This window comes from Pleurodeles waltl, chromosome 7, assembly GCF_031143425.1.
Source record: "Pleurodeles waltl isolate 20211129_DDA chromosome 7, aPleWal1.hap1.20221129, whole genome shotgun sequence".
Classification (NCBI taxonomy): domain Eukaryota; kingdom Metazoa; phylum Chordata; class Amphibia; order Caudata; family Salamandridae; genus Pleurodeles; species Pleurodeles waltl.
The window spans coordinates 267439549-267583727 of record NC_090446.1 but is presented as its reverse complement, the minus strand read 5'-3'; positions in this window follow the sequence as shown (position 1 = coordinate 267583727).

Below are 144179 nucleotides of genomic sequence, written 5' to 3'. Positions count from 1 at the left end.
TCAGGCTGTAATTATCAGTTCCTCCTGAGTATCTCTGTCTCATTAAATACAAAGAGACCTCAGTACTATATACGGAGACGTCCGTGGTGTTGAGGATTTCCTCCTCAGCTAAGTAGGACACCCTATCTGACGATGGAGGTTGTTCAAGCTTGAACTATAAAAGGAAAATCCCCATTTGATGTGCCTTCTCTGAATAGATTTACCATTCACCATGGCGATTCAGCAACAGGTAGCAATTGCAGTCAATATGAGACAACCCCTGATTGCACATTTATTGGCAAATGGCCTAATTGCCCAGGGGAGTCCAGTCACATTTGTGGTGGATGCCCATCCAGGTTCTAGAACAGAACAGAACTTTTTTATTCTTGGGTCACATTTTTAGCAGCTGATGGGAACACAAACACATTTCATCACTATACACTTGCAAATGTCCCTGGACAATACAGAGCATGCGCATATTTAGAAATACCTTTATCTTATCAAGAACATAATAATTGGCTTGATGGCACCCACACCATGTTACCAGTTAGGTTAGGTCCTCTAAGTAATGATGGTCCTACCTGGCCTTTATTGGCCACTTATACACCTCACCCTGCAGTAGCAAATTTAGCAGTAGTTGAGGTCCGTCGCTTATATACTGAATTGACAGCACGTGCTGCTCCAGCAGTGATGCCAGGCATTAACCATGCAACTCTACATTCGATTATGGGTAAAGAAATTCTGTTTTGGCTAGCTCAAAAAGCAAATGCGCTGGAAGCTGTATTTCCCCATATGGGACCTCCGGATAAACATAGAGTTCTAACGATGTGCTTGCCATTTGAGATGGTCCCTACAGTGGATAAATGTATTACATGGGGCACAGTGTTTGCAGCGCTCTACACTACCGCACGCTGTACTCCGACACTTGACACTTGCTAGAAGTGTTGAAACAAATTCAAGATGAATATGGGGCTGCCCTGGCCCTAGATTTAGGGATGCAATTAATGGGTAATTTTGCCACAGTATCCTGAGTTATTTTGAGTAACCTTAAAGGGGAAGCAGTCGCACTAGCAGTGCACATGCGGCTCCAGGATGTTCCTCAACAGGATCAAGAACGCGAGCTGCCAAAGATTATTGCAGAGACCTATTCTAGTATTGGCCGAAATAATATAGGGGCCAGACTAACTAAACCACAGTTTCAGGACAAATCAAACAAACATTTTTCAAAGCAAGCTCCTGAGGTTAACAAGAAGCGCTGGGATAAAAAACAACAAGCTCATAAAAAAGAAAGGGGCGAATCTCCATATACGGAGACCACACAGAATAGATATAGGTGGTCATTACAACCCTGGCGGACGGTGTTAAAGCGGCGGTAAAACCGCCAACAGGCCGGCGGTAAAAAAATTGGAATTATGACCGTGGCGGAAACCGCCAACAAAGACAGCCACTTTGACACTCAGACCGCCACGGCGGTCGAGACAAACAGCGCGGCGGTCACAGCCAACAGACAGGTGGAGGACAATGTACCACCCACAGTATCACAACCTACCAATCCACCACCTTTTCCGGGGCGGATTCACCGCGGATAAAAACACGGCGGAAACAGCCATTTCAAAGGGAAAACGCTCACCTCTACACTCCACGAGGAACGAGGGCACCATGGAGCCGGAACTCCATATTCTCCCTGCGATAGTCTTCCTGCTCCTATACGAGGATCATCAACGCCGGCGGCGAAGACCACGGTGAGTAATGCACCTACAACATAGGGGGGGGGGAGGCAAAAACACAGGGACACACACAACCAACATCCCAACCCCCACCCGACCCTCACCCACTACAACACACACACCAATGCATATCTATACATTACAGTAACAACCCACAACCCCCCCGGAAGAATGCAAAGACAAAAGGAAATGAGTAGAACCATTGTAATATATCAAAATACAGTAAGCAAATATATACATATATATATATATACACATGAAACAAAATATACACCACGATTAGTAGTGCAGATATTGCACCATTCATTGTCCGTGGACCACTGGGCCCAAAATGCATGGGTGAGGCCCACACAAGATACCCGATCAAAACGGAGAGAACACTGCAGGGGCATCAGATAGAAATACAACAGGCACCTCAGGGGGAAGGGAAGGGGGGGGCACCTCAGCCGGATGAGTGCACCACGCCAGATCCACGAGGGGGCTCCATGCCCATTGATGTATCCTGGGGAGTGCAAAGCCACAGTCTCTCAAGTCTCTGCAGTGGGTGGGTTGCCCTCTGTACCATCCTGGGGAGTGCAAAGCCACAGTCTCTCAAGTCTCTGCAGTGGGTGGGTTGCCCACTGTCATATCCTGGGGAGTGCAAAGCCACACTCTCTCAAGTCTCTGCAGTGGGTGGGTTGCCCACTGTTTAATCCTGGGGAGTGCAAAGCCACAGTCTCTCAAGTCTCTGCAGTGGGTGGGTTGCCCACTGTACCATCCTGGGGAGTGCAGAGCCACAGTCTCTCAAGTGGATGCAAGTCTCCACTGGTTCTGGAGGGGGCTTTGTGCCCAGAGTGCTTCATCCTGCCAAGGACAGACGGAGTGGATGCAAGTCTCCACTGGTTCTGGAGGGGGACTGGTGCCCAGAGTGCTTCATCCTGCCAAGGACAGACGGAGTGGATGCAAGTCTCCACTGGTTCTGGAGGGGGACTGGTGCCCAGAGTGCAGCACACACCCCGTGACGGTCCCAGTTGCGTCACTGCCCCTGCCGCAAATGGGCTAGCGGTGCATTCCATGGCGGTCTTTGCCCTGTTCAGCGGTCTCTGGTCTATTCAGCGGTGCTTGAGTTGCCAGTGTCAGACCTGTTCAGCGGTGCATTCCATGGCGGTCTTTGCCCTGTTCATCGGTCCCTGGCCTGTTCAGCGGTGCTTGAGTTGCCAGTGTCAGACCTGTTCAGCGGTGCATTCCATGGCGGTCTTTGCCCTGTTCAGCGGTCCCTTGCCTGTTCAGCGGTGCTTGAGTTGCCAGTGTCAGACCTGTTCAGCGGTGCATTCCATGGCGGTCTTTGCCCTGTTCAGCGGTCCCTGGCCTGTTCAGCGGTGCTTGAGTTGCCAGTGTCAGACCTGTTCAGCGGTGCATTCCATGGCGGTCTTTGCCCTGTTCAGCGGTCCCTGGCCTGTTCAGCGGTGCTTGAGTTGCCAGTGTCAGACCTGTTCAGCGGTGCATTCCATGGCGGTCTTTGCCCTGTTCAGCGGTCCCTGGCCTGTTCAGCCGTGCTTGCCAAGGCGGTCCTTCATTGCCCAGCAGGGCTGTGGCTGGCGGTCCTTCATCGGTCGATGGGGCTGGCCTCCTGGGCAGTGACTCTGGCGGTGGCCTCCTGGCCAGTGACGATGGGGCTGTCCTCCTGGGCAGTGACTCTGGCGGTGGCCTCCTGGCCAGTGACGATGGGGCTGGCGGTGGCCTCCTGGGCAGTGGGGATGATGGCGGTCTTCTCCGCCGTGCTGCTCCTCCCAGACTTTGGAGATTTCTTCTGCCCCTTCCCCACCTTGGGAGGAGTCACAGCTGAGTCGACACTCCCCCGGGACCCTTGTGTGCGGCTTTTCTGGCTGGAGTCTTCCCCCTCTCCCGCCGGGCACTGTCCAACTTCTGGTGCTTCACACGGGGGGGACTGGCTGTGCTGTGGCTCCGTGCCACACTGGCTGTCCTAGTGGCCGGTGCACTCCACATAACTGTAAGAACAGGCACCACTGGTCCCGGAGACTTTTTGGCTGAGGTGCTAGTATGGGACCTATGAGTTGGAAGGGGGTGGGGTTGGTGGGAAATAGGTTAAGGGGGGACAGGAAAAGTTTTTGGGAGACACTGGTACGGGTAGATGGAGGGGGTTTGGGAGTGGAGGAAGAGGTGGTGGTTGTAGGAGGTGTAACTTTTGTCTATTTGGGTGCAGGTGCATGGGCTGGAGGCTGTTGTGAGGTGGATGGCTGTTGGGTGGGTGTGTGCCTGCATTTGTGTATCTTCGGAGGGGGCGTCACAGACACACTGGGAGAGGACACAGGGGATGTGTAAATGGTAGTGGGGGTGGTGAGTGCACGTGAGCGGGTGTGGTGGTGGGTGTGCTGGTGCGGGACGTAGTGGCTGTAGTGGTAGTGCATGCAGGTGTGAGTGTGGACGAGACTGGGAGGGAGGAGGGAGACGAGGAGGAGGGGTACACAGTGGAGGCAGTGGATGTTGGTGTGTCAGTTTGTGTGTGATGCTTGCGTGAGTGCCTGTCTGATGTGTGGTGCTTATGTTTGCCTGAGCTTCCCTTGTGTGGTGAGGTGTGTGCAGGCTGGTCTGATGGTGTGCTTGGGATAGGCTGGGGTACAGGGGATTGGTTCTGAGTGGAGGAAGTTGGAGGGGGGAGGCTAGATACAGGGACAATGGCTGCCATCAGTTCTGAGGCCAGAGTTTGCAGGGTTCGATGAAGGGCAGCCTGACCAGAATGAATGCCCCCCAGGAATGCATTTGTGTGTTGCAATTCCCTTTCTACACCCTGGATGGCATTCAAAATGGTAGACTGCCCACAGTGAGGGACCTGAGGAGGTCAATGGCCTCCTCACTGAGGGCAGCAGAGGTGACAGGGGCAGGGGCTGAGGTGCCTGGGGCGAAGGTGATGCCCACCATCCTGGGTGAGCGGGCACGGGGCACACGTTGAGGGGCTGCTGGGAGGGTGGTGCTGGTAGGGGGGGTGGCGGCTGTACTTGTAGAAGTGGGGGGCACAGATTTTGCCGCCACCACAAGGGAGCTCCCATTGGAGGACGAGTCCGTGTCGCTGGTTGCAGATCCTGTGACCGCCATGGTACTCCCCTCGCCCTCCGTCCCACTGGTGTATTCTGAGTCCGTGGTGTGGCCCTCCACGGCCATGTGGGATGCAGCTCCCTCGTGCTCTGGTGCCACTGTACCTCTGCCTGATGATGCTGATGCAGACAAGAACATGGAGACCACAAAAAGGGGGGGGGGACGACAGAAGAAAGACAGGGTGAGTGCATGGCTTAGCGCTACCGTTGGCGGACAATACAGACACAGCAGCCCCCTGCACTACGTCACGCTGTTGGGCTCTACAGATGCAATTCCTGGGATACGGCCTACATGGCTATGGACGACATCTGCACACATAGATGACACAGGGGCATGAATACCTGTACTTGGCACTCTACAGAATTGGGGTGGGGTGCCACATGGCCTGCATTAAGGAGGGGCCTAGCCTACGGAACTCTCCCTGGCCTAGGGAAACCCACAGCCCTCCTCCCCCACCCAGGCACATTCACTGCGCTCAAAGTCCGCTGAATGATGTTGTACTCACCCCCTTGTGTCTGCTGTGATGCCCTCAAGCGCCCATCCAACTCAGGATAGGCCACCGCCAGGATCCTGAACATCAGGGGGGTCATGGTTCGACGGGCACCCCTCCCACGTTGGGAGGCCATCCCCAGCTGAGCCTCCGCCGTCTTCTTGCTCCAGCGGCGAATGTCCTCCCATCTTTTCCGGCAGTGGGTGCTCCGTCTGTGGTGGACCTCCAGGGTCCGGACGTCCTTGGCGATGGCACGCCAAATATCCTTCTTCTGGTGGGCGCTGACCTACATGACATGTAAAGGGGAAGAAGAGAAGTCATTACCAACTGCACCGTCTAAGTGAGTGGCCCACATCCCTACCCTTGCCATGTGGCACATGCATTCACAGTCCTTCATGCACGCAGAACTGTGCCCCCTTCATTCTTACAACCAGCCCTCTCCAACTGGATCTCATCCTTCCTCTCCGACAGAACCCAGAGAGTCCGGCTCTCCCCTTTCCGCTCCAAAGCCACCAACCTCATCTGCGGCGTCCCCCAAGGCTCCTCTCTCAGCCCAACGTTGTTCAACGTCTACATTGCCCCCCTCGCAAAAGTGGCCCGTCAACACAACCTCAGCATCATCTCCTACGCCGACGACACCCAGCTCGTCCTCTCCCTGACCAAAGACCCTCTCACCGCCAAAACCAACCTCCACGAGGGACTAAAAGCCATCGCCGAGTGGATGAACAACAGCCGATTGAAGCTCAACTCCGACAAGACGGAAGTCCTCATCCTCGGACGCACCCACTCGGCCTGGAACGACTCCTGGTGGCCCACTGCCCTCGGACCACCACCCACCCCAGCCAACCACGCAAGAAACCTCGGATTCATCCTCGACTCCGCTCTCACCATGTCCAAACAGGTCAACGCCGTCTCCTCTTCCTGTTTCATCACCCTCCGAATGCTCCGTAGAATCTTCAAGTGGATTCCAACAGGAACCAGAAAGACGGTAACCCAAGCCCTCGTCATTAGCAGACTTGACTACGGCAACGCACTCTCACAGGCATCCCAACAAAAGACATCAAACGACTCCAGCGCATCCAGAACGCATCCGCCCGCCTGATCCTCGACATTCCCCGCCGATGCCACATCTCCCCGCACCTGAAGGACCTCCACTGGCTCCCCGTGGAAAAAAGGATCACCTTCAAACTCCTCACCCACGCTCACAGGGCTCTACACGACACCGGGCCCACCTACCTCAACAACAGACTCAGCTTCTACGTCCCCACACGTCAACTCCGCTCTGCCCACCTCGCCCTCGCCATCGTCCCCCGAATCCAGCGCAAGACCTCTGGCGGCAGATCCTTCTCCTTCCTCGCCGCCAAGACCTGGAACTCTCTCCCCACCTCGCTACGTCAGACCCAGGACCTCCTCACCTTCAGGAGACTCCTCAAGTCTTGGCTCTACGAACGCTAGCAGCACCTCTCCTTTCCCCCCCCCCCCCCCCACCGCCTCGAAACCCTGACGGGTACATAGTGCGCTTTATAAATGTTATGATTGATTGATTGATAGATTGATACAAAGTGCTCCCTGTCTACTTACGTGTGGGTCTGGAGGACCGTAGAGTAGCGTGTACTGGGGGAGGACCCCGTCCACGAGCTTCTCCAACTCCTCTGCAGTGAAGGCAGGGGCCCTTTCTCCAGACGCACGAGCCATTGTCTCTTCCAGACCGAGGTCACAGCAGCACTTGCAGTGTAGGTCCTCTCCTGTCGAAGATCAGGTATCGAGTGATTGAACAGATAGAAAATGGCGGTCACGTCTGCGGCGGTCACGTCCGTGGCGGTGCGTACCATCACCGACGGCGTACATCGTCATTGGCTCCTGGGACCCATAGGGTCCAATGTTAACCAATGCAGCATTGCGCCGCGGTCTTTGACCGCCTACCGCAACGGTGTACAACGCCAGCGCAGTTACCTCACATTCCATTGTCCCACTTTAGAGGTCAGGAAGCCGCTATTTCAGGGGCCCACATGGCCTAATTACCAACTGCGTCACACATACCTAGTCCTTGTCTCACAACACAAATATAGGCCACATTTTGTGTATGAATGGTGTTCTGTGTAGACTGTGGGTACATACCTCTGAGTTGTTTGACTCTGTGGTCGCTGTTGTCCTTGCTAGGCACCATCCACTGGGACATGTGAGGAAATGGCGGAATCCTCCGGTGTACCGACCGCTGGTGGACCTGTCGACAATGGAGGAAAGAAGTTTGATCATCACCTACAGGTTTGACCGTGCCACAATCCAGGAACTGTGTACCCAGTTGGAGCCTGACCTGATGTCAGCAATCCGCCATCCCACAGGAATACCCCCTCAAGTGCAGGTGCTATCAGTGCTCCATTTCCTTGCAAGTGGGTCAATACAAACACCAGTGGCCATGGCATCAGGGATGTTCCAGCCTATGTTTTCCAACGTGTTGTCCAGAGTGTTGTCTGCCCTGCTGAAACAAATGTGGAGCTACATCGTTTTCCCTCAGGTGGAGGATTTGACTTCTATGCCCTTGGACATATCCCCAACATCATAGGTGCCATTGATGGGACCCATGTAGCTCTGGTCCCCCCCCACAGGAGTGAACAGGTGTACAGGACCCGGAAGAGTTATCATTTCATGAATGTACAGATGGTATGTTTGGCAGACCAGTACATCTCCCAGGTAAATGCTATGTTCCCTGGCTTTGTGCATGACGCCTACATCCTGCAGAATAGCAGCATCCCTTATGTGATGGGTCAACTCCAGAGGCACCGTGTGTGGCTATTAGGGGTCTCTGGTTACCCCAACCTGTCATGGCTACTGACCCCAGTGAGGAATCCCAGGACCAGGGCAGAGGAACGCTACAATGAGGCCCACGGGCGGACTAGGACGGTGATCGAACGCACCTTCGGCCTCCTGAATGCCAGGTTCAGGTGCCTCCATATGACAGGTGGTTCCCTATTCTACTCACCAAAGAAGCTGTGTCAGATCATCGTGGCCTGCTGTATGCTTCACAACTTGGCTTTGCGACGACAGGTGCCTTTTCTGCAGGAGGATGGTCCAGATGACGGTGTTGTGGCAGCTGTGGAGCCTGTGGACAGTGATGAGGAGGAAGAAGACATTGACAACAGGGACACAGTTATCCAGCAATATTTCCAGTGACACACAGCTGGGGAAACATTCCTGCCTACTACAAGTACTTTCACACTTCTACCTCTATCCTGTCTGTCGATTTCAACCTGTATATGGTCACTGAGTTGTACATTTCCCTTACGGTCTCACAGGTGTGGTTTCCAATGTGTGTCATGTGCTTAGATTCCTCATGGACTTGAGATGTGTGACATAGGTATGTTGACATTACATTTGAAAACGCATTTTGTCACTGTCATTGCTAATACACATTTTCAAAATCACAGACTGACTCCAGATTGTTTTGTGCTTCAAGGGTGTTTATTGAAGTGCTCAATATTGGAGGGGGGTTGTAAAATGGTGAGGGGTGATGGTGGAGGAATGTCCATGGCAGAGTCCAGTCTATTAGTCTCACAGGTGCATTGCCAATATGGGCATAGGAAGTGGAGCTGGGGCTGTTCCAATATGGACAGGGTTACAAAGTGGGACAGTAGGATGACAATCAGGGTGGTCTCATTTCTTGGCGGGGGTCTTGGCATCGTGCTCTGTCTTGTTCCTGGATCTCAGGGACCGTTTGCGGGGTGGTTCTCCGTCTGCAGGGGGTGGGGTGCTGGTGTGGTGGTCCTGTGGCGGTGCCTTCTGTCCACTAGCACCGGCGGAGGTGGTGGGCCCCTTGGAGTGCCACAGTGTCCCTCCTGGTGTTAAGTATTTCCTTCAGCACCCCTACGATGGTGCCCTGGGCGGAGCTGATGGTTCTGAGTTCCTCCCTGAACCCCAAATACTGTTCCTCCTGCATGCGCTGGGTCTCCTGAAACTTGGCCAGGACTGTTGCCATTGTCTCCTGGGAGTGGTGGTATGCTCCCATGATGGAGGAGAGGGCCTTGTGGAGAGTGGGTTCCCTTGGCCTGTCCGCCCCCTGTCGCACAGCAGCCCTCCCATTTCCCCTGTGTTCCTGTGCCTCCGACCCCTGGACCGTGTGCGCACTGCCACTGCCCCCAGGTCCCTGTTGTTGTTGGGGTGGTGGGTTATCCTGGGTTCCCTGTAGTGGTGGACACACAGCTGATTGACGTGACCTGGGCACGTAGGTATGGGCCCGCTGGGTGGGTGCTGTGCTGGTGTTACCAGAGGATGGAAGGTCTGTGGTCTGTGTGTGAGAGGAACCGACTGTCCTGAGGCCCACGATGGTCCGGGCTGGTCATCTGGATCCAGTTGGACAGAGCTGCTGTCATCACTGTGGGCCTCTTCTGTCGCTTGGGTGGAGATGTCTGGACCCTCCTGTCTGGTGACGTTGGGTAGTGGTCCTGCAGGGGTGTAAAAGCATGATTATTGCATCTGTGTGTGTCATGGTGTGCAATGGGTGGGTGACCGTGTACCCCAGTGCTAGCATTCCTGTGTGGGGGCTTGTGTGATGATGGTTGAGGGGGGTGTTATGGGTATGTGCAGTGGGCATGCTTTAGTGATGGGTGTCCATGCTGTGTTTTGTCATGCAGGGCTTGGTGTTGGGATGGGTGGTTTGTGTTATTAGTACATTTGTGAGGAGTTGAAGTGATAGGGGAGGGGGTGGGGGTCTGTGATAGCATGCAGGTAGGGTGGGGGATGTAATAGTAAAGCTTTGACTTACCAGAGTCCATTCCTCCACCGACTCCTGTGAGGCCCTCAGGATGCAGAATAGCCAAGACCTGCTCCTCCCATGTTGTTAGTTGTGGGTGAGGAGGTGGGGGTCCGCCGCCAGTCCGCTGTACCGCAATGTGGTGTCTTGAGACCACGGAACGCACCTTCCCCCGTAGGTCGTTCCACCTTTTCCTGATGTCATCCCGATTTCTTTGGTGCTGTCCCACTGCATTGACCCTGTCGACTATTCTTCGCCATAGCTCCATCTTCCTAGCTATGGAGGTGTGCTACACCTGTGATCCGAATAGCTGTGGCTCTACCCGGATGATTTCCTCCACCATGACCCGGAGCTCCTTCTCCGAGAGCCTGGGGTGTCTTTGCCGTGCCATGGGGTGGTGTAGGTGATGTGTGGGGTGGTGTGTGTGGTGATAAGTGTGGTGATATGTAGTTGTGTGTGGTGTTTTGTACGTGGCAGTTGTGTTGGTGATGGTGTTGAGTGCCTGTGGCTGCTAGTTTGTTGATGGTGGTGTCTCTCTTTGGCCTTCTCTCTGTAATGGTGGTCGTAGGGGTCTGTGGTTGATGTGGGTGTGTGTTTTATATTGTATTGGGTGTGTGGGAGTGGTTTATGTAAGTGTATCAGGTGTGTGTATTTCAAATTGTCCAATGTGGTGGTGTTTTGGAGATGTGTGTGAATTTTGGATTTGTGGGTCGTGATAGCATGGGCGTATTTCTGTTGGCATGACGGTGGAGGTTTTGTTTTCACCAGTTTATCACTGACCTTTGGTGTGGCGGACTTGTGTGGGTGTCTGAATTTTGTCGGATTTCAAGATGTGGGTCGTAATAGCTGTGGCGGAATTCCGTGGCCGCGGCGGTGTGTTGGCAGGCTTCTGCACAGCGGTAAGCGGCTTTTATCACCAATGTTGTAATGACCCCCATAATCTCCAAATTAGAAATAATATTAAAACGGCTGATATATATCAATATACTGATACACGCCAATCTCATTCTTTTCAGGACTCATTGGAAAAACGCAGTGAGAGAGGTGGGCGTTCAGAGCGAAGAACAGAGTATGTGAAACCGAGACAGGAATCTCATCAGAGGTTTCTGTTAAAAAGGAAGAGAAACCTGAATTGCTACAACTTTTGAGACAAGTAGCCCGCATTGTTGGGGGATTTGCTGAATTTGATTACAAATTCAACAAAAAAAAAAAAAATAGCCTTCCTCAGCATCCTCTTTCTGGGATATGAGCTTTTCTAATGAATGAACAGCCTAGCACCACATTTCATAGAAAAATGTGCACAATTACAACCTCCAAATACGAATAAAAAACTCCAATCTCTATTAGGTTTCCTAAATTTTGGCAGAAGTTACATCCCAGATTTTTCGTCACGCATAAAACCCTTATGTGACTCAATACGTCCTGACTTTTCAAATAAATTTTGGACAGTTGAACGCATTCCCGATTGCTTACAAATCACATTTGTACTCAGCAGCAGAACAACGCTTTGCTCCCACTGAGAAAATTCTCACTGATGTTCAGATGGCTGTCATTAACGATAGACCTATAGCCCAGGGCAAATGCATTATTGTAGTTTCTCCCATTCAAGTCCTAGAGGCCGTCACAAAAGCCAGCGTTCCTAATGCTAAAGCATTACATCCACGTTGGATGCAATGGGCCACGTCTTTGACAGTCACTGATGTAAATTTTTGACCCAAAATTACAAACACAAGAATTTTTGCAATACGAACTAGAATACCCAGTTCCAGCAAACACACTGCCTATTGAACAATATCAAAGGGTCATGTATACCGATGGCTCTGTACAACCTGCAATTGGCACAAAGCATCAATACTCCACTGCTTGATCAGTCGTAAACGGCTACATGGAGGATAATACATTTTGTCCCCAACATATATTCACGCACAGCACAACTAGTTGAGCTGAAAGCTCTGGTGATGGCACTGGAACATACAGATCCTGCACGGCACAAGCCAATTGTTTGTGATTCGTACTATTGTGCCCAGTCCTTCAATGAATACCTGCATTACTGGCTCCAGAATGGGATCAGAGATTCTAAAAGCAACACCATTAAGCACAGACTTCTGTGGGGGAAAGTAGCAAATCTGAAGGAAATGCTACAAAATGTTCATGTTGTACATACACTTGGACGCCAGTGCGTTGGGATACACGTGGCTGGGAATACACTGGCTGATGAAGCCGCAAAGTCAGCAGTTGCTACAGCCACCGTTGCTGCAGTAACCCGCTCAGGAGCAAAATCGGACGAAGACATGTGGGCCACCATGAAAGCTACGGCTGATGGTACGCCCTATCCACAAGCATTTCCTGATAAATATTCCTACTGAATTGGGGTTTCCCTAAACGCTGAAGTTAAGATACCAGGCGTATGGGTTCGAGAAATTCCCAATAAGATATAAGACCAGAGTTGATTAAAGCAGCACATGAGGAGGCAGCATCTGCCCATGCTGGTGTGGTGGCTACAATATCATTGCTACAAGCCTGTTTTTGGTGGCCAGGCCTATACAAGGAAGCCAAGCAATATGTCCTTTGTTGTGACATCTGCCGACAAATTCAAGTTTCCACTTCTAAGCGCCCACCTCAGACACCCCGCCTAATTTCTAATAAACCTTTACAATGTGCACACTTGGATCATTGTGGTCCCCTAACATTGGATAGTGCATACAAATACATCCTAGTCGCTGTTGACTCCTGCGCCAGATTTCTGTGTGTTTGGCCACAACGCTTGGACCGTTATTAAAGATTTGTGAGTCTTTATTGGTACATATGCAGTTGCAGCTTTCCACTCGGACCAGGGCCCTGCTTTCGCCTCAGGAGCATTCAGGGACGCCATGGCTTCATTGGGGGTCCAACTCCAGTACTCGTCTCCATTTCATCCCGAGGGAAATAGTGTCGTGGAGCGATTAAACCATGATTCAAAGCAATCCTAAACAGCCAGATACTTAGGTATGGGTCGTAGTTGGCTTAATCACCTGTATGGACTGCAGAGAGCACTTAACAATCTGCCTAGAAGGTCCCTGGAGCACGTGTACTTCATACAAGAGCCTGTTCAGAACTAAAATGTATGTTCTGGAGTAGAGGCGGCAGAAACACCTTTTGACATAAATGAACATGTCACTGTCTTACAGGAATTACAACAGTTCCGTGATAATACCTCTTTTGCCAGTGCTGCCTCCACAGGAATTAAGGATGTACCTGTAATGCCTACCGGCTGAATTCCTAGAGTGGGGGTCAAGTATGTGAAAAGGTTGCTGTGAAAAAGGAATTTGGTCCTTCTTATCGTGCACTAGTCCCAGTCTTGGGAATACACAGTACCAGAACTGTCATTCTACCATTGTTGGCAGGTGCCAAAGAAAATCGTTTTGGCTCCATCGACAATGTCAAACTAAACTCTGTGGCCGATCCTGCACAGCCAACCAAAGGGAACAGCCAGTAGTTCCCGAATCCCTCTCACTACTGGTCAAGATGTGCCTCTACAAGTTGTAAGCAGCAACACTGACACCTCTCCGAACTTGGGGAGGGTGGAAAATGATCTTGCATTGGTTCCACTAACTACAAATAATACAGAAATAACTGATCGATTTGACACAACTTCGACACAGACGGATAGCGCTAATTATTCAGTGCCACTGCAAGACACACCAACTCCACCAACTAACTTGGCTCTAGTTTTTGCACAAACTGCTTCTAGATACTTTGCCGACATCAACGATGACGTTTTGGACTCATTCGCCTCTTTGACACCTGAACTGTCAAAAGTACGCAAGCTGATAAATTGGCTTAAAGTAACTTGCTTCATTCTTCCATGGAACTATCTGTGGCTTTCCTTGACTGTACTAGCTTTCCTGCTTTAGATTGGGTTTGTCATCACTTTCTTTTTATTAATACATGGTCATTTTCTTCCTGAAACATCAACAGTTGAACTGGTGGATGAGGTCCTAAAACCACATTTTTCTTCCCACAAGGTCCGCAGAGACTTGTCTTTCGTGAACATTTCTGCCATACCAATCCCTGATGGGATTGTTTGGGATAAAGTAAGATTTGATCTATATGACCTTCCGGAGGTCATTCAAATACCATATGTGTTTAAACTTTCAATGAACGATATAATAATACCTGGAGTTGTTTCTGATGATTGGGATGTGAAAACAGTTGATTCTATGATGACTGAATTGCAGTATTATACTGCATTTGAAAACAAAGATGTTTATCAATCTAAAGAGAATTATGGTGATATGTTTTGCTATAATTACTATGGGCACCATTTCATCCACAGAGCAAGCAGCCCAAAGACTGTTTTGAATCATACACAATGGGAACATTGTCCGACTCCACCACAAGGGAGTTCCAAAACATATTCTGAAAAACGTACATATTTTTCTGGGCACGATGTTAAAAATACTGAGTTGTGTTATTTTCAATTGCCACCTACAGAAAGCATACGCACACTACTGACAAATACAAAATGTATATATTCGGATTCCTTTGTTTCCCGGTTGACTATAGAAGGGTATGAATATTGGCTGAAGTCCATTGACTTAAAAAGTGTGTGGGGAACTAGACATTGGCAAATACGGGGGAAGGAAGCTTTATTTAGAGCATGCCTGATACCTGTTCAAATGATATTTGTAAATGAAACTGTGCAACAAACAAGTTGTTTAGGCTAAGCAAAGATTAAGGAATTGAACACTCCCAGCATACTTGCCCCTGCAAAATTTTATAAATGGCAAAAATATATAAATGCAACTGAAGATCAGCTTGATGAATGGGTCCAGAATGGCGCGTTTAATGTTTCACTGACACGTCCTGGCTGTTGGTTATTGTGGTCAATAGATACCAAGGGGTGTCACAAATGTTTTAGCAACTCTTTGGGGGTTTTAGAACTAGTAGGCCAGCCCCTCGCTCTATATCGCCCGACCATGCGGATATAGTAACAACATACAGTGTAGGGAAACTATTCCAGAAATGGTTAAGAACTTCCTCACTAGAGACGGTTAGACAACACCTCAGTCTCCTGTCTAATAACACCGACTTACAGGACGTCCCGTTAGGCCCCAGAAAGCAACATAGAAAGTGTTTCTTATATAAAGTATATTATGAAATCTGGAAGCTTTCACAACAAGAAGCTGCTGCCCGGTTAAGGCAAATAGACCAGGAAAATTTTAAAAAGGCATTAGCTGTTGTAGATAATGGGATTAATGCCCTGTCCAACCGGATATACACCTTAAATAACATTGTTTCTTCAGCAATATACATTATACAATGGATATGTCTTCATTATATCATGAGCAGAGTCAACTAAGGTCCATTATGCAGTTGGGTTGGACACTTCAAACTGAAGGTGGGTCAGGTTCCCTGGCAACATGTCAGCGCAAAGGAAACATTTTCTTCTTTTAATTTAACAACAACAACTAATGGCTAAGAAAGAAGCAACTTATGTCATGCTAAACATCAAAAAGTTAGAAAAGTTGCCTTTTACAGTGGCTGAATAGCCATCTGCTGAGTGGTTAATACACAGGGTCATTAATCTGTCTATTTCCACATTGAAGTTCACATCCTGTTTAAAACACATTCCTGTAGGCAGATATGAAAAACTGGGAGATAGTTACATCCATGAGGTGGGGGAGCTACCCTTCACATACAAATGTCTTAGTGGCAAGAAAGAAGTGTTTCTTAGCGGTAGTGAATGCAAGACTTCTGTCAGCCATTCAATGGTTTGTAAACAGCTGTCCTTGCATGGGGTGTGTAACGCGTCTGCAGCAAACTTGGCTTGTTATCTGAAGGGAGTTCCAGTCCCCTTGATTAGACCTGCGTTCCAGGTGCTTTCAAACGGCAGCTATGCCCTGGTTGTTGTTGTGGGATGTGAGCCGGAATAGTTTATGTTGTTTCGGTCTCTAAGATTGATCCATGCTGCTGGAACATACTCTTTCCTCCCACTAACATAAAAGAGGTAGTGGACATTTGGCCTCATATTGCTACTTCTAATGTGAATTTTGACAAGTTGAGCAGGCTCAAGGTTTTCTTGTTTCAAAAACATGTGGCTCTCACATCTGCACATGAGACCTATGTACTTCAAGTGGCAAGGTCGTCAGCAGAAATACAGTCTTTTTTAAGTAACAACTTTCCGAGACGCTATGGTGAACTCGTGGGACGGATATTTAATGTGTCCAGTACTCCTGGAATCACAAATTTCTTTAAGGCTATTGGTTCTGGTTTCCTTCACACCTTCTCCTCCATATTCGGTTTAATATCATCAGCCATCCACTCAATATTCTTCAGTATTTTCAGGGGATTTCCAATAACTTTGGCTATAATAGTTGGCGTTTTGCTGTTGCTATTTTTTATTCGCAATGGCTGTCCTGCCGCAACAAGAAGGAATGAAAGTGCTCCCATCAATGGAGCTGTGTCATGAATGCATGATGCAGTATTTTGGAGCAACACTCACGGAGCAATTGGAGTGTGACTGTTCTCTGACATTCAGACCAGTTTTACATTGTGTGCAGCCCGTGTTTCGGTGCCACTGGTGCCACTGGTGCCTTTTCAAACATGCACTGGAAGTTTGTCTTTCTATGCAGCGCTTGCTTTCATTGGACGCTGATCTATTGATGTTCTTGCTGAGGGCTTATTACCAGACATGCACGTTGAGGGTGCTTTTGCCACTGGAAGCTTCTTATAAGTTGCCCTTCCTGGAGGATGTGGCTCTTAACTCATCATTGTGCATACCATGGAATGCCGCCTTGGCTGAGGCTCAGGCTATACAACACAACTGCTCCTTGGTCCTTCTCGGCGACGCCTTTCCATCTTTAACACCTGCCGAAGTGGAAGATTTCCTGTCCTCCGTGGTCCTGGAATCGATTGGAAATACTAAAAAGAACTCTGACTCTTGAAATTCAGTCCTTTTTTAATGCCACATGTTAACAGTTTTAAATTGTCCTTTTATATGCTCATGTGTCGTTTTAGCTTGTCATTATTGACATTTTTTACATATATATCTTAGGATTAGTTTTAATGGCCTTTATGTACGTGAGGGTGTTGTGTAGCCATTTTTGTTATAGCTCCATGCACGTTATTTTAGCATACTAGGCCTACCGCTGTGCACTTTAGCCTAGATATATTTTATTTGGCTTCGCTTTATTATTGTTACGGTAGCCACTTTTACGGTCTTGTTTTATTTCCTTCTATCTTACTGTTTTTGCCTAGGCTAGCACTCTGTTCTCAAACAAGACATTCTTGCTCTCTCTGTGCTTCTTCCAAGGCTGCAGTAAGATAGGTTGCCGTTAAACGGGGTATAAAGTTTTGTCTCTGACATTCATAGAAATCACACATCCTTACGTAGGGACATTTTCTCAGAACATCAGCTGTTTTATTATAAAAACACTTCCCTGTCCCTTATACGTTAGAGGGAGATTTCAGCCAGAGAACCACAACTGTATGCTGATTGCTGAATGCCTCACTACAGCTGCTTTTGCAAACTTCAGGCCTTTGCTCAGGTATGGGGGATGATGTCTTCCCAGGGGAACCTGAAGGGCAGAATTAGAGCTTAACATGCTGTGCTCTATTATAGCCTAGGTAGGAATTAGCCTTTTGACTCTAGTGACAATATGGTAGCATTATTTCTATGTTTTACTCTCCTTGTCACAAGAGGCAGTTGCTTCATTAAAGGCATTACTGAAACATATAGGCCCATATCTATACTTTTTGACGCACAACTGCGCCAACGCAGTTGTGCGTACATTTTTTTACCGCCGGCTAACGCCATTCCAACGCACCATGCGGGCGCCTTATTAATGGAATGACGTTAGCCGGCACTGCGGACTGGTGTGCGTAAAAAAAAACGACTCACACCAGGCAGCGCCGGCGTATGGGAAAATGGGGGTTGTGCGTCAAAAAATGGTGCACGTCAGGTCTGAGGCAAAATTCAGGCGTCATTTTTTTTTACGCCCAACCTCCATTGACATGACTCCTGTCTTAGCAAAGACAGGAGTCATGTCCCCTTGCCTAATGGCCATGCCCAGGGGACTTATGTCCCCTGGGCATGGTCATTGGGCATAGTGGCATGTAGGGAGGCCCAAATCAGGCCCCCCTATGCCACAAAAAAAAATCGGAAAAAAATACTTACCCGAACTTACCTTTACTTCCCTGGGATGGGTCCCTCCATCCTTGGGTGTCCTCCTGGGGTGGGCAAGGGTGGCAGGGGGTGTCCCTGGGGGCAGGGGAGGGCACCTCTGGGCTCCTTCCAAGCCCACAGGTCCCTTAACGCCTGCCCTGACCCAGGCGTTAAAAAGACGGCGCACATCAGGCTGTGCGCCGTTTTTAAGGGCCACCCCCTCCTGTGCATTAAAATGACGTCAGAGTATAAATAAGGGGCACAGGCCTTAAAGTCATTTTTTTGAAGGGGACGCCTACCTTGCATATAATTAACGCAAGGCTTGTTCCCCGTTCCAAAAAATGACGCACATGGTGGAATTTTGAGTCCCGCGGGGTCGGACGTCAAAGTATAAATATGGGGCAGGGTTTGCGCCGATTGTGCATCAAAAATTTTGACGCACATTCGGCGCAAACAGAATATAAATATGCCCCATAATGCCCCTTTTTGTCATTGTGTACATGAGACTAATTTAACTGAGAGAAACGGATGAGACCTGAGTGACCACGGCTTCCCTGAGAAACCAGTTATGTCATGCACTCGGCTGCCCAATCACACCTGATCTTTGGTAGAGGTGAGGCACTGCTAGTTAGCTAGAGCAAAACCCGGATTGGAGCGACAGGTGTCACCTGTAGGGGGTCATATTCAGTCTCCCACACCGCAGATGATTCTGTCCATCGAAATCCAGTAGTCTCATTAGAATAATGAGAGCCTACGCGACAGGACAACCTTGGATCACTCCTGTGTCCAGGAATCTCGAGGGGAGTTCTTCACAGCTCTTCGTTAGCAAACCTCATCCTTGGCAACCTGTCTTCCCATACCTCCTTTATCTAAAGCTAAAAATAAGCTCTACATTAACTGTAAACTTGTGAAGACGCATCCTCAAATGAAGAAATATCCAACTAGAACAAAACTCCACTTTGAAGGTTAAATACAGAAAAACATTTCATCCCTTAACTCCAGCCAACTTAACATAGAACACAATGCACATTCAAATACAGGATAAGAAGTGCATTTCTCATAAGCACAATAAATGAAGGATAACTATAAAAAAATCATTTAAGCAAGATATCGTAGTGCCAATATATTTCAGTAATATTGAATATATATGACATTTCTGCATTTCTACTTATAAGTGCACTACGACTATATGACTTTCAGTACAGCATGTTGACATGAATAAAATTGGAACATATACATATTGTTGTGATTACAATTCCATCAACATTTCTGGAACACATGATGGCACAGCCAATTTATGCTCTCTCACTTTGGTTATGTTCTGTCTTCTTCTATCCCATGCTTGTGTGGGACCTCATTGCCCGGGCCTGAGATAATGAGGAATCTCCTAGTGTTAGTGACAGGGACATCTAGATTTTTTTGAGGATGTGGAACCTAGCATTAGGCATAACTCTTTATTCCGGCTCCTCCATGTACTGCCTAACAGAATAAAACATAACATCCTAGGAACCATGAAATGTGAATCGTTCTTCTGGCAGCAAAACATTCCTGCTTTTTAACATTTTCCCATTTGAATGGTTGGAGACTTAGGCCCTCATTTGGACCTCGGCGGTCTTTTTCCAAGACCGCCGAGGTACCGTCGGGCTGAAGACCGCCAGTGCAGGCGGTCTTCTGCCCAGCGTATTATGACTGCTGGCAGCCCTCCGCCCTATTTCGGATTGAAGGCCGCCAGCAGCCATACTAGTGGTCGGCGGTGAAGTGGATGCTGCTCCACCTCCACCGCCACGTCATCAGAACACTGCCCACCAAATCACAACCCAGGATTTGGCGTGGTGGTGTTCTGGTGACAGGGAGCTGGCGGAGGAGCAGCACCATGGATCCTGATCCCTCCCGGAGGATCATCGGACAAGGTAAGGTGATCGTCCGTTAGGGGAGGGGGGTGTTGTGTGTTGTGTGCATGCATGCGGGTGCGTGTGTGACTGTGTAGAGGGGATGTGTGAGTGCATGTATGCATGCGGGGGTGTGTTGTGTGTATGGGAAATGAGTGCGTATATGTCTGTGTGCATATGTGTGCGTATGTGTGTGTGTATGTCTGCGTGTATGTGTAGTAGTTGTGTGAGCGTGTGTGTAGAGGGGTGGGGGGTGTTTGTCAATGTTTTTGGGGGGGCGGGGAGGGGGGCCCTGCCACCTTTGGGGGGTGGTAGCGGGGTCATGGGTTTGGCGGTGAACTCTCGGGAGGGGGAGGGGAAAGGGGGAGACCCCTATCAGTGCCAGGGAACAAATTCCCTGGCACTGATAGTGCCTACCCCCATGGATTTCATGGCGGTACAATACCCCATGAAATCCATAGCGGTATGCGGGGTCCTGATACCGCCGGCTGTCCAGTGAAGGCCGCTGGGCTGGAGACCAAAGTCTCTAGCCCAGCGGTCGTTACCACACTGGCAGTCGGAGTGTAGAAGTGGCAGTTTGGCATGGCGGTAACGGCCATGCTTGTAATTACATTTCATGTGATTCCACCTGTTGGCGTCATTACCGCCATTTCTACACCAACCGCCAGGGTTGTAATGAGGGCCTTAGTTCTTTCATCCATTCTCAATCGTTTATGCTCCCCTGATGTGGTTATCAGTATCTTTTTATCTTCATTCTGAATCCTTCTGTCACATCCACTATTCTTCTGCAAACATAAAAGCCCACTGAATACTTTTTTAAAAACTTTTTTGTGCTTGCTCTAAAGTTTTCTTTTACTTTTTTTAATTGGATTGCCCAATGAAACCAAGGAGGATTGGATAATGCTACCTTCTGTGTCTTTAAAAAAATCTAGATTCTCCTGTCACTAAACTTTGGAGAATTTACATGTTATGTTAAGATTGGAGCCTAGTATTATGAATGTTCTAAGTCCCTTCAGGATAGCAAATGCAATATGCTCCTATGCACCATAGTAAAATATAGATAACCTTCCTAAGTTTGACCAATCCGCTGCTCTCAAAATGTCCTCCAATTTTCTTCCTATAGAACACTCCCTACCATTCACGGCCCCCAAAACTAAATGAGCCTTGAATCTATTTAAGTTCACTCTTGTTTCCTCTGTTCCTCTGTTTCATCCACCCTTCTATAGTTGCCAATTTGACTGCTTCCTAAGAGCTCAGATAAATCAAGTTATGGTACTCTTGATTTGACTTAAAATCCAAAATTCTATGCTCATTATTGTAGACGCTTATATGGGAACTCCCAACATATAATTGCCATATATTACAAGTAATTTTATGCCATTATATATGCCACAAAGTGTTTATGATAGGCAGTATAATTTTAATAGAAGGATAGTCATATACACTAAATTTTTTATATTATTCATAACACAGTTTCATAAAGGCAATCAAGATTCATATGCACAGTTCAGTGATATTTAAAATGAAGTCTTTGAAGCAATTGAGCTGAACACTTATTGTTGAGAACCATAAGTCTTAAATAATACAACAGGCAATATGTATGGTTCACAGAATAGTGTCATTGTGAAACTTAGACAATTTTTAACATTGGGTCATAAGGGAAAGTAGTAAAAACCGAGAACACATTTCTTCCACTGGACTTCTTAGTTCTATTTTATTTTAATAAAAAGTATAATTACATTGATTTTCAAATTCAAAATAGGCCATTAAAAGGGTCATTATTAAATAACAAGAGTTGTATTTATGGGCAAGTGACACAGCACAACAAGTCACCTTGCCCATATTTTCCTTCAGGGAAGAATTGTCTCGATGTGCAACCACATGCTGTTAGCTGCCATTTTTATTATTTTCTCATACTCTTGAAATCTTCTTACAACACCCAACTTTGAATACTTCTCAAATTGAGGATAGATATTGTCTCACTCATTGGTTTTCTTTTTCTGTATACTTCAATCAATTGTCAGCACGGTTTATAATACCACTACCTAACTCCAAAGAAAGGACATCTGAAAGCCTTTAAAAAAAAAATCAAACATAACAGAGACACTAAGGCCCTCATTATGACATTGGCGGTAAATCCCACTTACCGCCATGCTGACTGCCGCCAACATACAGCCGTAGTGGCGGATATCCGCTTACCATATTATGACACCCACATACAAATCCGTCACTATACAGCCACACACAAAAGTCCGCCAGCCCAAAGGTCAGTGATAAACTGGAGGTATCAAAACCCACACCGTTACGCCAACAGAACTACGCCCACAACATTATGACCCACAAATCACCATGGCGGACATTCAATGGAGGTACTTACCGCTGCACTCAAAATACACACACTCATACAAAATAACACTTTTTTGGACAATTCAAACTACACACACCTGACACCCATACACACACCACACCAACACCACTATAAAACACACCCACATTGCCCACAACCCCTTACGACTACAAACAATTGGCACAAGACTGACACCACGACCACAGACAAGACCACCATCACCTATACACCACCCACGCACCCCACATCACACACCCTAACACATCACCCTACACACCCTCACATACACTACTCACACTACACTCATGGCACCACAATGCCACCCCAGCTTCTCTGAGGAGGAGCTAAGGGTCATGGTGGAGAAAATCATCCGGGTAGAGCCACAGCTTGCTAGGAAGAGAGAGCTATGGTGGAGGATCGTGGACAGGGTCAACTCTGTGGGACAGCACCCTAGAACAAGGGATGACATCAGGAAGAGGTGGCATGACCTATGGGGGAAGGTGCATTCCATTACAGCAAGACACCAACTGGCTGTACAGAGGACTTCCGGTGGACCCCCACCTCGTCCCCCAAAACCAACAACATGGGAGGAGCAAGTCTTGAAAATCATGCATCCTGAGGGCCTGGCAGGAGTACTACTTTCACCCCCCTACCTGCATCCCATCACATACCCTCACCCTTACCCTCACTCCCATCACTCCACCACCTCCCACACACCCCACCATCACAAACCACTCATCCCAATGCCAAGCCCTGCATGCACCACCAATGCATGGACACCACTCACAGACCTGCATGGACACCTATCACTAAAGAATGCGCACTAGAGGGAAACAGCTAGCCCATCAAATAACAACTCACACAAGGCAAAGCTGCCAGGGCAATAACAACCATAGAGGGCAACACACCCATGCACAAGATGTCACACACTGAAACAATAACAGTGCATTTATATCCCCACAGGTAACCAAGCCAATGTCACAGGCGAAGAGGTGCCAGCAACATCCAGCCCCCCCGAAGAGGCCCACAGTGATGGCAGCAGCTCTGGTCACCTGGATCTGGATGACCAACCTCGCCCATCAGGGACCTCTGGACAGTCGGTTACCCAGGCACACTCTCACTGCACCACAGAGCCTCTCCCCTCAGGAAAGACCACCCAGCACCCACTCAGCGGGCCCATGCCTCTGTTCCCAGGACACGTCAATCAGCAGTGTGTCCATCACTACAGGGACCCCCGGCCACCCCACAAACACAGGACAATCAGGAACCTCGGGTCAGTGGCAGTGGGCACACGGTTCAGGGGACAGAGGCGCAGGACAAAAGGGATGCTGGGATGACTGTTGTGTGACAGGGGGGGACAGGCCCAGGGAACGAACCCTCCATGAGGCACTAACTGCGATCCTGGGAACATATCAACATTCCCAGGATACGCTGGGCCAGATCACGGACAAGATGCAGGAGATCATGTGGCTGCAGGAGGGACAGTAGCTGGGGATCAAGGAGGAATTGAAGGCCATTAACACCACCCTGGTCTCCATTGCAGGGGTGCTGGCAGACATGGCCAACAGTGTGAGGGAGGCAGTGGCACACCAGGTGGCCTCTGACACTACCACACTACTTAACAGCCCTCCACCTCCGCTGCCGCTAGTGGACAGGAGGCCCCGCCACAGGACCAACAGGCCACCAGCACCCCTCCCCCTGCAGAAGGAGAACCACCCTGCAAACGTTCCTTGCGATCCAGACAGAAGTCAGAGACTATTGCCAAGAGCCCCGTCAGGAAATAAGACTCTCCTAATTGTCACCCTTGTGTCCCACTCTGTCACCCTGTCCACCTTGAACTGCCATTGCGCCCCTTCCTATGACCCCTTGGACACTGCACTTGTGATACAAATAGATTGGACTCTAACCTGGACTTTCCTTCATCATCACCCCAGCCCATTGCTCTACCCCCTCTTCTTCAGAGCACTGCAATAAACCCACTTTGATAAAATGCAAGTATGGTGTATGTCAAATCATTTCAAAATGTATTCATTTAACAAGGTTCAAACATTTCAATTCAACTGTACAGTAATGTTTACATAGGAAAGACCTGTAGTTGGCTACACTGAACACACCAGGAGCTATATTTGGGCACCAACATCTGCAAAAAGAGATGCCAAAGGGTACAGTGAGTGGGCACAGAAGGAGGAATCCACAGCCTGCCAGTGACAATGTCACACATCAAACTGTCTATGATATGCAAAATAACACTGTCTTACCTGTGTGTCATTGGAAGTATTGATGAATGACTACACTTCTGTTGTCCTCATCCTCATCCTCTGTCTCCTCATCTTCACTGTCCACAGGGTCTACTGCTGGCCTTGCACTCCCAAGGACAGCGCACAGGGCATGTTTCCCCCTCCAGGACCAGTGGCGTTGTACCATCTTCTGGCTGAGGTGCCCCCCGTTCCCCGTCCCCCTGAGGTGCCTGGCTATTTTCAAGCTGATGCCCCTGCAGTGTTCTCTCCGTGTTGTTGCAGGAGTGAGCTGGGGCCTTGGACTTTGTGATGTGGCCCTGTAGCCCACGAACATTGAGGACTGGGCTGTGTCCCTTGATTTGTATATATGTAGATACTTTTTTATGTGGATGCACGTCTTGCTACTAATTTATCTAATTACACTCTTTTTACTCTATAGTAGCTGTCCTTGCATTGTTCCTAAGGGGTACGGGGTGAATATGTTATGTTACTGCATCTGCTTGTGTGTATGGTGTTGGGGGTGTTTTGTGTTACGTGTGTGTGTCACGCTCTTTTTCCTTCCCCCCACCCCCTGTGTGCTAGGTGGCTGTATTCACTATGATCGTCTTCACCATTGTTGGTGTTCGTAGTGGAGCAAGAAGTACAACAACATTGGGAATATGTGCAGCTCGGGCTCCATGGTGGCGTGGTTGTTCCCTGAGCCTCCACAGGTGAGTCGTTTCCCTTCAGTGCAGTGTTTGCGTCAGGCTTTTGATGTCGTTGGTACCGCCCCGGAAAAAGTGGCGTATTGGCCTCTCATAATACAGTGGGCGGAACATTGTCTTCCGCCTGGCAGTAGGCGTTTACCACCGTGGTGCCTGTTGATTCCGCCCTGGCGGTCAGTGTGTTAAAGTGGCTGTCTGTTTTAGCTGTTTCCGCCATGGTCCTAATTCCGCGGGTATTACTGCCGGCCTGATGACGGTATTAACACCACTTTATCACTGACCATCAGGGTTGTAATGAGGGCCTAAATTCTTACTCAGTGGTCTTAAACATAAAAACGTATTAACTGCCCATGCCTCTAATAAGGTAAATATTCTGTCTACGTGCCAGATAGAGCTACTCCTTGCCTTTGATGGCCTCAAAAGCATACTCTTTCCCTTCATAAAGTCATTCATATCCAATGACTCTGACCAATTGATTTTCTGTCACTCAAAGAATGACCTGTGGCTAATAATAATCTGTATAATTTAAGTGTTCCATAATTCAATTTCAAATAATTCTGTCAAAAAGTTTATTAGTGTTACATCAGAAACTTCCAAGGCACTCACACTTACATAAATGTAACAAAACATGTCATACATCTCTGTATTTCCTCCTTGTTCTTGGACACCACTATTCTTGGAGCAAAGTATCTGACTGATCTGAAATGTATTTGTGAGATATGTAGCTCTTGACATCCTCCAAATAAAATGTTTCAGTACCAGTTCTCCCACTGTCCACCAATGTGTGCTCTTCTTCCTCTATCCTTATTAAGAGACCCTTGGTCAAGCTTCCAACTATAATAATTATTGTGTGGTTAATCTGGGCAGACATATCTACTTCTAATATATCCCTATTGGCCTCAATTTTCATAACATACCCCTTAAACATTCAATCACTGAAATCTGTTCAGGCAACAAGTTAGCAATCGGATGATCAGTGCTAGACACTGTGGCATGATCACCACTAAACCTATGACTTCTTGAGCTTTAGTTTATTATGTATCTTTGCTATATTACTTGGGGGGGTCCATCTGCAAACCACAGTTGGTGCTGTTGGTTGTTGTTGTGGCGAACTAAGGAATCTGCTTGGTAGTAGGACAGGTGACTTTGCTCCCATTCTGGAACACAGCTGACGCCCTCCATTGCTCTGCTGCTCTTCTCATGTCTGCAGCCATGATGACTTCCAGGCTACTTGAACGCGCCAGAACAGTGGCCGGGAAGATGGCAGGCTTCCCCCAATGACAGTTGGCTGCAGTGACGAAGATCTCAGAGCTTCTTTATGAGTCTTTAACTTCCATTTCAACAGTATCTTCTGCTACATTAGGTTCGCAGTTGATGCCAACCAATTTTGAAAGCCTTGCAACAAAATATCAAGGAGGGCTCTGCACAAAGTAATGGTGCTGACAGTCAGCCCAGGGAACTAATACCAAAGCCAAAGATAAAGACAATATTAACAGCATATCCCGTACAGTCAAATAAAGTATGGGCAGTGCACATAAGGTCAATGCTAAAGGACAAAGATAATTCTAATTTCAACATGCAAAGGGATGATAGCAAAGACACAGTCACCATTAGCATGCCAAAAGACACGGAGGTAATAAGTCAGATTGACCTACTTCAGACCACATTTGCCACTGAATACGAGCTAAATCAAGCTTTTTTTCTTCATATGTTAAATGTTCTGATGAAACATTTGATAGCTGCAAGCAACCTAAGGAACACACTTTGTGTCAAAGTTTTGTTTTAGCCACAACACTGGCATATGGGGTGAATACTGATGATGTTTTGTGCTCTGAGTCTCATGCTAATCATAACTGAAATTAGCATTAAAAACCTTACATGTAAACACTCTGCAACTCAAAAAACACAAATGCCGTTAACAACAGCACTGTTGATGCAGAAGTCCCTTAGTGTCATTTTTCTCTATATATTTATTCTGAGGGAGATGGAGTCTCTGACTGATTCTAATGCTTCAGGGGTGGCTTTGTTGCAAAGACCGGATACAAATTCATCTAGTCCCCACCCACATCAGTCAGAGGTAACAGCTAAAAAGGTCACTATTTGATTTGAGGATCAGCTTCAATGGGACCTTTATTCAACTATTTTTAAACAATCAGAATCAATTTGACAATCAGCTGGGGGGCATAGGGGAAGGATTAACTGTACCAGAAAAGAAGCTCCATTGAATCAACATGTACATACAAGCTGGACATCCATTTATAACTTGCTCTCCCTACATTGGGAGGTATATAAAAAGAAGTGCACCACACTCAAGAGATCTCATTTTACGATTCAGGTTGCAGTATGTGAAATATCTGCACAAGAACAAGCTATGGGCAGCAGAATAGCTGAAGAAAAAATGCAAACATCATGTCCAGAAGACTGGGCACAGAATTTAAATCACCTGACACAGGAACCAGATAAAAAAGCTGCAGATCTTTTATGAAAGATCAAAGACCTTGGAAATCAAATGCAGGAACAGAGCTATGAGTCTTGTTATTCCTGAAGGTGCTGAGGGTGATTACCCTTGGGATTATATAGTTCAGTTAATCCAAGAGGCAGTTCCTACTCTATTTGGCTCTAATACTGACTGCTAGATCTAGAAGGCACACCATTGTTTATGTACCAGTTGACCTAAAGAAGGTATAGGTGATCATGGTCCATGGTGCATGCTAAAATATTCTGTATTGGCAGAAATAACTTTTTTTGCATGTTTAAATTTTGGTTTGGCCACTGTTGCAACATGCTGGCAACTTAGACAAATGGTCAAAGCCTTTTGGTAGTTTTTTATGGAGCCCATAAGACTTAAGGAATTTCTAAGAATTGGACAAGTTTTTGTATTTCTCAATTTCAGGCTAAAAGTCTGTTGTCTCAATGGTACCAGAGTAAACTATCCGAGAATTTGAGAATAACTAACCTATTTGCATGACAGAAGTTTTGTATATTTAGATACTAGGGGGAATTGATATTGTTGAAGATATTGATATTGACATCAATGGGGGTTATTGTGTAAATTATACAGAATGCTTGGGGTTTCTTTTAGTATTTCACAATCAAACGTTTGGAGTACTTGATTGGTCGGCACCAAGTTTTGCACCAGATGTAGCATCAGCTTAACAGTATTTTTAAGCCTTATGGAATGAGATAGACATGCAATTGGACTGACTGGGTCTTCAAAACCCTGTAGCCCCATAGGAAGTGATAATTCTTGCATTGGTGCCTAATCTAATTCATGGGTCCCACTCTGTAACTCTGGGCAATAGCTTGCTTAATCTCCACAACGGCCCCAACAGCGCTGGGATGCCTGGCTTCACCTTGGAGGTTGCCCAGGAGTGGGTATCTCACAGGGAAAAGCCAGGAGGGGTTCCACAGCGGTATGTGTACAGCGCCTTGAGACCCTAACGGGTGATTAGTGCGCTATACAAGTACGAAGTTTACAGTTTACAGTTTATCAGTTAATTGTGAAGGGAACGTTACAGGGTTGTGGGATTGGGGTGGCACAGCAAAGGGAAAAAAGATGCAGACAAATTAGTCATAAAGATAATAAGTTGATTATTGTAATTCACACTCTAGTAAATTGAGTAATCAGCTAAACAAAATAGGCATTTTACCTTGGGATGCTAAAGATCACCAACGGTGTGGCAGGTTAAAGCTGAACCTCTACATTGGAGTACATATGGTCTGTGATCAAGAAACTCAATTATCTAAAACAGAGCCAGATCTCTATGGAAGCTGGGCCAATGTGGCAGGAGGTGAAGAGTTCAAAAGCAGTGAAAGGCTCCTGGATGTGGGAAAAGAGGCTTGTCTGGTGCCTCAACTGACTTTTGGCAGTCTACATTTCCCGGTGCTCCAACACTTGGCTCCGTAACGTGTGAGGAGGTAGAGTTCAAAAGTTGCAAAGTACTCTGGCACAAGGAACAAGGCTTGCTTGCCTCACTGGCCTCTTGCCAGACTACATTTCCTGGTGCTCCACCACTCAATTACCTAACGCAACAGGAGACACATAGTTCAAAAACTGTGAAGGGCTCCCATAGCACGGGGAATGAGGCTTGCCTGCAAGCTAACCAGACTTTTGTCAGACTACATTTCCTGGTGCTCCACCGCTCGGCTCCCTAACATGCCAGAGGGCACAGAGATCGAAAGCCGTGAAAGGTTCCCTCAGCGTCGGAAATGAAGCTTACCTAGGGGCTCACCAAACTACATTTCCTGCACTCCACTGCTTGGCTTATGCACCAGGAGGCTTGGAGTTCAAAAGCCCTGAGGGGCTCCCACCGGTCTGTCTTCGCCAGTCATCGCCCAGAGGAAGTCTGGCATAGCCCTCTATTGTTTAGCTCTGTCCCCGACAGCTATTTTAGTGGGTAAGCATTTTTCTTCTATGTCTCGGACCTTGCTGTTTTTGGGCTCTCTGTGTTTGATTGCCCTTTTCATTCTGTTCCTTTTGGAGTGCATCATGGTTAAGTGGAAATTGCCAGGTGATAAAGATCCTGTCCCTAGGGGTTCCAGCAGCACCACCCTTGATTCTTTCTTGGCCTGGACGGTCAAAGTCAAATCAAAGGAGAATGACTTGGTGGAGCGCAGATTATCCCTGGAGGTGTGGGGTGGGCCTAGTACTCTGTTGACTGCTCAATTTGCCTAACCTGCAGATGCAGTCCCTCATCCCCAGTTCACCTCTGTTGATCAGCCTCCCTCGCCCCTAGTTCACCTCTTTTGGGTCCAGACCAGCTGACTGGGAGTGCCTCACCAGATGCCCATAATAACAGCACCTTTCCACTTTAGCAAAGAGAAAGGGTCAACCAAAATGCACTGAAAATGCCAAAAGTCAAAACCACCCCCTGAGCAATTGTGAACCTCCAACCATTTCTAACTCTGACTGGGACCGCACCCTTGACAAACTTAAGGATGCTATTGTTCAATGTGTGACCTCTCTAATGGAGAGGCTGCTAAGCTTAGAGTCTGCTGTATCAGCCCTGAAAAAGTCTATTACCTCCATTAATGTGAACATTGTATCCCTTTTTCCGTGGGCATAGGCAAGTCAGTTATCACTGATTACACCAGAAGTTCAAATTTATCTTATAGTTTGCCTCCTGACTGTCCCAATATTGGCCCTACCCTTATTAGCTAGACCACCCAACAGCCCCATTTACCAACTGAGGCTTCCTGTTTGACTTTTTATTTTGGTGAAGTTGGGCCTTCATCAAGCAGGTTGAGTCACCTATTGACTGGTTTAATGGGGAGCGAGGGGTCCAATCCTGACCAAGGATTGCCCATCCCCAATCTACCACCTGACTCTAATTCCTATGTGGGGATCTTAAATGGAATGCTGCAAATTAACTCAAAAGATAGTGAATCCACCTCTCAGCTGAATAATAAGGTTTGCCACTGGCTGTGCCATAATGCCAACTTTAACATTAGGGAATATAGAGACTTCTTGTTTGTATGAAGGGTGGGGTGAGTGCGTCCTGCGATCAATACTGTAACAGGGGACAGAGTCTGAGGGTGAAATGGCACAGCATTACAATTCCAAGTCAGTCAGAAGCTGTAGTCAAATCCAACTTATATGGTATTATGCAACCCCTATTATCCCTTGACGCATGTCCTACCTTTGGTTTAGACATTTTTCATTGCCTAACCACATCCATTATTGTTATCATGAGGGAAATATCTGGGCACCGGATAATTGTTCACACCAGCTGGTTTAATAAGGCTTGTAGGGTGGCTAATTTAGAGCTTTGTAAGGTTCTAAATTCTAATCTCTGCAATCAGCCCAATATCTTAGCGGCTACGGCAGCCTACATAAATGCCATCTGAGAACAGCAATTAGCCAAATAAGAAATATCCTGGGAGCGTTTAGGGCCGTATTTATACTTTTTGGCGCACAACTGCGCCAACGCAGTTGTGCGTCAAAAAATTTAACGCCGGCTAAAGCCATTCCAAAGCGCCATGCGGGCGCCTTATTTATGGAATGACGTTAGCCGGCGGAGCTGCCTGGTGTGCGTAAAAAAAAATGACTTACACCAGGCAGCGCCGGCGTAGGGGAAAATGGAGCTTGGGCGCCAAAAAATGGGGCAAGTCAGGCTGAGGCAACATTTTCGCCTCAACCCGATTAGCGCCATTTTTTTTTTACTCCCAACCCCCATTCAAATGACTCCTGTCTTAGCAAAGACAGGAGTCATGCCCCCTTGCCCAATGGCCATGCCCAGGGGACTTATGTCCCCTGGGCATGGTCATTGGGCATAGTGGCATGTAGGGGGGCACAAATCAGGCCCCCCTATGCCACAAAAAAAAAATACTTACATGAACTTACCTTAAGTTCCCTGGGATGGGTCCCTCCATCCTTGGGCGTCCTCCTGGGGTGGGCAAGGGTGGCAGGGGGTGTTCCTAGGGCATGGGAGGGCACCTATGGGCTCCTTCCGAGCCCACAGGTCCCTTAACGCCTGCCCTGACCAGGCGTTAAAAAATTACGCTAAAGCGGCTGGACGTCATTTTTTTTGACCCGCCCACTCCCGGGCGTCATTTTTGCCCGGGAGTGTAAATACGGCGCACATGCCTCGGAGTCATTTTTTAGACGGGAACTCCTACCTTGCATATCATTAACGCAAGGAAGGTGTCCACGCTAAAAAATGACGCAAACTCCAGGATCTTTGGCGCTAGACGGGTCTAACGCCAAAGTATAAATATGGAGTTAGTTTTGCGTCGGATTTGCGCAAAAAAAACCGACGCAAATCCGGCGCAAACAGAGTATAAATATGCCCCTTAGTCTCCACTCGCAAAATGGGGGATTACAGGGGATTTTAGTCCATTGTCAACAGGACAATGCCTGACGACCTAGGCTCTTTTATCACTCCTGGCCATTGGGTGACCCACTTCCAAAAGTTATATGCACTTAATGAGGACGCGTCCCCTGTTGCTGAGGAGAAACAACAGTTTCCATTGGAAATTAGATATGATGTAACTGATGTTAGTGCTGCTATTTTAGCCAGTCACTTCAACAAAGCTCCTGGCCCTGATGGGATTCACATGGACCTTTAAAAGGCAGTGGTCTCCCTCTGGGCCCCCATTTTGCCCAATGCTTTGAATGCTGCTGTTCAAGTTAACATTCCCCCTTCGTGGATATCTGCAGTGATAGTCCCCCTTTTGAAAAAGTGGCATTCACAGATCCCCAATTGTTATAAACCCATTTCTCTGTTAGATTCAGTTGGGAAGGTGGTGGGGGTATTATTTTGCAGCGTATAGAAGATTGGGCCAGTCCAAAGGGTGTTCTCTGCACTGTCCAGAACGGTTTCAGGGAAGGCAAGGGTACCATGGAACAGTGTCTGAATCCTAACCTACTGATTGGTAAATATGTGGTCGTCAAACAAAGAGCATTCATGGACCTGAGTAGTGTTTTTGGCAGAGGTAATTATTTCAAAGCTCTGGCATAACTGAGCGACCCTTGGACTACCTTTTCCATTGGTTGACTTCCTTTGAACTCTGCATATGGATGTGAATGCCTCTGTCAGATATGGCGTGGTTGGGGAATGCACAGATTCCTTTAGCCTCCCGCGTGGGGTTAGACAAGATTGAGGGGGTCATTCCGACCCCGGCGGGCACCGCCCGCCGGGCGGAGACCGCCAAAAGACCGCACCGTGGTCAAATGACCGCAGCGGTCATTCTAACTTTCCCGCTGGGCCGGCGGGCGATCTCCAAAAGATCGCCCGCCGGCCCTGAGGGAAAGCCCCTGCAAAGAGGAAGCCGGCTCCGAATGGAGCCGGCGGATTTGCAGGGGTGCGACGGGTGCAGTAGCACCCGTCGCTATTTTCAGTGTCTTCAAAGCAGACACTGAAAATCTTTGTGGGGCCCTGTTAGGGAGCCCCTGCACTGCCCATGCCAGTGGCATGGGCAGTGCAGGGGCCCCCAGGGGCCCCACGACACCCGTTCCCGCCATCCTGTTCCTGGCGGTAAAAACCGCCAGGAACAGGATGGCGGGAAGGGGGTCGGAATCCGAGGATTCCCTGGGCCAGGGGTAAACGGGCGGGAAACCACTGGTTCCCCTTTTCTGACCGCGGCTTTACTGCTGCGGTCAGAATGGCCCAGGAAGCACCGCCAGCCTGTTGGCGGTGCTTCCGTGGTCGTTGGCCCTGGCGGTCGGTGACCGCCAGGGTCAGAATGACCCCCTGAGTGTTGGCACCCATTCTCTTTTTATTATACATTAATGGTCTCAATCACCATTTGGCAGTGAATGGGAAAGGTCTGCCTAAAGTAAAGTCTGCCCTTGTATCCTCTCTGCTGTCTGTGGGCGACGGAGTTCTGCTGTCTTGTACTGCCAATGAGCTTGTTGATTTATTTGTTAGCTTCATGGACGAGCTGGGCCTGGAAACGAATATCTAAAAAACAATTATATGTCTGTGGGAAACTGTCCTTAAAATCGAGACCCGTAGCCACCAAGGGGAAGGTTTTATCAAAGGTGGCTGCATTCTCAAGGTAATTGACTGACTTGGCTTTCTAATCATTGCACTCGCTTCAGTCCAGTCTGTGGTTCTGTGTTTAAATTTGCTCTCACAACAGGCAGTAAACCCATTTTGCCTCTACTATAGATATATACAATGAAACGTCTCCCAGTGCTGCTGTAAAGTGCTGCTATTTGGCGTTTCTGCAATTGTTGTGTCATCCAGAAAGAAGAGTATCGTTTCTGCAAGAGACTGCTGGATGTGGGCCATACCAGTCCTACTTTTTCTGTGCATGAGGAACTGGGCCTCGACTATGTGGGGATCATGTGAAATTGGCCCTATTGCTATTGTGAATTTGTGTGGAGTGGTGAGTTTACTGCCTTCAATTGGGATGTAACTGAAGAATGTCTTGGGTGTGTGCATGGCCATAAGACACTATTGTTAAAGTATATTAAGTCTGCTGTCCAGTTTTTGGTTGTCCTGACCTGTATAGCAACCCGCACCTTATACAAAAGCACGCTAGAAGTATAATAAGGGAAGAATTATTCTTAAACCGCGCAAAGGAAGACACTGAATCTAGGGCCTACCCGAGTCCTATCTTTATTCCATGAGATGCCCCTGGGAGAGATACCTTCTGACCGTGTTCTGGGTGGGCACAATCCGTGCTAATATGTGCTTTCCTCCCGGCCAATTTAACCCAAATATGATACTGGCATGACCTGTGATGGCTGTTCACTTCAGACTTCGAAGCATCTTTGTATTATTTTGCAGCCATTATGATTTTTTGTGTCGTAGGTACCTGCTCCCAATTTGGAAGACTAGTGTTTTTTCTTAAATTTCGGCTGGCATTTTTGTATTTACAATTGTTAAATGATCATGCGGTGATGCTGGCCGTTTCTTCCTTCCTGAAAGGTGCCTTGTTTTGAAACAAGATTTTGAATTCTTACCTGTTCGGGTGCCCCTTAGTGCATGGGTGAAATGATTCCCTTTTTATATTGTATTATGTTTTATCCTGTCTTAGCAGTAGTTCATGTAACTATTTGACAATTATAGTTTTATCGTGTTTTTCAAAAATGTGGCTCGTTTTGTGTGTTTTTTCTTTCTTTTATGATTATTTTTTAAATCAAATAAAGATGAACTGAACTAAATTTGGGTCACAAACTTATGGGCATGTCTTCATAATAGAAACTAGGAGATGGGTGTCCAAACTTTCCACAATGGATCCTGGCAATGCTTCAAATCACCAGAGTTGATAATGATGACAAGGCCTCTACACTATGCTCTGTATTTGGTGCAGATATAATGATTCTTAAATATTTGAAGATTTTTTTTTTAACTTGCTTCTTGGTTAGGGCCTTTCATTGTTTGTGGAGATTTTAATTTGACACTCAAATCATACATAATCACCAATACACATATGCATCACATCCCGGACACTGTGCAACAGTTTATGAATGCATATGGGTTCATTGGCATCTGGAAGTACAGTCCCCCTTATGATTCAGTTCTAACATATTATTCAGCACTCCAAAATAATATTCTAGAATAGACTTGAGCAGTATAACTCAAACACTGGGCCCCACATCTCAAACAGATTGTACCATCATATGTTGCCTGTTCACAATCCTGCTACACTATCTATATCTATGTATTAAATCTAGTTTTAGCAGATTGACATCTATCAAATCACTGATTTTGGATGATTAATGTTGTGATTGTATGGCTAATATACTTTTATCATTGTTAGAGAATAGTGGATCAACATCTCCGTCATTGGTCTGGGATTCCATGAAGTGGGATTGGGCAGACTTCATGAAATTTCACTAAATGGAATTCCGTTAAGTTAAATAAATAATCCATGAGATTCAACAGAGTTCCTCTAACAGGCGGAAATATGCATGTCATGTGGCTCAAGCTGCAATTCAGTGCCAGAAGCGCGAGCAGCTCTGAAAAATCAGAGCGAAAGGCACCATGGAGAACGCAAAAGCGTGCTGCAATTCAAGTTCCTTTTGCTGCAGTTCAAGTAGAATATCTGCTTGAGCAGCAGCAGACCTACTTGAGAAGCAGCCCTCTGAATAAAACAATGAAAATATCTCATAATGCGTGTCTTACGTATTTTAAAACAGTGGGCTGGATATTATGCCCACAGAGAAAGGATCAGGCTAAACTATATTAGACTGCCAGGCTCACTCGGGAGGGAAAGAGGCCATCACTAAAGTTTTTTAATCCTATTACGTGCAATTATATTTACGTAATATATCAATTGATTAACAGGATATTGTTACCTATATTTATCCAATATATACTCACACAGTTATGCCATCACAAAGTCAAGCATTCAACTCATTTTTTTTTCAATGCAGGAGATTCATAAATCCATTTTATTTATTGCTAATGTAAAAGTATCCCATCCATAATAGATTCCAGAGGAGTTTCATAACACGTTTAGTCCCTTGATTTATATTCCTCTGCCAGGACTTAGATAACATTTTCTGTGCACGGATGTCCTGCCACAAATCCATTCTTTGTGGTTTTCCATAAAATGGACCAGGATTTAATGTTGTTCATCATATCGACACATTTCTCTAAAAGATTGTGATTCTAAAATGAACTCCAAAGCTTTGGCTAATGAACTTCCCACTTGGCTAGTGAAAAGGGCTTAAACGAAGCCACATGGTTTTGTCCCTCATCGTGATGCCATGGGGCATGCAAATCTGGCTACATTTTTGGGATGTCCCAGACAAGCTTGGGGCCTGATTTATACTTTTTTAGCGCCCCATTTGTGTCATTTGTTGACGCAAAAGCGGCGCAAACATACAAAATATAATTGAATTTTGTAAGTTTGCGCTTCTTTTGCGTCAAAAAAATGATGCAAATGCAGTGCTAAAAAAATATACATCAGGCCCTTGGTGTGCTTCGTGGGATGGCCAACAATAGCTGCAATGGGTTTTGGCTCTGAAGTCTTAGCTCTGGCTCAAATGCTAAATATTGGCTTTGCTGCCAAGATCATATACGTGGTTCCATCACGAGAGGAATACAACAAGGAAGCCTTCTTTCCCTTCATCTATTTGTCCTAAATTCAGAACTCTTTTTTATGTTATCTCAAATTATACCTCTAACCCACGATTAATCTTTAATTCAGTGAATTTCCGAATCGCGGCATATTCAGATTGTATTTCTGTCTTCTCTTCTAAAGCACATATGGCCATTAATGTGGTCGAAACAGAGGGCAAGAGATTTGCACCGTCTCAGGCTATCAAATAAATCCAGTTAAGATGCAGATCTTATTTAGTCACACAAAACCTATAGGAGATCAAAAATAAGTGAAGACAGCTAATTATTTAGGTATACAAATCTCACCTCAGGTCGATAAATGATCTCGATGACTTAGTAAGACAGAATGTTTACTGGCCAAATTGAATGGAGTGATACAATTTGTTAAAAATAACTGTTTTGCCACACTTTCAATACTTATTTACAGCCTTCCCTTTATATCTTCCATCTGCCGTTTTTAGCCGAGACTAGTTTATTGATCAAATTAATTTAGCAGCATAAACAACCAAATAAAGCAGTCCGCTTCTCTCAGCTTCAAATGCATAAAAGTGAAAGGGCCTTCCCCAATCGTATGATTTATTATGTTTCTGCTTTTGCAGATAGACTTTCAACGGTCTTATCAGTTAAGGGCTCTTTTTATCTTCAACCACTAAACTCAGATACAATAATTCATGCTGGTTTATATGACCTTTCTTATTTGAAACGAACAAAGTTCAAGAATTCTGCTGTTTCTGTGTCATTCTAGAGGAAATTCTCAATTGCCAAAATATATTAAGATGCAAAATTCCTTTTCAAGACAATTTGAGGACAATTTCAAATTATCCAGAAGCCTGTTATTTGAATTGCTTTTTGATCAAATTGGAAAGGTTTGATTATGCCTATAGACAATTTACGCAGCAACAGGATGATAACATGTCTTAGTTGGATAATAAATTGTCAGATAGGATCTCAGTAGATAACATTAAAGAATCAGCTAGCTTTGGCAGGTCATGAATCTGTATTCTTCTACTTGGGTATTTTAATAGATTTTTGCAGCCTAATTTGACAGGTCCAGCAGCAGTGAGACCAAGGCCCATATTTATACTTCTTTTAGCACCGTATTTGCGTCATTTTTTGACACAAAAGCGGTGAAAACTTACAAAATATAGTTGTATTTTGTAAGTTTACGCCACTTTTGCGGGTATCAGGGATAAAATCAATGTTCCTGAATGGCTTAACTTTGCTAATTAGTTTGACGTTTTAGACGTGGTAAGAAGACCCAGTAGTATGGGATGGCTCGAAACCACAGTGTTGCCGCTGCTCGTTCGCTTAACCATGGAACTCGGAGAGGGCTTACTATTCTATGTCACATTTCAAAACACTTGGAGGTTGTACCCATCCCTATTGACTATACAGGGATTTAAGTGCTATGGGTGGTATAAATTAACTGGGAAGAAGCAGAAGGCCGAACTTAAGGAACGACTATTATCTACCTATGCCTCCCGGGATTCCAGAGGCTTTTGGGCCATTGGGAATGGCAGACTGCCTACCTTGGCTGCCCCAGATGATATAGGTTCCTCTATTAGGCCATAAAATTTGGTGTTACATTTTGAAAGGGTCTACGAGCTAGATCCTTGGGTTACGCAGGTAGAGAATGAGGGCTATCCGTGCCTGTTAGAGATAGGGCCATTCAGTCGAGTCCATCCCATAAATCTCCTGGGCTGGATGGGATCCCTATGGACCTCTGTAAAACATTTATTGACTTCTGGGCCTCTTTCTTAACAAATGTTCTCAATGCTGCGGTGCAGGTAGGGCTCCTTTCATCATAGAAAGCCGCAGTAAAAGTCCCTGTGTTTAAAAAAATAAATAAGCAATTTCTGTTGTGATGAGAATATACCACAATTCCACGATTAGGCCAGCTGGTTATTAAGAGTAATTTGGCGCACAAATCCTGCTGCAGGAGAACAGGAACAACAAACTAAAAGAGAGCGAGCAGCTGCAGGCTACTGCTGTTTGTGTCCTGTATCATTTAGTGCTATTTTCTTGGGTGCATTGTGCACTAAGAAATTAGTGCTAGATGCTGATTATGCTTCTCACATAGTGTAGGAAGTTGGCTCTGTATGCACTATTTCAAAGTAAGGAATAGTATGCACAGAGTCCAAGGGTTCCCCTTAGAGGTAAGATAGTGGCAAAAAGAGATAATACTAATGCTCTATTTTGTGGTAGTGTGGTCGAGCAGTAGGCTTATCAAAGGAGTAGTGTTAAGCATTTGTTATACATACACACAGGCAATAAATGAGGAACACACACTCAGAGACAAATCCACCCAATAGGTTTTGTTATAGAAAACTATCTTTTCTTAGTTTATTTTAAGAACCACAGGTTCAAATTCTACATGTAACATCTCATTTGAAAGGTATTGCAGGTAAGTACTTCAGGAACTTTAAATCATTACATTAGCATGTATACTTTTTACATAAAACACAATAAGCTGTTTTATAAGTGGACACAGTGCAATTTTCACAGTTCCTGGGGGAGGTAAGTTTTGTTAGTTTTGTCAGGTAAGTAAATCACTTACAAGTCTCAGGTTTGGGTCCAAGGTAGCCCACCGTTGGGGGTTCAGAGCAACCCCAAAGTTACCACACCAGCAGCTCAGGGCCGGTCAGGTGCAGAGGTCAAAGAGGTGCCCAAAACGCATAGGCTGCAATGGAGAGAAGGGGGTGCCCCGGTTCCGGTGGTCTGCCAGCAGGTAAGTACCCGCGTCTTCGGAGGGCAGACCAGGGGGGTTTTGTAGGGCACCGGGGGGGACACAAGTTCACACAAAAAGTACACCCTCAGCGGCACTGGGGCGGCCGGGTGCAGTGTAGAAACAAGCGTCGGGTTTTCAATGTAAATCAATGAGAGATCAAGGGATCTCTTCAGCGTTGCAGGCAGGCAAGGGGGGGGCTCCTCGGGGTAGCCACCACCTAGGCAAGGGAGAGGGCTTCCTGGGGGTCACTCCTGCACAGGAGTTCCGTTCCTTTCGGTTCTGGGGGCTGCGGGTGCAGGGTCTTTTCCAGCCGTCGGGAAATGGAGTTCAGGCAGTCGCCGTCAGGGGGAGCCTCGGGATTCCCTCTGCAGGCGTCGCTGTGGGGGCTCAGGGGGGACAACTTTGGTTACTCACGGTCTCAGAGTCGCCGGAGGGTCCTCCCTGAGGTGTTGGTTCTCCACCAGTCGAGTCGGGGTCGCCGGGTGCAGTGTTGCAAGTCTCACGCTTCTTGCGGGGAGTTGCAGGGGTCTTTAAGTCTGCTCCTTGAAACAAAGTTGCAGTTCTTTTGGAGCAGTGCCGCTGTCCTCGGGAGTTCCTCGGTTTGTTTGAAGCAGGGCAGTCCTCTGAGGATTCAGAGGTCGCTGGTCCTTTGGAAAGCGTCGCTGGAGCAGGGTTCTTTGGAAGGTAGGAGACAGGCCGGTAGGACTGGGGCCAAAGCAGTTGGTGTCTTCTGTTCTTCATCTGCAGGGGTTTTTCAGCTCAGCAGTCTTCTTCTTCTTGTAGGTTTCAGGAATCTAAATTCTTAGGTTCAGGGAAGCCCTTAAATACTAAATTTAAGGGCGTGTTTAGGTCTGGGGGGTTAGTAGCCAATGGCTACTAGCCCTGAGGGTGGATACACCCTCTTTGTGCCTTCTCCCAAGGGGAGGGGGTCACATCCCTAATCCTATTGGGGAATCCTCCATCTGCAAGAGGGAGGATTTCTAAAAGTTAGAGTCACTTCAGCTCAGGACACCTTAGGAGCTGTCCTGACTGGCCAGTGACTCCTCCTTGTTATTCTCATTATTTTCTCCGGCCTTGCCGCCAAAAGTGGGGGCCGTGGCCGGAGGGGGCGGGCAACTCCACTAGCTGGAGTGTCCTGCGGTGCTGGCACAAAGGGGTGAGCCTTTGAGGCTCACCGCCAGGTGTGACAGCTCCTGCCTGGGGGAGGTGTTAGCATCTTCACCCAGTGCAGGCTTTTTTACTGGCCTCAGAGTGACAAAGGCACTCTCCCCATGGGGCCAGCAACATGTCTCGGTTGTGGCAGGCTGCTGGAACTAGTCAGCCTACACAGATAGTGGGTTAAGGTTTCAGGGGGCACCTCTAAGGTGCCCTCTGGGGTGTATTTTACAATAAAATGTACACTGGCATCAGTGTGCATTTATTGTGCTGAGAAGTTTGATACCAAACTTCCCAGTTTTCAGTGTAGCCATTATGGTGCTGTGGAGTCCGTGTTTGACAGACTCCCAGACCATATACTCTTATGGCTACCCTGCACTTACAATATCTAAGGTTTGGCTTAGACACGGTAGGGGCACAGTACTCATGTACTGGTGCCCTCACCTATGGTATAGTGCACCCTGCCTTAGAGCTGTAAGGCCTACTAGAGGGGTGACTTATCTATACTGCATAGGCAGTGTGAGGTTGGCATGGCACCCTGAGGGGAGTGCCATGTCGACTTACTCGTTTTGTTCTCACCAGCACACACAAGCTGGTAAGCAGTGTGTCTGTGCTGAGTGAGGGGTCCCCAGGGTGGCATAAGATATGCTGCAGCCCTTAGAGACCTTCCCTGGCATCAGGGCCCTTGGTACCAGGGGTACCAGTTACAAGGGACTTACCTGGATGCCAGGGTGTGCCAATTGTGGAATCAAAAGTACAGGTTAGGGAAAGAACACTGGTGCTGGGGCCTGGTTAGCAGGCCTCAGCACACTTTCAATTAAAAACATAGCATCAGCAAAGGCAAAAAGTCAGGGGGTAACCATGCCAAGGAGGCATTTCCTTACACATAGTTACACATAATTATCAGTCATTTTGTGGTAATTAAGAGTATGTACACTAGAGAGAATTATTCCAGTTACATCCATTCCGGGTTTACATACCATACTGTTGACACATTATCTACACTTAACAAACAATGCAACACTCTATACATCCTTGAAAACTTCTCAATGCATGTATACCAACTATTTACAAATATTTATATGCAGAGATTTCCCCTCCAATAACCTGTCTTTTGCTAATCCACATAGTACTGATCCATGGAAATGTGCATCTATTTCCAAAATAAAATTCAGCCAAAAATTGCTCATCCTTTCAAACCATACACATTTTCCAACTACCATCTCAAGCACCTCTTTTGCCTCTTCTGCCAAACTCACCTCGGTTTCATACCACAGATCGTCCACTGATGGTTTCGTCTTTAACAACTGAAGTGCCCTATAATGTAAGAGGCATGCAAATACAACTTTAATGAATAAAGGCTGAAGACCGAAACTCAAAGCTCCCAGCCTTTCCAGATCCATTCACCCAACTGCAGAGTTTCTGATTGAATTAATTTCATTTTCTTTACTGTCAACTTCAAAACTGCTTGAAATATACTGCATTTAAAAACTCCAAATCCCTACTTGGAACTGTAACTGATTTCTCCATTTTGATTATAAAACCTAAGCTTTACAATATCCTCTTAGATTGTAACTTTTTCTATGGCGTTTTTATATGGTGACATTAAAATTCCATCCAAAAAAATATTAACTGATTCCCCCTCTCTCAAATAAGCCGGTATGCAATAAAAGATTGTTGTAAAACACCACAGTGCTGAAGATAGGCGGAAATGCTAACTTAAAAACATATATTGAGATATCAAACAAACTGGCTCTTAAGAGAGGTCTCACCACTCCCCCCCCCAAAATGCCAATTGCCTGTAATCAGACTTCACCCCAGCACTCGACACCTACACATTCCCTAGCTGAGAGGATGGAGAGTGTAGGACCACCCAAAATTTTCATGGGAGGCACTATTAATCCCTTTCACCATTGCAAGTTGGAATTCAAAACTTCCCTCCCTGAATCAACATGACTGCAATACTTTCAGCTGTGCCATTGGGCTCTTTACCCTCTCAATGTCCAGGAGCCACATAGGCTTACACCCTATTTTGGTGCTATTAAGGATGTACAATGGCTCCAAGGGACTGATATCGAGAACCTACCACATGCTTTAACACTTTACACCTCCCCACACTCACCCATATCAACCACTGTGGCAAAAAAGCAACTCTGAGGGCATCTCACCAAAATGGTGGGAAACTCTTTGGTGTGACATCCCTAAGACATATAGAAGTATACCCCAATGAGAGTCAGCCCACAACCTCATGGATCAGTGGTACTATACCCCAACCTGCCTGCACACCATTTACCCTACACCATCTGCTCTCTGCTGGCATTGCGGAAAGGAACATGTAGGCTTCCGTCTCATCTGGTGGTCTTAGTCAATACTTAATGGAAGAAGATTCTGGGACACATCAAGAGCACTGTGGAGTTCCCACTCCCTGTCTCTTACACCACTGTTATACTGGTCATCCGACCCCGTGCATTAGAGGTGAAGACACACAATAATTGGCAGTCTCATTAGCCATAAGTTTGGTGCTGCAAAGCAGCTCATAAAGCTTGCATAGGAAAAGAGCATGCACCCCCCCTTGCGGTATGGTTCACATGCCTCCTGCATGTTATGGCAATGGAACAGCTATGTCACAAATTGGTTCATACTGATACCTAATTCACACGTATTCTCCTTCACCCTGCCAAAACTTAAAGCGCTGCAGCTCTTTGACTAGAGAGCTTATCGGCTGCCATGGCAGTGCAAGCAATCCTCAACCCATGCCAGACAGCCCACTTAGCACCCCCCACTACTGAAGGGAGTCTTTCATGGTCCACAGCACCGAGACTGCTCTCCTTGCCGCCACAGATGACATCAGACTTCAAATGGACAACGGCAAAACATCTGCCCTCATCCTCCTGGATCTTTCCACTGCCTTCGACACGGTCTGCCACCGCACCCTACTAACACGCCTCCACGAAGCCGGAATACAAGAAAAAGCCCTCAACTGGATCTCCTCATTCCTCGCCGGCAGAACCCAGAGAGTCCGACTCTCACCCTCCCGCTCCGAAGCCACCAACATCATCTGCGGCGTACCCCAAGGCTCCTCACTGAGCCCGACGCTGTTCAACGTCTACATGGCCCCCCTCGCACAACTGGCCTGTCAGCACAACCTCAGCATTCTCTCCTACGCCGACGATACCCAGCTCATCCTCTCCCTCGCTAAAGACCCACACACCGCCAAAGCCAACCTTCACGAGGGAATGAAGTCCATTGCCGAGTGGATGAGAAATAGCCGCCTGAAATTGAACTCCGACAAGGCGGAGGTCCTCATCCTCGGACGCACCCCCTCTGCCTGGGACGACTCCTGGTGGCCCACCGCGCTGGGACCCCCTCCAACGCCAGCCAACCACGCATGCAACCTCGGCTTCGTCCTCGACTCCGCCCTCACCATGTCCAAACAGGTCAACGCAGTTTCCTCCTCCTGCTACAACACCCTCCGCATGCTCCGTAGAATCTACAAATGGATCCCGACGGAAACCAGAAAAACAGTGACTCAGGCCCTCGTCAGTAGCAGACTAGACTACAGCAACGCACTCTACACAGGCATCCCAGCAAAAGACATCCGACGACTCCAACGCATCCAAAACGCCACCGCCCGACTGGTCCTCGACGTACCCCGCCGATGCCACATCTCCCACCACCTGAAAGACCTCCACTGGCTCCCCGTGGACAAGAGGATCACCTTCAAGCTCCTCACCCACGCTCACAAGGCACTCCACAACGCCGGACCCACCTACCTGAACAACAGACTCAACTTCTACGTCCCCTCCCGCCATCTCCGCTCTGCCAACCTCTCCCTCGCCATCATTCCCCGCTTCCAACGCAAGACATCTGGCAGCAGATCCTTCTCCTACCTCGCTGCCAAGACCTGGAACTCCCTCCCGACCCCTGCGACAGACCCAGGACCTTCTCACCTTCAGGAGACGCCTCAAGACCTGGCTCTTTGACCAATAGCAGCCCCCCCCCCACAGCGCCTTGAAACCCTAACGGGTACGTAGCGCGCTTTATAAATATCGTGATTGATTGATTGATTGATTGATGGTATATGCGAAGGATCAGGGGTCCTCTGGGACGCAGTCTGACCTAAGCATAATTACAATATCTGTTTACTTTTTCCCTGTTGATAGAAGTTGGGCTTCTGGTTGACAGAGGTATGCACCCTGCTGAACCACAATCCTAGTCAGGGTAAGTCAGATACACACCATAAATTAACCTGTGCACACTCTCTGTTGGCTTGGCACAGTGCAGGCAGGCAGGCTTAACTTAAAGTATTTGTGCAACATTTAAAACAGTAAAACAGTGAAAACACCACACAAAATTAACACACAATGTCAGACAACTAGAATGTAATGTAATGAACAAAACAAGAGCAAAATGACAAAAATCCGAAAAGGAGATGTGTAGATATGGATTTTTAAAGATTATCTGCAAATCTATGTCCAGATTTATGGGCTTTATGGCACAGGGCAGTGCAGAAAGTCACCTTGCTGTGCCGCCCTGCATCACAGGGAAAAGACAGGAATGCACCGTATTTATCCAATACAGCACATTCATGTCCTTTTTCCCTGTCCTTTTCCCTGTGGCAATGTGCCAATGCAGGCACTCTTGCACCATGGTGCAAGGGTGCCTGAGTTACATGCAGGATAATTTTTGTGCCGGAAGGGGAGCCTTACACCACAAAAACAGTCCTGAGAGGTGTTTCCTCTTTCTATGAGTGCTACAAAATTCAGCACACACAGAAAGAGGAAAAAACAAGGAGAAATAAATATATTTCTCCTCATTATGCCTCACCTGGGGAGGCATAGGATTTTGGCACACTCACAGGTTTACAAGGGTTGGTCAATCTGAAAATATGTAAAAACCCATGAGAGCTGCGATGCGGCAACCATGCAACACCCATGGAATGCCTCCCTAGTGCAGAGTAAGGCAACACAGTGATTTGAGCTGTGTTTCCTTACTCCATATTTGTAAAGCCATTCAAAGCCATACACAGTAGTTGTGTGTGGCTTCCAAAATATGACCTAGTGGTCTTCGCCACGCATGTACTATGTTGTGTAGTGCAAACACCTCATAAATATTCACCCTAGTGCTTAGAAGCATGTAGCACTAACCAAGACTACCTGGTCACGCTAGACCGGGTCAAATCTGAAAAGTCAAGCTGACCATGATGGAGTTCAATCTTGGCCTGCTGAAATTGGAACCTTGGTTCAGGGTTGCATCAGTGTCAAGGGAGAATGCGAGGAGTGATACGAGTAGCAGCCAAGTTGATGCATCGATCTCAATCCAGGTAATGCAGTCGATGTGTTCTGAACTGCACAATCTAGGATGCATTGCTGCCAAACCCCTTAGAAGTAGATGATGCATCATCATTTGGCTGCACAGCTGGTGTGGCTATGTTTCCTAATGGCGTGATGCATCAGCATCAAAGGAGATGCATTGGTTCTTACTGGCGCGATGACAGCGATGTGTGGAGATTTGCAGAAACAGCTAAGGAACGTCCAAGGGCCCAGGACTGGATTGGCACCACCTGGCAGGGCCTGACTCAAAGTTGACAAATTCCAGAGGCTGTAGCAGGGTTGATTGAATTATTTGATGTCCCTGAGATCTCAGAACAGGAGGCAAGCCAGAAAGCCCATGGAGTCACTTTGGTTCTAGGGTTATAGGGATGCAGGTCTAGTCCTTCTCAACCCCAGGGCAGCAGGGTAGGAACAGCAGAGAATGAGTCCAGCAAAGTTCAGCAGAGTGACAGTTTCTTCAGCAGCACAGCCATTCTCCTTCTTGGCAGACTATCTTTAGGACCAGAAGTGTACTAATTTGGTGAAGTCAGAAGTCCAATTCTTATACCCAATGGTGCCTTTAAAGTTGGGGGAGACTTCAAAGAGTGTCTCCCCCTGCCCTTCCTGCCCTGGCTACAGATACAAACTGAGGTAATGCAACCCTTTGTGTGGGCACGTGACACAGCCCATTCAGGTGTAAGTATTAGCTCCTCCCTCCCATCCTGCCAAGGATGAGCCATCAACATGCAGATGGCCACTCAGTCACATCTAAGCTCCCTTTGTGTGGCTGTCTGGAAGGAAGACACAAGAACCCAGCTGTCACCAACCTAGACATGTATGTAGAGACACACAAAAAGGCAATAGATGATTTAAAGTAAGAAATTGACAACTTTCTAAAAGTGGCAATTTGAGAATTACAATTTAAAATCCAACTTCACCATAAATTGTGTTTTAAAATTTTGATTCCAGAGACCTCAAACTTCAGGGCACCAACCGTCCACATTTGGAAATTACGTTAATAAAATGTAATAAGGTAATCCCAATGTTAATCTATGGGAGAGATAGGCAGTAGTGAAAAACAAATTTAGGAATAAAAGTAATAAGTACATGTTGAACTTTTTAAATACACTGAACCATGCCCTTGGGTCTGTCCAGGGCCTACCTTAAGGGTGACATATGTATAAAAAAGGATGGTTTGGGGATGGCAAAAGTGTTAACTTGCCAGGTCGACATGGCAGTTTAAAAGCTGCACCCACAGTCTCTGCAGTGGCAGGCCTGCACCATATTTGTCGGGCTACTGCTATGGGTGGCACAATCAGTGCTGAAAGTCAAACTAGTAGCACTTAAATTACAGGCCCCGGGTACCGGTAGTGCACTTTACTAGGGCCTTATAAGTAAATTAAATATGCCAAGTGTGGATAGGCCAATGTTTTATATGTTTTAGGTAAAGGGTACATGCACTTTAGCACTGGTGAGCAGTGGTAAAGTGCCCTGTGTCCTAAAGACAGCAAAACAGGAGGTCTGAAGGCAAAAAGTTAGGTGAAACCATGCTAAGGAGGCCAGGACTAACACCTAGTTTATGACCTGTCTTCTTGCCTCGGTCTCCCCCATATGGGGTGTCCTGCATCAGTATTGAATGTCAATGAACTGTGACATCTCTATAGTATTTCCTGCTGCATTAGTAATATGTCATGCTATCTATAAATTGTGTGGTATTATTTTGAAAACGTCTTCTATTATATTGTTGAAAAATTTAATATACAACTTACACGCAAAAACACTGATATAGCTGTCCCGTCCTTATGGACTGCAAATATGCCTGGATCTTCTGAGCTATTGAGGCGCAGTGGAATAAGCATCCTTTAATTCTAACTTGACCAATCTCTCTCTTTTAAAATGTCTTTCAGGAGGGGAATTCTCTCCATTTAAAATGTCTATTGTACAAACCTCTCTAATTTATCACAGGGTGCTAAACTTTTCTTTCTTTTTCACCAACACTTTTGTGTTCTAGTAAGCTTTGTCTTCTTTTCCACCTTCATAATGTCATTCCTTTCCATCATTTTTGCAACCCCTTTTAATCCAGTTGTTGGTCATTATGAAAACACAGTAACTTTTATCCTAAAAATGTCACTTTGTAACATCACACAGTTTTCAAAACCAAAATATTGGCTACGATTGTGCTGAATTTATTCAAAACAAAACCTAATAAGCCTCCACCTTTAATAGGCTACCCCTATACTCTTGTAGGATATATTTTGGCATTTTACCTCACCCTTGACTAATGCTTTTTACACATGGAGGAACAAATTCCTTTGATGTCTGAAATCAACAAAAGGATCCTCCATTTTGAAATTTGAAACTAGCAGGGCAAGCTTTGATTACTCCTGCTGACAAAATGCCCCCTTCTGCTGACCCTAATGAAAACACCACTTTTTCCAAACACTCTCTTTAGTGAATTTTGAGCTTTATCCATGGCCATGAAGATATACACATATTTCCCTGTACTTTAAACATGCAAAATAATAATGCATTTGTTTCTAAAATTGACTCCTTCTTGACTCACTCAAATTTGGGTGGATTTTTATAAGAATTACTTTGTGTATTTCTGCAATCAAAGCAGAGTTGGCTTTTACTAGAAAACACTTTGCCTCCAGGCTACATTCCCTACAAAGAGTGAGAAAAACCATCACCCTTTCAGTCTACGGGCATATTTAGAGGCCCCAGGCACCTCCTTGTGCCACATTTGTGGCATTTTTTTAATGCAAATATGGCGTTAAGGTGACATTTTTACAAAGTGGCGCAATGCTTGCATTGGGCCATTTTGTAAACCCTTGCGCCACATTATGCCTCGCCAGACAAAATGTATGCTAAGGGGGAGTTCCGGGGATAGGAGGCCTGAAAAAATGGCGAAGTGAAATTTAGCAGATTTCACTGTGCAATTTTCTCTGTCATTTTTAACACCTGCTCACAGCAAATGTTTAAATGACGCACCCATTAAAATCAATGGGCCTCCTTGCACTTTGCTACACTAGCGACAACACTTTTGACACTGGTATTTCAAAGCACCACAATAGCGTCAAAATTTTTGATGCTATTGTTCTAACGACCGCCATGGTGCACCGTGTTTTAAATATGGCGCATCCATGGTATCGTTAGATGCCAGATGGAGGGGCGCAGTAAAAGTGGTGCATCAGAGCTGATGTGCCACTTTTTCTTAAATATGGTCCTATGTTTCTTGTACTATGAACATAACAAATGCCAATGACCTTCAAGCATCTTATAACTTGTCCTGATACTGTTTAAAATATCTATATGGTCTTTGGTTTGGAGTGTTTGGTGGGTCTCTGACCAATCTCATTAAAAAAACTATAAATTTAGCATTGTAATAAAGTTTAATATATACCCTCGCCTCAATACTAGGTGCAGAGCAATATACCCTCATAACAACCCTTGCGTGGGGTAGCATTTGTATCGGGATACATGTGGGAACGCTGAGTGAATTTCTGGATCCTTGCAGAAACCAGATGTTTCCATCACAGAAATGTGGGGAAAATGTGTGAATGTAGACAGAACTTTGTTGTGTAGGTGCTCATTATCCTAATGAGATTACAGGATTTAGACAGCAGAATCGCATAGATTGTGGGGTACTAAGTACAATTCCACACCATGTGATGCCTGTCATCCTAATCCAGGTTTTCTGGCTAGCTAGCAGCACCTCATCTCTGTCCAAGAACAGTGATGATTGTGGCATCCAGGTGCATGGCAAGAAAGACTCCTAAGGGGAATCGTGGTCGATCAGATCTCATCTCAATCTCTCAGTTACATTAGTCCCACACAAGCAGGGACAAACAGAGGCAGAATATAGTTCAATAAGGGTTTATTGAAGTAACTGCATCTTGGATAAAATGGCATGTATTGCAATAAATAGGATGATAAAACACAACAAAGGCAAGATTGTGACAAGGAGAGTGAAACACAAAAACACTTCCACCATACTGTCACTAGGAGTGATATATATTTCTCCTACCTAAAATATGTTAGAGCACAGCACAATAAGCCCTAATCCACCCTTCAGGTTCCCCCCCCGGGAAGACATTATCCCTCATACCTGAATAAGGAAGCCTGTAGTCTCCATAGAGGCCAGGGATTTGGTAGTCTGTGTAAGCAGCTGTAGTAAAGCAATCAACATTCAGCATGGAGTCGTGGTCATCTGGCTGGAATCTCCCTCTAATGTGTATGGGACAAAGGAGTGTTTTTATTATAAAACAGTTGACATTCTAAGAAAGGGTCCCCATGTAGGAATGTGTATGTGTATGTGAATGTTAGCGACACAGCGTGGCACTTTTGCAGGGAACCCTATCTGATTACAGCCTTTAGGAAAGCACAAACTGAAATGAATGTCCTGCTAAGAATGCAATGATTTCTAGCCAAAAGAACAATTGGATAGAGAAAATAAAACAACACCACAAATGTGGCTATTGCTAGAAAAATAAAGCAATGCTGAATAAAATATAACTGGGCTAAAGTGCACGACAGCAGCCCTAGTTTTCTTAAATAATGTGTCCAAAGAATGGCTAAAATAGCTATACAACACCCTCCCCTTGCTAGTTCAAAGGTGGTTTAAAGCCTAAAATAAAATAAAGCGTAATAAAATCTAATTATGAAAGCATTTAATCATAAATGTAAATAATGACAAGTTAAAAAACACTTGAGCATGAATGAAAAAGGACAATCTAAAACTTCAGCAGTGGCGCCCAAAAAAAAAAAAGTTCAAAAGTTAGTGTCATTTTTAAAATAACCAATTATGTCCGGGACAATTGAAGCCAGGAAATGTTCCACTATGGCAGGTGGAAAATAATCTAAATCATTGCTAAGGAAAACCATAGAGCACTTGTGTCCCAAAGCCTGAGCTCAAGCTGAGGCAGCAGCATTTCATGTTGCGCCAAATACTGAGCTAAGAGTTGCGTTATCTGCAAAGGGCAACTCATAGACACTTTCCCGTAGCAAATGCACCCTCAACGCACATGTCTGGTAGTGAGCCCTCATTGAGAACATCAACAGATCAGCGTCCATTGAAAGTAAGCGTCGCATAGAAAGACTTTTGGTGCACATTTGAAAAGGAACCAAAGGCATTGAAACACGGGCTAAACACAATCCAAAACTGGTCAGAATGACAGAACCAGTCACACTCCAGTTGTTCCAGGAGTGGTGCTCTGAAATACTGCATCATGAGTTCACAACACAATTGTGCTGGTGGAAGCGCATTCAGTCCTCCTTTGTGTGATGGAACAGCCAATGCGAGTAAAAAGTATCAACAGCAAGATGCCACCTATTATAGCCAAAGTAATCGGAAATCCCCTGAAAACACTTGAAAATATTGGGTGTATGGCTGAAGGTAATAAGCCAAATATAGAGGAGAACCAGAACCAACAGCCTCAAAGAAATGTGCGATTCTAGTAGTACTGGACACATTGATTATTCATCCCACAAGTTCACCAAAGTGTCTTGAAGAGTTTCTGCTTAAAAGGCACTGAATCTCTGATGATATCCTTGCAACTTGAAGCGCATAGGCAGGTGTAAGGACCACATGTTTTTGAAACAATAAAGCCTTGAGTCTGCTCAACTTGTCAAACTTCACATCTGAAGTAGTATATACGAGGCCAACTGTCTGCTACTCCTCTTTGTTGTGTAGGAGGAAACAGGACATTCCTGCAACATGTGACAATTTGGGAGACCGAAACAACATAAGCTATTCTGGCTCGCATTCCACAACAGCTCTCACTGTTAAGAAACCCACAGCTGCCATTTGAGAGCACCTGGAATGCAGGTCTAATCAAGGGGACTGGAACTCCCTTCAGATAGCAAGCTAAGTTTGCTGCCAAGGCGTTACATGCCCCATGCAAGGACAGCTGCTTACAAACCATCGAATGGCTCACAGAAGTCTTGTATTCACTACCACTAAGAAGACCTCTTTCATGCCATTGAAGCATCTGTATGAAACGGGAAGCTCCCACACCTCGTGTATATAACTATCTCCCAGCATTTCATATATGCCTTCTGGAATGTGTTTCGAACAAGATGTAAATTGAAGTATTGAAATAGGCAGATTTATACCTCATGTATGAGCCATTCAGCAGATGGTATTTTAGCCACAGTAAAAGGCCACTTTTCTAATTTCTCGATGTTTAGCATGACATAAGTTGCTTCCTCCTTAGCATTATTTGTTGTTGTTGTGTTAAATTAAATGTTGAAAATATGTCCCTTGCGCTAACATGTTGCCAGGGAATGTGACCTGCTTTCAGTGTTTGTGTAATACAACCTAACTGCATAATGGACCTTAGCTGACTCTGTCCATGGTATAATTATGACATGTCACTCTGTACTATGTCTACTGCGAAGTATACAATGTTGTTTAAGGTATATATCCGGTTGGATAAGGTATTAATCCCATTATCTACAGCGGCTAATGCTTTCTGTAAATTTTCCTGATCAATTTGCCTTTACTGGGCAGCAGCTTCTTGTTGGGAAAGTTTCCAAATCTCATTATATACTGCTTATGCTTTTTCTGAGTTGTCTTCTAAGTTGTTGGAGCCTAAAAGGAAATCCTGGAAACTATCATTAGGCAGGAGACTGAGGTGTTCCTTAACAGCATCTAGTGAGGAACTTTTTAACCATTGCAGGCATAACTTCCCTACACTATATGTTGTCACTATACCCAAGTGTTCTGAGGGTACATAGCAAGGGTCTGGCCTATTCATTCTAAAACCTCCATGGAGTTTACAAAACGTGTATGGCACCCATTGGTGTTTACTGGCCACAATAACCACCCACCTGGACATGAAAGTGATATATTAAATGTTCCATTCTGGTCCGATTTATCGAGCTAATCTTCAGATGCATTTATATACTTTTGCCATTTGTAAAATTTTGCATGGGTAGGAATACTTGGCACATTCACTTCCCTAATCTTTGCTAAGCCTAAACAACTCATTTGTTGTACTGTTTCATTTAAAAATATAATTTGAACAGGTATCAGGCATGCTCCAAATAAAGCTTCCTTTCCCCTTATTTGCCAGTTTTTAGTTTCCCACACACTTTTCAAGTCTATTGACTTTAACCAGTAATCATAGCCTTCTATAGAAAACAAAGGAATCAAAATAAGTTAATTTTGGGTCTGTCAATAAAATATGTTGACCTTCCAACACTGGCACTATGAAATAATATGACTCGGCATTTTTAACATTGTACCATAGAAATATGCAAATTGTTCAATATAGATTTTGGAACTCCCAACTGGTGTAGTCGGACAGTGTTCCCACAGTGTATGATTTTAAATTGTCTTCGGGGGACTTGCTCTGTGAGTAAAATGATGTCCATATAATTATAACAGAACATTTCTCTATAATTTTCTTTGGATTGATACACATCCTAATTTTCAAGTACAGTATAATACTGCAAATCAGACATCATAGAATCAGCTGTTTTTACATCCCAATCACCAGAAACCACTCCAGGTGTAATTACATCGTTCATGGAAAGTTTGAATACATATGGAATTTGAATGGCCTCCGTCGGACCATATATATTGAATAATCCCAAACAATCCCATCAGGAAATGGCATAGCAGAAAAAGTGCACTAGGGACAAGTCTATGTGGACTTTGGGGCAGATTTATGAAAAGTGGCGCTGCACTGAGTGCAGCACCACTTTCCCTGCATCCGTTTGCACCCCCCTACCATCACCATGTGTGCGATGTATTTAAAATACGCCACACCATGGCGCAGGGGAGGGGGCAATAGCGTAATTTCTCATGAAACTATTGATTTAATCTGTAGGAGTAGCACCAAAATATTGGTGCTACTCCTGCAGAGTACATATGGCCCCATTCTAAAGAATGGAAGCTTCTTTTAATACCTGCTCTTGAGCAGGCGTTAAAAGTACCGTAACAAATGGCACATGGAAATGTCATAGATTTCCTTACACTATTTTTCCAGCTCTCCTAAGGAGGGAATGGCCTCTTTGCATACATTATGCCTGGTGCAGGCATAATGTAGTGCAAAGGGTTACAGAGTGGCACAATGCATGCATAAATAATGATGTTAATGTGGGGCAAGTTGGTGCTAGGGTATTAAAAAATGTGCCCCTTTGTGCAAAGAAAAATGTGGTTTCAAAACCTCATACACTAGTTCAACTGTAGAGCATTCAGGAAGGTAATGACCATCAATAAGTAAGACGAAAACAATGACAAACGCAGTCCAAAGGACAAAGGCAAGTGCAGTTAATAAGAACCATAGATAGTTCCATGGAAAAATGAGATAATTATTTTTGAGGCAATTTATCAGCTTACGTGCTCTTGACAGTTCTGTTGCAGTACAGACAGATGAGTCAGTAAAGGTGTCAGCACAATATCCAGAAGCAGTTTGAAAAAAAACTGGAGCTATGTTTGTAAGAGGGGAACTTGCAGAAGACTCCCTCTGTGGTTCGTAGTATACTATGCCATCTGTGTAGAATAGAATTTGAATAAAATCGATCAATATTAATGGTGTTATTTGTAGTAGAAGAAGTTAGTGGAAGCAATGACAGCTCATTTTCCACCCTCCCCAAGCTCGGAGAGGTGTCAGTGTTGCTGCTGAAAACCTGCAAAGGAACATCCTGGTCTGTAGTGAGATGATTTCGGGTAAACCCAGGAGTCCCCTAGGTCTGCTGTGCAGGATGGGCCATATGGTGTAGCTTGACATTGTCAATGGAGACAAAGCGATTTTCTTAAGAACCAGGCAGCAGTGGTTGAATGACAGTTCTGGTACCATGTTTTCCCAGGGCTGGAACCAGTGAATGAGAAGGAGGACCTACCTCCTGTTTCACAGCAATCTTTTCATGCACCAGATCCCCAACTTTTGGATCCAGCCGGTAGATGTTCCGAAGAAGGCGGCTCTGGCAGATGCGTTGTTGTCATGGAACAGTTGTAAGTCTTGCAAGACAGTGACACGTTCATTTATGTCGAAAGGTGTATCTGCCGCCTCCACACCAGGACCATCAAGATCTGGAACATACATGTGTTCCGAACTGGCATTGGTATGAAGTATGCCTATCCAGGGACCTTCTGGGCAGATTGCTAAGTGCTCTCTGGACTCTGTACAGGTGTGTAAGCCAACTACAACCCATGCCTAATACTCTTGCTGTTAAGGATTGCTTTAAATCTCAGTTACATCACTCCACAACACTATTTCCCTATGGATGAAATGGAGATGAGTAATACAGTTGGACCCCTAACGTAGCCATGGCATCACTAAATGCCATTGAGGCAAAAGCAGGCCCTGGTCCAAGTGCAAAGCTGCAACAGCATATGTGGCAATAAAAATGTGCAAATATTTAATAACAGTTTGAGCGTCAGCAGATAATTATGGCCAAACTCATAGAAATCTGGAGCATGAATCAACAGTGAATAAGATGTATTTGTATGCACTATCAGGTGTCAGGGAACCACCATGGTCCAAGCACACACATTGTAATGATTTGTTGGATATTAGGGGGGGTGTCTGCGGAAGGGGTGTTGAACTATGGATCCTTTTATTTGCTGGCAGATGTCACAACAAAGGACATACTGCTTGGTCTTTTTATAGAGATCTGGCCACCAGTACCATGCTTGTAACAATGATATTGTAGCTGCCATACCACCATGGGCAGAAGCAACTCCTTTCTTCGCTGCTTTGATCAAATCTGGTCTTTGGTCTTTATTGGGAATCACACGATTACCTACCCCTGGAATTACTGGTAGGCCTGTATTGAGGCATGATTTGTGGTAGGAATATTTAGCAGGATTTGTTTTTGGTGAAGGCTTGCCGTCAGCCGAAGCTTTCACAGCTTCCAGTGATTCATCATCCAATTTTGTTGTAGAACGTGTTACTGCAGCAACAGAAGCCATAGCTACCTGCCTGAAACATGTATTCCAACATGCTGATGTCCTAGTGTAGGTAAAACATGGACGTTGGGTAGCGGATCTGAAGGAAACCACAGACGTCTGTGTTTAATGGATTTTCCTTTTGAATCTTTGAACCCATTCTGGTGCCAGTAATGCAGATATTCTTTGAAGGACTGGACACAATAGCATGAATCACAGAGTGTCAGCATCATCTGCCAGGATCCGCATGTTCCAGTGCCATCACCAGAGCCTTGAGCTCTGCAAGTCCCCTAGCGTCTGTGAATAAGTATTTTTTGGATGGAACGTGCCATCTTTCATGTATCCACTCACGACTTCATAAGCGGCGGAATATTGATGCTTAGTGCCAATTGCTGGTTGGGCTGAACCATCAGTATACAAAATTGTTTGATATTGTTCAATAGGCAATGTGTTTGCTGGAACTGGGTATAAGAATTGCAAAAACTCTTCGGTTTGTAATTTTTAGTCAAAAATATAGTCAACATTAGTGGTCATCAGAGACATTGCCCATTGCATCCAACATGAATGTAATGCTTTAGCATTAGGAACACTAGCTTTAGTAACAGCCTCAAGGGCTGGGATGGGTGATAGGACAATGATACGTTTCCCTGGGCTACAGGTCTCTCTTTAATGATAGCCATCTGAACAGCAGCGAGAATTTTTCAGTAGGAGCAAAGCGTTGTTCTGCTGTAGAGTACAAATGCGATTTTTATGCTATTGGGACAGTCTCACCCTCATTGAACATTACATAGGTGAAACCAATGGCACAAGCATTTACTCTGATGACCAGGTGTTTTTTGATATTCCTTGTATGTAGGTGTTTTGCTTCAATCATGTCTTTCTGTAATGCTCTGAGAATGTGTGTGTGTTCGACTGTCCAGTATTTGCTGGTAAAGTCAGGACGTATTAAGTCATGTAATGGTTTAATGTGTTGTACATAGTATGGAAATTATGGTCTGTGAAATAAAAAGCCTAATAAAGACTGTAGCTTTTAATTGTGTTTGGAGGTTGTAATTGTGCACATTTTCCCAAAAATTGGGGCACAAAGCTCTTGCCTTCATCTGATAATTTGAATCCCAAAAACAGGACACTTTGGAAGGGTATTTTTGTTTTTTCAAGTTAAATTTGTAGCCAAATTCGGCAAATCCTACAACAATGTGGGCTACCTATCTTATGTTGCATGAGGTCATCATCCGTAATGTAGATATCATCTAAGTATGACAACGCCTCAGGGTCAATGTTATGTAAAATAGATGTAACACGAGCTGAGAACAGACCTGGACTGTTCTTGTACCCTTGTGAGAGTTGGCAGAATTCTTTCTAAGAGACTAAAGCGCTGAAACTTGTTAAGTCCCTACTTTCAGGCGCTATGGCCTATATTTATACTTTTGGGGGCAAACCTGAGCTAACGCAGGTTTTCGTCAAAAAGTATATCACCGGCTAGCACCATTCCTAGATGCCGGCCGGGTGGCATATTTATGGAATTGCCCTAGCCGGCTCCAAATCCCTGTTGGCGTCCGTGGAAAGGCATCGAGCAAACCAGGGCTTGTGCGCCAAATTATGGCACTACACTGTTTAGATGGAAGAAAATTGCATCTAGGCAGTGCAGCGCCATTTTCTGGCACACAAGCCCCATGGACATGGCTCCTGTCTTACTAAAGACAGGAGCCATGCCCACCACCCCAATGGCCATGTACAGGGGACAATTGTCACCTGGGCATGGCCACTGGGGATAGCGCCGTACAGGGGGCCCCAAGTCATGGCCCCCGAGCACTGTTGGGCAAAAAAAGAAAAAATACTCACCGGGTCTCCCATCCTTAGGTGACCTCCTAGTGTGGGTAGAGGTGGGTGGGGGTTTCCCTGGGGCCCGGGAAGGGCACCTGTGGGCAATTCCCATGGTCTCCGACCATGGACATATGCCTACAGGTCCCCTTATGCCTGCCCGGGCGTTAAATAATGGCACTATGCAAGCTTAGTGCCATTATTTAAGGCCCCTATTCCCTGTGTTGTATTTTAGCATCGGGGGATAAATATGGCGCAAAGGCCAAATAATCCTTTCCTGGACAGGAACACATACCTTGGATCTCATTGATGCAAGGTAGGTTTTCCCCTCCAGAAAACGACGTAAACTCCATAACTTTGCCGCTAGACGTGTCTAGCTCCAAAGTATAAATATGGAGATAGGTTTGCGTTGAATTAGCGTAAAAAAAATGATGCTAATTAGGCACAAACCAGGCATATATATGGGCCTATGCTTTGGCAGAAGAACCTGTTGGAAATATCCAGGGTCATTCTCTATTTTTTGCACACTATATTGTTCATAAGTGCTGTGCTGTGTGCATATTGTATAGCAAATGTGTGAGTGTCACTGTTTAAATGTCTGTAGTCTAAAACTATTCTGTAAGAATGGTCACGTTTAACGACAGGGAACAATGGATTGTTTATTGGTGAGACACAGGGTTCAATTACACCCTGATATTCTCTAGGAATCTGACCTGGTGTGTGATGAGTACCTTTGGTCTTTACACCTTATACTAGGGCCAGGTATCCCCTCTTAGTGAAGTGTAGGCAGTGTCTAGAACCCAGGCTCTCTAGAGGTAGCGGTGGATGAGCAGCCAAGGCTTATCTAGGAGACCTGCAAAGTTCAGGCAATACCACTGTAGTCACACAGCACTAATACACATGAAAGAAAACACTTAGTTGTACAAAAATAAAGGTACTTTATTTTTGGAACAAATCACCACAAAATACTAGACAGGTAACCCACCGTTAGGAGGCAAGTAATATACTAAATATATACACTAGCAATAATAAATAGGCATAGGAAAGATTAGAAAACAGTGCATATATTAGTAACTAATAGTGTTCCTGGGGCAGAGGTCTTCAAATTGTGGGGCGGCTCCCCCTACGGGGGCCTCAAGTGATCCCAGGGGGGGGTGTCAGACTCTGGCCAAAAGAAGCATTGTACAGATAACAGGCCTTTGTTTTAAGCAGAAGCATGGTATTGCATTTTTTTAAAAGGTACCAGTACATAGCTGCAATGGTTAAATAGGTCTAGACATATTTAAACATTGCCATAATTATATAATAATTGTGATAAATTCTGAGGGGGGCCCAATGAATTTTATTTTTCTACTGGGGGGTTCAGCATTGAAAAGGTTGGAGACCACTGCCCTAGGGGGAGCACAAACGATATACTAAAAATAAATGGAATGCAAACAAGGTAACCCAACCTAGGTAAGTAAAATGTGTAGAGGGGAGCTGGGAGTATTAGAAAACTACAGAGGTAAGTAACACAGTACCCCCCAGCAACCAGGAATGCAGGACTAAAACACTGGATTGTCCCCAAACCACCCAAAAGGAGGAAAAAAAGAAAAAGAAGACACCCAGACAAGCCTGCAAGAAAACCAGCAATGGATTCCTGAAGAAAGAAAACCTTTGGAGAGAGGGGACCAAGTCCAAGAGTCAAGAGCTACTCCCCACCCAGCTGTGGATGCAGGAGTTAGTCGACGGTGATGAAGAACAGGTTAGCACTGCAGCCCTGGAGCAAGAGAAGAGTTCCTGATGGATGCAGATGGAGTCCCATGCTGGAAGGAAGATTGCAGACATGTGTCGGTGCAGAAATTCCACCAACAAGCCTTGGCAAAAGCAAACTTGCGATTAGTGGAAAAGAGGTGATGCCGGGGACCAGCAAGGCCCATGAGGACTCAGCTCAGGAGGGGGAGTCACAGGGGACTCTCAGCATCGTAGAGAATCCATAGGAGCAGAGGCAAAGCCCACAGGAATTCCACAGGATGGGGGACACAGAAGTGGCAGAAGAAGCCCACACAGCACTGCAAAAGAGGATCCCATGCTGCAGGAGAACCATGCAGGAGGCTGTGCTTTGTAGGATGGAGTGCTGAGGGCTGGAGCTACACGTCACCTGAAGGAGATCCCTCGGAGGAGATGTAAACAAGCCTTGGCAGCTGCAAAGGATGCAAGAGATGGGGGTACTGTCCTGCGTGGAAAAGCAAGGTCTTACCTTCACCAAAGTTGGACAACTGGCAGAGAGGAGCAAGAGGACTGCTCCGGATCACCACCTGTGATGCAGGATGCATGCAGCTCAGCAGGAGAGGAAGTCCACATAGCCAAACGTCGCTTGTAGTAGGTGCCTGCAGTTGCAAGGAAGTGACTTCTTTACTCCAAGGGAGATTCCTTCTTCTTCTTGTGCAGGCTGAAGTGTTGTAGTCTTCTGAAGATGCACGGTGAGGGAAATGTTGCAAAGCTGGCAAGAGCCCTGGAACCAATGTTGCTGAAGAGTCGTTTCTTCTTGGAAGCAGCTTGTTGGGTCCTGGAAGTTCCAGTTGCAGAGGAGTCCTGCTGGAATCTTGGAAGCCGAATCTGAGGATCCACCGAAGCGAGAGACCCTAAATAGCCCTGAAAGGGGGATTGGTCACCTAACCAGGTAAGCACCTATCAGAAGGGGGCTCTGATGTCACCTGCCTGGCCACTCAGATGCTCCCAGAGTTCCCTACCAACCTTAGAATCAATATGGCAGAACCCATGGACCCTCTGGAGGAGCTCTGGGCACCACCCCTGGGGCAGTGATGGACAGGGGAGTAGTCACTCCCCTTTCCATTGTCCAGTTTCATGCCAGAGTAGGGATTGGGGGTCCCTGAACCGGTGTGGACTGGTTTATGCATGGATGGTACCAAATGTGCCATTCAAAGCAAATCAGTGGGTGGGAGGATACCCCTCCCAAGCCAGTCACACCTATTTCCAGATCAGATCAAGCATCAGGAGGGCATAAACCTGTCTGAGGGGTGGCAACGGCTGGGCTGCCTGGGAAACCCTGTAAGACTGGTGGTAGTAATGATGGGGGTCCTCTAAGGAGGCCCCAGAGTGCATAGTGTATTTAATGTTTGCGTTACAAACTGTACTAACAGTCTGTATATTTCAGTAAGTTCTGTATATAAGCAGCAAACCTCAGCTTCCACTAATGTTGCTATATCAGGGTGCAGTACATATGTGGCCAATAAAGGCCTGGTTGGGCCATCATTACTCAGAGGACCTAACCTAACATGTAATACTGTATGTGGTAGGGCACCATCAAGCCAATTATTATGGTCTTGATAAGATAAAGGTATCTCTAAATTTGCATGAGCTCTATATTGTGCAGGTATGTTTGCAGGTGTAGAGTGATGAAATGTGTTTGTGTTCCCATCAACTGCTGGAAAAGAGACACAAGAATAAAATGTTTTGGTTCTATAGGCTGGCCTCAACAACAAATGTGACTTGAGCCCCCTGGGCCATTAGGCCATTTGTCAATAAGTGTGCAGTAAGGGACAGTCTCATATTTACTGCAATTGCTACCCATTGAGGGTTCACCATGTTAATGGTAAAAGGTGTTTGTTCAGAGATAAGGACACCAAATGGAGATTATTCCGTTTATGTTCAAGCTTGAACAACCTACAGTGTTGGATCGGTGCGACCTACTTAACTCAATACCATGGACGTCTCCGTATATAGTATCGAGGTATCTTTAGCCTTCATTGAGACTGAGATACTTAGGGGGATCCGAATATGAGTGCCTGACCAAACATTCACAGCGCCATGTCACGTAGGTGCTTATTATCCTAATGAGGCTACAGAATTTGGGCAGCAGAATCGCATAGGATGTGGGGTACTAAGTACAATTCCACACCGTGTGACGCCTGTCGGCCTATTCAGGGTTTTCCGGCTAACTAGCAGCGCCTCATCTCTGTCCAAGAACAGGGATGAGTGTAGCAACCAGGCGCATGACAAGAAAGACTCCTCAGGGGAATCGGGGTCGATCAGATCTCATCCTTATCGCTCAGTTACATTAGTCTCACTCAGGCAAAGAAAGCAGAGGCAGAATATAGTTTAATAATGGTTTATTGAACTGCATCTTAGATAATATGGCATGTATTGCAATAACTAGGATGATAAAACACAATAAAAGCAAGATTGGGACAAGAAGAGTGAAACGCAAAAACAGTCCCACTGTACTGTCACTAGGAGTGGTATATATTTCTCCTACCAAAGATATGTTAGAGCACAGCATAATAAGCCCTAATCTGCCCTCAGGGTTCCCCCCCCCCCGGGGAAAGCATGATTCCTCATACCTGAACAAGGAATCCTGTGGTCTAGAGAAACACCATCCCCATCTAGGCCAGGGATTCGGTAGTCTGAGTAAGTAGCCTTAGCAAAGCAATCAGCATTCAGCATGCAGTTGTGGTCATCAGGCAGGAATCTCCCTCTAACGTGTATGGGACAAAGGAGTGTTTTTATAATAAAACAGTGGACATTCTAAGAAACGGTCCCCACGTAGAAATGTGTATGTTTCTGTGAATGTTGGAGACACAACGTGCCACTTTTGCCGGCAACCCTATCTGACTGCAGCCTTGAGGAAAGCACAAAGTGAAATGAATGTCCTGCTAAGAACGTAATGCTTTACTAGGTGAAAGAACAATTGGGCGGAGAAAATAAAACAACATTGCAAACGTGGCATTGCTAGAAAAATAAAGCAATGCTGAATAAAATGTAACTGGGTAATGTGCACAACGGCAGGCCTAGGTTGCTAAAATAACATGTTTAAATATGGCTAAAATAACTATGCAACAGTCTGAGGTTTGGTAGGGATTGTGGGTAAAAAAACACGTGAGATCCATGCAAGGCACACCACCTCAGATTTCCCCTACTCTCTTAATTTTGAAAATGTCTAGTTATGGTGGGTGTCCCAGGGTGGCAGCTGAGCCTGGGAGCAAATGCAGCAATTATCCCCATTGCCACATTAGGTAACTTTTTGACAAGAAATGTCGGTGCCTCAATGTTACATTTTTGGGCTAGTTGTGTGACAAGTGCTAAACTGAGCCACAGATGTATAGTAGTATTTTTTATCATGATTTGTGGTACAATGCTGGGTGTTAATAATGTTGTTGATCCATGCAGATGCGGGGAGTGTCTCTCATAGAAATGTGTGGAATATGTGTGTTTTTAGCATATGTTTGAGATTTACAAGGCCTTATGGGTAAGAAAATGTCATGTATGGAAGTAACACCACCTTAGACTCTCCTTTGTGTCTAGTTTTTAGAAATGTTTGGGTGAGGTAGGTTTTCTTGGGTGGTGGCAAAGCCTGGACTCATAATCCTCAGCTACCCATGTCACAAAAAAGTGAGTGTAAAAAATTGCTCTGTCCATGTCGAGCGTTTTGGCTTTTCCTGATGAGGGAACTAGACCCACCCACACAAGTGGGGACCGTTTTTATGAGGCAAGTGAAGGAATGCTTGATGATAGGACATTTGAGGATACCCCAAGATTTCTGAGTTGTCTCTCAAAGACTTGAGAGGGAAATATGTGGTTTTGCCAAGGTTTAAGGTTAGCAAAGCCTTTTGGGTAAGAAAATGGTGTGGGATATACACACACAATGCACCACCTTGGACTCTTCTGGGTGGTGTGTAGTTTCAGAAATGTCTGGGTTTGGTAGGCATCTCTGGTTCATGGCAGACCCTGGGCACAAATTCAACAGATACCCACATTGCCAACTGGGTCAGTTTTTTTCTTAAAGATTTGTGATGTCTCAATGTTGTGTTTTGGGACATTTTGTCTCATAGGTGCCAGCCACACAACTAGTGGACTGTTTTTATTGGGAGAGGATGGGAACACTGACTGGTAATATATGGGTGGATCACTGCATCTTTTGGGCCTCTTTTCTCACAGGAATGTGAGGGAAATGTGTCCTTTTAAACAAAGTTTGAGGATCGCAAGACCGTATCTGTAAATAAGCATCATGGGTTGTAGTGTAGCATCATGATCCACTGGGGAAGCCACCTCAGCCTGACCCTTGTCTACACAGCTGGCTGTGCAACGTGGCTTATTTGCCAGGAGCAGCTTGATGCACACTGGGAATTGATGCTTCCAGGATCCTGCTCCATGAACATCAGGTCCCCCTTCACTACTTGCCTTTCCTCATTCCCAGAGGCTATCACTGATTGGAATGTCCTCAGCCTGTGATCATGTTATGAATCTCACCAAATCACAGTAATATGATTGTGCTAGTCACCATCTGCGTCCGAGATATTGATGTCTCCTGCTTGCACATGACTCAACCTGACACCCGCCAGCACATCCCTACTCTCACCACAGAGCATGTTCCCAATGTCCATCTCTGTTTGTCACGCTACCTGCTATACTACCCTTCATTCCGATGTGAGCCATGCTGTACTGCTAAAAAATCATAGTTAATGTGTTATGTTGCCCTCTCTCTTCCCTCCCGTTTGGTTCTTATTCTTTGTTTATCATGCCTTTTTGAGATTTGTTTTTGTGTATGGAAACCTGAAACTAAATAAAATATAAAAAAGCATCACTGGATTTTTGTAGCTCTTTTTGTGCAAATTTGTGGCCCGTAAAGCGATGAATCAAGATCCACAACTGAGGCTCGTCATCAAAGTAATGTATTTAAATAACATGAATCACATTAGGCTCCACAAGGAAGACAGAGAGTTGTCACATTTCAAAGCATATAGGTTTATTGAAGGTTAAAAGAGGTTATAAATCCCAAATTATCAAATTACTATCAATCAGTAAGCAATAGATGGATGCACTTAACATTTATGAAGTTCAAATCAATCACACTCAAATAAGTGAATGGACAAATTAGTATAAAGTTGTTTTAAATGAATAAGGATAGGTGAATCAGTTCTCCAATAAAGAGCACATCCTACTCTGTTACAAGCTGTCTCAAAGTGGACAAAAGCTTGTCTGCAATACTTCTGAACTGTCATCTACTACACAGTAGCTTAAATCACACTTATCACATGGTTCACATAAATTGTTCCAATCATGTTAAAGTACAAAGAGGCAGTAGTTAGCTCATTCCTTTCTCAGGCTCATTCACAATGAAGCCTCTCTAGGCTACCTTGTCAATCTAAGCATGAATAACACATTCCAAATACATTTGTGCTCTTACATGCTAATGTCTGTATAATGCAAAACATTTAGTTTGAAAAATAACCTTATCAGGATCCATACCACCTTGCACTACCTTGGCTTTCTAGTTTTCAAAAATGTCTGGATTTGGTATGTTTTTTCATGTTGCTGTTGAGCTATGGCCCACATTCTACAGTTACTCATTTTTTTTTTAAAGCATTGATTTTGCTGGGTGAACTGTGTTGTCCTGGTTGTGTTTTGGGATGTTTTGTGTTGCCAATGCTATATCCAGTCACACAAGCAGGGGACCATCTTTATTATGTGGCGTAAAAGACTCAGGGGCATATTTGTACTCCATTTGCTCCAAATTTGCGTCCTTTTTTTAACTCAAATTTGGCGCAAAATTAACACCATATTTATATTTTGATGTTAGACACATCTAGCGTCAAAATATTTGAGTTTGCACCATTTTTTAGATGTGTGAACCTACCTTGTGTCAATGAGATGCAAGGTAGGCGTTCCCTTCTAAAGAATGGTGCTAAACCCATAGCCCCATATTGATCCCCCATGCTAAAATGATGCACAGGTGGGAGGAGAGGCTAGCTAATGGTGAAAAGCTTTCTTTGCACCATTATTTAACGCCTGGGTCAGACCAGGCGTTAAGTGACCTGTGGACCCATTTCCACGGTTAATTACCATGGAATGGGTCCACAGGTGCTCTCCTCAAGTCCCAGGAACACCCCCATCCACACCAGAGGGACTTTGGGGGATTGGGGACCCCATCCCAGGTAAGTAGGGTAAGTATAGGTAAGGATTTTTATTTTTTTAATTAAAGTGCCATCGGGGGCCCAGCTTGGCACAGGGTGCAATGGTCATGCCCAGGGGACACTAGTCCACTGTGCTGGCCATTGCAGTGGTGGGCATGACTCCTGTCTTTTCTAAGACAGGAGTCATGTGGTATGGATGGCTTTGCGTCAGAAGATGACGCTAGGCTGGTTAGAGACATTCTTTTTACCTCTAACCAGACTAACGTCATTTTTTGGTGCAAAACTCCCTTCTCCCCTACTGCCACCCCCACCCGGTTAACATCATTTTTTCCTACGCTAGCCCACTCTTTGTGCCGGCTTGTGCCCTTGCATAAATATGGCGCCCAGCTGGCACTCTGGAATGGCACAAACCAGTGCTAAACATTTTGATGCAAAACTGCATTAGTGTAGTTTTGCATCAAAAACTATAAGTATGTCCCTCGGTATCTTGTCCACATTTCAGCAATACATGTTTCCTTCATACTTATTTTTCAGTCATTAGATTTTACCATATGAGTGGATGTACGGCCAGCACACAATGAAAAATCATTATAAGTTGCAGCATAGTTGTTGGCCCTGGGTATTGAATGTGTTTGGAAAATCTAAATGTTTGCAACAAAAAGGGTCTGGCCAACATAGCAATATGTTGTTTTGGGTAATTGTCTGGTATGAAAAAAATCACAAATGAAAAAGTTGTCACCAATTGCTATTTTATCTACCTATTTTCACTCTATTCCTATTTCGACAACTCATTTCCTTTTGAAACCTTGGGATAGCTATACAAATGACCCTTTGTTGAATGTAGAAGTGTGTCTACTTTTCATAAATGTACAGCATTCTAGTATCACCAATGAGCTTCACACCAGTTTCCATAACAATCTGCATGCAGGTTAAAAGCACAAAAATAAGGACAATTTGACGACCTTTAGGATAAACTTAAAACTGGTGGTAAAAAAAATGGTTTTCGATTTCACTCTGCTTGTTCCTGAAAGCTGGCAAGAGGGTGATCCTAGCATGGCAAACCTTTCATTAACGCCATTTATGGGAAATACAAACATGTTTTTTATATAACATTTGTACCCATTTTTCCTAAAAACACAAAATGAAGCTATATTTTGATTATCTTCCCAATTGCCTCAGATCATGAGTAGCTTTTGAATTAGATATTGGAAAAAGGGACACTGATTAGGCACTGATACCTTATGTGAGAAAAATAGTTATGAAGGTATAAGTGTGAAGGAACATAAATATCAAAGAAAGGGTTCAGCAGTGGTGGTGGAACTGCCTCAGTATTGTGCACAGGAGTAGCAATAACAAACATTTTGCATGATGACAGCCTCCAGACTTTCTATAGATTCTGTATTATGTGATCGCTCTGTAGAGACAGGTGTCCCCTAATGGGGTGTGTCTAAAAAGAAAGACTGTTTATTCTTTGTGCACATATAATCTAATGAACTTCTTCTATGTACTTATCAGTGGATGGACTGTGGTTTTAGCATTGCTAACAAGTCTTCCTTGACAAGGAACCCAAAGTTGCAAGTTCAACTCCTTGAGCAAGAAAGAAGAGCCAGGTGGTGACCCACCAAGACGTTTTAGAATCAGGCAGCCAATCTGTATCAAAGTGCATAAGAGGGCGTCGGGAAGGGAAAAAAGTTGTATTAAGAATGATTCCAAAGCTGGATGGCTGTGAAGAAATTGGACCACCTGCTGGTTGTTGAAATATTTCTGCAGGAGTGTAAGATTTGCAGCGGTTGTACCATAAACTTGTTGTCGGTCTGTGTGGGATTCCATTATGGGGCATGTAGGAGTTGGTAATGCTGCACTACCATGGGAGAATAAAAATGGTCCGTGCAACAAAGTTGTTTTAATGCATAGCTGACCTCAAGGACAGTTTATGCCATGTATCCAGTACTAAATTTTTGTTCCACTGTTGAGGCGCTCATTTGGTCTTTTAAGTTCTTGCACAGTTTCTATTTGACATATAATAGAAAGGTCCCCCATGCCTGCATTTGGCAGAGTAGAACCATTTATGCATGTGCTCACCAGTGATATTCTGATTCAAAGGTGCCTTCTAGTTTAATAAAATGTTGTGTGAGTGACTCCTGAATGCATCAAGTATAATGCACCAAAGTGTATTTTATCACTGTGTAGAAATTTTACTTATTGATGTAATCCATAACGATTGTGGGGTACCTGCAGGCCTGGTTCTAGAGGGTGGGCCTGGTGGGCCAGGCCCACCCAAGGATGATGCTGGCCCACACCAGGCCCTACAGAAGTAAAAAAGCAGGCCCACATACCTGGGCTGACTTTCCTGCTAGAGCACAACTCGAACGGCTGCTACATCTTGAGTGTGACGGACCAAGCCAGAGTCAGGCTTGTCCATTGTCATGTCATATGCAGCATGGCAGTGGATCGGTCGAGGCACAGCATGAGGTGCACCTCCTGCCATTAGAAGGGTTACGGGTTCCCAGTTCCAGCTTTATTGGTTTAAAAACTCTGCCGTGACATGCCAGATTGAATTTTGGGAGGTTCATTCTAATAAAATTGCATTGTATATAGAATATGGAGAATACTGTGCACAGCTCAAGAGTGATTGGACTTCAGAGAAAAAAACATAACTGAAATAACTTCACAGTTAAAGTACAATATGACTAGAAAGGATAAAAAGAAAATGCATTCATGACAATGCTACAGTTAAACAATTAATTCACCATGAATCTCATGGCAAAAGGAAAAGTCAGAGCAGAGACAAAAGGAAATGAGAGACAGATTGGGGATACAGACAGATGGAGGGGAAGGAGAAAGAAATACTTGAGGGAGACATGAAGGGAGAGAAAGAGAAAGGAGAGAGGGGAATGGCAAAGAAAAAGATGAAGTGAGAAAAGGTTAATTGGAGAGAAGGGTCAAACAAGACATTGGTATAGATCAATCAATCAATCAACCAAGGATTTGTAAAGCGCACTACTCACCTGGAAGGGTCTCAAGGGGCTGAGGAGGGGAGGGGGGTGAAGGTGGTGGGGAGGTGCTGCTAATGCCCAAACAGCCAGGTCTTGAGAAGTTTCCTGAAGGTAAGGAGGCATTTGGTTTGGCGCAGGTGGGTGGGAAGAGTGTTCCACGTTTTGGCTGCGAGGTGCAAGAGTGATCTACCACCGGTTGAAGTTCTGCAGATGTGTGGGACGGTTGCGGAGGCGAGATCGGCGGAGCGGAGATGCTGGGTTGGGATGTAGAAAGAGAGTCGTCTTTTGAGGTATTCTGGTCCAGTGTTGTGCAGTGCATTGTGAGCGTGGGTGAGGAGTTTGAAGGTGATTCTCTTGTTGACTGGGAGCCAGTGCAGGTTTTTCAGGTGGTCTGTGATATGGCAGTGGCGGGGGATGTCCAGGATGAGGCGTGCAGAGGCGTTCTGGATGCGTTGCATCCTTTTCTGGAGTCTGGCCTTGGTTCCTGCATAGAGGGCATTGCCGTAGTCCAGTTTGCTATTTACGAGGACTTGGGTGACTGTTCTTGTGGTTTCCGTGGGTATCCATTTGTAAATCTTTCGGGGCATGTGGAGGGTGTTGTAGCAGGAGGAGCAGATGGCATTGACTTGCTGGGTCATGGATAGTGAGGGGACCAGGATGAATCCTAGGTTGCGAGTGTGGTCGGTGGGAGTCGGAGCGGTTCCGAGAGTGGCAGGCCACCAGGAGTCATCCTATGCAGAGGGGGTGGAGCCGAAGATGAGGACTTCCGTCTTGTCGGAATTGAGTATGAGGCAGCTTGCTCTTCATCCTTTTGGCGATGACCTTCATTCTTTCGTGGAGGTAGGTCTTGGCAGCGTCCTTGGTGAGGGAGAGGATCAGCTGGGTGTCATCAGCATATGAGATGATGTTGAGGTTGTGGGATTAGGCGTTGAAGAGGGTCGTGCTGAGGGACGAATCCTGGGGTACCCGGCAGATAATTTTGGTTGCCTCCAAGCGGAATGGGGGAGACGGACTCTCTGGGTTCTGCTGGTGAGAAATGAGGTCCAGGGCTTTGTCGCGGATTGCAGCATTGCTGAAGTGTGAGCGGTGGGTGTGGTGGCAGATGGTGTTGAACGCGGCAGAGAGGTCCAGGAGGATGAGGGCCGCGGTTTCACCGCTGTCTAGTATGGTTCTGAAGTAGTTGGTGGCGGCGATGAGGGCGGTTTCGGTGCTGTGGTTGCTGCGGAATCCAGATTGGGAAGGGTCCAGGGTGCAGTTATCCTCTAAGAAGCGGGTTAGTGGTCTGTTGACGGCCTTCTCAATTACTTTTGCCGGGAAGGGGAGCAGGGAGATAGGCCGGAAGATCTTGAGGTCCTTGGGGACCGCCTTGGGTTTTTTGAGGAGGGCGTTGATCGCGGCGTGTTTCCAGCTCTCCGGGAAGGTGGCGAATTCAAAGGAGCTGTTGATAATCTTCCGTAGTTGGGGTGCAATGACGGAGCTTGCTTTGTTGAGGATGTGGTGAGGGCAGGGGTCAGATAGTGAGCCGGAGTGGATGGTGTTCATGATTTCGATGGTGTTGTTGTCATTGATGGGGGTCCAGGAGAGGGTTGGTCGGAGTTGAATCTGTGGTGTTGGTAGAGGCCAGGGGGCCACTTGAGTATACATGAGAGCCAAAAGTAAATTGCACAGAATAGGAGCCTTAGCACCCCCTGGTGACCAAGATCTATTGGAACATGCGGGAGCCTTAAAGACCTTATAGTAAGGAGTGTTTCAGGCAACTAAGAGTGAGCATGAACCTCAGGACCCTGACGGTGAGCATGGGGCTCGGGGAGCTAAATTGAGCAATGCCCCTGAAGCATATGTTCACCCTTAGTGCCCACTGCAAGGATTGAGGGCGAGCAGAAGCTTCGGCACTCTGATGGTGACAGTGGATCTGATGCCATTAGGGTGAGCAGAACATCCAGGGAGCTATACGGAAATATATGTTTTGGGTAATTCTCATGGAAAACATGGTCCTCAGGGAAATGAGGGTTTCCTCCAGCTTCCAGGTAAGAGTGAGCAAGAGCTAAAATGCCTGACAGGGAGCAAGAAAAGCAGGTGACCAGATGATGAACTGGAATCCAAAGGCACCTGAGAGTGACCTGAAACTTTGGGATTCAGAGCCTGAGCAAGAGTCTCAGAAGGCTGGAATGAGGAAATGAGTTTCAGGGTCCTTTTAATAAGTGGGTAGTATGGAAACCAACTGATTGTGAGCAAAAGTCTCAAGACCTTAGCGTGAGCAGTACCAATGGAGTCTAATGGGTGAGCAGAACAGATAAGAGGATATGCATGAACATCTGTGGTCATGTTGGTTGGGGGCAGGCAAGGATCCATAAGAATGACCAAGATTTTTAGGACTTGATTGCTGAGAGAGGATTTAGAGATCGGAGCGTGAGTGAGGGCTTGGAGGATCTATGAGTGAGCACCTGATTCAGGTACATATTTGTCAGAAGATGTATGGGTGAGCTGAAGTGTTTGCAGTATTGGATAATGCTAACAGCCCTAGAATATATAAAAGCTTAACTTATCACACATTTCTTCCCAAATTAGCACCTTGATCTTAACCAAGCACTGTTTAATGAAAGATTGAGATCTGCAAATGTGGGTGACTTTTTTGGTTGCCTGGGTCAATTTTGGGTCCCAATACGACCCTGAAACTAAGCTATTTTCAGGCAGGGGGATATGTGTGATGTCAGCAGGGATGGTAGCTGCTATCTTGCACAAATGAAAAGCACAGATATCCTGAACACTCTCACTCACTCATACAATGAGGCTGAGGACTCCACCACAAGGAACTTAGTAGCTGTAAACAGTGATAGGACAGAAACACTGTGCAAGGGATTTACCCATTTTCATAAAAGTGAAATGAGTGTACAATTAGGATATAGATATCAGTTGCGGTTTGTTTTATGTTCTTCCTGCAGCCAGACCATTCCTAAATTGCAGAATTATATAAAAAGTAAATTAATGGAAAATTCAACAAAATACATTTTTCACCCTATCATTGGGTCAAAGCTATAACATGATATGCATCATGACATTATTTCACACCACCACATGCAGGTAAATGGTTAGATGTGATAGAATGGTGCTTTGGTGTAAACTAGCAGGGCACCAGTTTTATTCCCACAGGGTCTTGTCAGGTTTTCATTCTTATGATGCTAATAAAATGGGTGTCTCTTGGTTAACTAAAAGGAACATGTGTGAATAAATAAGAGGTAGCAGATTCCACAGAAAACACGTGATTATATATTTTAGGATTTTAAGAGCGCATCAATTGCAATAGGTATTAAGATTTCACCTGCTGCAGGTAACAACACAAGAAAGGACACCTGAATAGTACTGAAACACATTGTTTGAGTTGTTTTAAAAAAGAAAACACACCATGGTACTATACAAATTCCTTAGTTATTACTAAATTAGACAGGAATTCATATTGCATAATAGTGACGATCATTCAGAATTAGGTAAGCATTTTCCATAGCACTATTATGTTTTTTCAAAAGCACCTTACCTGATGTAATGGAGTGCCTTCAAGATATGTTTTTGTATGGTTCACAGTGCACATCTCTTCAAGTCTTTATATGAGATGAGTGGCTAAGCAGAGCTCTGTTGTGTACAGTATGGTGATGTCTACTTTGAGCATGTTTGCTTAGTATAAATACACTGGAGTATTGTTTTCTTAAATTAATGAAGATGCTTTTATCACTCGGTACACGTTAAGAACATTAGCAAACCAAATACATGCGACCAAAAACACGGTCAACTCAATGCTAGCAGCTCAAGCACTTTGTTGCTTCTTACCGCGCAACTTTTGTAAACTTCAATGCTTTGCAAAGTGCAAAGGTGCCAGTTTAAAAAAAAAAAAAACATGAAAGCTGCACCGGGACCTGGGGCACCGGGAAAGTTTATACTGCTGCACATGACCAGGAGCATGCTGCAGCCTATCTGCACGCTTCATCTCTCCCCTTCCACAAAGCTGGAAACACACCAGTGGTAGTGAGGTTTGTACCTCTCTCTCTGGTTGTTATGGGTTAAAATGTGAAAAGCCCACAGATGTCAGTGCCTGCAATATCAAATCTCTGCAATACTTTGTTGCTTTTTGTCCCCTTTCCATTCATCTTCGTGGCCCACCCATCCTTGTTGATGGCAAGAATCCTAGAAAAGGGTATGAGTACCTGAAGTATATTTAACATGAGCAAGCAAAGAATCAAACGTGCCTGCTTTTAATATTTTAAATGTATGCTGATTAGACACAATACATTCAAATTGGACTTCGTCTTGTACAAGTTATAAACAGGTAACTGGCAGCTCAAAAGTCATGTCGAGGTGACACCATCATTTTACCTGTTGATGTCAAGTATGAAGTATAAGGAGGACTGTATATTCAAGGGTGAAAAGCTGTTCAGGGCATGAGGGCATTGGGAACTGTTTATCTTGTAAAGCACAAGGGGAAGTGTAAATTACTGAGCAAAGTTCGTAATATTTAAGGCTTTATCTAAAGCCAAGTGGTCCGCCAGTGATCATATAGGAAGAGGTATGTCATTCACAGGGATGGTGCTAGCACAGAGAAGGCTCATTTTCTCAACTTCTATACGATGTAGTAGTCAAGGATAATCCGCAAAAACACCTCCTGTCCATGAAAAGTGTGTATGATCAATTATAAGGGTTTTGCTTGTCAGTAAAAGATGACATTCGGTGTTAGAATGCCTTATATGATGTGCACAATAACGCAGTCAATACTTGTTGCATCGAAATTCATTGGTGCCAACAACTAGAAGTAAGTACCTAACCACCGAACTCTGCCTCCTGAAGTGAAGAGGCTTTAAAAAAAAGTCTGCTGTGCAAGCAAAGTGTGTTTGTACGATTATGTCAGATACGTTTGTCCAACAGAAACGCAACACCCACCTGACATAATGCTTTATATTATATACACAAACCTTTACGGAAAATCCAATCCAATTTGAGACAAGTGTTTGATCAAACTCTCATAGGTCCTGCAATAGATGGAATGCTCAACTCTGAACTTTTCAAAGTGTCTTTATTTAAAGATTGGCACTTCTAAGTAAAAGGAATAGCTAACTTTTTGGGGACAAAAATTAAAAGCCTTAATCATCTAAATAGGATGCAAGGGTTGGGGAAAGGTGAGACTCCTAGAGGCTTCAGGTAGAAAACGGATGACTTCATTCATAATGGTTTTGCTGTTACGTATTGTTTTGCATTACTACTTAATTCAGGAGTAAGCCAAGAGTACTATAGTCACAGCTACTCATAGCACCCTCTATATGAACCAAACCTATGATGGGGTAATTGAGTCCACCTGTGCTTTAAGTAAAAGATTTATGTTGTGCTTTAAATCCAGTTGTCCTCCAATTCCACTGAGAAATAAGGGGTTGCACAATCATGAGGGGCGGGGCTATCAAAGAGATCCTCCGTACCAACATTCACCACAACATTCATCTCATCTGCATTCAACTAAAAATAATTCTTACTCATCTACTCATACATGATTATTAAGCATTATAAAAAATGAAATTGGAACGTGAAAGTGGTCTCTAGATCTTTTTGAACAAGTATTTGAAAGTCAAATGAACTGTTGAATGATGCAAATGATGCAAATGAGCACAGAAATTCAAATTGAGTAGTGACATTAAAGAATCTTGTCAGACTTCAAATGTGAAATAGTTGCTTCTGGAAGTGAATCGCAGCAGAGAAAATAATTTGGGCTGGTCTGCTAAAATGTGCACTTCCAAGTTAAGGCTATACCCTCAACATCTGACGATTTCAAACACGAAAATAATGTACCCTAATCCAAGGTATCTAGGGCTGCTGAGATGTATTAAAAAACAGAGCATCCACCCTTGCCATTCCTTCAACCATCATAAGGAAGCTTGCACTGCTATTGTCACAGAGACAGCACTGCTAGCTGATCCCAAGCCATCTTGCTGTGACACTAAAAAATAACATCTGAGGCCATATTATACGAAGTGTACCAGGGTCAACAGATCTCACTTAGGTTTTACGCTCTGGGGCAATGTGGTTTTACAGAAGGATCACATCACCATGAAATATGTACTGGTGCGATTTTAACAGGGCATTCCATCTTTTGCATGATGTTGTGGCACTAAGCAAATTACGTTCACCCTAGTCTTTGCACCCTCATCCTGTTACAGCAATTGGCAAAAAAAGACAACCAGACCTTCAACAAGTGTCAGTGCACGACCTTGGAGTGCTCCTTGGGAGGTGGCACAGGAGTCCCAGGATCCACCCAGGCACCTCCTACAGGCAGATGCAGCCACTCACTGCACAGGCCTGCAGGGACATCCCTGCTTCTTTTGAACTTGAGGTTGGATCTCCAGCCAGCTGCAGTTAAAGGTGGTCTGGCAACTTCAAACAGTTGGTCTGTCTTTCACTAAGCACTATTCAAAGTGCGGGTGTTAACTTGCTCCTGTACTGTGAACAGTGCATCTTTTTGTGCAAGGTCGCACTGCCCTGGGTTGCACCAAGCACAGACATGGGAGCATCACACTGCAGAGGGGAACAATGCACGCTATCTGTAATGTGGCTGCAGATGTTTCCAATATGATTTTTCAGCCACCCTTTCACTGCTTTCTCTAACATATTATGAGGGAGAAAGAAGGTAGGCCTAAAATTAACCCATTTAGGCCGGGACAATGTACGCTTCATTGGTGTTCCGGAACAAAAAGAGGGATCTGATATCAAGACCTTCCTCAAATCAATCCTGCCTGACCTCTTTGGCATATAGTTCTCACCACCACCAAAGTTCCAGAGAGCACACAGGATCGTCCCACCCCAAAAAGCCACCTTTGACAAACCACGTGCTATCATAGCATGCTTCCTACGTCATGAGCAACCTCGCCAAGTCCTTTCCGCAGCTGAAACACAAGGCCCGGTCTCCCTGGATGGTCACAAGATCAGAGTAGCAGCGGATTTCTCCAGACTGACAAATTAAAAAACTAAAGGCATTCCTGGCTCTTTGTCCACAACCCAGGAACCTAGACATTAAATATGGCCTTTTTGAACCAGCACGTATGTGGATCACTTACCATGGCAAATCCAAGGACTTTACCAAGCTGGAAGACCTCAGCTCCTTTCTGAATGACCTTGTTTCACACCCCATGGACACCTCACCCGGACACGTGGACCTTGACTCCTTCCAGACTGGGAACACCCCCACTACCACAACCTTGCGATCCCAACCCCAGCACCCTTCCTCACAAAAGAGAGGCAGAACGTATGAACGCCCCCCTAAATAACAAGACAGCCGTGAACATATACTGCAGGCAGTAATTGACCACACCCAAGACATGGGCAGAGACAAATCCCGCTCTCCCCTGAAACCGTCATTGGACAATCATCCAGGACATTGAGCATCCAGAGCCCCGGAGGAATGCCGGATCTATACCCGTCACCAGGTCCACCCACCTTTGGACAGCTAAGTGGCAAACCCAATTAATCTAATCGAGGACTGTCTTTTTGGTGAGGGGGGGGATCTGGGTGGAAACTGGGTCCTACCCTTATCCTTCTGTATGTAAAAGATCCATAACGGTCGATGTTTATTAGCAATGCTACTACCATACCAGCTTAGGGCCACAATTATGACTTCTGCCCGGATAAATAGCAGCAACTTCAGGGGTTGTAAATGCCATGTTAATATGTTGTTACATATTGTATTCTTTATTTTTCTACGATCAGGTCTTCTTGATATAATAGTTACAAGGTTGAAAGTACCCCTCTCCCATGAGGAGTCCATTCTGCACTCACCCCACAAGATCATTTTACAAACTAGGTGCAGGAAAGGTTGGCCCCACATTAGTCAATCATCCCCTTCACATGCAATAGATGGGAAGAGTATGCAGGGTTCTAGCACAACAAACCCCCACAACCACACTATGTTCCTGCTAGACCTATCGGGTCTCCCTGAACATGCCCCCCAGACAAAACCCCGCAGCCAACTCATGACGAATAGACCAACGAGGACACGAATATGAACTGCTAAAACAGATTTGTTAGGCAATATCCTCCTCAGCTAGAGACAATCATAACGCTATCCCCATCTTGTATTTACCAGCATTGGGTCTATACACTCCGAATTTCTATCTGGGCACTCCCACAGGCTGCAACACTATCCACCACAATTTTTGGTACTCTGCAACACCTAGCAATACACACACCATGAACTACATATACTCACAGATATAAGAGGTACTGAATGATTTACCATCTCCGTTTCTCCAAGTCTCGACCCTCATATCTATAATTCACAGCTCCCCATCACCCCCCTGACGCAAAACACATATAACAAGGAGGCTGCCTGATGGACCTTCAAAGTTATTTAAGAACCATCAACCCCTCACTGTATTCCCACCCCATAACAATATCCTTTTGGCGCGCGGACCCTACAGGATCAAACCGCAGTTTAATAGAATTTTCGCTAGTGAGTTATTTCTCCCTACTGTTCTCTTTCCTACCCCTCCTCCCACTATCACTCATCCCGGCTCTTTATTTGCAGAGCTTCATACCCTCCCTTTCACCCATATACCAATTTAGGTCACCAGCCACTTCCCGACCATCTAGAGACTAGTCCTCCCTCTCTTATACCTTCCTATATGCCTCACTGCACCCTATTTAATATTCTACTATTTTCTTCTCTTATCTACTTTATTTATTCCTCTCGGTGACCGAGGGTTCTATATCCACCGAACTCTTTACTCTTCACAGCATCACCCTCACTACACGTTCAGGTAGGGCTTTTCTAAATCTGACATCCCTTCTCACTATTTCTCCCCCTTCTTCTTTCATCGCCAAATACAAAAAGCAGATACACACCATAGACTAGATTCCATCTACAAGACACTCATGGGAACGACAACTCCACTCACAATCCTATCCTGGAATGTACATGGCATGACCCACTATGTCAAATGCAGAAAGTATTATCCTATCTCCGCTCTAAACATACTGATATTGCCCCATTGCAAGAAACACACCTCTCCTCAGTAGAATCCGGAAAACTCGGTAGAGATTGGGTGGGCAAAGTGCTCTGTAGTGGACGGCCATCCATTCATGACCGAACACAGGGCACTGGGAGGAGATGCAGGGTAGCAATCCTCATTCATCGCTCACTACAGTTTCGGCTGCTCAAAACATGGCATGACCGGGAAGAACGTTACGTCCTTGCCAAACTCAGGGTAGGCCTCTCCACAATTTGCATAGGTTCCATATATGCTCCCACAGGCTCTAAACGCACCTTCTTCCTCTCTCTCAATCGTCTATTAACACAGATTGGTGCCTCACAATATATATTGTGAGGAGACTGGAACATTGTACAAGATGCCATTCTTGATCGATCAAGCGGTCTTGATGCAGGCAACAATGCAGATCGAGCTCTTCTACATGATATCCTTTCTGATCATGTCCTGTTAGACTGTTGGCATCTATCACACCCTTCTAACCGTGAATATACCTTCTCTCCCCGGTCCATGGGACCCAATCACGGCTAGACTATTTCCTGATCGATCAGCAGCTGATGCAATCGATACGACTGTCAGACATCCTCACGGCCACACTATCTGATCACTCCCCTGTCTTAATAACATTGGAAATAGGGATGATCACGCCCGGACGTAAGCCCTGGCGTCTTCCCAACTCTAGATACCGAACCCCGAAAGGAAAGGAACAACTCAAAACTCATCTAGCCACATACCTTAAGGATAATAAGGGCTCAGTATCCTCACCCCCAGCGGCAATGGCAACTATTAGAGGCCAGCTAATGAGAGATGCTGCCATCTCCAATGCTCAAAGGAGAGACTAACAGACCAAACTAGAAGAAAGTATAGCCCACGCGACCAAGGAATACACTCGAGCCCCTACCTAACTTAACCGCCGCCATCTAGAACAAGCTACAATGGAGCTCAACTCACTCTACACCTACACCTTCCTGCATTACAGAAGCTAAAGGGCCGCCACTACGAACATGGTGAGAAAGCAAGTAGCCTACTAGTCGCTCAGCTACATCAAAGAGAAGCCACACTAGCTATACCAGCAATAAACAACCAAGACAATGTAATTCTCACACATCCACAGGCAATTGCAAACAAATTCGGCCGCTATTATCAAGCCCTATATAACCCAGAAACAGTAGCGGCCACTGACCGTTTACATGCCTTTCTACAGGGAGCGCATATACCCTGTCTCACGGCTGAAGGTAGAGCGCTATTAGAGAGTGATACCAGTAAAGTGGAGATTTAACAGGCGATAGCCAACTTATCATATCATAAAGCACCAGGAGATGACGGGTTTACATCTGAATTCTATAAATGGTCCGGGGTTGACACTGTGGAAACCTTATACGAGGCATACCATGGGGCCGACCGCACAGGATCCATACACCCTCTTTGCAATAAGGCCTCCATCACAGTTTTACCCAAACCAGGGAAGGACCCTCTTCTCTGTGGAAGCTACCGCCCATCTCCCTACTCAAAGGAGACATCAAAATATTAGCGGGGATATTAGCGACACGACTCAAAAAAGTAATTCCTTTCCTAATTCACCACACTCAAGTAGGCTTTGTACCGGGTCGATCATCAAGGAACCATCTCCGTACATTATTCCACACCATCTGGACAGCAGGAAGAAGCTCTTGCCCTTTCATTAGCTGCTGAGAAAGCATTTGACCGAACAGAATGGTGGTATCTCTTCGAAGTCCTAAAACGTTTCGGATTAGGAACTAATTTCATCAATAGAGTCCCGACAGCCCAGGTAAACTGTGGAGGGTTTCTTTCGGACACCTTCCCAATCCACAGAGGAACTCGACAGGGCTGCCCGTTATCCCCTCTACTATTCCTGCTGGCCGTAGAGCCCCTAGCAGTGGTAATCCGGAGCTCCAATCTTATATCAGGAATTTTAATTCCAGGCGGGTGATCTACCATTAACCTCTTTGCAGATGATATTTTGCTCACCCTCACTGACCTACCCAATTCCCTCCCAGCCCTTAAGCAGATATTAACGGAATGTAAACATCTTTCGGGCTACTGGATAAACTGGGATAAAAACGAAGCACTACCTCTATCCCCTATAACAGTAAGCACCTCCTTACAAGGCTTACTGGTCAAATAGAAACATTCACTTCTTCGTTACCTGGGCATTGACATAAATACAGATCTAGAAAAATTTGTGACAGATAATTTATACCCCTTAATTAACAATATGAAGCGAGACTTCGAGAAGTGGAAACAGCTGGGATTTTCCATTTGGGGCAGAGTGCAAGCGGTGCGAATGGTAACTCTCCCAAGATTTCTCTATGTCCTGGGTATGCGCCCTGTTAGAAATGGGGTTTTTGGTTGGCAGTCAGGTTACCCCCTGTCCAAGCAAAAGCCCTCACTCTAGTCAGGGTAAGTCACACACAATCCAAGATTATCCTGTGCCCACCCTCTGGTAGCTTGGCACCAGCAGTCAGGCTTAACTTAGAAGGCAATGTGTAAAGTATTTGTGCAATAAATCATACAATACCACCATATAGCACCACAAAAATACACCACACAGTGTTTAGGAAAATATATAATATTTATCAGGATAATTGTAGGTCAAAAGAATAAAGTTGCAATGGAAAATTGTAGAAATATCACAGGACAGTGATATAGAGTGTCTTAAGTCTTTAGAATATAAACAAAGTCTCTTTTAAGCACAAGTACCTGGTTGGGAGTGGAAAAATCTCCACAGAGGGCCACCAGAGAAGCGGTGCGTGGAAAAAGGGTGCGTGCGTCGATTTCTCCCCAGCACACATGGACTTGCGTCGTTATTTTCCACGCGGGGAAGTCGCCGTCGTTTTCCGGCACTCGGACAGTCTCTTTCTGTGTATCGTGGGGATTACCAGATGTCCCGGGTCTGTGCGTGGATTTTCCTGCTTGTTTTCCGGCTGGGCGTCGTTCTGCGGGGCTGCGCGTCGAAGTTTCGATCTCACGGCAGGCGTCGCGTCGATTTCTCCTGCGGAGTCGGGCGGCGTTGTCCTTGCGAGGCCGTGCATCAAAGTTTTGATCTCACGGCAGGCGTCGCGTCAATTTCTCCTGGGAAGTCGGGTGGCGTTGTCCTTGCGAGGCCGTGCGTCAAAGTTTCAATCTCACGGCAGGCGTCACGTCGATTTCTCCCGGGAAGTCGGGCGGTGTTGTCCTTGCGAGGCCGTGCGTCAAAGTTTCGGTCGTCCCGAGGGCGTCGCATCGATCAGCGTCGGTGTGCGGCGTTTTTCTTGCCGCGGAACAAGCTGTGCGTCGAAAAGTTCGGCGCACGGAGCGTCCAAGAGGAAGAGAGAAGTCTTTTTGGTCCTGAGACTTCAGGGAACAGGAGGCAAGCTCTATCCAAGCCCTTGGAGAGCACTTTTACAGCCAGACAAGAGTTCAGCAAGGCAGCAGGCCAACAGCAAGGCAGAAGTCCTTTGTAGAAAAGCAGACAGGTGAGTCCTTTGAGCAGCCAGGCAGTTCAGCAAGGCAGCAGGCCAACAGCAAGGCAGCAGTCCTTTGTAGAAAAGCAGACAGGTGAGTCCTTTGAGCAGCCAGGCAGTTCTTCTTGGCAGGATGTAGTTTCTGGTTCAGGTTTCTTCTCCAGCAAGTGTCTCATGAGGTAGGGCAGAGGCCCTGTTTTATACCCAAATGTGCCTTTGAAGTGGGAGAGACTTCAAAGAGTGGCTAAGAAGTGCACCAGGTCCCCTTTCAGTTCAATCCTGTCTGCCAGGGTCCCAGTAGGGGGTGTGGCAGTCCTTTGTGTGAGAGCAGACCCTCCACCCTCCCAGCCCAGGAAGACCCATTCAACATGCAGATGTATGCAAGTGAGGCTGAGCACCCTGTGTTTGGGGTGTGTCTGAGTGAATGCACAAGGAGCTGTCAACCAAGCCCAGCCAGACGTGGATTGTAAGGCACAGAAGGATTTAAGTGCAAAGAAATGCTTACTTTCTAAAAGTGGCATTTCTAGAATAGTAATATTAAATCCGACTTCACCAGTCAGCAGGATTTTGTATTACCATTCTGGCCATACTAAATATGACCTTCCTGCTCCTTTCAGATCAGCAGCTGTCACCTCAACAGTGTATGAGGGCAGCCCCAAGGTTAGCCTATGAAGGGAGCAGGCTTCACAGCAGTGTAAAAACGAATTAAGGAGTTTTACACTACCAGGACATATAACTTCATAGGTACATGTCCTGCCTTTTACCTACACAGCACCCTGCTCTAGGGGTTACCTAGGGCACACATTAGAGGTGACTTATATGTAGAAAAAGGGGAGTTCTTGACTTGGCAAGTACTTTTTACATGCCAAGTCGAAGTGGCAGTGAAACTGCACCCACAGGCCTTGCAATGGCAAGCCTGAGACAAGGTTAAGGTAGCTACTTGAGTGGGTGGCACAACCAGTGCTGCAGGCCCACTAGTAGCATTTAATCTACAGGCCCTAGGCACAGGTAGTGCACATTATCAGGGACTTATAAGTAAATTAAATAGTCCAATCAGGTATGATTCCAGGTTACCATGTTTTAGGGGAGAGAGCATATGCACTTTAGCCCTGGTTAGCAGCGGTAAAGTGCGCAGAGTCTATAAACCAGCAAAAACAGTGTCCACAAAGTGGAGGGAGGCAGGCAAAAAGTTAGGGGTGACTACTCTAAGGCTGTCAGGTCTAACATGTGTCCCCCCCAGCTGAAAGTGGGGAGAGCTACCCGACCTCCTGGGAGCTCTCATCGCTAAGGCGGAAGTACCTGGAGAGACCATCAGCATTGGCGTGGTCAACCCCTGGGCAATGTTCCACCGTAAAGTCCATCCCCTGTAGGGAAATGGACCACCTCAAGAGTTTTGGATTCTCACCCCTCATCTGCATGAGCCATCTGAGGGGCCTGTGGTCTGTCTGAACCCGGAAGTGAGTCCCAAACAGGTAGGGTCTTAGCTTCTTCAGTGCCCAGACCACAGCAAAAGCTTCTCTCTCAATAGCACTCCACCTCTGTTCCCGTGGTAATAGCCTTCTGCTAATAAAGACTACCGGTTGATCTCTGCCCTCCTCATTCAGCTGTGCTAGGACTGCCCCTATGCCATGCTCTGAAGCGTCTGTCTGCACGATAAATTCCTGGGAGTAGTCAGGGGCCATGAGTACGGGGGCCGTGCACATGGCTTCCTTCAGGGCGTCAAAGGCTTTCTGACAAGCCTCTGTCCAGTTCACCAACCTAGGTTGTTTCTTGGAAGTGAGTTGTGTCAAGGGTGTTACAATGTTACCATAGCCCTTGACAAACCTGCGGTAGTATCCTGTGAGGCCTAGAAAGGCTCTCACCTCAGTCTGTGTTCGTGGGGGTTGCCAGGCCTTGATAGTTTCAATCTTGGCCTGGAGTGGCTGCACCTTGCCACCACCCACTAGGTGTCCCAAGTACACCACGGAACCCTGCCCAATCTGGCACTTACTGGCCTTGATGGTCAGACCTGCCTGTTGCAGGGCCTGAAGCACCTCCTTGAGGTGAAGCAGGTGTTCCTCCCAGCTGTAACTGTAGACAGCTATGTCATCCAGGTAGGCTGCACAGAAGGCATCCTTGCCAGCTAGGACCCCGTTAACCAACCGTTGGAAGGTAGCGGGGGCATTTTTCAACCCAAACGGCATCACCCTGAACTGGTAATGGCCATCAGGGGTTGAGAATGCGGATCTTTCCTTGGCCCCCTCAGTCAGGGCGATCTGCCAGTACCCTGAGGTAAGATCAAACGTACTCAGGAACTTGGCAGCACCTAGTCTGTCCACGAGCTCATCAGCTCGGGGGATGGGGTGAGCATCAGTCCGTGTGACTGAGTTGAGACCCCGGTAGTCCACACAGAACCGGAGTTCTGGCTTCGCACCTGGGGCAGTAGCCTTAGGGACCAACACCACTGGGCTGGCCCAGGGACTACTGGATTTCTCAATAACCCCTAGAGTCAACATCTTGGAGACCTCCTCCTTGATGCTGGCCTTCACCTTATCCGACAACCTGTAAATTTTGTTTTTCACAGGGAGACTGTCACCAGTGTCAATATCATGAACACAGAGGTGGGTCAGTCCAGGAGTAAGGGAGAACAGGGGGGAGAACTGCTCCAACAGCTCATAGCAGTCTCCTTTCTGATTTAGAGTCAGGGAGTCAGACAGAATGACCCCGCTTACTGACCCATCACCTTCTTGGGCAGAGAGGAGGTCGGGGAGAGGTTCACTCTCCTCTTCCGTTCCTTCATCTGTGACCAGAAGCATGTTGATCTCCGACCTCTCAAAATGAGCTTTTAGTCGGTTCACATGGAGCACCCTTAGGGGATTCCTAGGGGTTTGGAGGTCCACTAGGTAAGTGGCCTCCCCTTTCCGCTCCTTTACTTCAAATGGGCCAGACCAGCGGTCCTGGAGAGCTCTGGGCTCTACTGGCTCCATTACCCACACTTTGTCTCCAGGTTGAAACTCTACCAGGGTGGCCTTCTGGTCATACCATTGTTTCATCACCTCTTGACTGGCCTCAAGGTTATCTTGGGCTTCTTTCCAGAAGCGGGTCATCTGGTTGCGGAGGGCCAACATATAGCTGACCACATCCTGAGGGGGTGTCTTTAGAGCTTTCTCCAATCCCTCCTGGACAATGCTTAAGGGTCCCCTGACAGGGTACCCGTAGAGAAGTTCAAAGGGACTGAACCCTACCCCCCTCTGGGGGACCTCTCTGTAAACAAAGAGAAGGCATGGTAAGAGGACGTCCCACTTACGCCTCAGGGCCTCAGGGAGGCCACCAATCATGCCTTTCAGGGTCTTGTTGAATCTCTCCACAAGACCATTAGACTGGGGGTGATAGGGTGTGGTGAACTTGTAAGTTACACCACACGCATCCCACAGAGACTTCATGTATGCAGACATGAAGTTAGTGCCTCTGTCAGACACTATTTCCTTGGGGAATCCCACACGGGTAAATATCCCCATCAGGGTTCTGGCCACCACCTGTGCAGTTACGGTCCTCAGAGGGATTGCCTCTGGGTAACGGGTGGAATGGTCCACCAAAACCAGGATGAACCTGTTGCCTAAGGCAGTTTTGGGGTCCAAGGGACCAACAATGTCGATACCCACCCTTTCAAAGGGGGTGCCAACGACAGGAAGTGGAATCAGGGGGGTTTTAACCCTTTTTTCTGCTTTACCACTGGCCTGGCAGGTAGGACAGGATCTGCAGAACTTATCTGAGTGTGTCCTCATTTTGGGCCAATAAAAGTGGGTGACAAGCATGTTAAAGGTCTTGCCCTGCCCCAAATGACCTGCCAGGGGAATGTCGTGAGCCAGACCCAGTAGGAAGGTTCGGTAACATTGGGGGACCACCAGCATACGTGCTGCCCCAAAGCCCGGAACCTTAGGCTCACTGTAGAGGAGATCATTCTCCCAATATAGGTGGTGATCGCCAGAGGCGTCGCCTGCTGCCTGGTTTGAGGCTTGTTTCCTCAAACCTTCCAGAGTGGGACACTCTTTCTGCGCCTTGCAGAATTCCTCCCTGGTGGGTCCACCATCAACTTGCCAGCCAGCAAGCTCAGGTAAGTCACCTAGGGCGGCAATGTCTTCCCCAGTTGGCTCGGGAGCCTCCTCCTCAGGAGCCCTGTCCGCCACTGTGGGAACTTCTGGGGCTGGTTTCCCGCACCCCTGGTCCCTCCTCCTGGCAGCTCTCTGGGCCATTGTTCCAAGCTCCAGATGCCCTTGACTTCCCTCTCGGTCAGCCATGGACCGTGTGGTCATGCAGACCCACTCAGGTAACCCTAACATCTCCAGGTGAGACCTGACCTCCACTTCTTTCCAAGCAGTGTGCTCAAGATCATTGCCTAACAGACAATCTACAGGCATGGCAGGACTCAAAGCTACTTTCAGAGTACCAGAGACCCCCCCCCCACTCAAAGGGAACCAGAGCCACCGGTAGGTGACTCTCGCGATTGTCAGCGACTCTGACCTGGTGGAATGTATTAGGTACTATCTGCTCTGTTGACACCAGCTGACTCTTGATAGTAGTCATACTGGCTCCTGTGTCACGCAGAGCCTCCACCTTCTGCCCATCAATGGTGACCCACTGCCGGTACTTGGAAGTATTTCTGGGCATGTGGGCCTTGGGCACCATTTCTCCTTCTCCCAGGGACACTAGGGAAATCTCTACCTGCTCCCCAAAGCTATTTGGGTCCATCTCCCCCCGAGCGCTACACTAGTCAACCCAGGTGCCTGTCCGGTAGTGGACGGTGCCCTCTTGGGGCACTGTGGATCGCCTTTGTAGTGACCATACTGGTAACACTCCATGCATTTGGGGCTAGGTTTCCCTGACTTGTCATATGTCCCTGGCATTTTCCCAAATATGGAAAAGGAAGGGTTGCCACCCCCTCCCTGGGAATTCTTTTGGGGGCCTTTAGAGAGTTCCTTATCTGCAAGTTTATCTCCCCACTCTTTCTTCTGTTGGGAACCCTGACCACCTTTGTGGGAGTCCCCCCCAGGTACCTTCTTGGACACTCTGGTGCTAACCCAGAGGTCCGCCTCCTCAGCAAGCTTCCTGGGATCAGTCAGCTTACTATCCACTAGGTGCTGGCGCAAATCTGTATAAGTAACATTAAGCATATGCTCTCTCAGAATCAAGTCATATAAACCTTTATAATCTGCTACTTTGTTGCCCCACACCCATCCATTCAGTGCCTTACTGGAAAAGTCAAAGAAATCTACCCATGTTTGTGTGTGTTGTTTGGTGCTGTCCCTGAACCTCTGACGGTATCCCTCAGGGGTCAGCCCAAACTTGGCAAGTAAAATGGCTTTCTGAAGTGGGTATGTGTTTTGATCAGGTTGATCCAGTGTGAGAAGTGTGTCCCTCCCCAATGGCGGTACTTAACCCCACATAGCTACCCCCCATTGCCCTTCAGGAACCTCATGAGCCCTTAGTGCAACTTCATAAGCAGCTAGCCATTTATCTATGTCATCTCCCACCACAAAACTGGGCACCACATTTTTGGGTATACGAACCTTCTTTTCTCCAGCAGGTCATGTCTGTATGCTGCCACCATTATTGCTGGATTCAGACTGTCTTGCCTTGATCTCCAGCTCCTTGAGACTCAGTTCATGAGCCAACAATAGTTTCTTTTCAGCCAAAGCTCTTTCAGCTTCCACTTGTTTGGCTGCTCTTTCAGCTTCTGCTTGTTTGGCTGCTCTTTCAGCTTCTGCTTGCTTGGCTGTTCTTTCAGCTTCAATCTGTTTGGCTGCTCTTTCAGCCTCAGCTTGTTTGGCTTCTCTCTCTGCCCTTCTCTCCTCCTGTTGAGCCTCAATTTTCAGTTTTGCCATTTGCAATTGGAACTCCCTTTCCTCTCTCCTTTCCTCTGCGGTCAGGCTTTGCATAGAGACACTGCTCCCTGGTCTGGAAGGGGGCACAATTGCAGTGGTAACACCATCCACAGATAGTGAAAATTCCTCTGAGGTGCCATTTTCTGGCTCCTCTTCCTCATCATCCTCTAAATGGGCTTCTGCCCAGGCCCTCAGCGCCACTTGAAAGTCCTCCTTTCTGGAGGCCCCTTGGGTGGGTACCCTCAGTGCCCTGCAGAATCCTCTTAGTTGTTTGACCGTATATGTATCCAACTGGACTAGGTCAAAGTCCCCTGTCTGAGACCCAGTCAGAGACATGTTGAGTGAGGATTTAGTTTTTAAAAATTGTCAGGAAAAAATCAGGTTTTCAAAAGGAGATAAAAACCAAGTTGACCTTCAACTGTGGGTAGGTAGTGAAATACTTAGCTACTGTATGTTACTGCACAAATACAAGTCCTATCCTCACCGCTGATCACCAATGTTAGAAATGGGGTTTTTGGTTGGCAGTCAGGTTACCCCCTGTCCAAGCAAAAGCCCTCACTCTAGTCAGGGTAAGTCACACACAATCCAAGATTATCCTGTGCCCACCCTCTGGTAGCTTGGCACGAGCAGTCAGGCTTAACTTAGAAGGCAATGTGTAAAGTATTTGTGCAATAAATCATACAATACCACCATATAGCACCACAAAAATACACCACACAGTGTTTAGGAAAATATATAATATTTATCAGGATAATTGTAGGTCAAAAGAATAAAGTTGCAATGGAAAATTGTAGAAATATCACAGGACAGTGATATAGAGTGTCTTAAGTCTTTAGAATATAAACAAAGTCTCTTTTAAGCACAAGTACCTGGTTGGGAGTGGAAAAATCTCCTCAGAGGGCCACCAGAGAAGCGGTGCGTGGAAAAAGGGTGCGTGCGTCGATTTCTCCCCAGCACACACGGACTTGCGTCGTTATTTTCCACGTGGGGAAGTCGGCGTCGTTTTCCGGCGCTCGGACAGTCTCTTTCTGTGTATCGCGGGGATTACCAGATGTCCCGGGTCTGTGCGTGGATTTTCCTGCTTGTTTTCCGGCTGCGCGTCGTTCTGCGGGGCTGCGCGTCGAAGTTTCGATCTCACGGAAGGCGTCGCGTTGAATTCTCTTGTGGAGTCGGGCGGCGTTGTCCTTGCGAGGCCGTGCGTCAAAGTTTTGATCTCACGGCAGGCGTCGCGACGATTTCTCCTGGGAAGTCGGGCGGCGTTGTCCTTGCGAGGCCGTGCGTCAAAGTTTCGATCTCACGGCAGGCGTCACGTCGATTTCTCCCGGGAAGTCGGGCGGCATTGTCCTTGCGAGGCCGTGCGTCAAAGTTTCGGTCGTCCCGAGGGCGTCGCGACGATCAGCGTCGGTGTGCTGCGTTTTTCTTGCCGCGGAACAAGCTGTGCGTCGAAAAGTTCGGCGCACAGAGCGTCCAAGAGGAAGAGAGAAGTCTTTTTGGTCCTGAGACTTCAGGGAACAGGAGGCAAGCTCTATCCAAGCCCTTGGAGAGCACTTTTACAGCCAGACAAGAGTTCAGCAAGGCAGCAGGCCAACAGCAAGGCAGAAGTCCTTTGTAGAAAAGCAGACAGGTGAGTCCTTTGAGCAGCCAGGCAGTTCAGCAAGGCAGCAGGCCAACAGCAAGGCAGCAGTCCTTTGTAGAAAAGCAGACAGGTGAGTCCTTTGAGCAGCCAGGCAGTTCTTCTTGGCAGGATGTAGTTTCTGGTTCAGGTTTCTTCTCCAGCAAGTGTCTCATGAGGTAGGGCAGAGGCCCTGTTTTATACCCAAATGTGCCTTTGAAGTGGGGGAGACTTCAAAGAGTGGCTAAGAAGTGCACCAGGTCCCCTTTCAGTTCAATCCTGTCTGCCAGGGTCCCAGTAGGGGGTGTGGCAGTCCTTTGTGTGAGAGCAGGCCCTCAACCCTCCCAGCCCAGGAAGACCCATTCAACATGCAGATGTATGCAAGTGAGGCTGAGTACCCTGTGTTTGGGGTGTGTCTGAGTGAATGCACAAGGAGCTGTCAACCAAGCCCAGCCAGACGTGGATTGTAAGGCACAGAAGGATTTAAGTGCAAAGAAATGCTTACTTTCTAAAAGTGGCATTTCTAGAATAGTAATATTAAATCCGACTTCACCAGTCAGCAGGATTTTGTATTACCATTCTGGCCATACTAAATATGACCTTCCTGCTCCTTTCAGATCAGCAGCTGTCACCTCAACAGTGTATGAGTGCAGCCCCAAGGTTAGCCTATGAAGGGAGCAGGCTTCACAGCAGTGTAAAAACGAATTTAGGAGTTTTACACTACCAGGACATATAACTTCATAGGTACATGTCCTGCCTTTTACCTACACAGCACCCTGCTCTAGGGGTTACCTAGGGCACACATTAGAGGTGACTTATATGTAGAAAAAGGGGAGTTCTTGACTTGGCAAGTACTTTTTACATGCCAAGTCGAAGTGGCAGTGAAACTGCACCCACAGGCCTTGCAATGGCAAGCCTGAGACAAGGTTAAGGTAGCTACTTGAGTGGGTGGCACAACCAGTGCTGCAGGCCCACTAGTAGCATTTAATCTACAGGCCCTAGGCACAGGTAGTGCACATTATCAGGGACTTATAAGTAAATTAAATAGTCCAATCAGGTATGATTCCAGGTTACCATGTTTTAGGGAAGAGAGCATATGCACTTTAGCCCTGGTTAGCAGGGGTAAAGTGCGCAGAGTCTATAAACCAGCAAAAACAGTGTCCACAAAGTGGAGGGAGGCAGGCAAAAAGTTAGGGGTAACTACCCTAAGGCTGTCAGGTCTAACACTCCCCCTACATATACCACTAGCTCTACTCCGAGAGATTGACCGTTGTATCCGTGCTTTCGCCTGGGGATCCATGTGCCCACGATTACCTAGATCCACATTGCTAGCCAGGCGTGAATTTGGTGGTTTAAACCTATCCTCAATTGAACATTACGCCTCCGCATTACATATATCACAGCTGATCTTCCTACTCCCGAACGCACAAGACCCACCACTTTGGGTGGAAGTGGAAAGAACGCTTGCGGACACTCCACACGGCCTCCAGATGATATACAATACAGGCCTGATGGATCAACGATCCACCAACCCCATAATTGGAGCCATGAGGAAAGTTTGGCGACAGGCACATCGCTCCTTGAAAATAGACCCACATCTACATGATAGAGCCCCCTTATAGGGCAATAAAAGGTTTCAGATAGGGGGCAGGACTATTTACTGGAGGGACTGGTACCTAAAAGGTATCATGCGGATAGACCAGCTTATTTCCGGGGACAACTGGAAGACGTTCGGAGAACTCAGAGATGAATTTGATCTCCCTGAACATTACTCGTGGTGTTATATACAACTACGACACTGTCTAGAACAATGGCTAGGGTGCCTTCCCTGACGACTTGTACACTCCCCGATACTCCAATATCTAGAAACGTGGGGCCAATTAAAGGGGGCTGTATCTGGACTACAAGCAGTACTGAACCGGCACATTTTCTTACTAACCCTCCTTAACTCCCTTAAGATTAAATGGCAGGCTCGCCTACAGAATGACTATGACTTAGAGGACTGGGCTGACTTGAATGAGGCCAGAGACCAAGGAGCTCGTGAGGCCCGCCTAAAATTTTGTCTTTTTAAGACTCTACATGACTGGTATTGGACCCCTCAGAAACTATGCGCGGCGAGACTCTTACCCCGTGCATCCTGCTGGAGATGCTCCCACACCCACTGTGAGCTAACCCATATTTTACATGATTGTTCAGCTATACAACCCTTTTGGCGGGTGATAGGAAACACTTTTAGGGAAGTGCTACCCCTACCATTACTCCTCACCCCATCCCTTCTACTATTGCATGATACTGGGGAGTTACATCATCTCTCCCGACCCCAAGGCTGACTATTACACACCGCATTGGCTATAGCAAAATTATGCATTCTCAGCCATTGGTGTGCAACAGCCGCCCCTTCCCACGAAGAATGGATCATTGCAATGTATCAGGTGGCCTCCCATGAGCGACTCATATGTGATTTACAGGATAAAACTGACGTATTCTTACAAACCTGGTCACCCTTTCTCTCCGAATTGACGAATTAAGCTTTCCCTACGAGAGCCCACAACTAAACTACACAAGCAAAGCCTCACCTCTGCTCCATTAACTCATACAATATTTCCCCCTGCTACATTATGTCCCTCTTCCTTCCCCCTTGATCTGCTCCAATAACGATATTCTATTGAATGCCCACTCACAACCTAGCATAGATGATTCATTTCCCTAACCCCATCACTCCCTGTATCCCCTATCTCTACATCTACATCTTCATTAACCCATTATTTCCCATCCCCCCCTTCTTCGTATTAACACGGCTCTGCCTACCCTATGACTCCAGCTTTACCACCTCTACCCTTTTCCTATGATCTTGGCTTTCCCCCCTCGGTCACCATCACTATTATCATTATTATTATTATTATTAATATTATCATTATCTCCTTTCTAGGGCTACTATCATTATCACCTTTACCAACAGTACCTTTCAGATCGGAACATCCCCTATCCATAGGATGATTCTCGTCCTTGCGCCTGATTATCTCACCGTTGATCTAAATAATCCTGCAAATTGTCTGTTCTTGTTACTTGCACTATTACTTCTAGGGAACTCCGATACTCCTACATTTCACATCCCTGGATCCCTAACTCGAGCCCCACCCTCTAACCTTCCCTCCCAGATCAAAAGCAGAACATCACCCTCTCCCATATTATGATGGAACAATTCCCCTAACCCTCAGCCATTATTCCCTAAACGGAGATCACTCGGAATCATTCTCCCCGCATCATCACCCGCCGAGCCCCTATAGCCCCCTTTTTGCAATTACCCTATCCTGCCCCCCCGGCTTATTTAGGGAAGGGTTATCCCTAGGGGTAGAAACAAAAAGCAATAATCTGACCCCTCCCTTTTGGAGATGTGGAATAGGATACTGAGAGATCATCAGACTACTATTGAATCCTACCACTGGTATAACTCTGCTGCCATATCGTTGTACCCCGGAACGAATATACCCTACACCCACAGTTATATCATAATAAGATAAGGTATGAGAACCTCCTTGATCTATTGTACTCTAACTATTTATTATTATGAGATCAGTATACTGGCAATAATGGTTATACATCGCAAATATTAATATTGGTTTAAATTGTTTCCTAATTTGACATGTATGTATATGATGGATCACAGACTGTATGTGTCACGCAAGCCCTGAAGGGTTCGGCTTTGTTTGCTTTTGTCCACCTTTTTAACGATGTGAAAATAATTAACAATACAACACAAAAAAATAATTATAGATGCATCTAATCATATTAATTTTATTTAACTGAAAACCTGCAATATTATCACACAACGTTTGAGTAGGTGGCACAAATCAAGAAAGGAAGCATGATGTGTAAGCTCTTAAGCAACTGTCGAAATACTTTATTAATATTAGAAGGAGCTTAGAAAACAGACCTAAATAATTTAATGTATTCAGAGGGATGAATGATGAGCTGAGGTACATTTTGAGAGGTTAAATAAGTAAATTGTTTGTTGCCTGGGTTGATGTTATTTTTGCTATGGCATCTAAACCACTCAGTTCTTTGACTCTGGACCAAAGGTGTTAAGCTAGATTACCAAGTCAGTGACATTCTCTGCAAAGACTTAATCAAACATTTACTGAACTTTCACTCAATGTAACCCAGCAAGAAAACTTGCTGTGCTGCATTGCATAAAGGAGAGAAAGCAAAAATGTGCTATATTTGCTAAGATATGGCACACTTCTGCCCTCTCCTTGTATTGCTGCCCTTGTGAAAGCTCAGCACCAACAAAGCCAAGAACTATCTTTAGAGCTGTATTCTTCTTTGTATGTGTGCTGCATAATGCAACACACATGCAAAGAGGAAGTAATAAGGAGACAGTAATTTCTCCTTATTACACCAGCCTTGGTTAGGCACAACATATTGGTGCACACCAGGTTTACAGACTTTACAAAATTTGGGCTTACATCAAAATACGTGGGTGGATGCACTGGAGTGCTCATGCTCCACTCATGTAACTCCTCCTTGAGGCAGGGCAATGCAATACAGCGCAATGCATTATGCTACTTTTTGGGGTAAAATCCCATGGTAAGCCATGCAAATCTTCATTTGCATGACAGTAAATCCCCCAAAAACATTTTGCGTCATGGTTGCACCAAAAAAAGAGGTGCAACCATGACCCAAAATGTTGGTAAAGCTGTAACTCGGTTCTTAATTTGCATGGCTGACTAAATCCCAAAAAAAACATATTGTGTCATGGTTGCACCAACAAAGTGGTGCAACCATGACCCAAAATGCTGGTAAACTTGGAACTTGGTTCTTGTCAACAGTCTCATAGCCTAAAATAAAATGCTTATTAGCTGTCTGAAATCTTACTCAGCTATTCACTAAACATTTCAGGGTGGTAAAAGTTGTAACTGGTAACAATATTCTGTTACAATTGTTTCTGAAGTTGACCACAAACTCTCCTCTTCACAGCATGGGAGGTACAATTGTATATTTCTGCCAGGCACTATACCCTATATTAAACTCTAAGGCTTTTTGAAGCAATCACAAATATTAATTTCAGCTTTCCATGCTAGATGAACAAATTCTTTTCCACTTTATTCAAACAAATCGATAGGCATTGAGCAAGTCACTGTGCAGCCCAAGACCACAATGCACTGACTTGTAGGTACCAGCTGGAACACAGGTGCATATGTAACTTGCAAATCACCTGTGTGTGAACAAGGCATCTGTAGGAAAATGTCTTCTTTTGCATTATCACCCATATTTATTTGACCGATGCGGCTGTTGTTTTGACTCTGTGCACTGGGACTCTGCTAACTAGGTCCCAGTGCATGTGTTCTGATCACTAAAATATGTTGAAATTGACTACACTACTAAATGGCAAATTTAGCATACCTATAAGTCCCTTTTGTATGTTACAAAGTGCAGCCAGGGACTGTAACTTAAATGTCACCAGTGGACTGAAGCACCCTTTGAGCCTCCCGCCACGGTGACAGTGCAAACCTGACTGCATATCTACCACTGGAGTACGTGTGTGAAGGTTTAAAACTTCAAATTAGATCTGTCAAAATAACCCCTTTAATGATCCTGAACTCTCCTTTTATATATTAATAAGTCACCCCTAAGTAGGCTTCATTGCCCATAAATCAGGGTGTATTGTATTTAAAAAAAACTTGTAAACGTTCTGGGTTAAACAAATCATTACACTGAACAGGTCCTTGAAGTCATTTTCACTGTAGCAGGTTAGCTGTTCCATTGAGGCACACTATTTATGTTAAATTATGTTATCTCCACATAGAAAACAGCTACAAAGTTCGCTCTTGGACTTCTTAAAATACTTATTACAAGCCCAGTTCATCTGTGCATTAAAGTTTATAATAAATATTCTGCAAAAGATATTTTTATAAAGTCATAAGTTCCTATTTACTTGCCTAAAGTCCCACAAAACCCAATATGCTTGAGCTTCCAGCTGTCACCAAGGAGCAGAATAGCCCCCTTGTTGAGATGTGAACTTGATCTGCTAGCTGAGACAAATGCCTTGGGTAGGGGGAGGTGTACTGTTTCAGAGACAGAATTATCACCTGAGCAATGCCTATTAATGTAATAAATTTCAAAGAGGCCTGCCATGTCACAGGAATATATAGCTAACACCTTGCCTCCTCCCTCCTTTGTCGCTCTAGCTAGCCAAGCACCAATCCCAGTGGGGGAGGACCTGTCCATAGAACAGGTTTTGAGTGACCACAGAGGAGGAGCTGCTCATTTCCCTGGCCCATCCTCTAGGATGGGCAGAGGAGCTGTGCACATGGGAAGAAAGTTTCTGCCATGTTGGACGTACGTAGAGAGGGGCACTGATGTATTGGCTGCAGTAGGGCACCCTGGAACTGCTGCAAAAGTGGATAGGGTTACCCCTGGGAACTTTTTCCCCCTTTGGTTAGGGAGAGGCGAGGCAAAAGCATGGATACTATGTCCTGCAAAGCCAATGAACGCAAAAAGCTCTCTTAGGGTACTCAGCTTTATATAAAGGCCAGTATCATACCATACTTTACTGACTACTTGGGACTGGTTTTGAAACTTCTCAAAGCCATGAAGCAGTACCCAATGCAAAATCTTACATAGATGCAGCGCTGCACACCACAAACATCCACAAAAGCTAAGAGTCCTAAACAAAAGCATTTCATTTAGAAGATATTTGGGAGTGAATTGGGAATTGGTATGGTTGCAATAGGATGGGTTTGCAGTCTGCATGAAACAGCAATATGCCTAGCAAAATAAATTAATTTAAGAGATAAATTATCTATGCAATGGTATTTTACACATCCTGTCTTCACGCCCTATAGCATCTATTAGTGTCTATTACTTAAAAACAAGTCAAAAATTCACTGAGGATTGACCAAAATCAAAGACAGAATTACTTTGGGAACAAGACCTAAAAATTCTTTGACCTGTTAATGCATGGAATAAGGTTTGGCTGAACATTTATAAATCTTCTCTTATTTCAAACTATAGTCTCTGTATACAAAAGGCTGTTGACAGCAACTGTAGCACTAAGCAAAATGAACCCCATAAGCATATGATCTGTTGGACCTATAATGAAAATATTGCTGATTTGAAACATATTTTTCGTTTGTCCACAAATTGTCTAATTTTGACAAAGATTCATATGTATGCTTAATGCACATCAATAAAGGAACGAGGAAGCATCCAGACCACCATAATCATTATTATTTTTTAATGACAGAACATATTAACAATGTATTTTATTTAAATAATAGTTACACATCCCATGATCATTGCAGGGTACAGTTGTTTGTTCTGTTAGGACCATATTTCTATTGTTCATTGTCATTTTGATGCTACAAACTATTGGACCGGGGTATTAAGAATGAATTCTGTAAAAGGGGTTGTAATTTGAACACCAGCGTTAACCAAATTCATTCATATTTTGCGAACCAACCTATGTACTAATAGGTTGGTTCACAAAATTCAGAATTGTAGTGGGTTCAGTATTAATGAGCTAGGTCACAAACTGTAAAGCACTACAATTCTCTGCCATTATAGGGATGGTAGCCTGCTGGAGCCATCAGAGCACCATGTCTGTGTTTGCTTTTAAATGAAGTAATATTTTTTTTAATGTAGCTCATTTTCTTTAAAGGAAAACGGGATGTGTTTTTAAGAAGTTTAACAAATCAGAGGGTTTGATCATTCTAAAACTCTTTGAACAATTGGCTCATTTTTCTTTCTTCACTATAATAACTTTTTTTCAGTTTGAATATACTTTTACCTTTATTTCTGTCTCTCACTCTCTTCCACTCTCGCTTTTCCATTTCTCTTTTTCCTTCTTTTTCATTGTTCTTATCTTTTAAGGTATTGGAATTTATTATTACTATATTTTTGTCCCTTGGTCATGTAAAAGGTGTCCTCCTACTACTGGGCAAGTTATGCCACTTGGATACTTGTAAAATTATTTATGAAGATCACTTGAATGCATTGTATGTGATCATAATTTTTATAAAACTTAAAAAAATAATTCTCAAATTAAAAAAAATACATGCAATGGCATTTTTGGTCTAATAAATTGAAATATTTCATAGTTGCGACAATATGCCTAAACTGCGGGGATACACACAATCTCCATTTTACGTCTTACATCAGTTCTGATTGTGATAGTCACAGTATTGCCAACAGAAAAAGCCAATGAAGATGGTACTTTTAAGATGAGAATGTTGCTGCTGAACCGATTCCAGCAGAATGTAATTTGCTGTCTTGAAATACAAACCTTTTTTCTCGCCTTCAGTAAATCTTTCTGTAATCAGAATAAGAGGTTAAGTGACAGGGAATATCATGCCTGCGAAGAGTCAACAGTAAACAGGAAATCTCATCTGTCTTTCCTCAGATGGACAATATTTTAGATAGTAAAGACAATTGCTTCTGACATTTTGATTGTTTTGAAACATATATTTTTATTGTCATTAAAAGGTTTATGGTAATTGATTTACATTATAACAATAGATTTAATCTGAGCATAATCAGATAATAAACGTGAATAATGTAGCTGAAAGTAGCATTTGAATTGCCATAACTGCCAAGTTTGAATGAGGTTTTCCGATTCAAGATGAAATAATTAATTGTCACACAGTGTTCTAAGTACAGAACAGAACTAACCAAGTACAGGACAACTTTCTATTCCCCAGCTCACATGAAAATGTTCATTAAGGGCCAGCATTACAAGAATGACCAGAGTTCAGGGGTAAAGCCACAGGGCCGCAATACTATCCCGGCTCCAAACGTTCCGAGCATATCTAGGTAAAGTCACTGAATTGGGAATAACCCCTATGATCTCTAAACATTTTACCTCATGCAAATTCCCAATTCCAGGGACTTTACTTCAGCTATTATCCTCCGACTCTGATAGATGGAAAATATCAAGGGACCTGCAGGTGGCTTTACTAGGTGTGAAAATGTGCCTGATAAAACTAAATTGCATTGCTCCTATAACTGGTCATTTCTCTCTTGATCTCCCGAACACCAATGGGCCTACAGGTATTAATGGATAGGTTTAGCTTGTTTTGTGATGACTTTGGGTTGGAGCTTAATCACACCAAAACTAAAGTTATGACCATGGGACGTGGTCCCACCAAAGGATATACCATCATTCACAAAGGGACTCCATTGAGTAAGGTTTGCTCCATTGATTACCTGGGGGTCAGAATTAGAAAGGATATGCAGTGGGAGGCCCAGATTAATAAACGCTCAGCCCTTCTGGCACATAGATTTGGGGCAATTCTGCGCTTCCACAAGTCGACTATCGAGAGAGTAGTCACTCCAGCAGTAAAAGTTTCTCGGGCAAAGGCTCAGAGTGCTGTGGCTTACGGGGCAGAAGTCTGGGGATACTCAAATGCTGGCAAACTTTCAATAGGAGAAAATAATTTTGTAAGATCACTCTTGGCTTGTCCACGTAATACTCCTTTGTTACCAATGTTTTGGGACCTCGGACTTGCACGTATCTCAGACATTATAGCTTTAAGACCGCTGCTTTTCTGGGTACGTGTTTGGACTACTCCTGAGCTACTCACATATAAGGAATCCATCCAAGATATTTTAGACAGACCTAACATGCTTACTATTCCTTGGTTTAAACACATATCAAAATGGTTTTACATTCTGGGTCTTAGTAACTACTGGAGCCATCCTTACAACTTAAGGAAAGAGCAGAAGAAGCATCTAAAAACAGCTTATTGGGCGTATGTCAGGGGAAACCACTTGCTTCATTTGTCTCATGGCAGATTGACTTCTCAATTTCTTGACACCAAGTGGCATCCGTGTTTTGAACTGTTTATGGATCTTATTACTGATCCATTAAGCAAGAGTTTGTATATTCAGTTAAGATATGGATGCCTACCTCTTAAATCTTTTGGCAATAGGCGGGATTCTGCTCTGAGAACTGATTTATGCCCGAGTTGTAGCACTTCTCCGGAAACCATTGTGCATTTTATGTTCATATGCCCAGCATATAGGATTGCTCGTCAGAGGTGGCTACGTCCAGTTTGCAAGAACATGGGGATCAGGTGTTATATAGATGCCTTAAAGATTATGATGAGGGACACATCCTGCCCCCTGTTCTGTGCAGTTAGCAAGTTCCTTGCGGCTGCATGGCATATACGAATGTCAGTTAAAAAATTATTTTTGATTATTATGAGGCCCTATGATTAGGGTGTTAGTTCGCTGGATGATATTTTGGCTATCTTGAGGAACAAGGTTTAGGTAGTTATGCACTGTGTGAAGAGAAATACCTCCTTGATTTTAGTATTTATGTTTTTATACCTTTCATGTATTTGAATGTAAGATATTTATGATTTTAAATTTTATTCTTGTATTGTGTGATTTATGCTTTGATGGTTTAAAATAAGCGATGTGTTGATGATGATGATGATGAACTGGTCATTTCAGGTAGAAGAACAGCAACCAACTCACAACTGGCCGGAATTATATATTATCCAAAGATATTGCTACGTTTGAGGCATAACAAAGTTCTTACAAGACTAAAACATAGACCAGTTCATTGATCTGTTAGATATGCATATGGACTTGTTTAGTGGTGTATTTTATGTTAGTCGTGAGGTGCAGTAGTCTAGTAGTTCGACAGTACTTCTACTCACATGTTACAAAACCCCATTCAGAAACCTATGCATGGAGACTTCCCCCACTGCCTCTTCTGTCTTTTCTTTGTGCAGTTCTCTTCCAAAGCAAAGATCTCTACACACTTCAGTCTACGTTTTAGAATCTGTGCTCTGATATGAAATGAGTGTCATTGGATCGTAGGGGTTTTGAAGGAAAAAGTGAAGTCATGCAATTCCTGGAGAAAGAATTCTGGGTGGCCAAAGGCAGATGCAAAGTGCCTTAAATAAGCAGATAGGACAGTGAGTCAGTTAGTGAGTCAGTGAATAAAGGTGAGGTCACAGGTAATAATACCACATTTCTTAAGATCCAAATTAAGATATGCTGCTGAATTCTAAATTAATTGAAGTCTTGTTAGTAAGTATCCTGGAAGTACTACAAAAGGGGAATTACAACAGACTAGCCTTGAGGTAATGAGGACCTGAACCGGAGATTTTTCTTGTTGAACTTGCCTGAAGAGGCAATATTGTTCTCAGAACTTTGATCATGAAGAAGAATGTCAAAGTGAGTTTTTAATATGGGCTTCAAAACTGAGATTTAGGTAAAAGGTCATACCTAAATTTCGAGCTAAGACAAAATGACTAGGTGACGAGCCACCAATCATGAGACCAGATGGATGAATTTCCAAAATCAACCACTTGCGTGCAAGGCAGAATGATTCTCATGTGTAGGTTGGAATGCTTATTTCATATAATAATACAGGTCTGCTCAGGCACACCTGATAGCTTTAGTAACCACAGATTAGCATAGTATCAGTAGTGACTCATTCCTGTTTTCTCAACAAGAAGGATAAGCCTGTTACTTTATGTGGTAAATTATATTGTATTGTGTCTAAGATGCAGCTATGATTAAAGCTGTCCAGCTAAATCTACTTGTACAGTAATGTAACAGAAGCTTTACAGGTGTGCTGATGCAGAATGCTTCTGTTGACTGCTTAATTGTAAACTTCTGGAGCTCTTGGCAAAAATGTATGCACAAAGAAGTGGTCCTTTTGATGAGGGGGGAGACCTTGGTCAAAGTTGCACGGACCTCTCTAAAACAATTGTTCAATAAAAAACAATTATCAAATAAAGTTACTGCTGCCTTGTCTTCAGCATTTTTGCTTCCTGTGAAAGAGAGAATTCCTTTTAAGTCAATAGGGCTCACTATCAGTTTGGCTGTCTGGCTGTCAGACCGCCAAACCCACAGGGATGAGGTTGTTGTCAATGCTGACGGCCTCAACCCCGTCATATTACAATGTTTCCACTAAAATGACTGGCAGAAACATCGTATTACAAAATTTCTGGAGGTAGGCCTGGCAGAAACAATGCAGTGGCATTGATCTTGACTCCCTTAAGGGAGCCGAGGTCAATGCCATTGCACATCAGCTCCCTCAGAATGTGCACTGTCTGCATAGCAGACAGTGCTCATTCCAAGGGTGCTTTCAGGGGGGCCTGTGCAGTGCCCAAGACATGGTCATGTCTCCCCCCCCCCCATGTGGCCTCCTGCACTGGCTTTTCACCAGCCTTTCCATAGTGGTGCAACTGCTGTGCAAAGGCTGGCAGAAAGTGAAGTTATGATCAGCACAGCCGTGCTGCCATGGGCACCACTGTGGCTGACCACGACTTTGACTGCCACAAACCTGTTGAGATCTGTGATCCCAGATGTGATGGCAGTCGCCTGGCGGTCTGACCGCCAGGATCATAACCTGGTGGTTGGAACTCTAGGAGAGTGGTGGTCCAACCGTCACCGTGGGTTTGGCCGTCCTTGGACCGCCAAACTTGTAATCAGGTCCTATGTGTCTGGCTCACAAGGCACTGTCTACCCAACAAGCCCCACCTTTCTGTTTCAGATTCCAATGGTTTCCCTAGAAATTATTAAGGTCCATCAACCACAAATTATCAAAGGTGCTGAAGTTTCACTGCAAACCTGCTGTTTGCAGTGGTTTCTCTGTGGCAGCAGCCAGACGTTTAAATTCCCTGCATTTGTCACTATGTTCTGAATACGATCTCCTCAACCTTCGAGTATTGCTTAAATCTTGGCTCTTCCCTAAATCATTTATTTTGAATTTATAATTTTGTCCACAGTATTTCATTTTATTTTGATCTGTTCTTTGTACAATGGTCTTTTCATTGTCAAGAAACCTTGTTTTGGGTATATGTTACACTAAAATTCATTTTAAAAACCTCTGTTGTACTTAATGCCCAAGTGCCCCAAAAATCATTTAGAAGTCTTTTATTCAACACAAGACAATAGAATGAAAGCATTAGCAAAGCCAGCACATCTGGCTTGCCCTGTGTGCAGCACTCTGTGGAGAGATACCTAGAGAGAGACACTTTCTTTTGTAAGGGGACTGGATGAGTAATACTGGTGCAGGTGCATGCCTCTGGGTGAAGCCACTGCTGTGCCTGGAGAAGCTGCATCAGATGCTGAAAACTCGTTGCTGGCTGTACGTGCAATAACAAACTACTTTCCACATCACCATTTAAATCAAGGTCACATTGTGATCATCCAAAAAATGCTGTGTCTCTGTATCCATCAAATAGGCATATTCAACTGACAATGAAATATGTCTGTAGCTTTAAGTTAAAAACAGACAGCACTATTTAAAATCAAACTTGCAGAGGACAGCTAACAATCTTTAGGAAACTATATAGCAGCTGTCTTGGAAAATATCCACTGCAGGAAATTTAGGGGCAGATTTACTAAGAATCCACGCAACCCATCACAACAAGATAACTTGCTGCTCTGAGTTGCATGGCAGGAAAAGAGCAGATATGAGCCATGTCTACTAAGAAGTGATGCATTTCTGCTCTCTCCCTGTGCTAGTGCACTGTGTGTTGTCTAGTACCAGCACAGACACCCTTGCTCTGTTGTGCAGAGGGGCCTTCGTTTCAATCAGAATTGTTTTGGTGCAGGAAGGGATATCTTCCTGCATAAAAACAATCCTTAGAGGCATTTTCATCATCTTTCTATGTGTCCTTCAGAAGGCAGCACACATGGAAAGTGGAAAAAACGAGGATAAATAAATATATTTCTCCTTGTTACACCTCACATGCTAAGGCATACCATTGTGACGTAATCCCAGGTTTGCTCAATTTAGTAAAGATGGGATTGTGTCGTAATCCATGGGTGGATGCATAGGAATTCACTTGCTCCACCCATTGAACATCTTCTCAACACAGAATAACACAAGACAATTTGTGCTGCCTTGCATTTCTCTGGATTTCCTAAGCCATGCAGACCTGCACAAGGTGGCTTTGTGTGGCTTAGTAAATCCTATTTAAGGACATGTGTGACGCAAGACCAACACAAAACCGTAGTAAATCTGGAACCTAATCCATCCCATGTAGGAAGATGCCAACATATCGCAAAGAAGTGGGATGAGTAGTCCTCCAAATTAAACATAGGAGGTCTAGTAGACTAATTGGTTGATCAAGTTGAGATGGATGAGAGAACTCAACTCTTTTCCTATGTGATGTTGCAATTTTTGGATGTATAAATAATTTTCCAAAAGGAACTCTTACTGTAGAGCTTTGAATCAAACCAGGTCCCAATTGAATTTGACAATTGAGAAGAAGTTGAAAAAATATTTTTTAAATTCTTCCAAAAAGGCACTCTAAGATTTGTCTGTTCTGGGAACATATCCTTTTTGCATGACCACCCCTATTCTTTGCTGAATTGAACGGATGGCTTTTAGATTCATTGCACTGAGGTACTGCTCCCTAGCACCCAGAGATGTCCTCTAACCCCTAAATCATGTATAATTAGCTAATCCCTAATTGGCATATGTATCCCTCCTGCAAACCCATAGTATGTGGTGTAGAAACTACACCCATGGCATAGAAAGTTAAATGTGACCTTATTATTGCATTCCCAACTGGGACAAAGAAAACATGTTTTCAGGCCTAGAATTGTGGCATGACTGCTGTGGTTTGAAAATCCGACTATTCAAAAGAAGCATTTTCAACCGGTACAAATTTCAGTTTTAAAGATGAATAAGTGACCTCTAAATGGCCTTGGAGCCCACAAGGTAAGATGCATAGTATAGTGAGGCATGTAGAGATTTGGGGACTTATTTACGAAAAGTGGTGCTGCACTGTGTGCAGTGCCACTTTTCTTGCATCCTTTACCGCCCCCCACCGCCACAATGTGTGCACCGTATTTAAAATACGGCACACCATGACACAGGGTAGAGGGCAATTGCATCATTTTCATGACACTATTGATGTACTCTGCAGGAGTAGCATCAGAACATTGGTGCTACTCTTGCAGAGTACATAGGGGACCATTATAAATAATGGAAGCCCCCTTTTAAAGCCTGCTCTGAGCAGGCATTAAAAGTGCTGTACAAATTGATGCAAGGTAATCTGTTAGCTTTCCTTGCTCTATTTTTTTTGGACCCCCTAATCGGGGAACGCCCCATTTACATACATTATGCCTGGCGTAGGAATAATGTAGCGCAAAGGGTTACAAAGTGGTACAAAGCATGCATTGCGCCACTTTGTAAATGCGGCACGAGGATTTTGGCCTTGTTGGGACACATTAGCATAAACAAAAATGATACTAAAGTGGTGCAAGATGGCACCTGGGGGCTTATAAATATGCCCCCTTAGTGTTACAGTGCCTAGAGTGACAAGCCCTCACTTTTCCCACTCAGAGCTTTTCAAGAGGACTCTGTTGGATATAGCTGCAACCTTGCCCTCCTGGAGAATTTTGTCTTCCATTTCAGAGACAGTCCAAAGGGGGAAGCTCTGACTGGGACAAACCTTGTTAGTGTATCTAACATGCACTCCATGACAGTTGGTCTGAACCCGAACCTAAGTCATTGACGCTTAGTGCTTTTTGGTGCTATTTTTTTTACTTAAATCTTCCAAAGTTCATATCTTCAGTTCCCCTGTTGGGCTTTTTATTGTTCTGGTGCCATTTTGTTTATTACATTTTACTCTATTTATTTAAATAAGAGTGGAATCTTTTATGTATTGTGTTTTAGACTTTTTAACTGTCTTGGTACTTCTAAATACTTTACACATTTTCTCTTAGTTAACGCTGCTCTGTGACATACCTTCTGAGAGTTCATCTCTTGTTTAAAATATTGAAACCCTTGCATGAACCTAACACGTTAGCAACTTTTTTACTTATGGTGAATTACGTTCTACCCTAAACAATAATTTACTCTCTTACAGGTATATATATGACTATATTTTGAAAACTCTGCACACTGCCTAGTTAACATACATAAATATTGGCCTAAAAATATATCACTGCAAAAAAAGGTGTGAAAGCAGGAAAACACAAGCCTCATTAAAAGTGCCTCGTTATACCCTGATAAGTCCACTAAGTTACCCATATTAAAGGTACTAGTAAGCTGTGTGGGAGGGTTGAAGGTAATGTAAAATACAAGAGGGTTACTGAGGATCCTTGTAGAAATGACAAATTATCAAGGGAATTAGTAATTCCGGTCCTTATTCCTCTGGTTAATTCCAATTTATCCCCTGGATTTCAACTGGAAATTTCTGCTCCTTTTGGCACTCAGATTCTCCAGGTGAAATGAAAAGGATATCGGTGGTTCTCATGGATCGTGTAATTCCCTGAACTAGGCAATATATGTTTCCGAAATCCTTTGACTATCCCCTTAAATACAAGAATAACAGGCTATTCACCCATCATTACAAATAATGTATTATCATATCTGTTACAGTAATTCTTAGGAGTAGAATTGATACCTATCATAACTTTTGGGAAAATAACACGCAGGAACAGGATTTCCACAAGTGTTTTCTTGATATTAAAAGTTAAATAAAATGTTTTTAGGTATAGAGCACAGATTTTCTGAATGTTTATCTTAAATAAATGTGTTTTTTTAGTCAGGGTAAGTCAGATACATAACCTAAATTAGCCGGCACTCACCCTCTGGAAGCTACGCTCACAGCACTCAGGCTTAATGTATAATGCAATGTGTAAAGTCTTGGTGCAACACTTAAAATGCAGTAACACCGTGAAAACACCATGAAAAAATTCCACACCAAGTTAGAAAAATATACAGTATTTTTATAAGTAAAACAATACCAAAATGACAAAAACCCAATAAGTACAACTCATAGCATGAATTTTTAAATAATCAACTGCAATACAGTGTATAGAAATCAATATCGCTAAAAGGTTACTTAGGGTCGTGCTAGACCGGGGTAAATCTAAAGTTCAGACTGACCGTGATGGACAGCATGCCAGCTACAGAACCCACTCAGGAACTGCTGAAAAGTACCTGAGGTGATGTGAAGGCGATGCGTTGGTTCTGATCCGCGCAGTCTAACGGAAACATTGTCATTGAGCCACACAGTTGTTGAAAGGGATGTTGTTGAGGTGCAGCATCAAATCCCTCATGATGAAGACAATGTGTCATCATCGAACTGTGCAGTAAAGGTGATGCACTGGGGCTGAAGGTAATGTATTGATCCTGAGCCTCGCAGTCAGTAAAGGAAAATCCTTGACCTGAGGGGCAATGCATTGGTGTCGAGGGAGGATGTGGTGGTCTTCATCAGTGCAGCGGCATTGATGTGCTATTTTTTGCAGAAAAAACAAATGAAGAGACCCCTTTCAAGGCCCAGGACTGAACCAGCTCCTTTGGCAGGACAGGACTCACAGTTGGCAGAGTCCAGCAACTAAGCAGGGTTGGAGGAAGTCTTTGATGCACTTCAGAACAAGAGGCAAGCCAGCAAGTACTTGCAGTAATTTGGTTCTTTGGAGGATGTAGAGAGATTTTTCCATTCCTTCTCACTCTCAGGCAAGAGGAATCAGGCCACACTGCAAAGCAGTTTCGCAGGGTGGCATTCCCATCTGGCAGTACACCAGTCCTTCTTCCTGAAAGAATGCTATCAGATCCAGAGGTGTACTGATTTGGTGGGGTTTGGGGTCCAGTACTTATACCCAGTTGTGCCTTTGAAGTGGGAGAGACTTCAAAGAGAAGCCTTTGAAGTACACAACATCCCTGTCCTTTCTCCCGTGCCTCCAGACACTCTACAGGGGCTTATGCAGCGCTTTGTGGGGGGACAGGCATAGCCCTGTTCAGGTGCAAGTGTCAGCTCCTCCCTTCCATCTAGCCCAGGAAGGCCCATCAGGATGTCACATCTCAGCTCCCTTTGTGTATGACTGTCAAGAGGGAAACACAAAGCCAGCTGTAGCCCAGACATGTATTCAAAGACAGGCAGAGGCACATCATGCTTAAAATACATACTTTCTAAATGTGGCATTTTCAGACTTACAATTTCAAATTCGACTTCACTCTAAGTTGTGATTTCAATTATGATTCCAGAGACACCAAACTCCAAATTTCTATCTTTTCGCAATTGAATATTACACTTAAGACTGTTTCAAGGTAATTCTAATGTTACACTTTGGGAAAGATAGACCTTTCAGTAGGCAGGAACAGATTTAATAGCTTTTCATTACCATGACATGTTTAACTGAAAAGTACATGTCCAACGTTTTAAATACACTGCACCCTGCCCTTGGGGTTAACTAGGGCTTACCTTAGGAGTGACTTACATGTAATAAAAGGAAGAAACTGTACATAAGCTCTGCTTTTGCAGGCCTAAGACATGTTCAAAAGGCTACTGTAGTGGGTGGCACAATCAGTGCTGCATGCCCACTAGTAGCACTTAATTTACAGGCCCTGTACACATATAGTGCACTTTACTAGGGACTTACAAGTTGAATATACCAACTGTGGACAAGACAAAATCACTATGTTTAAAGTACAGAGCATCTGCACCTTAACACTGATTTAACAGTGGTAAATTGCATGGAATCCTAAAACCAGCAAACATTAACTCAGCAAAACAGGAGGTCAGAGGGCAAACAGTCAGTGGAAACCACGCCAAGGATGCGAGGTCTAACAATTATCCACTTAGAATTTTTCATGGGGGAGAGTCTGTGTTTTGAAAGAATGGATGGTATCCACAGTCAAATTTTCAGCCTACTAATGGTGTGCTGTCAGTTTATGTTCTTAGAAGTCCATGATGACCAAGTGGTATCATTGGCATATACACTTTTTTGAGGAATTCTACTGATTTGCTGATAAGCAATGCTCTCTTTATGTTTCTGAATGCTGTTCCTAGTCCCACATAACCAATTTCAATATTAAGGTTTTATTTGTTAAAACGACCTGCTGGAGATATTTTATATTGAAATGTGCAGCTTGAACCAACCTCATACATATATAATGCAAGAAGACTGAAGGCATGTATTCAATTGACGTAGAAGAAATATTAGAAATTAATGCATTATAATATAGAATTTCAAATCGTATTAGTAATAAGACCAGTTAAAAACAATTTTCATCAATACAAATTAATATTGCTACTTGAAGATTGATAGCCTTTTTTTAAACCATTTTTTACTTAGTTTTGTAAGTATCAAGGAAGAAACACAACTATATACGAAAAATAAATGACACAAACTTCCACACTGCTGCATGCATCGCAACAGAATCCATTAACAAAAGATTCAGGCCCTCATTACGAGTGTTGCGGTCTCAAGACTGTCCTATTATGATCGTGGCAGATGGGCCATGGCCCGACCAGCGGCACCGCCACGTTGCCGCCTGTCGACAGCCTGGCGGTCTCAGCGGTCACAATCCACCAGGGCAGCACTGCAAGCAGTGCTGCCCTGGGGATTACGAGTCCTCTTTCGACCAGCCTTTGCATGGCGGTCTCACCACCATGCAAAGACTGGCGGAAAGGGGGAATCGAGGGCCGCCTTAGGGGCCCCTGAACTGTCCATGCACTTGGCATGGGCAGTGCAGAGGCCCCTATGGACAGCCCAGTTGCGCTTTTCACTCTCCGAATTACGGGCAGTGAAATGCGCGATGGGTGCTGCCACACCTGATGCACCACAACATTGCCGCCTGCTCGATTACGAGCCGGCGTCAATGTTGTGGTGACGTTTCCACTGGTCCAGTGGGCAGAAATGCTGTTTACGCCTGCTGGCCCAGGGGAAAACTCCTAATAGGGCGGCCAGCATACCGCCAGCTCTGGCAGTATGCTGGCTGCAGGGGCTTCGACCACCGAAGCCATAATGAGGGCCTCAATCTTAGTAACAGTGAAAAAAGAACTAAAACATAGCAGTCAGGTAATCAATTGCAAATGTCCTCATATAATACTACTTGCACATGCCAAGACATGAAAAGCAGATTTGAGAGAGGTAATGGAGACAAGGGAGGCATAATCAATAAGGGGGGATAAGGAAAAGGGAGAAAGAGGAAGCCGAGAAGTAGTACAACAAACAAAATGTATGGGTAAGAAGCGACAAATAAAGCTAAGCATAAGACATGAGCAATCAAAACATCAAAGCAAAGCGCCAAATTGCTGTTTAATAGCAATACCACATCTACATATATCTTAGACAAATAGCTAGATCCCCTCCTTGAATAATCCACAGAGAAATAAAGGCATGAAACAAGTACCATTTAAGTGAATAGGCGTGCAGGAGGCAGGACGACATGCCCATCTTCGATCTAAACATGCAGAACAGATCTTTCTGCCCAGTCCGGAATATGGGTCTGGAAGTAGAACACAGACATTAGTTATGTTGGTTAAACTTACACACTGCGCGACACACCTAGGGGAATTAGCTGTAAAATTAAAGCAATCAATGCACCACCGCCACAATAGATATATTAAAAATTTGAGGAAATTTGATTTTGCCCCATTAAGAGCATAGAAAAATACCAACTTTGAGCCCTGGGAAGAAAACCTAGAAATGGTTTAGCAGCTGATTCATCACAAGTATTTAGTAAGAGAAAGGCATAGTTTTAAGAAATGGGATAGCCATCCCTGTTTTCTTCAGTGATAAGGAGGATAAGTGGGTAGCAGTCATCAAGGTCACATTTCATGCTTAAGCAACTTAATATGATGTTCTAACTCAGTCAGATCGAGAGATAAGACTCTCTAGTAAAGGCCATTTGTAGGAACCTAGAAGAGAGACAGTACATAAATATTTCTTTTGATGGAAGGTGACAGGCCATTGATGTTTAATGTGATAATCAATAGAGTTTTATGGATTGTAAATTGGTTCATCATCACGCTGTCAGTGTTGTTTAGAAAGGTAGTCAGTGGTCAGATATTGACAAAGGGTCACTTCTCTTTAGTGTGTAGGGATAAGGGACTTTTGGAAAATAGTGTGGAAAGAGCAATATATGTCTATAATGAATGGCAATATGTCAGTAGTGAAATGGAAACTAGGAGAGAATTGGGTTAAGTGGTATTGCAGGTCTCCTAGTTGTGTATTCCCGAGGAAAAACAGAGTCATGTATCAAGTGAGAGTCACTGAAGGAGGGAGTATGGCAGAAATGATTGCTGAACAGGCAAGATTAACTTTGTTATTGAGTTTGGTCTGGAGGGCTCTACCAGTGATTAAAGCATCATGCACTCATCTCTGAGTAGGGAGGCACAGTGAGCCTAACTGTATAATGGGAAAGAACTAAGTGCTTGCACAGTTGGGGTGGGGTTAATGGAAGTGCTTGGATTTCAGTTAGAGGGTTTTCCAACATGAATGAAAAAGGAAAGTGCAAACGATGAAGAGGTGGCGCAACAGTAAAGGACTATAAAAGTCCAAGAGCTAAGGGACAAAGATGGATTGATGCTAGGGGTATCAAGCATTAGAGGAGGGGAGAAACAGTTGGGGATCCAGACTAGGACAATGTAGAAAATGTCTAGAAGCTGTTGGTAAAGGAAATGTGCACCAGTGAATGCCATTCGATAATGTCATAGAAACATGATGTCATGGATGTTAGAGCCTAAGTAAGTAAAGGAAGGTGAATTGAGTCCGAGGTTAAGGTGACTTTGTATATTCTGAATGCAAGAATGGCCTCAGGGAGTAATGTGCCTGGGAGGACAGAGTAGGAGGTCACAGAGGACCTTGCTGATACAATGAGCAGAAACATTTGATAATCCTCATTGGACAGCATGGGCATCCTTCAGCACTCTTGTTGAAATAAGGGGAGTCTCATTGCACTGTATCTAGTTCATTGGTAAAATTAGTTTGAGACACCTTAAAATATTCAAGGAATCACTCTATATTAGATAAGTCACAGAATACTTCTAACTTTCCTTCTTTTGTGATCAGCACTGTGGCCTGTTAATGGTGCATGCCCCTTTTCTCTACAGTTGATATAGAATCAGGGACTGCTTCATCCTGAGAATGGTGTTCCAAGAGAAATTTCCCTGCAGCTGACAGGGGCCATTTTGTCTGGGACCCAAGATGACCAGGAACAGCTGCTGAAGATAGGGTAGCATGCTGTGATGGTCAAAGGAGAGTTTGTGTTCTCAGAGTGGTGGACATGGATCCAAGGTCCCTTCTGCAACTCCAAAGATATGGATAGAATAAGATTCATTGTGCAGGGCAGAACTTGAGAGTTGTAGCCCTACTAGTCCAAAGTAGGATTTAGCTGATCTGATGTGATGTGATTATTGAGTCTTTGAACATTTTGAAGCAAGTTGAAACCAAATTTGGCTCATCCTCACCCAGAGCAGCAAATAGGAACAATGTGTCAGATTACAACAATGCAGAGTTTACCTGATAGCCCCACACTGCCAGCTTCTCAGGAGCACTAGGGGCCCAACTCGAAGCACCATACTTTCTGCCCCTCTATTTCAATTCCCACAAGGGAGATGGGGTGGAGCCCGGGAGGAGGCCCTAGTTGGGTGTCGTCATTGGTGCCCTTAGATAGTTGGTGAACCTTGAAAACAAGGAGGGGATAATAAGAATGGTCTGCAAGTCTGGATGTACCCACCCTTAGTGAGTTGGCCCTTAGTATACATAGTCCTTCACCTACCTGTGATCCACTATGTCAGTTTTGACATGCGTAGAGTAGTTGCGGTGGCTGGTGTAATTTTGGTGTTGCATAATGCTTGTACAGATTTATCTCAGGATGTGATGCTAGATTCGTAGCATGTACATCTTATAATGGAAACAGAAAAAACACCCAAGGTTATTTCTCACATGAAACACTTAAACACCCAATGCAGTGTAGTAAGATTTGGCACTTGTATATTGTCACAGTTCACGTACTGTGTAGTTTAGTCACCACACATGTATTCCAGTAGTGGAGTTTGATCTACTCAGGGTTTTTGGCCAATGTTCATATCAGATCACATCACATCACCATAATGTTCGTGATCAAAGGTAGTAATGTTCATAACGTACAACTAAAATGTCCAAAGTCTTTTAACATAAGATACATTCTATAAGGGGTCTCTCACACTTGAGATCCAATTATGCGTTATGTTTAACAAATGTTAATGCATTCGCTATGCTTGGGATGAGGTTCTTTGCAGTGTGCACTTGCTTGTGTTGGGTACCTTGTACTTGATGGATTTTTTTCTCTTGCAGGTACGACCTATGAATGACTGCGTCATTCAGGAAGACTAAGCAGCAGAGAGTCAGGCTGTGAGGAATCAAGGGAGATGGCGGCTGAAGAAAGTGACATCAAGCAGGTAAGTTCTTCAAGATTTCGTGAATGATGATTTTTCTGCTGCAATACGAGGTGTTGCGAGGTCCTCAAGGCAAAGCATTTGCTGGATGCTTGGGTGTGGTTTAAATAGGCAAACCACGCCCAAGATTGCTGCAGGACATTGCAGCGATCTTTCAAGATGTCAGGCACCACCACATAATACATCATGCATACCAGAGCAGTCTGTACATATACATGAACCACAACCACAAACATTTGTACACAAGTGTGGGTTTCTTAATATAACTGCTAACCTGCTAAGCTGGTTGGAAACCGTGACACAATGCTGGTAAGAGAGGAGGATGCTAGAGTGTGGATGAAGGAAGAAAAGCCCATGCTGAGGGTCCTCCCCAGCACAAAGGCCCAGTGTACAACAAGCTGTGTGTGTTTGTAAACCATATCAGCCAATGAAGTAGTGCCTCAGCCATAATTGGTGAGCACTCCTATCCGTACCAATCTCAAATTCAAAACAGGAGGAGTTATGGGCATTTGTGTGCCTTCTCTAACCAACAGTTATCTTCATCAGAGGGAAGCCCCAACTCTCCATATATAAATTTAAAGGCAAGTAAAATACTGCGCACAATATTGTTCTGGACTGTACTTGTGCCTGTTTTTGAGAAAACCCAACCATCGTAAGAAATGCAGCTAGAGAGACAACTAGCAGAAATGTTTGACTAAGACCTGAATGATGTTGTTTTACATAGACTGAAAATAGGACTGTCAAATTGCTAAGTGTACCACTCTGAAACAGAACATTTGGAAATAATGCTTAAAAGCTGAACCACTTATGCATTTAATATTACTAGAAGATATACCATGTTATTTGTTTACCACTAATTTGTTTACGTCCTGTTATATATTGAATGGAAAATAGTAAATATTTACTTAACCACTAAAATAATATTTACTAATTTTGTAACAAAATATTGTAAATAGTACAAACATTTTAAATTCGGGGGCATATTAATGGGAATTTGGCACAGAGCAGTGCAGCAAGTCACTTTTCTGCACTGCTCTGCGACAAAGTCCAGGAATACGTCATATCTATAGCATAGTGCATTCATGTCCTTACCCCCTGCGCTGGTGCACAATGGGTTGCCTAGCTCCAATGCATCATTGTGCAAGGGTGCATGCGTTGCATGCAAGATTTGTTTTTGCAGGAAGGGACTCCTTCCTACACAAAAACAATCCTAGGAGGCATTTTCCTCTTTTCATGTGTACTGCAGAATGCAGCACACATGGAAAAAGAAGAAACGAGGATAACTAAGGATATTTCTCCTCGCTGTACCGCCCCTGGGGAGGCATTATGTTTTTGTGCATCCCCAGTGCTAGACCTGACAGCCTTAGGGTGGTCACTCCTAATGTTTTGCCTGCCTCCCCCCCACTTTTTAGATACTGTTTTTGCTGGTTTTAAGACTCTGCACACTTTACCACTGCTACCCAGTGCTTAAGTGCATATGCTCTCTCCCTTTAAACATGGTAACATTTGATAATACCCAATTGGACTATTTAATTTACTTATAAGTCCCTGGTACTGTGCGCTATGTGTGCCCAGGGCCTGTAGATTAAATGCTACTAGTGGGCCTGCAGCACTGATTGTGCCGCCCACTTAAGTAGCCCCTTAACCTTGTCACAGGCTTGCCATTGCAAGGCCTGGGTGTGCAGTTTCACTGCCAATCGACTTGGCATTTAAAAGTACTTGCAAAGCCTAAACCCACCCCCCTTTTTCTACATACAAGAAACCCCTAAGGTATGCCCAGGTAACCCATAGGGCAGGATGCTGTGTAGGCAAAAGGCAGGACATGTACCTAGCAGTGTAAAAACGAATTTAGGAGTTTTACACTGCTGTGAGGCCTGCTTCCTTTATAAGTTAACATTGGGGCTGCCCTCATACATTGTTTGAGTGGTAGCTGCTGATCTGAAAGGAGTAGGAAGGTCATATTTAGTATGGCCAGAATGGTGACATTAAATCCTGGTGACTGGTGAAGCTGGATTTAATATTACTATTTTAGAAATGCCACTTTTAGAAAGTGAGCATTTCTCTGCACTTACATCTTTCTGTGCCTTACAATCCATGTCTGGCTGGGTTTAGTTGACAGCTCCTTGTGCATTCACTCAGACACACCCCAAACACAGGATACTCAGCCTCACTTGCCTACATCTGCATTTTGAATGGGTCTTCCTGGGCTGGGACCCTGGCAGATGGGATTGAACTGAAAGGGGACCTGGTGCACTTCTAAGCCACTCTTTGAAGTCTCCCCCACTTCAAAGGCACATTTGGGTATATAAACATGTCCTCTGCCCCTACCAACTCAGACACTTCCTGGAGAAGAAACTTGTAACCAGAACGTGTATCCTGCCAAGAAGATCTGCCTGGCTGCCCAAAGGACTCACCTGACTGCTTTCTGTGAAGGACTTCTGCCTTGCTGTTGCCCTGCTGCCTTGCTGTTCTCTGGCTGAGGTGAAGAAGTGCTCTCCAAGGGCTTGGATAGAGCTTGCCTCCTGTTCCCTGAAGTCTCAGGACCAAAAAGACTTCATCTCTTCAAGAAGGACTCCTTGTGCTGCGAAATTTGACGCACAGCCTGCCAGAAATGACGCACAGCCTACACCACAGTGAAAATGTCACTGCATGCCAAACTGGAACGACGCAGCGTGACTTTGCAATGGGAAGATCGACGCAGTGCCAGCGTGGCGACCTGAAATTTGACGCCCGGCCCACTGGATCGACGTATTGCTGAGCCTGAATGATGCAGCCCAACTTCCAGAGAGGAATGGAAGCAGCACATGCTGTGCGGTAGAAAATTAAATGCAACGCCCACCGGATCGATGCAGTTCCTGTGACTTCGTCCTGCCAGCGCAGGAAATCCACGCACCGTCCCCGGGGCATCTGAAAACCCTGCAACCAGAAGAGGATCCACGACCGAACACCAGAAATCGACACACAGTCATCCATGCATGGAAACGAAATGACGCATCGCTGTGTGCGGCCCGAGAAATAGACTCACACCCCTTTGTTTCCACGCTTCTCCTCCTCTGTGGCTCTTTGTGGAGATTTTTCACACGAACCAGGTACTTTGTGCTTGAAAGAGACTTTGTTTGCTTTTAAAAGACTTAAGACACTTTATATCACTTTTCAGTGATATCTTTACATTTACTTATTGCATCTTTGATTGTTTTGACCTGCATTTATCCAGATAAATATTATATATTTTTCTAAACACTGTGTGGTGTATTTTTGTGGTGCTATATGGTGCTATTGTATGATTTATTGCACAAATACTTTACACATCGCCTTCTAAGTTAAGCCTGACTTCTCAGTGCCAAGCAACCAGAGGGTGGGCACAGGATAATTTGGATTGTGTGTGACTTACCCTGACTAGAGTGAGGAACCTTGCTTAGACAGGGGGTAACCTGACTGCCAACCAAGGACCCCATTTCTAACACCCAGGTTTACATGTTCTTGTAAAACCGGGGATGCGTCAAAATCCGTGAGTGTTGCATGCAAACCCCCACTGCAATTCCCATGGAATGCCTCCCTAAATCAGAGAAAGGGAATGCAGTGATTTGTGCTGCATTGCCTTACTCCATATCTATGAGACCTTGAAAGCCACCCAAAGTGGCTCTGTGTGGCCTCATAGATATGATTTTGAGGTTTGCGCCACAGAAGCATCACAAAAAGTGACGCAATGGTGGCACAAGGGGCTTATAAATGTGCTCCTAGATATAATTCCAATGGATTGTAAAAAATGCAAATTGCTTAGAAATCATGCGATTTCTGGTTTACCTACAGGGCAAAACATAGGGTATTTCAAATATTTTATGTTACTAACCCATTTTCAGGTTTTGAATTATGCACTATAGGATGAATGTAGTGTTTCATTGAAAGTTTTGATTAGCTGCTGGATTCTCAAGTTTTGTCAAACATTTATTTTTAAACATGTATTTTAGGATCCAAGCTTCCAATGTGGTTCAGTATTGGGGGATACATGACAAATGTTTAGCATAATCACTAATAGGGAACTGTAGATCCTAATGGTCAGCAGACCATGCTGCTAGATCACCCGAGTTCTGGTCTCCGTTGTCTTGGCAGGAGACTGCATGCCATACTTAGAGATCTATGCCTGCCTGCTGATGATGTCTTAGCCTTCCGATCATGCTGTGTTTGCGAAAAAGATTAGCTCTGTCATGATTGATGAAACTCGCTGCAAACGTTTTTTGTATTTTGAGAATAAAATCCTGGAGGAATTACAAATTTGGCAGGGTGAGATCTCCTCTAATGTATAGCAGAACTTCTACTCCACCAATTTCCCAATAAGGCCCCTAAACTGTAAAACAATGTCACATTTCATGAGCAGAACTCTCGTCATTTCCTGAAGCAAGTTAATTCTTTGCAGTTTGGATGTAATCTCCCATAGCCAACTGCACCCGTACCCAATGTCCATCAATGTTGTGATTACTCATTGCGTTGCTATTGTAGTGCGCGATTACAACACAGGATTTCACGTGAGCACCTTCAATACATGATGCTGCTGCACTGCTGCTAGCTAAATATAATAGGCTAACAAAAGTAAACATCTGTGACAATGCATTGCTGAACTGCTTTGGGGCAAAGCAGTGGTTTTGTACCTTTCGTAAGCAATTAGCAAGTTAAAATTTCCAAAGATAAACAACAGACAAGCTGTAGTTGTATGACAGGTGTGATGTAATTTCTTTTAAGACTGAACACTGTGATCTACGGCATTCTTGGAAATTCACTGCCTGCTCAATGCTGATATGATAGGGCCATAAAGATAGGATTGCCATAATCTAAATGAGGCAAGATCAATTTGTGAAGGCTGGGTCGAGATAGATGGAATGTTCCATTGAAAGGTTGGGGCGGGGGAAGCTTGTCCTAATATGATATCTGCTATGGGCACATTGAGGCACATTTGTGAATTATAATTTTCTGGACATATGGAAACTATTATCTTCATGCTGTTGATCACACTTATCTTAAATCCTGAGTGGATATGGATATTGGTGACATACCTGTGGAAAACTAAGAAATATATAAGTAGAAGAAAATCAAAGAGTGTGCTGATTGTTTTTATATTGAGGAATGAACACTACTTTGTGTGGTAGGTGAAGTTTTGCAGGAATGTCAAAAGAGAATCTGGGTCCAGATTTTCAAAGATTTTGTGCCAAGGTTGTTTCACTTATTTGGCATAGCCCTGACGGAACACCTACTTTGGGATTTACAAAGCTACACAAAGCCCAATGTGCGTAGCTTTGCGTGGCTTTGTAAAAAAAAAAAGACAGAAAAGGAAAGCAAGGCAGCGCATAGCATAACCTATTAATCACTATTGTCCTGTAACTACTAATCACTATTGTTAGACCTGGCATTCTTGACCTGGTCTCCCCTGTCTTTTTTTTGCCCATGCTTCCCAAGTTTTGACTGTGTGTTGGACTCTGTTTTTGCTGTTGTTACTCTAGGCACTTTACCACTGCTGACCATTGCTAAAGTGAAAGTGCTCCCTCTGTAAATTGTATGCCTAATTGGCTTTTCCATGATTGGCACATTTGATTAACTAGTAAATCCCTAGTAAAGTGCACTAGAGGTGCACAGGGCCTGTAAATCAAATGCTACTAGTGGGCCTGCAGCACTGGTTGTGCCACCCACATAAGTAGCCCTGTGCACCTGGTTCCGACCTGCCACTGCAGTGTCTGCAGTTTTAAAAAGAAAATTCGACTTGGAACATATACTCACTTGCCAGGCCTAAACTTTCCCTTTTCATACATGTATGGCCCCCCCAAGGTAGGCCCTAGGTAGCCCTATGGGCAGGGCGAAGTGTATGTTAAAGGTGTGATATGTACTGATGTGTGTTACAAATCCTAACAGCAAATTACTGCTAAATTCAGTTTTGACTGTTGCAAGGCCTATCTCTCTCATAGGTTAACACGGGGACTGCTTTTAAATATTATTAAAGTGCAGATTTCATTTGAGCGCAGATAGAAATTTGGAGTTTGGGATCTCTGAACTCACAATTTTAAAATACATCTTTTTTGTGAAGTGGGTTTTTAGATTGTTAGTTTGAAAATGCCACTTTTAGAATGTAGGCATTTTCCTGCTTAAACCATTCTGTGACTCTGCCTGTTTGTGGATTTTCTGTCTGACGCAGCTGAGAAACGACTCGCCTCCAGCTTCATGGCTAAAATCGACGCTCCACCTGCATCGTGGGAGATCAACGCATCGTGGCTGGAGAAATGACATGCAACACCCACTTGCTGATAACGATGCAAACCCCACGCCGTGCGGTTTTCTAACACCATATGACCGGATTTTCCATGCATCGTCCCTGGGCTTCAAAGTCAATCCGACTCTGCGCGGATCGAAGGTGCCCTGTCTGTAAATCGATGCATCCTCTCTTGCGAGGGTAAAAAACAAAGCATCGCTGACCTGACCGGAGAAGAAACGACACGTGGCCTCCCTTGTGAGGAAGGAATCGATGCATCGCTTCCTTTTCCGATGCACGCTCGTCCGTGCGGCTTTATTTTTTATGCTAACCAGGTACTTTGTTTAAAATCAACCTTTCCATCATTTCCTATAGAGTAAGACTCTTATTCTTTGAAAATTCATATTTTAACATGTGTATGTTGGATTTTTGTTGTTTTGATCTTGTTTGATTTAGATAAATATTTAGATAAATATTACCTATTTTTCTAAACTGGTGTAGTGTCCATTTTGTGGTGTTTTCCCTGTATTCCTGTGTGTGTGGGTATAAATACTTTACACATTGCTTCTGAGATAAGCCTGACTGCTTGTGCCAGGCTACCAAGGGGGTAAGCAGGGGTTATTTAACTCATTCTGTGCCCAGGACGTAATGGTTACGTCCTGAGGCACAGTGCTGCTGTGCCCAGGACGTAACCATTACGTCCTGGGCACACAGCCCAGAGGGAGCGTTAGCGCTCCCTCTGTGGTGTTCCCCCCCACCCCCCCAAGTCAGGTTTGGAAGGGGAAGCCCTTCCCCTTCCACCCCGACCCCCCCAACCCCCCGGTGACCTCAACGTGCGAGCGTGTGCTGATTGTCACAGAGCCTCCTCCCATCGTGCTGGAAGCTCAGCTTCCAGCGCGATCGGAAGAGAAATGCTTTGCATTTCTCTTCCGATCACGTGGGGGAGGCCGAGAGAGGCTTCAAAGGGAAGGAAAGTTATTTCCTTCCCTTTGAAGTCTCTCTCTGCTTTTTGGCAGCTGGATTGAAAGCAATCCAGCTGTCAAAACGCCCACTAGACACCAGGGATGTTTTTCAAAAAGGAAACTGGCATGAGGGAGCGACCCCTTGGGCAAGGGTCGCTCCTGGGGGGGGGGGCATTTTTTTTTTAGGCCCTTTCTGCCCCCCCAGATCGGCCTATTATTAGGCCGATCTCCCCCCTATTTTTTTTTTGAAAGGTGGGGAGCGACACCTTAGGCAAGGGTCGCTCCCATAGGGGGCAAATTATATTTAGCCCATTTCTGTCCCCCTTGGGGGCAGATTGGCCTATTTTTATGAGGCCAATCTTCCCCCAAGGGGGACAGAAACCACTAGATACCAGGGAGGTTTTTTTTTTTGTTCGTGAATTTCATGTGAGGGGAGCGACCCCTTAGCCAAGGGTTGCTCCCCGGGGGGGGGGTGGAATTTATTATAAGCCATTTCTGCCCCCCCGGGGGCAGATCGGCCTATTGTTAGTAGGCGATCTGCCCCCGCGGAGCAGAAACCTCTAGGCGCCAGGGCTAAAAAAAATGTGATTTTTTTTTTTTTTTTTTTTTTTTTTAGAGATGGGGAGCGACCCATTAGGCAAGGGTCACTCCCTTGAGGAGAAAATTGTATTTAGACCATTCCTGCCCCCCTTGGGGGCAAATCGGCCGATTTTAGGTCAATCTGCCCCCGAGAGGGGCAGAATCCACTAGGCACTGGGGATCTTTTTTTATGCGCCGTCACGCAAGGGGAGCAACCCTGTAGGCAAGGGTCGCTCCCAGGGGAGCTTGGGGGGGCAAACTTATTTTATGCCATTTCTGCCCCCCCTATGGCCAGCTGAGCTAGAGGCCAAAATCCACATGTAGGCACTTTGCAAAAAACACCTCTGTTTTCTGTGAAAAAATGTGATGTGTCCACGTTGTGTTTTGGGCCATTTCCTTTCGTGGGCGCTAGGCCTACCCACACAAGTGAGGTATCATTTTTATCTGGAGACTTGGGGGAACGCTGGGTGGAAGGAAATTTGTGGCTCCTCTCAGATTCCAGAACTTTGTGTCACCGAAATGTGAGGAAAATGTGTTTTTTTAGCCAAATTTTGAGGTTTGCAAAGGATTCTGGGTAACAGAACCTGGTCAGAGCCACACAAGTCACCCCATCTTGGATTCCCCTAGGTCTCTAGTTTTAAAAAATGCACAGGTTTGGTAGGTTTCCCTAGGTGCCGGCTGATCTAGAGGCCAAAATCTACAGGTAGGCACTTTGCAAAAAACACCTCTGTTTCCTGTGAAAAAATGGGAAGTGTCCACATTGTGTTTTGGGGCATTTCCTGTTGCGGGCGCTAAGCCTACCCACACAAGTGAGGTATCATTTTTATCTGGAGACTTGGGGGAACGCTGGGTGGAAGGAAATTTGTGGCTCCTCTCAGATTCCAGAACTTTCTGTCACCGAAATGTGAGGAAAATGTGTTTTTTTAGCCAAATTTTGAGGTTTGCAAAGGATTCTGGGTAACAGAACCTGGTCAGAGCCACACCAGTCACCCCATCTTGGATTCCCCTAGGTCTCTAGTTTAAAAAAATTTACAGGTTTGGTAGGTTTTCCTAGGTGCCGGCTGAGCTAGAGGCCAAAATCTACAGGTAGGCACTTTGCAAAAATCACCTCTGTTTTCTGTGAAAAAATGGGATGTGTCCACGTTGTGTTTTGGGGAATTTCCTGCCGCGGGCACTAGGCCTACCCACACAAGTGAGGAGGTTTTTATCGGGAGACATGGGAGAACATAGAATAGCAAAACAAGTGTTATTGCCCCTTGTCTTTCTCTACATTTTTTCCTTCCAAATATAAGAGAGTGTGTAAAAAAGACGTCTATTTGAGAAATGCCCTGTAATTCACATGCTAGTATGGGCACCCCAGAATTCAGAGATGTGCAAATAACCACTGCTCCTCAACACCTTATCCTGTGCCCATTTTGGAAATACAAAGGTTTTCTTGATAGCTATTTTTTACTCTTTATATTTCAGAAAATGAATTGCTGTATACCCGGTATAGAATGAAAACCCACTGCAGGGTGCAGCTCATTTATTGCCTCTGGGTACCTAGAGTTCTTGATGAACCTACAAGTTCTATATATCCCCGCTACCAGAAGAGTCAAGCAGACGTAACAGTATATTGCTTTCAAACATCTGACATTGCAGGAAAAAGTTACAGAGTAAAATGTCGAGAAATATTTCAGTTTTTTTCACCTCAATTTCAGTATTATTTTTTTTCCAGTTGGTATTTTCTGTAGGAAACCCTTGTAGGATCTACACAAATTACCCCTTGCTGAATTCAGAATTTTGTCTACTTTTCAGAAATGTTTCGGTTTCTGGGATCCAGCCTTGGTTTCATGCCCATTTCTGTCACTGACTGGAAGGAGGCTGAAAGTACAAAAAATCGTAAAAATGGGGTATGTCCCAGTAAAATGCCAAAATTGGGTTTTCTGATTCAAGTCTGCCAGTTCCTGAAAGCTGGGAAGCTGGTGATTTTAGCACTGTAAACCCTTTGTTGATGCCATTTTCAGATGAAAAACCACAAGCCTTCTTCTGCAGCCTCTTTTTCCCATTAAAAAAAAAAAAAACGAAATTTCCACTGTATTTTGGCTAATTTCTTGGCCTCCTTCTGGGGAACTCACAAAGTCTGGGTACCTCTAGAATCCCTAGGATGTTGGACAAAAAAGGAAGCAAATTTGGCGTGGGTAGCTTATGTGAACAAAAAGTTATGAGGGCCTAAGTGCGAACTGCCCCAAATAGCCAAAAAAAGGCTCTGCACAGGAGGGGGAAAAGGCCTGGCAGCGAAGGGGTTAAATCTGTTTCTCCATTATCCTGACTAGAGTGAGGGTCCTTGCTTGGACAGGGGGTAACCTGACTGCTAACCGAAGACCCTATTTCTAACAAATTTCATAATCGTAGTCCTATAATTTCAGAGCCAGAATTTTGCAATTCCTTTATTACAGATCCAATACTTCAGGTTTACCACAATCTTAGATTCCCTTATTAAATATTCTAAACCACCTGCCAGGTAAAATATAGGTAGGAATGTGTAGCATCCACTAGGCAATGATTGAAATTATATTGTTTAGGTTTTGTTTACCTTTCTTGAATGAATTGTTGATGTAAAGATAGGCAAATATGCAATCCCTGGAGTAATTCGATTCAGGCTGAAATTTGTATTGCATAACTGTGTATTTAATACATTGGGATCATAACTTGACACATAATTTGCATCATTTGTAGATTCTTGTTTTATTTTAAATGAATGTATAGATGTATCTGTGTATATATACATATCTCTCTCCAGTGACGTAACAAAACTTGAGGCGGCCCCCTGCAAAGTACCTGGAGGGGCCCCCATGGATCCAGTCAGAAGCCTCTCATCTGTTCACAGTGTACTGTGATGATGGACCCCCCTGGAGATCGGAAGACCTCCTGAAGCACTGCGGGGGCTGCAGGGGTCTTTGGGCCAGAACTACGACAGCCTAACATGGTCGCAAACAGTGAAAATAGCTGCTGTTTGTGACTTCCAAATGGGCTGGTACGATGTACCATCCCTGTTTCGCGATCCGGTCGCAATTATCGACTCGCAAAATAGGGATTTGCGACTCACAATTAGGAAAGGGCATCTCCAGGGTGTCCCTTCCTAATTGCAAGTCGCAATGAGATGCATGATTGTTTTGTGACCACAACTGAGGTTACAAAACAATTGCAGTTACCACCAATTTGAAATTGGTGGTAACCCATGCGCAAATGGGAATTTCCATGGACCACTGCCTGCTCTGAAATAAAAAAAATATATATTTTTGAAATGCATCCCGTTTTCCTTTAAGGAAAATGTCCTGCATTTAAAAAAAAAAGTTGCTTTATTTAAAAGCAGTCACAGACATGGTGCTCTGCGGTCCCCAACAGCCCACCATCCTTGTGAGTGTAGCCATTACCAATGGGGTCACAAATTGCAACCTACCACATGAATATTAATGAGGTAGGTTATTTGCGACCCCATTGGAATCACAAAGACTGTAATTGACACACTAATGCATTCGATTTTGTGATTCGCAATTGGCAATCTGCAAATGAGTCACAAATTTCAAGTCGCCAAAAATGTGTTTGTACATCTGGCCTTGTTACACCACAGTTTCTCTTGCACTACTGCCCAATGTTTTGTTAACAATTTATTCAAGAAAAGTAAATAAAACCTAAGCATACTAACTACAATCCGAGCCCGTTGTTAGTTGCATTTTGACGAAAACAGCTTTTAAACTAAGGCAAAATATACATGTAATATGAAAAAATACTTAACAGGCAATGTGTAAAATGGTCTTATCTTGCTTAATCAGTGCTTTTGCAAAATTTACTAACCACTCTGCCTTCCACCTTATGATCCATGATGTCACTGAACAGAACAAAAAAGGAAAGAAAAATAATAAACATGTCTATATTACTAAATATTGTATTTAAAAAAGAGAAGTTGAAGAAGAAAGTTCAAATGTAAACAAACAAAATGAATAAACCTAAATAAATATATAGGGACCTCCCAGGTTGAAAAAAGTTAATTCCAAATAAATGATCCAAATAATGGAAAACAAAAATTGTGGAAGTCGAAATAGTAACATGCAACCTTCATAATGTACGAATCAAAGTACCCCCGTAGATAAGTTTTAAGGAGCTCTATTAGTCACTAATGAGTTATGTCCTGTGTCGTATACCATATAGGAGCCTGCGGACGACGACTGCGTGCTTTTTATGGTCAGTTATCATGAGGTGACGTGCAAAATCATTTGTATGCATTATTGGTAGGGTGGGCCAAATGTAGGAAGGTCATTTCGCAATCCAATCAATGTATTGTACATAACAACTCTTTTTCGACCCGACTTCAATTTTGAATTGCTACTGATGTACTAATGATTTACTGTACGGCACAAAATGGCCATTTGCACATCATAAAAACTCCTGATTCCTTCACGCCTGCTTTCAAATATACAAAATGGCATTCAGGGAAGGCTTTGAAGGGAACATGCAGCTGTACCCTAGTTTGCTGTGGGCTACCTTCAGGGTCAGCAGCCACCATTCATACGGTGGAAACTGTCTCCAGGGGCAGCTTCGACTTTGCAAATGGTGCCACTTACTTTTAGATCGGCCACCATTGCAGTTGTAATCCATTGCTACATTGGATATCACCTCTGCATGGATAAACGTCCATTAGATGCTAATTTTCATCTGTAAATCGATACGGGTCTCCAGAGGCTCTTCGCACGTCAGAAAGAAGTATCTGATTGCAACTTTTCTTTAGTTCCTTGTAACAAGCGACTTTGGTTTGCGGCATCTGTCGTTTGACAGTCCCAGGCTTTGTGACTGCAAAACAGTTTCATTTATGTGTGCCTGTATGCCTTCAAATACTTTGGATGGGAGTGGTGCAGAAGATGCATAGAGTGTGCTCTTTTCAGGTGCTTAATTTGTAAATAAAATGGTGTCGGTGCTCAAAGCTCTCCTCTTAAACACGCGGCTGCTATAATTAAAAGTGCGAGCACATAATACCGATGCAGCTTAATCCTGAAGCCACCTCGGTCCTCTTAAATCCATTTAGAGCCGCTACCAGCCTCTTCAGCTCACTCTTGCAGCTTCCTGCTTTCCCTTTTTCTGACGCTTTTTCGTTTTTCTCTTCCTCCGTCTTTCACATATGTGTCTTTTGCTCGCAGTAAATACTTGAGGCAGAAAACTAAGCGCTGGCCCTCAAAAATAAGTGCCGGTGACCAGCACCGGAAACAACAAGCACAAATTAAGCCCTGCTCTTTTCCAGTACAACTGACCTCAAGATATTCCACAGAGAGACTTTGGAATTTGTAAATCTGTTACCACTCTCTTTCGGGGCTGCCACTATTGCAGTCGCAATCCATTATTACATAGTATACCATTGAAGTAAAAAAAGAGAAACACCCATTACATTCTAATTTTCCTTTGCAAGCCAATATGGATAATCACAGGCTGAAAATATGTCTTCAACTTGCAATGTATCTTTAGTACATTGCAACAAGCTGTTTTGCTCTGCGGCATTTGCCATTTGGCAATCACAGGCTGTATGGCTGCAAAACAGTTTCATACTTGTTGCGTTCCTATATCACTTCAAATATTTTGGATAAGTAGCTATAGAAAATGCATAGAGACACTTTTCAGTTGCCTCTCGTAGACATTTTCCAAAATCTCATGTGTGGATTTTGATTTTGTGTCAATTATTCGCAGCCATTCACTCACTTCTTTTTTTAAGGGGTCCATATTTATAGGATTTTAGCTCATTGCCACACTGAGCTGCATCAAAGGGAAAGCACAGGAACACACCAGTCTATGGCACATAGTGCATTCCTGTCCTTTCCTCATGTGCTGGGGTCGTTTTGGCAGTCTAGTGCCAAAGCATGAACCCTTGCTCCATGGTTACCTGCATTGCATGCAGTATTACTTTGTGCAGGAAGGGGCACCTTCCTTCACAAAAACAATCCTGAGATGCTTTTTTCTTTTTCCATGTGTGCTGCAGAATGCAGAATGCAGCACACATAAAAAGAGAAAAAAGGAGGAGAAATAGTGATATATCTCCTTGTTTGGCCTCCCCTGGGAAGGTATAAGGTTTTGGCGCATCCCCAAGGTTGCAAGGTCTTGTAAATCTGGGGGTTGCTTGGGAACACCCACTGCAATGCCCATTTAACGCCTCCCTAATGCATAGTAAGGCAATATAGCGATTTGCATTGAAGCAATTGAAAGCCATTCAAAGTGGGTTTTCATGGCCTCATACATATAATTTAAAGTAGTGCGCTGAGGTTGCATCACAAAAAGTGGTGCAACAGCAGTGCAAACATGCCCCATAGTGTCTTTACCTCAAATATAAGTAGACAATAAGAATATAAAGTTCCTCCACATAGATACTAAATGGCCTGTGTCATTTGTTACACTTTCTCTAGTCCTAGCTTTGGGGCATTTTCTGTAATTATGCTATTAAAAACTATTATAAACAGAAAATGCAAAGTGTTGCTGATACAAAAGAAAGGACAGCCTGAAAGGGTCACACGTGGCATGGAGGCACTTGGTTGGCTTGGTTGCTCTGTCACTGCACCATGGATCTATGATTTCAACATCATCTCCCTAAAAAAGTGTTGATTCATGACAGAAAAACCGGGTGAGAAAAAAGTGCTGGAAAGAAGCTGAGGGTAGTCTTTTGTCTATTCCTTCTGATGATCATGGTGGTGCTGTGTGCCTATTTCCCCTAATTATTTTTGGTGGTCTCCTGTTGTTCTCTTAACACCATAACATACGGTAACATGTAGCTTGTTCAGAAAGAAAAGAAGATGTAGTCACCTGGTTTTACAGGTGGTGAAAGCATGGAGCTTCTCGTCGCAGTGTTTTCCAAGCAACTTGAGCTCACCACGAAACTAGCACTGTAACATCACTAGTTAAGTAATATATGACTGTACTTCAAAAGAGCCAGAACCTACGGCAATTGTTACCTAGTTTACCAAGGAATGATTGCAAAAGAGTAGTGTCAATATCGCAATGTGAGACGAACTTCCCCGGATATATCAGAATCTTATAATAACATTAGACTATGTCCAATGGACTTCTAAACTAATTATAAAGACACTCTCCTAAAGCCACATATGGAGATAACCTTTGTGTTTAAAGAGATAAAAAACTGGGAACTTTAATGCTTACAGGCACGTGTTCTCTACCTCTTGCTGTAAACTGCAGATTGTGTTTTGTGTTACGGCGCTGGCCTTTATGCCAGCTATTAAATAGGTAGACCAGCAAGAATATTAATGTGTGAAATACTCTTAAAAATCCTGGGACATATATTCCTCATTTCAACTCATATGAATAGGAATCACAGAATGCTCTAAAACCCCTTAAGAGGTCGGAAAATCTATCCAACACACAGCGGGAAGCATCGGTGTACAATTCTTCAGAGTATTAGGATGCAAAGAAGGAGGTGCTTCTCTATGCTCGAGTGCATAGTAGCGCACTTGCGCTATATTAAGTTGCGATGAATAAAGTGCTGCAGTGAAAAATATTTAAAAAACAGGAAAATGCTAAGCTCATACATCAGAACACGGACTTGAAACATCCAAAATATTTTATCATTGTCCTAAATATATTTATGTAGTCGTTCTGCAAGAGTCCATTATCATCAGGATATGCAGGACACACCCCAGCTCCCTTTGTCCCACTGTCTAAAGGGAATTCACAAACAGCCCAACTGTCGGTCTGACCCAGACGTGAATTCTACAGACGGGCAGAGCCACAGAATGGTTAAGCGAGAAAATTCTCACTTCTAAAAGTGGCATTTTCAAACTGAAAATCTAAAAAACAACTTTACCAAAAGAAGTATTTTTAAATTGTGTGTTCAGAAACCCCAAACTTCAAATCTCTATCTGTCCCCAATGGGAAACTGCACTTAAAAGGTATTTAAAGGCAGTCCCTATGTTAACCTATGGGAGAGATAGGCCTTGCAATAGTGAAAACTGAATTTGGCAGTACTTCACTAGCAGGATATGTAGAACACACCAGTACATGTCCTACCTTTTCAATACACTGCATCCTGCCCATGGGGCTACCTAGGGCCTACCTTAGGGGTGCCATACATGTAGTAAAAGGGAAGGTTTGGGCCTAGCAAGTGGATACACTTGCCCGGTCGAATTGGCAGTGCAAGACTGCATACACAGACACTGCAGTGGCAGGTGTAAGACATGTTTACAGGGCTACTCATGTGGGTGGCACAATCAGTGCTGCAGGCCCACTAGTAGCATTTGATTTACAGGGCCTGGTCACCTCTAGTGCACTTTACTAGTGACTTACTAGTAAGTCAAATATGCCAATCAGGGATAACCAATCACAATCACAAGTTATACAGGGAGCACTTGCCAAGGATGCCAGGTCTAACAGTAATTTTTTAATTATAGATATGGGCCGGCAACTTGATACAGGAACCCCTCCCCTATTGTAGACCTTGATATGAAGGAAGCTACCAGATGAGTTTCAGCAAATATATCATCAGACAGAGGGGATCCCAGAGCCGGACACATCACCGGAGGGCATCACCACAGAAACAAGAAGTGCACTATTCGCATTTCAGACATCATCAGATGGACAACGCCCAGCCACCAAAGCCACATCTCTTGAAGCCCAATGGATGACTTGAGCCAGCTATCAAAGGATTGCTCCTTAAGTTCATTGGATTGAATAATCAGTTTGAGAACTTTCATATTTATCTTTCCAAAGATGACCCCATTGATATTTCAACTTCTTAAAAAAAGAAGGGGAGTTACTGGACATTATTAGTGGGGGAGGCGCAAGCCACACAAAGAGATCAGAGGAGCTCTGTACAGGCAGATAGAGAGACGGAGCCTTACATGAAAAATATCATTTATTTTAAAAGATGACTAAGAAAAACATAGCATCTAAAATTCATCCTAAACCGAATGTGGCTCCCAAGCAGCACCAGAAGCAGGAAATAGTGAAAAGAACACTTGTGTTATCACAGACCCTTCAATGTGATGTCACGGGCCCGTAGTATGTGCAGAGGGGAGGCCTCCACTGTAAGAGAGAGAATACAAGAGACCAGTGTTTGGGAATAATGTTGGCCAGGATGGGTTTTTCTTACAGAGTTATCACAGGATCATTGTTAGGGAATAGAGGGCTCTGCTGAAGGAACTGGATGTGTCTGTTTTCCATGGTAGTATGAAACATGAGGTAACACCTACAAAGTAGTGATGTATGATGACATTTTGAAAATTCTTCATTGTGACATACTCTTGTTATGAAAGCTTGGTAATCACTGAGCTGCTGCATTGCCCCACTGAACACCGGACAGGGATGACCACTACTCGTGGCTGAAGCTGGCACATGGAAAGGATGAAGCTGCAGGGGATGACTAGGCTCCAAAAAGGAATGGGGCAGTGTTGGATGCAAGGGGACCAGGTGAGTGGATAAACCTAACGAAACCTAAACCGAAATACAAACTGAACTGACAATCGAACCGAAAAATGAACTTTAAATGAAACTGAAACTAACTTGAAACTGACCATGTACCTTCAACTTTCAACCTTAATTTCTTTATGTGTTCCTAAAAACCGACACTCCTGCAACCATATGCTTTTTGTCTTTTATTTCATGTTTACGAACCATTACATTCTTTTCTATCTTCACACTTTACTCACCTCCGTTCCATTCCCCCTGGTTCTCTTCTTTGTTCAACTCCTATTTTCTCTCTTTCATTCCAGTCCCTTTCCCTATCCCAAACTTTCCTTCCCCTAGCTTCCTGTCCCCCTCCCCATTCTCTCCTATCTTATTCTCACCCCACACATTCTATATTCGTCCTTCTTTTTCCGTTTCTCAAATCCCCTTCCCAAACTATCTCCTCTCCCTACTATTCCATCCTCTCCCTTTCTCTCACTTCTGTACTTTTCTCTTCAATACTCTTCACCCTCCCTGCCTTTCCCTTCATTTTCTATACCCTCACCATTCTCTACCCTTTTTTCCTTCCCTTCTCTTCCTTTCCTTCCCTACAATCCTCTCTTCTCCTCATATATTCCTCTACACTTTTCCTTTACCTTTCTTTCATGCCCATCCCTTCCCTTTTCTTACCTCTCCTCCCTGCTCCTATTCGCTTCTACCCTTGTCTCAACTTGTGTCCTCTCCTCTCTATCACCACCCTTTACTTCCACACCCTTCATTTCACAATCCTCTCCCTTCCATGAATTTCTTACCTCTCCATTCATTTTCCCTTCCTTCACCTTCACTGGCCTCCTTTTCCTTTCTCAAATTGTCTTCCACCTCCCCTTGTCCTTCCCCTACCTTCCTGTTCTGTTCCCTCATATTCTCTCCCCTCCCATCAACCTTCCCATTCTCTATTCTCCCTTCCCTTCTCTTCCCTAACCCTCTACTCTAACTATTATTCCATATTCTCCTGTCCTCTCACTTCTGTGCCTTTTTCTTCAATTCCATTTACCTCCCCTACTCATCACTTCCTTTCCAAAACCCTCACCATATTCTTCCCTTCATTTTTGCTTCACTGCTCTTCCCTTCCTTCCTACAATCCTTTCCTCTCCTCATACCTTCCTCTACACTTCTCCTTTCCCTTTCTTTCATACCAGTCTCTTCCTTTTCCTTTTCCCTACCTTACCTCCCAATCACATTCTCCTCTCCTCTCCTATCCTCTACTCTCCTCACCTCCCATTTTATCTTCTAGCTTTGCCTCCTCTCCTCTCCTCTCCTCTCCTCTCCTCTCCTCTCCTCTCCTCTCCTCTCCTCTTCTCTCCTCTCCTCCCCTCTCCTCTCCTCTTCTCTCTGCTCCTCTGTTCTCCTCTCCTCTCCTCTTCTTTCCTCTCCTCCAATTTTATCTTTTAGCTTTGCCTCATCTTGTGTCCTCTCCTCTCTCACCTCCCCTCACTTCCATCACCTTCATTTCCCAGTCCTCTTCCCTCCACTGCATTTCTTTCCTCTCCATTAATATTTCCTTCTTTTTCCCTCACCTTCACTGGACTTTTTCTTTTCCCAAATTGTTTCCCTGCTCCCCTTTTCCCTCCCCAACCCTCCTGGCCCCTCACAATCTCTACCCTTCCATCCTCGCCCCATCTGCTGAGGCTACTGCTGACGCCTCCTTAGCACCACCTCCCATCCTGGCCCATCCCACCTCTCAGGACATGTAATGGAGGCTGCAGCACAGCCACTGAGCGGATGCACATAGCCGTCCACACCTGTCCTTGCCTGGACCATGCTCAGAGCCAGGACCCCTGGTCCTCCCACCATCCACCGCTAGACTACCAAGAAGCTTCATGCCCTGAAGGTTGGGCACCCCATCAACATCTGCTTCACATCCTGACCACGCTCAACCAAAGGACACTTCACCTGCCAACACTGCCATTTCTCCAGCAACACGGGCCCACCTGCGCATACTAACGCCCACACTGCACCCCTACAGAACACTATGATCAACCTAGCATCACTCCAGTGCATCCTGCTAAACGCCCGCACCTTATGCAAACACGCCACGAAAATCTGGGACACCATCCACAACCTGGGTGTCACTTTCATCACCAAACCAAAACCCACCTCAAACCCTAATGTCACCACAGCCACCCCTGACAGGTACAAGAGGATACACCGACACCGCACCAATAAACATGCCAGGGGCATTGTCATCATCTTCAAGGAAACCATTCAATGCACCATCACCAACGTTGATCCAACACCTCTAATGGAGCACCTCAACTTCCGACTCCAGACTGATGCCAACACCATAATATGAGGGACCCTCACACACAGACTCCTGGGACCACGCCCAGCCTTCTGCAGAACCATCACCAACCTCATCACCCCTCTCGTCATCAATTCCCTTCCCTACGTCCTACTCGGCAATCTCAATTTCCACCTTAATGACCCCAACAACACCAACTCAACTTCCCTCATAGAGAGCCTCAGCAACATCTTGCCTCACCCAACTGGCCACCAAACCCATGCACAAAGCCGGACACACACTGGAAACCATCTTCACTTCTAGCGACAGAATCAATTTCACTCATGTGAATCAGCTCACCTGGATCAACCACATTATTGTCCATGTTACCATCTCCAATTCCCAGCACATCACCTCCAAGCACCTCACCGAAGCTGGGGCAAGGTAACCGAGGCCCTATGGGCACAGGCCCTAGGCACCACACAACCCGAACCCACTGCAGACTTCGTCCTCAACCAGGTTATGCAAACCTTCACTACCTGAATCACCAAATCCGCTGACAGAGTCGCCCCGCTGAAACCAGCTAAAACCAACAACACCTCCAAGCCAGCAAGATGATACACTCTGGAGATTCAGAAATCCCAAGCGCGACTGCCACAGACTCGAAAAACAATGGTGTGTGACCAAGGGCCCCTCTGACAGAGCTACCTACAAGGTAGCCCTCAAAAACTAAGACCATCACATCAAGGCAGTAACAAGAGCAGTAGTCACTGCCTGCATCAACACCGCAGCCAACCACACAAAGAACTCTTCAGAATCATCAAAGAATTTTCCAACCCGGTAGCAACAGAGACCACCATCCACCCATCCTAGAAATTCTGCCATATACCACAATTTCGACCCCCAACCCTCCACCTGCAGCCTAGACAACATCTCTCAAGCAGCGAACACCAGCCCCACAAATACCTCCTGGTCCCCGGTTACCACACAGGCCACCACAGCCATCATGACGGGCCACCCACTGGCCCCTGTCCCCACTGGCTTTTGAACCTCCGAGCCAACCCTATTAACACAGAACCAACCCACATCCACAACACCTCCATCTCCATGGCAGTATACCGGGATGAATGGAAGCACATAGAGGTCAGACACCTCCTGAAGAAACCCTCCACAAACACCAGCGACCTCAAAAACTACAGACTGCTATCCCTGCTCCCTTTCCCGGCCAAAGTGTTTGAGAAAGCCATCAACCAACAGCTCACCAACTACCTCAAACAAAACCACCTTCTTAACACCTCACAATCAGGATTCCGGGCCAACCACAGCACAGCAACTGCACTGATTGCCACAACTGACGATATCGGGACCCTCTCAACCAAGGAGAGTTGGCAGCTCAGATCCTTCTGGATCCCACCACACTCTCCTCAACAGACTTCACAACATATGCATTCAACAAATCGCCCTTAAGTGGGTTGCCTCTTTCCTCTCAACTGTAGGTAAAGCATTCACCTTCCTACCTTCACTTCTACACATGTGAACATCATCTGTGGTGTACCACAAGGATCCTCCCTCAGCCTAACCCTGTTTAACATCCACATGACCCCCCCTTGCAGACATTGTCAGATCCTATGGACTCAATATAGTCTCCTACGCCGACGACATTCAACAAATCCTCTTACTCACCGACGACCCCCCACAATGCCAAAGCAAACTGTTGCAATGCCATGACCAATGTAACACATGGAACATGGATTAAAAACAACTGCCTCAAACTAAACAATGACAAAACAAAAGTCCTGATCTTATGTGACCACAGCTGGTGGCCAGCAGAACTCGGACCAACGCCCTCTCCATCAGACCACGCACAAAACCTCTGTATCATCCTCAACTGCCAACTACCCATGAATCGACAAGGTAACTCAATCACCTCCTCCTGCTTCTACATCCTCTGTGTATTCTGCTGAATCTTGAAAGGGATCCCTATCGACACCAGAAAGACAGTCAAGCATGTCCTGGTCACCAGCCACCTCAACTGTGGCAACGCTCTCCATGCTAGAGTGTCCTATCAGCTACTCAAAAGACTTCGGTCTCTATAAAGCACCGCAGCCAGACTCATCCTCAACCTCCCCAAGCGCCCAAGTATCACCCCATACCTCAGGAACCTCCACTCACTCCTCTTCCAGGAGATGCCAAATCAAGATCCTCACATTCATATACAAGGCTCTCCACAACCTAGGGCCATCCTACATCAACCATCGACTGAGCTTCTGCGTTCCAGCAAGAGAACTACACACCACCTCACTAAACCTTGCCCACACACACTGCATCCATCACAGCCACAGTGGAAGCCACTCCTTCTCCTACACAGCAGCTAAATCCTGAAACAGCCTGCCCCTCCACCTCCAAACAGCTCCCTCCTTGGTGGACTTCAGAAGGAGACTCAAAAATATCGATTTTCGACTGAGACAAAGCACCCTCAGAGCCCAGATACCCTTAGGAGTGATAGTGCTGCGCTTTAGAAATAGCATTGATTGATTGATTGATTGATAACACAGAGGTATCAGAGCGGTTTAAATGAGCAACAGTTGCATTGCAGATTCATTTTTTAGGCACGGGGAGAATAAGTAATCTCCCAACGAAACTTGTTTCTCTTGCACTCTCAATGCCCTACTCTGGCTCAAGCTGTCACGTGCCTCTGTGAGTAACTTCCCTGCATTCTGATACTTCTGGTGCCCTCCCCATACAAGACCGGCCTGAGGCCTGCCCAGTGCCAGCAGTGAATGTAACATGAGCACTATGCTCAGGCTCGGTAGAGTCACATCATATCCTGCTTTCTGCCAAACCTCCCCTGTAGATTCACATTCAAATATAGAAATCTAGCATTTGAGGAATAGGTTTTTATAGATAATTTCCCCACTTTTAATAACACACAGATACTACCTGATAAATGTAAACACATTATCAGCTTGTTTTGAACCTACTGTTTAATAGGCATGCTGGAAAGTGAAGTTACATTACTTCATGAAGAGGGTATTTGTGATAGGGTCTGAGGTAAAATTTAGTAAGGAGATGTAATCTTTTAGAGATATCCATGGTTGTATTTATTTGATGGGACCTGTTTCTTTTATGGGAGTTGCCTGTGAGAAAAGATTGTCTAGGTGAGCTTTTTTCACGTCACGCAAAGTAGACCATTCTGCTCCAAAGTGCTTGGGAAAAAAGAGCGAATGATTGCTCTTCCTGGTAACTTACCATGAGTTGTTAGTCTAGGAAATAACATTCAAAGGTATGTGACAGACCTACCACATATTTTCACTACACCACCTCACACCACACAATTCCACTCCACACAATTCCACAACAAAATTTTCAAGGTTTCTGTCCCTCAATCCCACACTCTTCTCCTCTTAGGGTATCTTCTACATACACAGTTCCTCGCTCTTTATGCATCTGTGGCCTGCTCTCCCCTTCTTTCTCTCTTTCTAACGCACCCTTTCTACTCCTCTGTCTCATGTTTATTCCCCACGTCTTGCACAAAATGCCTATCCCTCTCTTCCTTTCTATCTATTCTGTGCAGCTCTCATCCCTATCTATTCACCATGCTACATATTTCCACTACACAAATGTACTCCATACCACGCAATTACACCCAACACAATTCCACAACTAACAATTCTAATACAACCCACATAATTTCACTCCACATCACATACATCCACTACACTCCAAACCAATCAGATAGTTATAAGTTATTTCCATGTCTACCTCTAACTGTCACAAATACGAGACCTATTGCAATGCAAATGCTTGTTATACATAGATCACACCAAATGTAGGCCCTAGGCGGCCACAGGGGCAGGGTACAGTGTTTAAAAAGTGGCCATGTATATTTTTATTTTGACATGTCCTAATGGGAAAAAACACTTAAATTCATTTTCACCACTGCAAGGCCTATCTCTCCCATAGGCTAACACTGGATTTAACTTATTAGACCTCATAGCGTAGTTTCCAAATGGGAAGAGATGACCCTGTAAGTTTGGTGTCTCTGATATCATAATTTAAAATCCTAACTGATGGTAAAATTGGATTTTAAATTGCAATTCTGAATATGCCACTTTTACAAAGTTAGCATTTTCTTACTTTAGCTATTTGGTGCCTGCTCCCTGTCTCTGATCACATGCCTGGGGTGGGGTGACAGTTGGGCTTGTGTATACCTCCTAGAACACCACACAGAATGTGAGCTTAGGTGTGACCTGATGGGTCTTGGTAGGCCATCCTGGGCAGGATGGGAGGGAGGAGCTGGGCACAGCCTCACTTACACCTAAATAGGGTACGTTCTGTATACAAACAAAGGGCATAACTCCCCTGAAGTGAGTCTGTAGCCAGGGAAGGAAGGACAGGGACTCAAGAGCATCTCTTTGAAGTTACCACCCACTTCACTGGTCAACTTGATATAGGTACTGGACCTCTGACACCACAACTTCAGTACACTTTAGACCTGTGTATACTCTGCCAGGAAGGACTGCTGTGCTACTGAATGACTGCACCTCTGCTGGACTCGTACTCTGCTGTACTCCTACTTATCTGTGGTGACCTGCTTCCTGCTGAACTCTTGCTTTGGAGTGAGGACTGGACCTGCATTTCTCCAACCAAGAGCCTAGTGTGACTCCAAGGGCTAGTTGGCTGGTCTGCTGATCTGATGCCTGAGGGAACTAAAAAGGTTTCCAACCACCCTTGTTCTGCACCTGGACACTGCCATCTGTGAGTCTGCCCTGCCAAGTGGTGCTACGCAAAGCCTGGATCATTGGGCCTAAAGTGCTTGTACCAGTAGAACTGATGCATCCTGTGCTCTGGGAGCAGAGTTGAGTTGACCAGAAGTAGCACATTACTGCTTCTCTGTGGAAGGAACCAAGGCAGCAGACTCACATTGCTAGATCTTAGGACCAGCGCATGACCTTCAGAACCACCACTGCATGACACTTTCCCTAGGGCAAGCTCCTTACATCCCTCGTCAAGGACAGCCTCAATGATGATACAGAACCTCCGCAATGAACCTCCGCACCGCTGCTATGGTGTGGATCGCTACCATCGCATCGTCCTGGCAGCACCACACATCCTCAAAACTGGTCTTCACATCATAAGCCCTATGGACAAGATCCTCGGTGGCAATGCATCAGGATTACACAGCTCAGCCTTGCTGCATTGCAGAATGAATTCATCACCTTGGCTGTGAGACATATTTTTTTTTGGGACCCAGGCCACGTTCCACAACCAAGATTTAAGGTGTTTTGGTTCAGTGGGTCTAACTGGGTCCCTGAAGCCAGCCTGCACTTCATCACAGTCAGCCTGAACTTTTGATTTTGTCCCAGTCTGGTGCATCCAGTTGGCGCTTCTTAATTCTAAGCTATGTTTTACAGTTCATTCTTTAAGCATTCATAACTCAAGTTCTACTGCTTAGATATTTGTTGTTTTGTTCTTGTTCTGTTTATTAAATCAAGGTCGCTATTTCTAATTTGGTGTAGCATCCTATTGTGTGGTTTTGTCACTGGGTGACTGTTTGAAGTGTTGAATAAATTCTTTACACATTGCCTTCAAGTCTGACTGCTCTGTGCCAAGCTATAGGGTGGGCACTGGTTAATGTAGGGTTTACTTGTGCCGTACGGTGACCAAAACTGTTATTGCTGCTTGACCAGAGCTCACACCCTAGTCAACAAGTAACCACATTTTCCACACTACTCCTCTCCATGCCTATCTATTCTTTTTCCTTCTTTTTCTCTCACCTTCGCAGTTCGAGCATATTAAATCATGTTTCTATGCCAGGAAAGGTGGGGGACGGGGTTGGCCTTTCATGTGCCTGAAAATCACTTGTATTACAAGAGGGGCCAGGTTAGTGAGATGTGGGATCAGTTTATCTTTTTTGCTTCACTTGAGAATGCCTAGAGCTGTAGTTGTCTAGCCCTTTGCTAGAGGTATGCTCTTGATTGTAGTAATGGTGTTAATGACAGAGGACCAGACAGAAAACAATGATGGGCAAGTGAAACAACTCCACTGAAGCTGTACAGATTTCATTACCTTGCAATAAGTATTTATTAATGGCAGCGAGTGAGAGATAGACCCTGTGCAAAATGAAGGATTGAATCTGGTTGCATTTGACGTTTCGAGGTATGGAATGGGGAAGGCAAGGGCCTTCAACCATTCCTTCTCATGGAGCACTCTGCCCACCTCTGTTTTCCATTTTTTAGGGAAGGGGGTAAAGGAGATTTCTGAATGGGCACCGAAGACCTTTTGGAACCAGGTGATAGGTCTATAGTCATGTTATATCATATGGAAGGCTTGGAGGAGATAGAGTGGTTCAGGCTCAGCATCAGTAATAGACTAATATGTGCAAATGCTTACAGTAAAAAAGGAATTGGCCTTTAGGAAGATTGTTTTTGGATGTCAATTCATCAAATGGCATCAAGTGATCCTCTGCAAACTGGTCTCCCAGCATAGTAAGGTTTGAAGCAAGCAACTGGGAGAGGGACTGATGACCAAGGTGCCCTGACCAAGGTGCCCTGACAACCGAGAGAGACTTTGTAGTGCAATTGCAGGGGCATATGGTTTTGTCCACTATGTTAGTTGGAAGGCCTGCCTATGACACCCAAGTTCTACATGGAGTAGAAAGACAGTATGGTGTGAGCCGGTATTTGCTTGGAGCTCTGGAGCTCTGGAGGAGGAGACTAGTATGCTCCTCCTGGCAGAGTAGGAGAATGTTAGAGCTTGTTTCATGCAGAAATCCCCATGAGCTATCTACTCAGGTAATATAATTGTGTGGCAAGATAGTACAATTCAAAATGCAGTGCCATGAGGCCACCAGCCTTGACTGGCAGGTAGAGCTAGGATAAGGCCATGCATCACCTACCATTGTGCAATATCAGTTCTCCAAGGAGCTTATCTAGGTTTCGGAAGACATGTGGAGAGGGTATCTGGGCAGTTAGAAAAGTACAACAAGAAATGAGGAAACATCACCATATCTGGAAGAGATATTGGCCCTGTAGTGGCAAGAGGCAAGGTATTTCAAATAGCAATCCACAAAGTTAAATGCAGTTACAGTTCTGGTCATGTTGCCATCAAGGAGGTCTTTTTCTGCATAATAAATATTTGAAGGTGACAGGCTTCTAAGGAATTGGACCCTTGCCAATTTCCACTGGGTCTTCAGAAGAATCAGGTTGAATGAAAATATACATGATTTTGACCTGTTAACCTGTTAACCATAAGTGGCTGCTAAATCTGTGAAGAGTTGGTCAGTCTCAGAGGTGCTAGCTTTATAGTCATTGAGATATATATAGCGATTGTTAGTGTATGAATGGATGCCACCCATTAAGGGAATACACTAAGTCACTCCACTAGCCCTAAGCGGAATCGCCAATGATTTTATAGCTAGGGCAAAGAGCAGAGGGGACAGATGGCAACTTTGTCCTGCACTCTGATCATGTCTAAAGATGGGGACATGAGGGTAACCACTCTAATATGCATGGAGGGGCTCAAAAAGAGCACCCTTATATGACAGATACTGCAGTGCCTGAATCCAAATCACCAAAGATGCTGACCAGGTCCCAGTACATGCACTTCGACCCCTTAAAGTGTATTGGCAATTGGTATATTGAACTTATCTATAAGTCCATAGTACATGGTAAAAAACATACTCAAGGCTAGTAAGTTAAATGTCACCGGTGGACTGCAGCACATATTGTGCCATGACTGTTGTAACAAAGTGAAATCATGGCTGTAGGTCTGCCATTGCATCCTAGTCAGACAGGCAATGCAACATGACAAATCAACCCTTTTCCCATATCCACACTTTCCTTTTTTATATTTGTAACTCATAAGGCAGGTCTAGGTAGCCCATACGGCAGGGTGCTAGATATTAAAAGAAGGATATGTTAAATTGAAGCTTTTCATGTCCTAACAGTGAAAACTCTAAATTGTAATTTTCAGTGTAGTAAGGCCAGTAGTCCCATTGACCAATATGGTGTTTCACTAGCCCATACGCTAAGCTAAGTTAGCTAATTTCCATACAGGACCACCAAATATAGTACTTCAGGGAATCACATTGCTACAGTAAACCTGACTTATTGCTGGAGTGAGATTCAAAGTAATTTTTCATGCAAAGGTGACTTTAGAAAGTCATCCCTTTCTTGCCTCCAGGTTCTAGTAGCAATTTCCGATGAACTACAGCAGTTGTCAACTGAGACAACCTGCTGCTCTCCTAACAAGAGGTGTGAAGAGCTCTCAGGGAAGGGGAACAAAAGGGTTATTGCTGAGAAGAGGTGTGACCTTCACACAGATGGCCAGAGGGAAGTGGCAAAAGATGCCCCAGATAAGAAGAACTTACCACCTTTCAGAGGTAAAGGTGGGTCACACTTAGCTTGTTCATTCCTTTGTGTAGGTTGACAGGCTGGCATCGCTTCCAGAGGGGAAAAACATTACATAAATTGTTTTAAAGGATGGGTGGCAAATTAGTTAGGATTTACTTCAGGGGTGTGTCCAGAGCTCCATCCCAGGGAAGAAGGGTACTGACATTTTGGACTTGATCGGAGAGATGCAATGTCAGATTGTTGAGGGTCACCAGCACAGGAAGTGATGTAAAAAGTAGGTAGGGTTGATCTGTGGGAACAGTAGTCCACTCGCTATTGAGTCCTCTCCACCCTCAAATTTGAAATGTGCATACAAGTGACACCCTTGGCCTCCAACCTCAGAACACCAGAGAACTCAGAAAGAAGAGAAGAATGTACCTGCTGAATCTGTAGAGCTCAGAAAGAAAGGCTGCACCAAGGACGACTGCATTTGCTGCACCTCCTGAGCTAACAAACAACTTCAGAAAGAGAAAGGATAATTCTGCTGCTGAACCCATGGACAGAGACCCAAAGGGCTGGACCTGCTCCCACTCAAGCTACGAACAAGTAAGGGGACTCCAAAAGCTAGTTGCCTAGCCTCCTGTTAAGATTGAGGGGCATGAAATGTAAAGAATCTCTTTACCTGCTAAGTGTCCAGCTGACCCCTTCCCACTAGACTTACACTGGACTCCAGTGGTGTAGCCCAAGAGATCATGTTCAATCCCACAAAGGTCCCTCTCATGCCCTGGACCATAGGCTATTCCTGTAGGGCACTCTTTCTTGCCACAGACCTGCAGATTGCCAACTTAAAGCCAAAGATAATGGTTTCTGAGCCCAAAGTCCGAGGCTCATAGTCTACCACTACTTACTGGTTTAAAGGTAGCCTCAAACGTCTCTGAGAAACAAGGCTTTCACTGGAACCCTAGCCTTTGCTGATTTGCTAATGTCAAACTCAAGCTGCAGAGGACCCCACTGACCTCTAGGTTGATGTGAAAAAGAACCAGAAAAGTTTCTATGAGAAAAGGTAAAATCTTGACTGGGACCAAGCCAGCACTGGCATCCAACCCTTACTTCTATTGCGGTGGGTATGTAACTTGTAGAGGTTGGTGGAACATGCAGAGTTTTAGTCCATAGAACTCCACTGACTTACATAAAAACTCTGCAAGATTCTACACAGTTCCATCAATGGGTGGAAAATATGGATGCCACAAAGCTTGTGCTGCAATTTAGCACCTGTAGCATGAGCAGCGCTGAAAAATCAGCACAAACTGCACCATGCATTGCACAATAGTGCGTAACCACTTGAGTTGATTTTGTTGCAGCTCAAGCAGATAATCTCGAGAAGCAGCCTTTTGACCACATTTGCTTGCAACCCCCAACATTAAAAAATTGTGCTAAGGAACACCAAATCTCACATTCTGTCATATTTCTGGAGGATCACAGGAAAAATTCCATCATGTGGTCATTGGCAGTATTCGTCCAGAAATGGACTAGCAACATTTTGCCAATTTCACACAGGTGGAATGAAACATTCTGCCCACCCCAAGCATAGACCACTGCTAAGAGTGAAAAGCATGATTTACAAACTTTCTAGAACTTTCTTTCTGGAGTGAAAAGCAGTGATTTATGAAAAGCTTCAAAAAATTATAATCCGGTTCCCTTCATTAGACTTTTGTCCTATTGATGTCTATTTGAAGATTGAAATAATCCCTATGTTTATAATTTGGAATAGGGGTTTTATTGTGTTTTGTTTCTTACTTATTGACTGTTTTAGCACTTATAAATCTCTACATTTCATTTCCTTTGAGTTACCCATGCTCTCTGTCACAGCTACACAGTACTGAGCAGAGCTTTGATTTAAAGTAGCATGTCTGGAATTTATACAGATTAGTAACATTATTACTTGGTAAGGTCTCACAACCACCATTATTAATAATCAATTTTTCTCACAATTACTGATATTGAACATTTAATTTGATGATTTGATGTGGTGTGACTGCTTATTTTATTAGTTCCATGTTAATTAATATTTCCGATTAACTTACATTATACATCAAAATATAGTTTGTGAAATGAAATGTAATAATTTGTCTACACTTTCTAATAAAGAGAGTTCCATCCTTCACTTATGTGCAAAGTTACTAGTAATAATAATGGGCAGTTATAGTTTCTGCAATCCCAGAAGCCTAGAAGACGTAGCATCAAGCCACTGTGCACTACACACCAGCTCATCTAAGTTAAAAAATAGACTGTTGCATATGTGTGCAACACTTTTCATCATACCTTGATGACTTGTGTAAGCTAGGTTCATGGTACTTTTTCAATCAGAGATGTCAGTATGACAATGCAGTCACCCTGCTGGACAATTTCCTATTCAGCTAACCATAGGTGATGCCACTTTCAACCAGGCATGTTTTCTGAGATGAGATATTATGGTGGTGTTGCTTCTTTAAACATTTTGGCCCTCATTATGAGATTTGGCGGCAAATGCTGCCTACCGCCTCGGCGACAGCCATCAACATACCATTGCCATGGCTACCGACCGTCCATGCCGTTATGACCAAAGACGGAATTCCGCCAGAAGGCTGGCGGAATTCCGACGACGGTCATGGCGGCGGACGATGGTAAAGTGACGCTGCTGCCAGCAGCAGCGCCACGGAAGCAAAACACCGCCTACAGTATCATGTTCCATGATACAGCCTGTTTTTTTTTGCTGTCGAACGCTGCTGCTGGCAGCAGCACCGCGTCCCTTCTCCTGCCGAAGGACCCCCTGCAAGTAGGCAAGTCGAGTTCTCCAACAGGAGAGGGGGGTGGGAGGGTGTTGTGTGCATGTGTGGGAGTGTATGTGAATGTGTTTGAATGCGTGCATGCGTGTGTAATGTGTGTGTGCATGAGTGTGTACGTGTGTACATGCATGTTGTATCGTGTGCTTGCTTGTGTGCCTGGATGTATATTTGTGAGTTTTGCAGTGAGTGTGTATGTATGTATGCATGTGTGAGTGAATGTGTGTATGCGTGTGTGTATGTATGTGTGTATATGTGGGGAAGGGGGTGGGAGGGGGAGAGTGGGAGAGGACTCTGGGGAGGGGGTCGGGGGAGACCCCTATCAGTGCCAGGGAAGGAATTCCCTGGCACTGATAGTGCCTACCGCCATGGTTTCCGTGGTGGTACAGAAACCATGGAAACCATGGTGGTGGGCGAGGTCAATATGCAATGGGCGGCCTAGTGACGGCTGCTGGGCTGGAAGTCTTCAGCCTGGCGGTCGTTACTGCTGTGGTGGTCGGTGTGTTAAATTGGGGGTTTGGCTTTGGCCAAACTGCCAATGTCATAATAGTGGAGGTAGGTACTGCCAGCCTGTTGGCGGTAATACCTCCACTCTAGCACCGACCGCTGTGGTCGTAATGACCCCCTTTGTCTATTTGTTCTGTTTAATGCCACTTATCATGGCCTGCAGGCATTCTACCTTGGTGGCATCTCATATTTCCTAAGTCAAATGGTGTTAGAGCACATTTCTTGCACCATGAGCCTCAAGTGTAATTCAGTTTTCTGCTTGAAGCTGTTCCCACATGGTGCAAGACTGGTGATGTTGACACAACTAATCTTCCAGGTTAGTCATGCCTGCCCGCTGTTCAAAATTATACTCTTGAAGCTATAGAACCAATTTTTCCATATGCAGCTTCCAGAAATAGGGGAGTCAGTGGGTTATGGTCTGTGGTCTGTGTTGACCTTCAGGGGATGGGTGAATATGTTTGAAGCTCCACTTTGTAGCACTTGTCTCCGTTTTTATTTCTGAGTATCCAGTATGTTATCTGTTAGATCACAGCACAGCTGACAACAGTATCAGGTCCTCACTTGTCAGGCTCCTGATCTTGTAATAGTACAGCTCCTGGAATCTCCTATCTGTTAGTACGTCATGGTGAAACCATGCAACAGTGCATGTTTTGTGGACTGGAATGACTTCATGTTCTTGATCAACACCCATTTCACATTAACAGCTTGGTCAGTAAGGCAGTTTTGTGGACTACTGTTAGTCTGGCTTAAGTCTTTTTTGATGGACAGTTCGCATGGAGTATCTTATGTGCAGGAGGAATAGCATCATGTTGAATGGACTGTACATCACTTAGCCAGTTTTCTGTGAATAATAGGCAGACTCAATCCCCATATATGATTCTTGAGATTGAGACATTCTTATGCATCACTCTGAATACAATTATTATCACTCTGGGATTTAGAACAATGCGGGAGAGGTAGTATGGAGATTCGAGAGGTACATGAAGGGGTGAAGTACATTTAGCAATGTATTCAGACAGGATTTCAGAGGTAAGGACAAGTCTACATAAGGGAGGGGAGGAGAGGACTGGAAATTGAAGGGTAGGGGAAATGAGGGGAATCAAAGAGAAAGGTACGGAATTGAGAGGATGGGAGAGGATGGAATAGAAGGAAAAGGATGGAAAGATGAGGATAAGGAAAGGGAAATGGAAGGGGAGTGGAGTGGAGGAGAGGAGAGGAGAGCAGAGGAGGGGAGAGGTGGTGAGAGGAGA